The following is a 144,179-nucleotide window of genomic DNA, read 5'->3' as shown; positions in this document are numbered from 1 at the left end:
ACGAGCTCACAAACTCTACCGTAAATGCGCATACCACGCACCAAGGCGCATGGCCGTGAAAGCTCCGTTACGCAAAGTGCGGGTATGCGCACGCACGGCAGAGCGAGTGCACGCGCAGCGGGCATGTGCATGGGGTTAGTACAAGGCATATGCATTATGATATTTTTCGACTTTGACACCCCTTATAGGTAACTCCCTGTGTGTGTGGGGTGTCGGTACGTGTGTCGACATGTCTGAGGCGGAAGGCTACTCCAAGGAGGAGGTGGAGCAAATGAGTGGTGTGTCCCCGTCGGTTGTGCCGACTCCAGATTGGATGGACATGTGGCATACGTTGCATGCAAGTGTGGCATCTTTACATAAAAGGCTTGATAAGGCTGGTTTAGGGGGAACATCAGGCGGTCAATCCTCAGATTGGACCGACTCACAGGGCCCGTCGGGGTCTCAAAAGCGTCCCTTAACACAAGACACTACTACCGACACGGATTCTGATTCCAGTGTCGACTATGACGAAGTAAAATTGCACCCTAGGGTGACTAAAACTATTCAGTGTATGATTGTGGCAATAAGGGATGTGTTGCATATTGTGGATGAACCCTCGGTCCCCGACAAAAGGGTACACATGTTTAAGGAAAAGAAACAGATTATTAATTTCTTTGACGTCCTAGTGGATGCTGGGAACTCCGTAAGGACCATGGGGAATAGCGGGCTCCGAAGGAGCCGCTATTCCCCATGGTCCTTACGGAGTTCCCAGCATCCACTACGGACTACGAGAAATAGAATTACCGGTGAGTAAATTCTTATTTTTCCCACATCTCATGAATTAAATGAGTTCTTTGGAAAAGCTTGGGAGACTCCGGATAAGAGACCGCAGATCCCCAAAAGAATTTTTATGGCATACCCTTTCCCTAAGCAGGACAGGGAGATTTGGGAATTACCCCCCACTGTGGACGAGGCCCTGACGCGCTTGTCCAAGAAAGTGGCGCTACCGTCTCCTGACACAGCTGCCCTTAAGGACCCTGCAGATCGCAGGCAAGAAACTACCTTAAAGGGTATTTATTCTCATACGGGTGCTGTGTTAAGACCGACGATTGCGTCGGCATGGGTGTGTAGCGCAATTGCAGCTTGGACAGATGAGCTGACAGATCAATTTGATACTATGGATAAGGATACTATATTCCTAACTCTAGCCCATATAAAAGATGCAGTCTTATTTATGAGGGATGCTCAAAGGGACATTGGATTGCTAGCTTCTAGGGCCAATGCCATGTCTATCTCAGCGAGAAGATCCTTATGGACTCGCCAATGGGCAGGTGATGCGGATTTCAAAAAACATATGGAAGTACTACCCTATAAGGGTGATGTATTGTTTGGGGATGGGCTGATGGACCTGGTTTCCACAGCTACAGCAGGTAAATCAAATTTTTTACCATATATTCCCCAACAGCAAAAGAAAGCAACACCCTATCAGATGCAGTCCTTTCGGTCGCACAAGTCCAAAAGAGGTCTGGGATCCTCTTTCCTCGCCAGAGGTAAGGGCAGAGGCAAGAGAGCACCTGCTTCGGCAGGTGCCCAGGAACAAAAGTCCTCCCCGGCTGCTCCAAAACCCACAGCATGACGCTGGGGCTCCCCTGAGGGAGTCCGCACCGGTGGGGGCACGTCTTCGACTTTTCAGTCAGGCCTGGGTCAGATCGGACCTGAATCCCTGGGTGTTGGAAACAGTTTCACAGGGTTACAAACTGGAATTCGAGGAGGTGCCCCAGCGCCGATTTTTCAGTCGGCCCTACCAGCTTCCACATCGGAAAGGGATGTAGTGTTAGCTGCAATTTAAACGCTGTGTATACAGCAAGTGATAATCAAGGTTCCCCTGCACCAGCAGGGAAGAGGTTACTACTCAACCCTATTTGTGGTCCCGCCGGTCAGACCGATTTTGAATCTGGAATTCCTAAACCTGTACATAAAAAGATTCAAATTCAAAATGGAATCACTCAGAGCGATAATAGCCAACATGGAGGAGGGGGAGTTTATGGTGTCTCTGGACATAAAGGATGCGTACCTTCATGTCCCCATATATGCCCCCCATCAGGAATACCTGAGATTCGCTGTACAGGATTGTCATTACCAATTTCAGACGTTGCCGTTTGGACTCTCCACGGCCCCGAGGATTTTCACCAAGATAATGGCGGAAATGATGGTGGTCCTGCGCAAGCATGGAGTCACAATTATCCCATACTTGGACGATCTCCTGATAAAAGCGAGATCAAGAGAGAAATTGCTGAGCAGTGTGGTGCTCTCTCTGAGAGTGCTCCAGCAACACGGTTGGATTCTAAATCTACCGAAGTCACAGTTGATTCCGACAACTCGTCTACCGTTCCTAGGTATGATACGGAACAAATGAAGGTCTTCCTCCCAATAGAGAGAGCCCAAGACATCCAGAACATGGTCAGAGACCTGCTAAAACCGAAAAGGGTGTCAGTTCACCAATGCACTCGAGTTCTGGGGAAAATGGTGGCGTCCTACGAGGCCATTCCCTTCGGAAGGTTCCATGCAAGGACTTTTCAATGGGACCTTCTGGACAAGTGGTCCGGGTCCCATCTGCATTTACATCGGAAAATAACTCTGTCCCCAGGAACCAGAGTGTCCCTCCTGTGGTGGTTGCAGAGTGCTCACGTGCTGGAGGGTCGCCGGTTCGGGATTTAGGACTGGATCCTGGTGACCACGGACGCGAGCCTCCGAGGATGGGGAGCGGTTACACAGGGAAAGACTTTTCAGGGTCTTTGGTCAGACCTGGAGTCCTGTCTACACATCAATGTGTTGGAACTCAGGGCCATTTACAACGGCCTTCGACAAGCGGAGAGTTTTCTTCGAAACCTTCCGGTTCTGATTCAATCAGACAATGTCACAGCAGTGGCTCATGTGAACCGCCAAGGCGGGACAAGAAGCAGAGTCGCAATGGCGGAAGCCACAAGGATCCTTCGCTGGGCGGAAAATCATGTAAGCGCTCTGTCGGCTGTCTTCATTCCGGGAGTGGACAACTGGGAAGCAGACTTCCTCAGCAGACACGATCTCCATCCAGGAGAGTGGGGACTTCATCAAGAAGTCTTTGCAGACGTAACACGTCTTTGGGGAACTCCTCAAATAGACATGATGGCGTCACACCTCAACAAAAAACTTCGGAGGTATTGCGCCAGGTCTCGGGACCCTCAGGCAGTAGCAGTAGACGCACTGGTAACACCGTGGGTGTTCGACTCGGTCTACGTGTTCCCTCCTCTTCCTTTCATCACGAAAGTGTTGAGGATCATAAGACGAAGAAGAGTACAGACGATACTCGTTGTCCCAGACTGGCCTCGAAGGGCTTGGTACTCGGATCTACAAGAGATGCTCACAGGAGACCCCTGGCCTCTTCCCCTGAGGGAAGACCTGTTGCAGCAGGGGCCCTGTGTATTTTAAGACTTACCGCGGTTACGTTTGACGGTTGAACGCCGAATCCTAGCAAAAAAGGGAATTCCAGAAGAGGTCATCCCTACTTTAATAAAGGCTAGGAAGGAGGTGACGATAAAACATTATCACTGTATCTGGCGAAAGTATGTGTCTTGGTGTGAGACCAAGAATGCACCTACGGAAGATTTTCATTTGGGTCGTCTTCTCCACTTCCTACAGACAGGAGTGGATATGGGCCTGAAATTAGGCTCGGTTAAGGTACAGATTTCGGCCCTCTCGATTTTCTTTCAGAAGGAATTGGCTTCTCTTCCAGAAGTCCAGACGTTTGTAAAGGGAGTGCTGCACATCCAGCCCCCTTTTGTGCCTCCAGTGGCACCATGGGACCTGAACGTGGTGTTGCAGTTCCTAAAATCACACTGGTTTGAACCGCTTAACAAGGTTGAGTTGAAATTTCTTACCTGGAAGGTGGTAATGTTGTTGGCCTTAGCATCAGCAAGGCGAGTGTCAGAATTGGCGGCTCTATCACACAAGAGCCCCTACTTGATTTTTCATGTGGATCGAGCTGAATTGAGGACACGTCCGCAATTTTTGCCTAAAGTGGTTTCGTCGTTCCATATGAATCTGTGGTGCCTGTGGCTACTGGTGACCTGGAGGATTACAGATCCCTGGACGTAGTCAGGGCCTTAAAAATGTATGTAGCCAGGACGGCTAGAATTAGGAAAACTGAGGCTCTGTTTGTCCTGTATGCGGCCAATAAGATTGGCGCTCCTGCTTCAAAGCAGACTATTGCTTGCTGGATCTGTAATACGATTCAGCAGGCTCACTCTACGGCTGGATTGCCGGTACCAAATTCGGTTAAGGCCCATTCCACTAGGAAGGTGGGCTCTTCTTGGCCGGCTGCCCGAGGCGTCTCGGCTTTACAACTTTGCCGAGCGGCGACGTGGTCAGGGTCAAACACTTTTGCTAAATTCTACAAGTTTGATACCCTGGCTGATGAGGACCTAGCGTTTGCTCAGTCGGTGCTGCAGAGTCATACGCACTCTCCCGCCCGATTGAATGCTTTGGTATAAACCCCATGGTCCTTACGGAGTCCCCAGCATCCTCTAGGACGTAAGAGAAAATAAGATTTTAAACCTACCGGTAAATCTATTTCTCCTAGTCCGTAGAGGATGCTGGGCGCCCGTCCCAGTGCGGAAACTCTGCAAGACTTGTATATAGTTGTTGCTTACATAAGGGTTATGTTACAGTTGACATCGGTCTTGGACCGTTACTGTCGTTTGTTCATACTGTTAACTGGTTATGTATGTTCCAGGTTACATGGTATGATTGGTGTGGGCTGGTATGAATCTTGCCCTTGGATTGCTAAATCCTGCCTTGTATTATCCATCTCCTCTGGGCACAGTTCTCTAACTGAGGTCTGGAGGAGGGGCATAGAGGGAGGAGCCAGTGCACACCCATAGTCAAAGTTCTTTTTAGGTGCCCTATCTCCTGCGGAGCCCGTCTATACCCCATGGTCCTTACGGAGTCCCCAGCATCCTCTACGGACTAGGAGAAATAGATTTACCGGTAGGTTTAAAATCTTATTTTTACAGGCAAAACCAGTTTTAAAGTAGCAATCATTTAAAAGACAAAACCAGGCTGGTTTTGCCTTTTAAATGATTGCTACTTTACAACATTGGTCAGGCGCCCCGGTAACTCGCCTATGCCTGCGGTTCACAGGCTATTCCATTTACCGCTGTAAATTCTGATGTGTAAGCAAATTATGTTAACGAACAACAACTGAATGTGCTTTTATTTTTATTATTATAATAAGCTGGAAACCATTCCCTTCTTGATATAGTGCAGCTTTAGGTTTACTGCTGTATGTATATACGAAACTACATATTTACTGATCATGGAGCGCCACCTAGAGGAAAGTTATGTGATTTGCAAACTTTTTTCTTACAGGATTTTTGGATCACACTCTGTGTTGGAGTTTTATTTTTCATTGCTTCCATTTCATTTGTGGCTACAATGGAATCAAATGCTCTTGTAACAACATCTGTGGTAAGTACTGCAATAATTATCTAAAATTAACAGGTGAAATAATGCGTTACAGCAGAAGGTAAGTTATATTGGATAGCATGATTGGACTGTGTATGGAAATACTAATGTAATAGATATATAGACAAGCAGCATATTGAGAACTGCTAAACTCGTATGTACACCGTGTATATTAATAAGAACTCTACTCGGAAGGGAGTGATGGCTGCATAACCAAATTGTAACTTTGTTACAGTATGACAAATATCTGAGGGGGGAGGGGTTGGCTGGCAGAGGTAGGTCAGGGCATAGCTGGATTAAGTCTGTGGGGGGACATGCATGACGGGAGCTTCCAATGGCCTCAAATGAAAGCCTAGTGTCATAATTCACAAGAGGAAGTTACTAGTGATGTCACTTAATGCTGCTGTGTAATAAAATTGTCCCCAGCACCATCCAGCTCAATTCATTTTAAATAGGGTAAAAAACTAATAAGAAAATAATTCCTCTCTGGGCGCCGCAAATGAGCTGCACAGGAAAGTACTAAATAGAACACCAATCTATACAACCTTGTAGAAAAAGAAAAAAGTACGATCTCACTTTTGCGCTCAATGTCCAGAAAATTCGGTTTTGCCACAGTGGACCGATGTAGTTCATTCAATATGAAAAAGAAAAAAATGCAACATAGTATAATACTGCATTGAGACCAGATCTTTCACCACTGTGTAATACAGGGAATGGAAATGTGGATATAGTCCCAAAACTGGAAAGTTCAAGCTTCCACCTCTTTTTCAAGGCACCCAACGTGATATGCAGGATTTATGGTGATGGACGCTTACATGTAAGCTTACTTCTGTAAGACGTGATGAAAACTCATAAAGGTTTCTTTTGTTGGCCTTACGATCACTTCATATAGGTAGATGGACCCCAATATCCCTCGTAACAAATCAAAGCCAGAGATACAATCCAATTAGGACAAGGACACTCTTTATTAGAGTACAAACAAAAGAGTGAACAGAAAAAAACCATACCATGTGGGAAAAGGCAGGATGATGTTGATAGCCAATAGCAATGGGTCCGGATACCAATAGCTATTTATCCCCCACTATGGATAGTCAAATCTGTCACCCACAACAACACACTGTGTCGACGCGTTTCGACGCTATGCAGCGTCTTTTTCAAGATTCACAGTGTGTAATCACCCTGGAGTGCAGCGTGTCCTGTCTGTTCAGGTAGAGAACCGGACCCATTGTTGCATTTTTTTCTTTTTCATATTGAATGAACTACATCGGTCCACTAGGGTAAAAAACTGTTTGGGGTTACCCCCTTTTTCCAATAACCAGCACTAGAATGAGCAGGCAGGGACAGCTAAAGCTATAACGGGTTACACAAAGTGCGGAGCACCCCTGCCATAGCAGTAACCAACCCCAAACTGGTCAGCCTAGGGGGTAAATATTATTTATTTATTAACCGTTTCTTATATAGTGCAGCATATTCTGTTGCGCTTTACAATTAGAACAACAGTAATAGAACAAAACTGGGTAAAAACAGACAGACATAGAGGTAGGAAGGCCCTGCTCGCAACCTTACAATCTATAGGGGTAAATGTACTAAAACTTCTAAAACAGAGAATTGGTGATGTTGCCCATAGCAACCAATTCGATGTGATCATTTTCTAAAAGGCAGTAGAGAAATATAGACACCATCTGTTTGGTTGCTATGGGCAACATCACCAATTCTCTATTTTAGACGCTTTAGTAAATTTACCCCTAGGGCTGCAATCCCTAGAGAAGTGGAACATGCACGTTTTTTTCTCCCTGTCCTCCGATACCAGCCTAGGCTCAGGTTCAGGACTGATTATAGATCGGGATGGGGGATGAAGCCTGCACAATTCATAGTGATTTGTACAGGGCTTCCACTCCGCAGCAGAGTGACAGTGAGTTAGCCATCCTGTTTGCTGCGGTATATATGTTTGAAATCCAACGAGTATCAACGTTGGATATTGAATGACAATTTTTTACTTCAATCGATAATCGTTGATGCCAGTCGGTATTGAAATCTTTAGTAAGTATACCACTAAATCTAAGTCTGGGACCTAGTGGTTAACACTTAAGGCATTACTAATGTATGGAAGAGTCTTCAGTCGATGAGAGCAGGGGTTCTTGTGGACAAAATAAACTGTCTTTGCACAGGACAAATGTACTGATAATTTTCAAAAATCGGCTCTGGTGCAGTGATTAAAAAGGATTTATTGTGTGTACAACATATACAAATACAAGTCCCCAGCACTAATATAGAAAAGCATGGTAACTTGTTGCCCTATTATATAAAATACAATAAATGAAAAATACACAGTGCTGGTTTCTGGTGCATTTTGTTTTTGCTTTCTTATTAAACACAATGACTTCAGTAAGAAAAACAACTTATTTTTAATTTACATTAAACAATATAAATAATCAAAATACAATACATTTAACTGTCAAATATATTTAAAATATATATATATTAAGCCAGTTTTGGAGTAAAGAATGATAATAAGGCAAAAGCAGGGATACAGTTTGGAGAAATAACTCGTATATTAGTAGCCTGCAGTTCCTATAGTATATGTTGTCAGTGGTGCGATCGTTAGTAAGCAGTATGCCGTATTAGGAAGGTCTCTCTTTACTGGATAAGTAAATAACTGTAGATAACAGTAAATGTTGCTGAGCCCCACCCCTGTTTTTGATTGGCCCGTGGCCCGGCCAGCACCTGTCAGTGATGACCATCAAGTGGTGCAAACCATCGATGGTTCGCCATAGATGGTTTATGTGCCATCCGTAGCTATCACCAATGAAACCATCGGTGGACAGCCCACCAGGGGGGCATCCCTGCCTCAGCTCAGAGTCAGTGAAGCCAGATGCTGTCGTTGAGACTGCACCTGGCTTCATTGTGACTGGTAGTGACTTCCTATTGGAAGTCCTACCTGCCAGTCAGAGACACTACATGCAGTCGCATTGAGAGGTGTTTCCTCAGTCTGGGACAGCCAGACTGGGCAGCGCATAACAGAGGGCTGGCTTCCTGTAGGAAGCCACTCTGTATTTAAAGCAGCCCCAGCCGGCTTCTATGGACTGCAGCCGGTGCAATCCATAGAAGCCGGGGGTTTGCGCATGTGAAGTATCGTCACACCTATTTTTCAAGATAAATGCATCTGTGGTACTCTGCTAACAAGATAGGTAGAGGAGAGTTCCCTTGGGTGCCATTGTACTGAGAAGAGATATTGCTGGCAGATCCCTCCTTGGTGTTTGTCAGTGCCCGGAATACTTTCTTGCAATAGTTACTATCATATAGTTTAGGGTAGTGGTTCCCAAAGTCAGTTCTCCCAGCACCCTAACAGTCCTCGGTTTAAGGATAGCTATGCAAGAATCTCAGATTTATTATACCTTATGTGCACATATATGATTATCCGTAAAACCTGGACTGTTAGGGCGCCTTGATAACCACGTTAAGGAAACCCTGGTATAGGTTATATGTCTCACCCCAATTACAAGCATTCTCATGAATTGTGTACTTTATTACAGAAGTGCCAACAGGATGCAGTCCTCACTGTCTCGGGACGTTACCACGTTCACTCTTTTTGAACACAGGTTCTACTGTAGATACATTGGATTTTATGCTGGGAATTCCTATTCTCTGCAGCATGAAATCCATGCAAGTATTGATATATCTGTTATCCATTGTAAAAAAAAAAAAAAAAAGAGAGAGATCCTGTACAGTTAATTGCTTATACTAGAGATGCTTCATTTTCTTTTAGCTGGGTCCCGATGCTAATCAGTATTCCATTGTTCTGGTTCCCCATGTATTATCATACATACCTTTGTTCTTTATTTTGTAGTGGAGTCCCAAATAAAGCAGTCCCCAATAGAATGTATTGCTTATCTGACAAGAGACCCCAAAACAGATTCTAGGATGTTGCTTGGGGTTCTAGCACACAGCTTACAACAGGCTACTTTATGCCATCCAAGCAGGAGTATGTGTGACTGACCTTCTCAGAAAGATTTTCTGTGAGTGGATGGGTTGACTTTTATCACAATACTACAACATGTACAATTTGGTTATTGTATGGCAGTGTTTTTCAACCACTGTGCCGTGGCACACTAATGTGCCCTGAGCAGACTCCAGGGGGTAAATTTACTAAAATGGGAGTTCTATTTAAGATGGGATGTTGCCAATAGCAACCAATCAGATTTCAGGCATTATCTTCTAGAAGGTGCTAGATAAATGAGAAGTAGAATCTGATTGGTTGCCATGGGCAACATCCCATCTTAAATAAAACTCCCATCTTAGTTAATTTACCCCCAGGTGTGCCGCATTAGAAGCACAGCCAGGCTGGTCAGTGTTTTGCCACTACTGAGGCCCTGGAATGATCAATACTGGTGGGTCTAGTGGTTGCAAAACCAGTTCTAATTTTGGGCCTGGGTAGTGTTGGGCTCTTCTGGCTTTCTCAGATGTGGCTCAGGCGTTACCTATAGAGAAGCTGCGACATGACATCCTAGGACACGCAACTGCACCATGCATCACCATTATATTTGAGTGTGCCTTGGCAATATTTAAATCTTGTTCAATGTGCCGCGAGTTGTAAAAGGTTGAAAATCTCTGCTGTATGGTGTTATAGGGATCAATTTGTGCATATATGATCAAAATGAATTAAAAATCTGATTAGTTGTTATATGTGTAAGGATTTGTGCACTATTTACACCATATTAATAAATAACAATGTAAGCTTCACTGGTCGGAAGAGACAAAAAATATCAATAAAATGGTACAAAAATATATATTAACCGTTAATTCATTATATTAAAGGATGGTTTCTTCTATCATACAAACAATTTATTAAAACTGACACAAAAAATGCACACATAAAAATAAAAAAAATATACAACTGTAATATGAAATTGGTATTTGTCTAGTTATTAAATACCTTCTATTGCCCACTGGAAAATGATGGTATATTACAATATAATCCAGTCTCTTTTCTATTTTCAAGCCTGATAGTTTCTTCCTTTTAATTTTTCAGATTTTTGGGGTTTTAGCAGCCTTTGCGTTTTTAATAGAATTGTATTTCATGTGGAAAGGTGGCTACATAAAGCAAAATGGTGAAAATGGAGCAAATGGAGAACCGGTCAGGCCTGAGAATGAACCTTTACGCATTCCAATTCAAGTTGACGGAACAGACACTGCATAATTTCCCTCACTAATATTATATTTTTTATAAAATACAATCCGGTGGCTTGGAGGTTTTAATACCTTTTAATGGTAAATGGGTTCATCAAGAGAAGCTTCCATCAGACACCTGAATCGAGCATATGTTAAACTGAATGCTGTGTTCCACTAATGGACCTATCTTATGCTTTGCCATTTTCCATGCACAGGTGAAACCTTTTAATTATTTATTCACAATTTAATCCAAAATCGTTATAATTTATAAAAAGCTGGTGAAAAAAATGAAATGCTCTTTTTATTTAGGCTGCCATACATTCAGCAATGTATTCTAGATTATCAATTGTATCCAAGTGTTACCACCTACATTTACAGATCAGAGTAAATGGCCTCCCTCTCTCTTGTATATAATGGAGTGGATCCATTGAACTGTTAGCCGTTTTAGCACTGTTAGGCGGTGTTCTCATGTAGATATGTATTCCTTTCTTATTAATGTAAGCACTTGCTAGATATCACTGTGATGCTGGATTAAAATGGGAATGGTGCAGACCCCAGGTTCAGAGGAGGGAAAGGAGCTGGTGAGCACACTCTAGATATTAGGTGGTGATAGAGGTGTAATAGTTCTGTATACAGCCAATCACAGCATTGTTAATAAGTAGAACTGCAAATACGGTGTTCTTCTCTGGATGGCCCGCTCCAGCCAATGATAAATAAGCTCTGAGAGGGTTCATCTTCAACCAGCATGTCAGGATCCGATACATTTTTGGACTACAGTGTTAGGCCTCATGTATCACATGTGAGAGGTAGTATATTGTAAAAAAGAAATTGTAGTTAAAGGTACAGGTGGAGATCTATCAAATATTGGAGTGAGGTAAAGTGAAGAAGCTGCCCACAGTAAGCAATCAGATTATAAGGGCGGTATCTAATTAGCTGTTGGAATTTACAACAGCTAATTGACTTGCCTGGGGATATACTATTAGCGCCAACACTTATGAGCCCCGATATTTTTTCACCAATATCGGCTGTGAAAATGCATAGGTTCATGACTTTTCGTGGATCCTATGTATTTTCGGTTTCAGTATGATGTGCTGGCTGTCGGGATCCCAGCGGTCAGGAGACCGACACTGAAATCTCTAGTGGGGATTCTGGCCAGCAGTCAGAATTCCGTCTGCCGGTATCCTGACAGCCAGCAAAATGAATGCCTCCCCTACGTTCTTATGAAAAACAGGGTTTTTTTCCGTCTGAAAAAATAGGATAGAAGGGAAAAAATTGGTGGAAAAGTAAAAATTGCAAATCACCCCCGGTTTTAAGCCTGCGAAAAAGTATTGGGGCTAATTGGATACCCCTCTAAATGCCATTTTACAGACTGTGCTAGAAAAATGACCATTACAGGCTGACAGGTTGCCATGAGCAACGTCTACACTTTATGGGTTAAATTTGTAAAATCTTGGAGGGCGATAGACTAGGGTTCATAAGAACATATACTTTATAAGGCATTAAAGAAAATAGCTTAGCATTGCCTTTGTTATTCATGCATTATTCAAATATTTATAGTACAGGTTTTGCCATGAAAAAATGAGTCAATAAGTCAGCATTTGTGTCTCCAATGAGAAAAGTTGGTACACACTGGAGTGAATCGCAACAACACATCAGCTGGATCATTCAGTGTGTACACCCAAGCTGAGCGCTTCCGTGTTTGCATGTGTGCTGCACGGCCAACCGGAGGATATTGCATACCGCGCCGTGCAGTGTAATGATGGACTGGACAGAACAAGGGCTTGTTCCGTCCTTCATTACATCATTCTGATGTGTACGTACGGCATATCGTTCAGGTACAGATCACTGTAGTGTGTACCCAGCCTTACCCTAAAGCATATTCAGTAAAGGGAACTAATTATGAAATATTTCAATATATTTATACATATACAAGACTGCCTTCTCTTTTCCTGGTCACTTTGCTGGTTTTTAATGGTGTAAAGAAAAATAAAAAATTAGGCTAGCTAAAGGCTTCATCTACTTTTCAGTAGCTACAGTGGAAATTCCAGGAACTGAATCCCTTCTTCAGTGATATATTTTTGTACGTTTGCAATATTGCATTTTGCTTAATGCCTTATGAAATGTTTCACTATGCCCTTCAAGCTGTGATGAATCTGGATTCAAAGACAGTTTATGTACTTCTGTACTTTCTCTCCCTTTTTACTATGCAATGTTTTTACCATTGAGTTTTTTAAAAAGATTTTAATCACTGTGTAATTATAAACAATATATAATGACATGTAATCATGACTAACTGAATAAAGGTTAGGAGTGTAATATCTTGTCTCATTCATTATGAAGCACAATGCCAATATTTAGTACTGTATGTAGGACTGATTGATCTCTGACCATGTTATTACCAATTATCTGAAAGTAATTGAACATGTGCCCAGTTAATCTCTCACTAAACATGTTACCAGCTGGATGGCATATAAATGCCCTATATGGCAACAAAACAAAAAGACTAGTCAGCACCTATCCTTACCACTGCAAAGCTGTGTGTATCTAAGCAAAGTTACAGCACTGGGCAATTTTAAACTGGTCTGTATCATGGGTAGTAGTATGACAAGACATAGGGGTGTGAAATGATTATACAACACAAAAATACTATTTCTATCTGAAAAACAAATAAAACCCTAAAAATATATCTTTCAATAACTACTAAACACAAATTCTTGGCACCACGACTTGTTCAAGAGGTGATTTTTTTTTTTTTTTTTTTTTTTTTAAGGCCCCCACACATGGCACGAGCTATATTGTTCCGTGGGGCAGATGTATTAAGCCTGGAGAAGGCATAAGGAAATGATAAACCAGTGATAAGTGCAAGGTGATAAACACACCAGCCAGTCAGCTCCTGTCAGTTTACATATTGGAGCTGATTGGCTGGTGTGTTATCACCTTGCACTTATCACTGCTTTATCACTTTTCCAGGCTTAATACATCTGCCCCCGTATGTGGGCATGATGTCGTCCACTGCGCACACCTGTGGGGTTGTCTGCCTGCATCACTGATCTTTCTGCATGTTCAAAAGATCAGCGATGCGGGTGGACAATCCGCTAAGCAGATGAGGGATGGCATAGTGGGCAGTCGGGCACCCGATTGCCCTGTGTGTGTGGGATCGCCTGATATGTTGGCCCACGGATACTCCGTTGCACCAGCTGAACATATCGCTCCGTGTGTGCAGCCTTAGGAATTTGGCAGTAGCTGACTCATTCCCAAATGCAATTAGTTATAACCCTTTAACACACGCATCAAAATACAATTTTTTTTCACGTGAATTTCGGATCAACCCGGGGATTTCTGTGTGTGTAAAAGGAAATGACCCGGACCCTGCTCACAGCCAGGGTCAAGCCGAGACCCGGAAATTTGTCAGCTTGCTAGAACCAACAATTTCCTGCGTCTGATATCTGAAAGGTGTATTACTGTAAGCCACAGATGTAATTGCAGGAATGTACTGTAGCATTGCAAAAAAAATGTTCCATCCGTATATGAAGGTCTGTACCACAATATAAGCATGGCACAAATAAAGAGATTTCTTGCTAAAGGTGACAAAAAGGAGACTATAGCTAAAGCTAAAAATCTAGTAAAAATGTAGCACCTGATGATATTTAAAAGACAAGTAGAATGTAAAATGGATAAAAGCAAACCATGAAGGGTCATTTATTACTGGTTATAATAGCAAAATATTGTCCAGTGCTTTTAGAATATCCTATACTGGGTGAATCTTCCTCTTAAATCTAAGGCGATATATCCAATAGGAAATCAATTGAGAAATAGGACGTAGAACCTTTTCAAACAACAGAAAGAAATAAACGCATAAATATTGCAGCATTCCACAGGTGGGACGGGTGTAGATCATAGCATAAGACAGTAACTAGGTCGACATGAGTTTTTGATTTTGTTTTAAAAATGGGTGTCGTTTACTTCGTATAGTGACTGGGAACCCCAACTAGTGCACCGTGTCCACTCACATGGCTCGCCATGCTTCGGGCAAGGTGCCTCGCTGCGCTTAGCACAGGTTACCGTTCCCAATTGTAGTCCAAGCGGATTGTAAAGTATGAAAAAGGCCAAAAAAGGAAGAGGAAAAAAATGTGAAAAACTCATATCGAACTTTATCCATGTCGAACTAGTGACCATGTTGACCTAATGCATGGCGACCTAAGGACCCGGATACCAGTGGCACGTATACGCTGCATATAGGAATGTAAAATGTGGCGCTAGTAAGTTTTGTGATTTGAATGTAAATGGGGAAAATATATAAAATTAAGGAAATCATTACAGGTAACGCAAATAATGTGATGTATTTGGTTCAATGCATGCGGTTCTTTCTATGTTGGCTGTACATACCCAGACCCCTAATAGTTTGCTTATGCAGTTACATAGTATAAAAAATAAAATAAAAAGTGAGACATTTGTTATTGGTTCATTGTAAACAAAATCCACAATTGATCTATACATAGAAAAAATTTGGGTGGATACAACATATACCAGAAGTGAGGCTTGCCAAAAGTGAGATGTTATGTATACATAAATGAAAACCAATGCACCCTAATGGACTTAATCTCAAATTTCAATTGAAATGGCTTCTTAATAAATAATGAGTACTTTCTAGCTATTTTTACTATTGATATGTGCTTATTTAAGACAAGCATGCTCTATTTGGAACCAATCGAGCCATTTCCGGTGGATAGAGTGTAAACCAGAAGCTTCTACAGCTTTACTTCTGTTTCTGTGGAATGCTTATGCGTTTCACCAGTGCGTCTACTACTAGCTGTTTTACATTAGTTTACTGCCTATATAAAGGACATTTTGGTCACACCCTCCTACACCTTGATAAAAGTTACAGGTTGGTAGCTGAAACATGTTGTTGGTTGGAGGTTATGCTGACGTCCAGAAGGGGACAGTCTTCTGTAAGTGTGAAACATTAAAATTGTTAACTTTTATATATAACCCTATGGAGCCAATTCTGAGTTACACATAGTGTTAATACCGCACACACTCTTAAGTCTGCGCATGTGTCTCGATTGTTCCCACTCAAGGACACAGTACAGAATCTGATGCACGGTCTATGGCATTCAGTGGGCGTTCCTGGGAAGTAGCAAAGGTGGCTAAGCAGATGTGAGCATGCTGCTGTATGGAAGCCATGTTGTGATGGAGAAAGCACCTGCCATTAGGCTGGTATAAGTTTCAATGATGCACCAAGTTGGAAATGCACCGCTGCAATTGGGCGTCTTAGTATTCCAAAAATCATTTGCAGCATTAGTATAAAACGCTCACATGGATGCAGCTAAAGACATATCCGCTGCTGCGTTTGCGTGTGACTCAATCAGGCCCTAGATGTGGACATTTTCTCTTCTTAGTATCCATTCATCTGTCCCATGATGCCACAGACACACAGAAGTGGAATCTGATTCCAGTGTTAGATTTGAGGAGTCTGAATATCAAGTAGTTTCACCAAGGGGGTGCTTTTTCTGTGCTTCTCTGTTTATAAGGTGGATTAGTTTTCTATAACCTTTTTTTGCGTTTTGCATGCTCTTTGGTGTGGTTTAGTCAACTTCCAAGTGAAGATTTGTTCACGTGGTGTTACCTACTAATGTATCCAGTATTACCCTATATTTTATTTGTTCTTTTCTCTGACGTCCTAGTGGATGCTGGGAACTCCGTAAGGACCATGGGGAATAGACGGGCTCCGCAGGAGACTGGGCACTCTAAAAGAAAGATTAGGTACTATCTGGTGTGCACTGGCTCCTCCCTCTATGCCCCTCCTCCAGACCTCAGTTAGATTTCTGTGCCCGGCCGAGCTGGATGCACACTAGGGGCTCTCCTGAGCTCCTAGAAAGAAAGTATATGTTAGGTTTTTTATTTTACAGTGAGACCTGCTGGCAACAGGCTCACTGCAACGAGGGACTAAGGGGAGAAGAAGCGAACCTACCTGCTTGCAGCTAGCTTGGGCTTCTTAGGCTACTGGACACCATTAGCTCCAGAGGGATCGACCGCAGGACCCGTCCTTGGTGTTCGTTCCCGGAGCCACGCCGCCGTCCCCCTTACAGAGCAAGAAGCATGAAGATGGTCCGGAAAATCGTCGGCAGAAGACTTCAGTCTTCACCAAGGTAGCGCACAGCACTGCAGCTGTGCGCCATTGCTCCTCATACACACTTCACACTCCGGTCACTGAGGGTGCAGGGCGCTGGGGGGGGGGGCGCCCTGAGCAGCAATAAAAACACCTTGGCTGGCAAAATAATCACAATATATAGCCCCAGAGGCTATATATGTGATAATTACCCCTGCCAGAATACATAAAAAAGCGGGAGAAAAGTCGGCGAAAAAGGGGCGGAGCTATCTCCCTCGGCACACTGGCGCCATTTTCTCTTCACAGTGTAGCTGGAAGACAGCTCCCCAGGCTCTCCCCTGTAGTTTTCAGGCTCAAAGGGTTAAAAAGAGAGGGGGGGCACTAAATTTAGGCGCAATATTGTTTATACAAGCAGCTATTGGGGAAAATTCACTCAGTGATAGTGTTTATCCCTACATTATATAGCGCTCTGGTGTGTGCTGGCATACTCTCTCTCTGTCTCCCCAAAGGGCTGTGTGGGGTCCTGTCCTCAGTCAGAGCATTCCCTGTGTGTGTGCGGTGTGTCGGTACGGCTGTGTCGACATGTTTGATGAGGAGGCTTATGTGGAGGCGGAGCAGATGCCGATAAATGGGATGTCGCCCCCTGTGGGCCGACACCAGAGTGGATGGATAGGTGGAAGGTATTAACCGACAGTGTCAACTCCTTACATAAAAGGCTGGATGACGTAACAGCTATGGGACAGCCGGCTTCTCAGCCCGCGCCTGCCCAGGCGTCTCAAAGGCCATCAGGGGCTCAAAAACGCCCGCTCCCTCAGATGGCAGACACAGATGTCGACACGGAGTCTGACTCCAGTGTCGACGAGGTTGAGACATATACACAATCCACTAGGAACATCCGTTACATGATCCCGGCAATAAAAAATGTGTTACACATTTCTGACATTAACCCAAGTACCACTAAAAAAGGGTTTTATGTTTGGGGAGAAAAAGCAGGCAGTGTTTTGTTCCCCCATCAAATGAGTGAATGAAGTGTGAAAAAGCGTGGGTTCCCCCGATAAGAAACTGGTAATTTCTAAAAAGTTACTGATGGTTATTGCAAGCCTGGAGGAGGGGGATTACATGGTATCCCTGGACATCAAGGATGCTTACCTACATGTCCCCATTTACCATCCTCACCAGGAGTACCTCAGATTTGTGGTACAGGATTGCCATTACCAATTCCAAACACTGCCGTTTGGACTGTCCACGTCACCGAGGGTCTTTACCAAGGTAATGGCAGAAATGATGATACTCCTTCGAAAAAAGGGAGTTTTTAATTATCCCGTACTTGGACGATCTCCTTATAAAGGCGAGGTCCATGGAGCAGTTGTTGGTCGGAGTAGCACTATCTCGGGAAGTGCTACAACAGCACGGATGGATTCTATACATTCCAAAGTCACAGCTGGTTCCTACCACACGCCTGCTGTTCCTGGGGATGGTTCTGGACACAGAACAGAAAAAAAGTGTTTCTCCCGCAGGAGAAAGCCAAGGAGCTGTCATCTCTAGTCAGAGACCTCCTGAAACCAAAACAGGTATCGGTGCATCACTGCACACGAGTCCTGGGAAAAATGGTAGCTTCTTACGAAGCAAAATTCCATTCGGCAGGTTCCATGCAAGAACCTTTCAGTGGGACCTCTTGGACAAGTGGTCGGAATCGCATCTTCAGATGCATCGGCTGATAACCCTGTCTCCAAGGACCAGGGTATCTCTACTGTGGTGGCTGCAGAGTGCTCATCTTCAAGAGGGCCGCAGATTCGGCATACAGGACTGGGTCCTGGTAACCACGGATGCCAGCCTTCGAGGCTGGGGGGCAGTCACACAGGGAAGAAATTTCCAAGGACTTTGGTCAAGTCAGGAGTCGTCCCTACACATAAATATTCTGGAACTGAGGGCCATTTACAATGCCCTAAGTCTGGCAAGGCCTCTGCTTCAAAACCAGCCGGTACTGATCCAATCAGACAACATCACGGCAGTCGCCCATGTAAACCGACAGGGCGGCACAAGAAGCAGGATGGCGATGGCAGAAGCCACAAGGATTCTCCGATGGGCGGAAAATCACGTCTTAGCACTGTCAGCAGTGTTCATTCCGGGAGTGGACAACTGGGAAGCAGACTTCCTCAGCAGACACGACCGACACCCGGGAGAGTGGGGACTTCATCCAGAAGTCTTCCAACTGTTGGTAAACCGTTGGGAAAGGCCACAGGTGGACATGATGGCGTCCCGCCTAAACAAAAAACTAGATATTGCGCCAGGTCAAGGGACCCTCAGGCAATAGCTGTGGACGCGCTAGTGACACCGTGGGTGTACCAGTCGGTTTATGTATTCCCTCCTCTGCCTCTCATACCAAAGGTACTGAGAATAATAAGAATACGAGGAGTAAGAACGATACTCGTGGTTCCGGATGGGCCAAGAAGAGCTTGGTACCCAGAACTTCAAGAAATAATATCAGAGGACCCATGGCCTCTACCGCTCAGACAGGATCTGCTACAGCAGGGACCCTGTCTGTTCCAAGACTTACCGCGGCTGCGTTGGACGGCATGGCGGTTGAATTCCGGATCCTAAAGCAAAAGGGCATTCCGGAGGAAGTCATTCCTACGCTGATAAAAGCCAGGAAAGAAGTAACCGCAAACCATCATCACCATATTTGGCGAAAATATGTTGCGTGGTGTGAGGCCAGGAAGGCCCCAACAGAGGAATTTCAGCTGGGTCGTTTTCTGCACTTCCTACAGTCAGGGGTGACTATGGGCCTAAAATTGGGTTCCATTAAGGTCCAGATTTCGGCTCTGTCTATTTTCTTCCAGAAAGAACTGGCTTCACTGCCTGGAGTTCAGACATTTGTAAAGGGAGTGCTACATATTCAGCCCCTTTTTTTGTGCCTTCTGTGGCACCTTGGGATCTCAACGTGGTGTTGAGTTTCTTAAAATCACATTGGTTTGAGCCACTTAAAACTGTGGATTTGAAATATCTCATGTGGAAAGTGGTCATGTTATTGGCCTTGGCTTCGGCCAGGCGTGTGTCAGAATTGGCGGCTTTGTCATGTAAAAGCCCTTATCTGATTTTCCATATGGATAGGGCAGAATTGAGGACTCGTCCCCAGTTTCTCCCTAAGGTGGTATCAGCTTTTCACTTGAACCAACCGATTGCAGTGCCTGCGGCTACTAGGGACTTGGAAGATTCCAAGTTACTGGACGTAGTCAGGGCCTTAAAAATTTATATTTCCAGGACGGCTGGAGTCAGGAAAACTGACTCGTTTTTTATCCTGTAGGCACCCAACAAAATAGGTGCTCCTGCTTCTAAGCAGACTATTGCTCGCTGAATTTGTAGCACAATTCAGCTGGAGCATTCTGCGGCTGGATTGCCGCATCCTAAATCAGTAACAGCCCATTCCACGAGGAAAGTGGGCTCATCTTGGGCGGCTGCCCGAGGGGTCTCGGCTTTACAACTTTGCCGAGCTGCAACTTGGTCAGGGGCAAACACGTTTGCTAAATTCTACAAATTTGATACCCTGGCTGAGGAGGACCTGGAGTTCTCTCATTCGGTGCTGCAGAGTCATCCGCACTCTCCCGCCCGTTTGGGAGCTTTGGTATAATCCCCATTGTCCTTACGGAGTTCCCAGCATCCACTAGGACGTCAGAGAAAATAAGATTTTACTCACCGGTAAATCTATTTCTCGTAGTCCGTAGTGGATGCTGGGCGCCCATCCCAAGTGCGGATTGTCTGCAATACTTGTATATAGTTATTGCCTAACTTAAGGGTTATTGTTGAGCCATCTGTTGAGAGGCTCAGTTATATTTCATACTGTTAACTGGGTATAGTATCACGAGTTATACGGTGTGATTGGTGTGGCTGGTATGAGTCTTACCCGGGATTCAAAATCCTTCCTTATTGTGTCAGCTCTTCCGGGCACAGTATCCTAACTGAGGTCTGGAGGAGGGGCATAGAGGGAGGAGCCAGTGCACACCAGATAGTACCTAATCTTTCTTTTAGAGTGCCCAGTCTCCTGCGGATCCCGTCTATTCCCCATGGTCCTTACGGAGTTCCCAGCATCCACTACGGACTACGAGAAATAGATTTACCGGTGAGTAAAATCTTATTTTTTATAAATTGTAGTAATTCGAGAGGAAGATTAAAGAATGACTCCCAATCATCTAGGCTTTTTTACTGCGTTGAACAGCGTGTGCACTCAGTATTGATCTATTCACTGTATGTAATTTATATTTGTTTTATATTTGGTAAATACCGGTATTCAGTTAGTGATCCATATTAGAGCGACCTGTAAAACACCTTTATTGATTTTCTGTATGTCATATCTCGATTAAAGGTGATTTCAGAAGATCTCAGGAAGAGTTGTTGATTCTCATCAGGGTGGAAAAGGAAACACAACACAAAACATAATATTCCAGGGGAGAGCACAAAAAATCTCCGGCTAATATTAACAGCCGCTCTTGCACTGGCTGATGTCACTATTCATGAGAAAGGAGGAAGTCACTACTTGCATATCTAATCTTTGCTAAGAACCACCTTGATAAAGTAGAAGACTACTGCAAGAAAGTTCCTGTGGTCATATGAGTCTAAGACTGAAATCTTCTGCTTATATGAGAAACACTATGTTTGGAAGAAACTAAACCCACTCACATTCCATCATAATAATCTCATCCCAACTGTGAAACACGATGGTATCCATATCATGGTTTTGGGTTGTTCCTGCCACTTTGCTATCTACAGATGTGTCCTCATACATCTTGCCTCAATACCCCATGCAGCAGGAGATGTCTGGCGTGAGTCAGCCGGCAACTCTGCTAACATCGGGTATCTTTTTTTTTTTTGCCGAAAATGCATCTTATTAGGGTTGGGTTCGTGTGACTGGTGGTCTACATCACATCTTATTATGCTGATTAAAATATGCAGCGTGCCTATATTCTGTGTGCGACTGTGGCTGTATCTGCATACAAAATGCTATGTTATAGTGATTTCCAGGACAGCACTGTAACATAGATAAAGCCGCAGTTGTACACAGAATAAAAGGATATGCAGCATGCCTATAATCAGCATACGCTGCTAGTCCGTCCTATTCACATAGCAATGTGACTTAGATGCATTTAAACAGAAAAAGTCAAACATAAAGACGCTTGGCGCTACCTACTCACGGCATGGCATAATGTGACGGCAGTAAGGATGTAGGAGGACACATCTGTATCATTTATGGAGCTATGAATTCTGATTATATCAACAAACTCAAAGCAGGATTGATCAATAATTATACTGTAGTAAATGTTTGATTGACTTCACTGCTGTTCAAGGGAGTAGTATCACATATATTATCTTAGAGGTTCACAAATTTTGCCCCCTCAAAAAAAAATTTGGGGTAATGTTGGATCATTTTGATCAATGAATGAATTAAGTATACACATCCTTTTGTATGTTATTTTGTATTCTCTTCATTTTATTGACTTAAGGCCTCAATACATCTGCAACAGATTGTTGCAAATTCCCGATACTCCAACGGGGAATCTGGAATATTTAACAGGTTTAAAGAGCTTGATTCCCCGATCCTGACCTAAAAATGGTCGGGATTGGCAAATAGGGGATTTTCTCTATCGTCCTAGTGGATGCTGGGGTTCCTGAAAGGACCATGGGGAATAGCGGCTCCGCAGGAGACAGGGCACAAAAAGTAAAGCTTTAGGATCAGGTGGTGTGCACTGGCTCCTCCCCCTATGACCCTCCTCCAAGCCTCAGTTAGGTTTTTGTGCCCGGCCGAGAAGGGTGCAATCTAGGTGGCTCTCCTAAAGAGCTGCTTAGAAAAGTTTAGCTTAGGTTTTTTATTTTACAGTGAGTCCTGCTGGCAACAGGATCACTGCATCGAGGGACTTAGGGGAGAAGAAGTGAACTCACCTGCGTGCAGGATGGATTGGCTTCTTTGGCTACTGGACATTAGCTCCAGAGGGACGATCACAGGTACAGCCTGGATGGTCACCGGAGCCTCGCCGCCGGCCCCCTTGCAGATGCTGAAAAGAGAAGAAGGTCCAGAATCGGCGGCAGAAGACTCCTCAGTCTTCTTAAGGTAGCGCACAGCACTGCAGCTGTGCGCCATTGCTCTCAGCACACTTCACACGGCAGTCACTGAGGGTGCAGGGCGCTGGGGGGGGGGCGCCCTGGGCAGCAATGAAAATCCTTTTTTTTGGCAAAAAATACCTCACATATAGCCTCCGGGGCTATATGGAGATATTTAACCCCTGCCAGAATCCATTGTTAAGCGGGAGACGAGCCCGCCGAAAAGGGGGCGGGGCCTATCTCCTCAGCACACAGCGCCATTTCCTCACACAGTTCCGCTGGTCAGGAAGGCTCCCAGGCTCTCCCCTGCACTGCACTACAGAAACAGGGTTAAATCAAGAGAGGGGGGGCAAAATTTGGCGAAATTGTGATTTTATAAAAGCAGCTATAAGGGAGCACTTATTATAAGGCTATCCCTGTAAAATATAGCGTTTTGGTGTGTGCTGGCAAACTCTCCCTCTGTCTCCCCAAGGGGCTAGTGGGGTCCTGTCCTCTATCAGAGCATTCCCTGTGTGTGTGTGCTATATGTCGGTACGTGTGTGTCGACATGTATGAGGACGATGTTGGTGAGGAGGCGGAGCAAATTGCCTGTAATGGTGATGTCACTCTCTAGGGAGTCGACACCGGAATGGATGGCTTATTTATAGAATTACGTGATAATGTCAACACGCTGCAAGGTCGGTTGGCGACATGAGACGGCTGGCAAACAAATTAGTACCTGTCCAGGCGTCTCAAACACCGTCAGGGGCGTTAAAACGTCCTTTTACCTCAGTCGGTCGACAGACACGGACACTGATTTCAGTGTCGACGGTGAAGAAACAAACGTATTTCCCTTTAGGGCCACACGTTACTTGTTAAGGGCAATGAAGGAGGTGTTACATATTTCTGATACTACAAGTACCACAAAAGAGGGTATTATGTGGGATGTGAAAAAACTACCTGTAGTTTTTCCTGAATCAGATAAATTAAATGAAGTGTGTGATGATGCGTGGGTTCCCCCCGATAGAAAATTATTGGCGGTATACCCTTTCCCGCCAGAAGTTAGGGCGCGGTGGAAAACACCCCTTAGGGTGGATAAGGCGCTCACACGCTTATCAAAACAAGTGGCGGTACCGTCTATAGATAGGGCCGTCCTCAAGGAGCCAGCTGACAGGAGGCTGGAAAATATCATAAAAAGTATATACACACATACTGGTGTTATACTGCGACCAGCGATCGCCTCAGCCTGGATGTGCAGAGCTGGGGTGGCTTGGTCGGATTACCTGACTAAAAATATTGATACCCTTGACAGGGACAGTATTTTATTGACTATAGAGCATTTAAAGGATGCATTTCTATATATACGAGATGCACAGAGGGATATTTGCACTCTGGCATCAAGAGTAAGTGCGATGTCCATATCTGCCAGAAGATGTTTATGGACACGACAGTGGTCAGGTGATGCAGATTCCAAACGGCACAAAGGTGTATTGCCGTATAAAGGAAGAGGAGTTATTTGGGGTCGGTCCATCGGACCTGGTGGCCACGGCAACTGCTGGAAAATCCACCGTTTTTACCCTAAGTCACATCTCTGCAGAAAAAGACACCGTCTTTTCAGCCTCAGTCCTTTCGTCCCTATAAGAGTCATATCTGCCCAGGGATAGAGGAAAGGGAAGAAGACTGCAGCAGGCAGCCCATTCCCAGGAACAGAAGCCTTCCACCGCTTCTGCCAAGCTCTCAGCATGACGCTGGGACCGTACAGGACCCCTGGATCCTACAAGTAGTATCCCAGGGGTACAGATTGGAATGTCGAGACGTTTCCCCCTCGCAGGCTCCTGAAGTCTGCTTTACCAAGGTCTCCCTCCGACAAGGAGGCAGTATGGGAAACAATTCACAAGCTGTATTCCCAGCAGGTGATAATCAAATTACCCCTCCTACAACAAGGAAAGGGGTATTATTCCACACTATATTGTGGTACTGAAGCCAGAAGGCTAGGTGAGACCTATTCTAAATCTAAAAAATTTGAACACTTACAAAGGTTCAAATCAAGATGGAGTCACTCAGAGCAGTGATAACGAACCAGGAAGAAGGGGACTATATAGTGTCCCGGGACATCAGGGATGCTTACCTCCATGTCCCAAATTTGCCCTTCTCACTAAGGGTACTTCAAGTTCGTGGTACAGAACTGTGACTATCAGTTTCAGACGCTGCCGTTTGGATTGTCCACGGCACCCCGGGTCTTTACCAAGGTAATGGCCGAAATGATGATTCTTCTTCGAAGAAAAGGCGTCTTAATTATCCCTTACTTGGACGATCTCCTGATAAGGGCAAAGTCCAGGGAACAGTTGGAGGTCGGAGTAGCACTATCTCGGATACTGCTACAACAGCACGGGTGGATTCTAAATATTCCAAAATCGCAGCTGATCCCGACGACACGTCTGCTGTGCCTAGGGATGATTCTGGACACAGTCCAGAAAAAGGTGTTTCTCCCGGAAGAGAAAGCCAGGGAGTTATCCGAGCTAGTCAGGAACCTCCTAAAACCAGGAAAAGTGTCAGTGCATCATTGCACAAGGTTCCTGGTAAAAATGGTGGCTTCCTACGAAGCAATTCCATTCGGCAGATCTCACGCAAGAACTTTTCAGTGGGATCTGCTGGACAAATGGTCCGTATCGCATCTTCAGATGCATCAGCGGATAACCCTATATCCAAGGACAAGGGTGTCTCTCCTGTGGTGGTTACAGAGTGCTCATCTTCTAGAGGGCCGCAGATTCGGCATTCAGGATTGGATGCTGGTGACCACGGAGGCCAGCCCGAGAGGCTGGGGAGCAGTCACACAAGGAAAAAATTTCCAGGGAGTGTGATCAAGTCTGGAGACTTTTCTCCACATAAATATACTGGAGCTAAGGGTAATTTTATAATGCTCTAAGCTTAGCAAGACCTCTGCTTCAAGGTCAGCCGGTATTGATCCAGTGGGAAAAACATCACGGCAGTCGCCCACGTAAACAGACAGGGCGGCTCAAGAAGCAGGAGGGCAATGGCAAAAACTGCAAGGACTTTTCGCTGGGCGGAAAATCATGTGATAGCACTGTCAGCAGTGTTTCATTCCGGGAATGGAAACTGGGAAGCAGACTTCCTCAGCAGGCACGACCTCCACCCGGGAGAGTGGAAACTTCATCGGGAAGTTTTTCCACATGATTGTGAACCGTTGGGAAATACCAAAGGTGGACATGATGGCGTCCCGTCTGAATAAAAAACGGGACAGGTATTGCGCCAGGTCAAGAGACCCTCAGGCAATAGCTGTGGACGTTCTGGTAACACCGTGGGTGTACCAGTCGGTGTATGTGTTCCCTCCTCTGCTTCTCATACCTAAGGTACTGAGAATTATAAGACGTAGAGGAGTAAGAACTATACTCATGGCTCCGGATTGGCCAAGAAGGACTTGGTACCCGGAACTTCAAGAGATGCTCACAGAGGACTTATGGCCTCTGCCGCTAAGAAGGGACTTGCTTCAGCAAGTACCATGTCTGTTCCAAGACTTACCGCAGCTGCGTTTGACGGCATGGCGGTGGAACGCCGGATCCTAAAGGAAAAAGGCATTCCGGAAGAGGTCATTCCTACCCTGGTCAAAGCCAGGAAGGAGGTGACCGCACAACATTATCACCACATGTGGCGAAAATATGTTGCGTGGTGTGAGGCCAGGAAGGCCCCACGAAGAAATTTCAACTCGGTCGATTCCTGCATTTCCTGCAAACAGGAGTGTCTATGGGCCTCAAATTGGGGTCCATTAAGGTTCAAATTCCGGCCCTGTCGATTTTCTTCCAGAAAGAATTGGCTTCAGTTCCTGAAGTCCAGAAGTTTGTCAAGGGAGTATTGCATATACAACCCCCTTTTGTGCCTCCAGTGGCACTGTGGGATCTCAACGTAGTTCTGGGATTCCTCAAATCACATTGGTTTAAAACCAGTCAAATCTGTGGATTTGAAGCATCTCACATGAAAAGTGACCATGCTCTTGGCCCTGGCCTGGGCCAGGCGAGTGTCAAATTGGTGGTTTTTTTTTCTCAAAAAAGCCCATATCTGTTTGTCCATTCGGACAGGGCAGAGCTGCGGACTCGTCCCCAGTTCTCTCCCTAAGGTGGTGTCAGTGTTTCACCTGAACCAGCTTATTGTGGTGCCTTGCGCCTACTAGGGACTTGGAGGACTCCAAGTTGCTAGATGTTGTCAGGGCCCTGAAAATATAGGTTCCAGGACGGCTGGAGTCAGGAAAACTGACTTGCTGTTATCCTGTATGCACCCAACAAACTGGGTGCTCTTGCTTCTAAGCAGACTATTGCTAGTTGGATGTGTAATACAATTCAGCTTGCACATTCTGTGGCAGGCCTGCCACAGCCAAAATATGTAAATGCCCATTCCACAAGGAAGGTGGGCTCATCTTGGGCGGCTGCCCGAGGGGTCTCGGCTTTACAACTTTGCCGAGCGGCTACTTAGTCAGGGGCAAACACGTTTGTAAAATCCTACAAATTTGATACCCTGGCTAAGGAGGACCTGGAGTTCTCTCATTCGGTGCTGCAGAGTCATCCGCACTCTCCCGCCCGTTTGGGAGCTTTGGTATAATCCCCATGGTCCTTTCAGGAACCCCAGCATCCACTAGGACGATAGAGAAAATAAGAATTTACTTACCGATAATTCTATTTCTCGGAGTCCGTAGTGGATGCTGGGCGCCCATCCCAAGTGCGGATTATCTGCAATACTTGTACATAGTTACAAAAATCGGGTTATTATTGTTGTGAGCCATCTTTTCAGAGGCTCCGCTGTTATCATACTGTTAACTGGGTTCAGATCACAGGTTGTACAGTGTGATTGGTGTGGCTGGTATGAGTCTTACCCGGGATTCAAAATCCTTCCTTATTGTGTACGCTCGTCCGGGCACAGTATCCTAACTGAGGCTTGGAGGAGGGTCATAGGGGGAGGAGCCAGTGCACACCACCTGATCCTAAAGCTTTACTTTTTGTGCCCTGTCTCCTGCGGAGCCGCTATTCCCCATGGTCCTTTCAGGAACCCCAGCATCCACTACGGACTCCGAGAAATAGAATTATCGGTAAGTAAATTCTTATTTTTAACATGAAGAAATTCCTCGACATAACATCCGATCATTGTTGGCTACTGACCGGCAGTTTTGGTAGGTGCGTGGAAATGGCAGGCAGATGTATGGGAGCTTTCAGACTAAGATTTGAAAATAAGGTTACATTTATGTAAAATCTAAAGGGTTTATAAACTTTCTATATCTAGAACCACTGTACCGCTTGTTTTGGTACAAAACATTTGTGAACAACAGTTACATGACAGTTGAAAAAGGCAGTTTGTAATTTCACATTTTTATGAAGAACATTGTCATAATCATCTGTCCATACAAATACTGAAAAGATATACATTTGTCAAAAATTCAGGGGACTTGTCCTTAACCGCAAGATCTGCTAACACAATCGTCAGTACGACAGCAGAATCCATCATTCACTGATACAAATTAGCTGCCTTAAATGTTCAAATATACACTACAGATAGCATTAATCAGTTCTGTGTAATTTGCTCAGTGGTGAGATCTCGGACAGTGCAAACAGCGCTTAGATACATATATTTTTACAGGTTAATTTTAATCTCACTTCATCTCTGGAATCTTCAGCTGGCTGGACAGTCATAATGGGACACCTGGAAAAGGATATAGGAGGCATAAGAAGTTGATAGTAAATTGTACACTTACCCAGAGAACCTAAAATAACCATAAGTTTGAGGCTAAACATTGACACAGTATGTAACATGCACTTCTCTCATACCACAGAGGTTAGGATGAAGTCCCAGTTGGCCAAAATGTCTTACTGTACAGTCACATTAAACTTTCTAATGTAACGAACAAAAATAAAAATAGGATTTTGATACCTACCGGTAAATCCTTTTCTCGTAGTCCATAAAGGATATTAGGGGAAACTAGTACGATGGGGGCCAAAGGAGCCAGTGCACTTTAAATTTCTTCAACTGGGTATGCTGGCTCCTCCCCTCTATGCCCTCTCCCACAGGCTGTCAAAGTCAGAAAAATGTCTCTATGCACGTTGCCATATTTGCACCGCACACTGGTCCGTGCTGCGCATGCGTACGCTCTCCCGTGAAGGCGCATACCCGCAATAGCGTGCACTCGCAGGCGCGGTATGCGTATTTACGGTAGAGTTTATGTAGTCGTAGCGTGCGACTCATTCGTTACATATTTTCACAATTAATGTAGTTTATAGATCATGGTCCCTTTGATAGTTTCTGAAAGTTTGGTTAATATAGAAGGTCCCTGAGCTAAGGAATCCCTCTCTGTATCGTACGAAGGGTCTAACAGGAATCATACAGCAGTGTTTGGTACCCATCGGAAGAGTATTTAATTAGCAATATTCCGGTGTTGGTTTGGAGCGTATTAATCGCTCGTGCGAATAGTTATGGACATAAGAAGTTTATGTCCATTTCTACTATTTACTCATACTCAAGTATGCGGCGGGAAACCTAGTTCCCCACCCACCTGAGCTGTTTGAAATCGTCACAGCCCACCTGTATGAATCAACCTATGACCTTTTGTTATGATGCAGGGCCGAATTCCGACGTCCAATGGACAATGGGATTGTAGGGACTGTAGGATTGCATTGTGTGTGGGGCATAAATAGGCAGGCCGACCACATCCAGCTCTCACTCTTCAACGGTTCTCATTGCTGAAAATCGGGTGCTGGATGTCCAGGCGCATGCGATCGTTTACCCTTGTGCGTAAGTTTCTCTCCGTTATCATTGTCTTTCTGTGAGCCAATTTCTCTCATCTCTCTCCGTCTCTCTCTCTCTCTTTCCCTTCTCTCTCTCTCTCGTATCTCCCCTAGACTAGTATTGTATTGTATTAGATAGTATTGTATTTTGGTTAGGAAGTCTTTGTTATATTGTAGTGTATCATTTGTACTGTTATCCCCTTTTTACAAGTATACTAGATATAATACAGTTAATAGGCTTTGGACCCTAAACCAGTATCTGTGTATTTCCTATAGTGTTAAGTGTTCACTTGAGCGTCGGTGACGCTCAAGCAGCTTTGTAGTTAGTCAGGTTACACAAGGTTGCACTTACACCCTGTATTCACATTAAGGTATTCCGTGTATTTCATTGGTATAAGGTTTAGACATAAAGGTATAGCGTTGTGAGCGTCTGCGCCGCTGGTGATCTCCTCGTGGTCTCGAGCGTCCGCTACGCCATAGCGAATCATTACTCTAGTCATAGCCAATAACGTGTCCTGTGATCGCTGGGCCGTGAGCGAACGTGACGCTTGAGCGTCTCGCCTACGGCTGAGCGATCGTTACGCAACTAGCGTACCATTACGGTACTTCTTAAGTAAACAGCGTACAGTGTTCTTAGCTTCATAAAGGGTTGTTTATACGACAAGGGAATTTAGCATTGTCAATTGGGGACTCGTCCTATCCTTCTCATATCTGCACTAGGTAGATCAGCAGACATTATCCCCCCAGCAAAGGGTGGGAGGTTGTCTCGCAGTGCTGACGGGATAAGCGTCTGCTTCGCTTAGATAAAGAGTGCTGAAGGAATCCGGGAACCGGAAGTAAGAACAAAACGCTTGTGTCTTTTAAAACTGTTTTATTTCTCTTCTGTCTTGCGTATACACGCACGCATACATTTATCTGCATTTCTTTTTCAAATTTCGTATATCACTATTCCTGTTTGCCAAGTTTTATAGTTGATTAGAAAGTGCAAAAAGAGATTTGCTGTTATTTCATAGTAGAGGTAATAGTTAAAGTATAGACCAACACACGGCTTGTCTGGGAGATAAGACAGTCAGTGTGGGGTGCGGTAGATGATCAGGGATCATCTACATTGATAAAGGTAGAAATTGTGTTACAGTGGATCTTTGTTTTGCGTACACGTGTCCCTAACAAAAGACTTGCGTACGCAATCCAAACGGCAGACGCACGCAGCGTACATTACGCAACGTAGCGTCTGGTTACGCCCACGTAGCTCAAGTCACGAAAAGTTGAATTAGCGCAAAGCGATAATTAGCGCAAAGGCGATAAGTGACGCACAGCGGTAAATAACGCGACGCGGTAAATAACGCAAATCTATTTTTGGAAAATCTGAAATTTAGCTTAACAGATCCTGCTCCTAATTAGTAACACTGTTGGACTGAAGACAATTTCTGCGCAGAAATAGATATAGAAACAAAAGTGTACATGTGTTGAGTGAGTGTGGTTTTGTATACAAAAGTTTATATAACTTTAAGGTGGAACCAAAAGGAAAGTCGGGTACTCGTCAAGGGACACACGTGTAAGTGACATATACGGTGGCTAGGGAGGCATCCCTGGTTAAATAATATTTGAGCATTAGAGTATAGCGGACCATAAGGTAACAGACCAGGAGGTCATTAACAAGACCAGGAGGTCGTAAGGTACTAAAGAGGTCCGCTATAAAAGTCCAGTGGCACAACGCCTGGGGTGTTGGTGCAGAACCCATATAGGCCATAAGCTCTTGCTGAAGGAATCGCGGCCGGAAACATCGATTCCATTGATCTCTCAGTACATAACAAGTAGTGCTTGTGTACTGAACGATTGGACCACACGTAATTGTGTGCAGTAGTTAGTAATCTGACCTAATACCATTAGAGTAAAGTGGTCACAAACGCTATCTGTACATTCTGACGTGATTTGTGTAATTTTTTATTTTTGGAAGGGAAGTTCGCTGGTCACTCAGGAACTATCTAACAACCCCACCTTTACTGGAAAGAGTAAGTGTCCTGCGGGTAACCCTCATATGTTCCAGTAAACTGAAGGTTCCATAGGGGCCCTGTATCGAGTACGCCAGCACCATATCGGTGTGATCAGGTCGTATTGGTCGAGGTGGGCGAGTGAGTGGGGTACTCGGTAAACCGCCACCGCCGGCCTACTGTGGAGTAATTTGGTTGTCTGTAAAGGCTTGCTGAAAACCTTGATACAGAAATCCAAGGAGGACTAAGCAACACCTGCAGACTATGGGGGCCAGTTGCTCAGGTAGGGGGCGATCAACCCTGGTTCAGGTTGATTCTGTGAACCGACCAGTTGGGTCGGCACGATATGTAATGTGTGAAAAATATGGAAGTCACACCGAATCTTTATGTGATGAATGGGAGAGAATGACTGTACAAGACAGGGACAAATTCCCAAGAATAGGTAGCTTCAGTCCAGACGTGTTACAAAATTTAAGGAGGAGGATATGTCTCGTAAAATCAACAAAGAGACGAATTCAGCATCATGATTACTTACAGTTATGGCACCAGGAAGGTGAGATACAGAGAGGTTTGGCTCTGGCGGCGGGATCTGGGGCAGTCAGGAAGCTGATAGCCACAGCTCCACCTCCACCATACATTGCAGGAGAGAAGTTGATTACGGAGAGAAACGCACTGGGTTGTAAAACACAAACTCTTAGTAACCCTGTAAATGTTAATGATGTTAACCAAATAACTCATGCAAGTATTAACCCGTGCAAGATGTACCCTGTTTTGAACCTTCCTCAGGAGTGTGATCAAGAAGAAGATTCGGCAACAATTTCAGCGCTCTCTCTAGCGGCCACCATATCAGAAACCACAGTAGGAACTGCACCACCCACGAGATTAGTTAAGGCCCCTAGCGGAGGGATAGGTGAGGTCGTGTCAACGGGTAAGTACGGCACCATGCATTACACTGAAACAATTGTACCACAACAAGCTGTAGAATCTATACAGGAAGAGGCTGTTAGAATTGCTCCTGTAGAGGTGATAGTAGTTCCCAATGGGAAAACAGATGCATCAGGAGCCACACCCGTCAGGAACATTGCCATGTATTGCCCATTCACTAGAATGGAATTGAGGACCATAGTGTCTGAATTCCCAGACCCCAGAAAAGATTTAGTGGCAAGCCAAAAATACATCAGGGATCTAGGAAACACTTTAGAGCCCAATAATAAGGATTGGCAGATAGTGCTAAGAGCTTGCTTACCTTCCAATGTCGACTCAGTTAAATTCTTGGCTGATTGTGGACTAGATAAAGATGTACCGCTTACAGATGTGTACGACCAGGATAATGTAAAAAGGATAAATTTACAGCTAAAGGAGTATTTCCCAGCCGTTGTTAAATGGAATAAAATATTTTCCATTAAGCAAAAGGAGTCCGAAACGGCAGCAGAATATTTCCACCGGGCACTATCAGAAATGGCAAAATACACTGGTATAGAAGACATTAAGACCAACCCAAACCATCGAGAAGTAGCAGTATCTGTACTGATGGATGGTTTGAAAGAAACATTAAAAGCTAGGGTACAGACCACACAACCATGTTGGCGAGGTCTGTCAGTGTCCACCTTGAGAGAGGCTGCTGTTGATCACGACAAAAACATCACTAGACACAGGGAGTCGCAAAGTGATAAGTTGATGTCCGTAAGTATACAGGCGCTGACCACAAGGCAGCCTGCGTATGTACCACCGAATCCTGTGGGTAAGGCAAGTGTAATAACATGTTTTTCTTGTAACAGACCGGGACACTTTGCACGAGAATGTAGAACAAAGAATGTACAAAGATCTTTTCAACCCCCTAGACAACAACACAACACACGACATTGGGAGCAGGGTCCACAGAGGCGGAGTTTTGAGCCACATACAGGGGAAACAAAAAGATATCCCCCGAACAGAGACTGGCAGGCCTCTGGTAGTTCCCAGCTAACTCCCCCACAAGTAGTTGCTGCCAATGGGATTCAGGGAGGTCAGCATACCCAATAGGGGTGTGGCCACACCTGTAATCTGCAGCCAGTTAAATTGATTGCCAGTCTTGGAAGCGAACCAGAGATTGCAATCAATGTAGCTGGTAAAACTTTAAACTTTCTTGTAGACACAGGGGCGGCCAAGTCAGTGATAAATTCGACAGTGGGCATGAGAACCACTGGTAGGACAATTCCAGCCATGGGAGTAACAGGAGTAGTCCAGCACTACCCTGTTAGCAAACCAGCCGAGATTACAATAGGGCCTTTGCATACCAAGCATTCCTTTTTGCTGGCTGCATCGGCACCAACTAATCTCCTGGGGAGAGACCTACTATGTAAAATGGGTTGCGTCATTTATTGTACTCCTGAAGGTGTATTCTTGGACATTCCTGAGAATCACGCTCAGGAGGTACGAGACATGTTAGACTCCCCATCAAAATTAATGTCACATTCCATTATGACAAATAGGAACCCATCCCAAGTAGAAGAGATGACATCTCAGATACCAGAGTCACTTTGGACAAAAGATGGACAGGACACTGGATTAATGGCAAACGTAGCTCCAGTAGTTGTACAAGTAAAAGATGGTAGGATAGCTCCAAAAATCCCACAGTATCCTCTGAAGCCAGAGGTGGAGTTAGGAGTTTTCCCAGTAATAGAACGCTTGCTGCAACAGGGCATTCTGGTAAGAACGTCCAGCACAGCCAATAGTCCCATCTTCCCTGTTAAAAAGAGTGGGGGGAGGGGTTACAGGCTAGTGCAGGATCTAAGGGGGATTAACAAAATAGTTGAGAGTCAGTTCCCCGTAGTGCCTAATCCAGCTGTCATCCTAATGCAAATTCCTCCCACTGCCAAATTTTTCACTGTTATTGACCTCTGCTCCGCTTTCTTTTCGGTACCTCTGCACCCTGACAGCCAATATTTGTTTGCATTCACATACAGAGGAGTCCAATACACGTGGACTCGGTTACCCCAAGGTTTCATAGATAGTCCAAGTATATTTTCTCAGGCTTTGCATGATTGTTTACAGTCTTTCCAACCAGACAGTGGATCAGTATTGATACAGTATGTGGACGATTTATTACTGTGTTCAGATTCACTGGAAGCATCTCTGAAGGATACGAAACAGCTCCTGTTTCATCTTTCAGACACAGGTCACAAGGTTTCCAAAGACAAGTTACAATTATGCCAAACTAAGGTAAAATATTTGGGACACTGTCTAACACAAGGACTGAGACACCTGACCGCTGATAGAATCCAAGCCATTAGAGACATGACACTGCCACAAACCCAGCAACAGATCAGGACGTTTTTAGGAATGTGTGGGTATTGCCGTAATTGGATCCCAGGGTTTTCCATATTGGCGTTACCTTTGCAGGAAATGGTCTCTTCAAACAAACCTGATCGGATTTCGCATACAGACGAATCCGAAACAGCATTTGAGAGACTCAAACAGTGCCTAACGCAGGCACCAGCACTAGGTATGCCAGACTATGGGAAACCCTTTGAACTATACGGAACAGAAAGTGCTGGGTGCGCAGCAGGTGTACTAACCCAAAAACACGGTGACGCCAGCAGGCCAATTGCATACTACAGCGCCCAGCTAGACACGGTAGCGCGATCCCTCCCCACATGCTTGCGTAGCGTTGCGGCGATAGCATTGCTAGTGACAAAAAGCGAAGATGTCGTGCTAGGCCACAACCTCACAATCCATACACCGCATGCGGTATCTGCCTTATTGAATTCTGCCCAAACCAGACACGTCTCATCAGCAAGGTTTACAAGATGGGAATTGGCATTAATGGCCCCAGTAAACATCACCATAAGGAGATGCAGTGCATTAAATCCTGCAACATTTCTCCCAGGTGTACCTGGTCAGACACAAAGGGTGGAAGGTGAGAGTGATGGGGAAGGAGGATTTAATGCAAAGGGAGATACACATGATTGTATGGAATATTTGACCCAAAATTTCACCGCAAGGCCTGACATCAGTGACAACCCACTGGAAGATGCAGAACTCACGTTCTACACGGACGGTAGTTGTCATAGACAGTCAGACTCGGGAGACTTGTGTACTGGATACGCAGTCGTAGATGACCAAGACACCATAGAAGCGGAACCGCTAGGCCCACCTCACTCAGCCCAGGTTGCTGAACTGGTCGCCCTAACCAGAGCATGTGAATTGGCTAAGGGTAAGTCAGCCAATATCTACACCGATTCTAGATACGCCTTCGGGGTAGTCCATGATTTCGGAGCCCTATGGCGGCTCAGAAATTTCATGACGGCGGCTGGTACACCGATAGCGCATGCAGCTCACATAAAAAGGCTTCTAACAGCGATACAGGAACCCGACAGAGTGGCTGTTATCAAATGTAAAGCACATACATATAGCCAAGACCCAATATCCCTTGGTAACGGCCGAGCAGACGAAGCCGCAAAGCTTGCAGCTGCTACCCCCATACAGACAGACACCACACAACTGATGGTATTTAATACCATCAACACACAAAAGTTGTGTGAGATGCAGAATTTGTGTTCCACACAGGAGAGAGCAGTCTGGAAGGCAAAGGGATATGGCCAGGAGTCCTCAGGGCTCTGGACGGATGGACATGGTAAACCAGTGGCCCCCAGGGCATACCTTCCATGTCTGGCTGAAGCAGCTCACGGGCTGACTCATCTAGGCAAGGAGGGGATGTGCAAATTGGTAAGAGCATACTGGTGCGCCCCAGGGTTCTCCTCTCATGCGAGTAAAAGAGCAATGTCATGCCTTACCTGTCTGAGAAAGAATATTGGAAAAGCAATACCTACAGAACCATCCCATATCCCACCTGCCGGCGGCCCTTTCCAGGTAATACAAATTGACTTCATTCAATTACCCCCATGTCGAAATTTGAAATATGTACTTGTTTGTATAGATGTTTTCTCGAATTGGGTCGAAGCTTTCCCAGCAGCTACAAATACCGCTATGTTTACCGCTAAGAAAATTGTGCAGGAATTTGTATGTAGATATGGTATCCCTAGAATCATTGAAAGTGATAGGGGTACCCATTTTACAGGTGATGTCTTTCAAGGAATGTGTAAGTTGATGGGAATTGATAGCAAGCTGCACACTCCGTACCGTCCACAGGCGAGCGCGAAGGTCGAAAGAGTGAACAGCACTATTAAAAATAAATTGAGTAAAGTAATGGCAGAGACAGGATTGACGTGGCCAGAAGCTTTACCCATTGTTTTGTATAGCATCAGAACCACTCCCAGGTCCCCTCTTAATCTGTCTCCTTTTGAAATCTTGTTTGGTCGACAACCGCATGTCATGATTAACCCTCAGGATGATTTGAAATGTAACAATGAAGTAACTGTAAAGTACTTGATTAACATGAGTAAGCAGTTGAGGAATCAAAATGATAATCTGAAGTTGGTGATTCCTGATTTACCAGATAGTAATTGTCATGACATTGAACCTGGGGATTATGTAATGATACGAAATTTTCTACGCTCAGGTTGTCTTATTGATAGATGGGAAGGACCATACCAGGTCTTATTGACTAGCACCACAGCATTGAAGGTGGCTGAGAGAGAGACTTGGGTCCATTCATCCCACTGCAAAAAGGTTGCTGATCCAGAGAAGTCCCGTGATAAGGAACAGACGGTAGAGGTTGTATCACTGGAGTGTCTGTTCCAGGAGGACTGAGGCGGCACCTGAGCCTTGAAGACCGAAAGCAGTTGTCGACTCCCTTCTCCCTTTTATTGTTTTTCTCCACTTCCCATCCCCTCTTCCTTGAAATTTCTTTTTTCCCCCTTCTCATTCTTCTCTATTTCCTCCTCAAAGATGGACTTGCCCCAAGAGACTGTGATCCAGATTTTGATGTTAACCATGATGTTGACCAGAGCAGTCTGTTCCGGCGAGAGTACCATAGAGGTCGAGAGAGGTTCTGGAATGGGTTCCGATTATGATGATGGAGGCGTAGTTTTCCAAGATCAACCAAACCAACAAGCAAAGGCGAGTATCAGAAAACGATCCGATAGAAGAAATTGTGATGGATTGTTAGCTGAAGAAAATTGTATCTGTAGGCTCTGTGATAATCTGGTTGAAGATGGATGCATAAAGAAATGCCAATCCAGTTTTAATATCCATATAGACCGGCATCCATTGAGTGACTATCACTCTTTAGTGGGTAATGTGTTAAACCAAACAGATTGTTGGGTATGCTCTCAAGTACCTCAGGGTCATAGCAAATCAGGGCTAGTACCATTTCCTTTAACGTTAGGGGAGGTACTTGAGCTAAATGGTGGGAGACCGGTGGACCGGAGGTTTAATATCTCCAGCCCTCCTAGTTTGAAGCTCCACCAATACCATGTGGATAGGTCCCTCTTATGTTTCAACATCTCCAATCCCAGAAAACCGGGAAATTGGGAAGTGTCATGGAGCAACCATACCATGACCTTTTCACACAGAGCAGATAGAATGCCTACAGATACAGAGCTGGTACGCCACATAGCCAGTAGAGGAAAATCTTTCCGGTATCGATATACCTTAGGAAATAGGATTACTAGAGTTGGAGAGGTATCACCAGGATACTGTGCACATATCGTACAAACTGATACGTGCATTAGGCAGATGGAAGAATTAGGGTCAGGAGATTTCACCTGGAAGGTTTGTAACATGGTCATGTCCTTCTCCGTCCCATATGTTCTCCCCGATGATGCATATTTCATATGCGGGAGAAAGGCGTACAAGTGGCTTGCCCCAAACTCTGAAGGATTGTGTTATATTGGAAAAGTATTGCCTGAAGTGATGACTGTTACACATGACAAAATGAAGGACATACACCGTGGTGCCCAAGCTCCTTATACTCACACTCATTACGAGCACCGAGTTAAAAGACAACTGTCAGAAAGGTTAGAGCATCTGGCCTCCGATCTTATCCATGAATCCACCGGGATTCAGGTTCTGGTAGCGTTAGATTTCACTCGCACCGCTCGAGGAGTGATGAATTATAGATACGTTTCCGCACTCGCCAATTTGTTAGATAATATCACTGAAATGTATGATGACACGTTTAGATACACTGGAAGAGAACTTCAAGCTTATAAAACAGAACTAGTTCAGCATAGGATGGTTCTTAATTATCTTACATCAGTAACAGGCGGATATTGTGTTACATTGGCAACACAGTACGGCATAAAGTGTTGCACGTATATCACCAATAGCACCGAGGATCCGGTAGAGGTCATAGACCAAAAGATGGACGATATTCTCCAATTAAAGTGGGAATTTCGTCGAAAACACAATCTCACCCTTGCTGCTGTAGGTAATGAGCTGACTGGTTGGGTGTCATGGTTGAACCCGCGAAATTGGTTCTCCGGTTTAGGAGACTGGGCTCAAAGAGTCATAATGGATGTTGGAAAGTTTCTACTATGTATCTTGGGTGTCGTTATATCGATTGGATTGATATTTAGATGCGGGCAGGCTTTAATGAGGTGCAAACAAAGTACAAAAGTGATGAGCTTGAGAAGTGAGGAAACCGAAATTAACCTGGATTTGATTTATGACCCAATGATAGAAACCAGGATGTGATGAAAATGCGATTATACGGTCCGTTTCTTTCACCTGTTTTTCTGCTTTTCTCCAAGATACAAAGACCCCCTTGGACGAGGAAGTTGACGAGACGCTATACAGACAACAGACAAGCACCAAAGATGAAGTTTTGACCACTTGAGAAATGGACACTTGATGAACTTTGCCATGGATCCCCAGTTTCCCTAGTACTTTTAAACTCACGCTAGCCCAACATTTTTTTGTAAATCTGATGGCTCAGACAAAGCTATTTGCTCATGCCCAAGGAGCAATACAGCGCAAAGAAGACGACTCTCAACAGATACCGGACACAACTTCGACGACAGATGTACATTTCCCTGACATAGAATATCATTGCATTTTCCATAAGTGTTCTTTATCTTCATCTCTACAACCCTCAGGTAATGACACACATAGACGATAGGGAATACAGGCACAGATATCAGCAACCACATACCTCCCCCATTCATGTATCATCAACTAAAATGTGCTCCCCATTTTGTTCAAAATCCGAAAAGAGCTCGGTAAAGTTTGACAGCCCATCCACAGACCTGTACCACAGGATAAGAAGGAATTCAAATGTATACTTCGCAATACCTCGAAGCTTGATTTACAACACGTACGGCACGATGATACATGACCCTCCAAACATGGACTCATACACACATGCTTCTACTTTCTCACTAGGTCATACCCTCTTCACACCTACTCCTCTCTTCTTCCTTACCCCACCATGGAAATCAACTAACCCCTGACTTGCATTTTTCTCCTTAAATGTTTTGTGGCAGTTATTATTGACTGCCAAAGGGTGGACTGTCAAAGTCAGAAAAATGTCTCTATGCACGTTGCCATATTTGCACCGCACACTGGTCCGTGCTGCGCATGCGTACGCTCTCCCGTGAAGGCGCATACCCGCAATAGCGTGCACTCGCAGGCGCGGTATGCGTATTTACGGTAGAGTTTATGTAGTCGTAGCGTGCGACTCATTCGTTACATATTTTCACAATTAATGTAGTTTATAGATCATGGTCCCTTTGATAGTTTCTGAAAGTTTGGTTAATATAGAAGGTCCCTGAGCTAAGGAATCCCTCTCTGTATCGTACGAAGGGTCTAACAGGAATCATACAGCAGTGTTTGGTACCCATCGGAAGAGTATTTAATTAGCAATATTCCGGTGTTGGTTTGGAGCGTATTAATCGCTCGTGCGAATAGTTATGGACATAAGAAGTTTATGTCCATTTCTACTATTTACTCATACTCAAGTATGCGGCGGGAAACCTAGTTCCCCACCCACCTGAGCTGTTTGAAATCGTCACAGCCCACCTGTATGAATCAACCTATGACCTTTTGTTATGATGCAGGGCCGAATTCCGACGTCCAATGGACAATGGGATTGTAGGGACTGTAGGATTGCATTGTGTGTGGGGCATAAATAGGCAGGCCGACCACATCCAGCTCTCACTCTTCAACGGTTCTCATTGCTGAAAATCGGGTGCTGGATGTCCAGGCGCATGCGATCGTTTACCCTTGTGCGTAAGTTTCTCTCCGTTATCATTGTCTTTCTGTGAGCCAATTTCTCTCATCTCTCTCCGTCTCTCTCTCTCTCTTTCCCTTCTCTCTCTCTCTCGTATCTCCCCTAGACTAGTATTGTATTGTATTAGATAGTATTGTATTTTGGTTAGGAAGTCTTTGTTATATTGTAGTGTATCATTTGTACTGTTATCCCCTTTTTACAAGTATACTAGATATAATACAGTTAATAGGCTTTGGACCCTAAACCAGTATCTGTGTATTTCCTATAGTGTTAAGTGTTCACTTGAGCGTCGGTGACGCTCAAGCAGCTTTGTAGTTAGTCAGGTTACACAAGGTTGCACTTACACCCTGTATTCACATTAAGGTATTCCGTGTATTTCATTGGTATAAGGTTTAGACATAAAGGTATAGCGTTGTGAGCGTCTGCGCCGCTGGTGATCTCCTCGTGGTCTCGAGCGTCCGCTACGCCATAGCGAATCATTACTCTAGTCATAGCCAATAACGTGTCCTGTGATCGCTGGGCCGTGAGCGAACGTGACGCTTGAGCGTCTCGCCTACGGCTGAGCGATCGTTACGCAACTAGCGTACCATTACGGTACTTCTTAAGTAAACAGCGTACAGTGTTCTTAGCTTCATAAAGGGTTGTTTATACGACAAGGGAATTTAGCATTGTCAAGGCAGTTATAGATAAAAACGTGCCCGAAGGAGAAAGGACATATATGAGAGAAGGAACATGATAACAAAAATAGAATTTTGGTTACCTACCGGTAAATCCTTTTCTCGTAGTCCGTAGAGGCTGCTGGGGTCCACATTAGTACCATGGGGTATAGATGGGTACACCAGGAGTCATTGTCACTAAGAGTTTGAGAGTGTGGACTGGCTCCTCCCTCTATGCCCCTCCTGCCAGACTCAGTCTAGAAACTGTGCCCGAGGAGACGAACATCTTCGAGAGAAGGATTTAACACAGATAGTGGCGAGATTCACACCAGCTCACACATACAAGGCACATCAAGCTAACGTAGCTTAAACTCTGCAACCACTGAAACATTACTTACCAAGTAACAATGCAGTACTCAACTAAAACGAAGTTGTACTGAACCAAATAACATTTGCAGGAAAACTGAGTGCTGGGGGGCGCCCAGCATCCTCTACGGACTACGAGAAAAGGATTTACCGGAAGGTAACCAAAATCCTATTTTCTCTTACGTCCTAGAGGATGCTGGGGTCCACATTAGTACCATGGGGATGTACTAAAGCTCCCAGAATGGGAGGGAGAGCGCGGAGGCTCCTGCAGAACCGACTAACAGAACTTCAGATCATCAGAGGCCAAAGTATTGAACTTGTAGAACTTTGCAAACGTGTTCGACCCAGACCAAGTTGCAGCTCGGCAAAGTTGTTAAGCCGAGACACCCCGGGCAGCAGCCCAGGAAGACCCCACCTAACGAGTAGTGTGGGCCTTGACAGACGTAGGACACGTCAATCCTGCCACAGAATACGCATGCTAGATAGTGAACCTAATCCAGCGAGAGATCGTCTGCTTAAAAGTTTCTTGGGATCATACAGGACAAACAGAGAGTCTGACTTTCTGTGACGATCAGTCCTCTAAACATAGATTTTTAGAGCCCTACTAACATCCAAGGACTTTGTTGAAATTGAGGCGTCAGTAGCCACTGGCACCACAATAGGTTGGTTGACATGAAATGCCGACACAACCTTCGGAAGAAACTGCTGATGTGTCCGTAGCTCAGCTCTATCTTCGTGGAAGATCAAGTATGGGCTTTTACAGGACAAAGCCCCCCCAACTCCGACACACGTCTAGCAGAAGCTTCAGCCAACAAAGTGACAGCCTTCAACGTAAGAAATTTGACCTCGACCTCCTGTAGAGGCTCAAACCAGTCCGATTGGAGAAACTGCAACACCACGTTAAGATCCCATGGCGCCGTAGGCGGTACAAAGGGAGGATGGATGTGCAGAACTCCCTTCAAAAAGGTCTGAACCCCAGGGAGGGCAGCCAATTGTTTCTGGAAGAAAATGGACAGGGCCGAAATCTGGACCTTCACAGATCCTAACTTCAGGCCCATACCCACACCAGCTTGTAGGAAGAGGAGAAACCGTCCCAGCTGAAACTCCACCGCAGGAAATTTCTTGGACTCACACCAAGATACATATTTTTTCCAAATTCGATGGTAATGTTTAGACGTTACTCCTTTCCTAGCCTGTATCAGGGTAGGAATAACCTTGTTCGGAATGCCCTTCCGAGCTAGTATCAGGCGTTCAACCTCCATGCCGTCAAAACGTAGCCGCGGTAAGTCTTTATAGGCGAATGGCCCCTGCTGCAGCAGGTCCTCCCGAAGAGGAAGAGGCCTTGGCTCTTCTTGCAGTAGATCCAGAAGATCCACGTACCAAGCCCTTCTTGGCCAGGCTGGAGCAATGAGGATCGCTTGAACCATTGTTCTCCTTATGAGCTTTAGAACTCTTGGGATGAGTGGAAGTGGAGGAAACACGTACACCGACTGGAACACCCACGGAGTTACTAAGGCATCCACCGCCACTGCTTGCGGGTCCCTCAACCTGGAACAATACCGCCGAAGCTTCTTGTTGAGACGAGAGGCCACCACGTCGATCTGAGGTACACCCCAAAGGTCTGTTACCTCCTTGAACACCTCCGGATGGAGACCCCACTCCCCTGGATGGAGATCGTGTCTGCTGAGGAAGTCCGCTTCCCAGTTGTCTACTCTCTGAATGAAGATTGCTGACAGCGCCAACGCGTGCTTTTCTGCTCAGAGGATGATTCCTGTTACCTCTGCCATTGCAGCTCTGCTCTTCGTTCTGCCCTGTCGGTTTATGTCAGCCACTGTTGTCACATTGTCCGACTGCACTTGAATGGCCCGATTTCTCAGAAGATGGTCCGCTTAGAGTATACCGTTGTAGAAGGCTCTTAGTTCCAGAATGTTTATTGGCAGGCCGGCTTCCAGACTTGACCACCTTCCTTGGAAGGTTACCCCTTGAGTGACTACGCCCCAGCCCCGGAGACTTGCATCAATGGTTAGAAGGATCCAGTCCTGAATCCTGAACCTGCGGCCCTCCAGAAGGTGCAGCCAGCAAAGGAGTGAAATCCTGGCCTTTGGCGACAGACGTATTCTCTTTTGCATGGATCCTGATCACTTGTTCAGGAGATCCAGTTGGAAGGACCGAGCGTGAAACCTCCCGTATTGTAGAGCCTCGTAAGAGGCCACCAACTTCCCCAGAAGGTGAATGCACTGATGAACTGACACCCGGGTTGGATTCAGGACATCCCGGACCATCGTTTGAATCACCAACGCCTTTTCCTCTGGGAGAAACACCCTCTGCACCTCCGTGTCGAGGATCATTCCCAGAAAGGACAACCTCCTGGTTTGTTCCAAATGTGATTTTGGAAGATTCAGGATTCAACCATGTTCCCCGAGAAGCTGGGTTGTGAGTGCTATGGACTGTAACAGCTTCTCCTTGGACGATGCCTTTATCAGCAGATTGTCCAGATACGGAATTATGTTCACCCCCTGTCTGCGGAGGAGAATCATCATTTCCGCCATCACCTTGGTGAATACCCTCAGCGCTGTGGAGAGGCCGAATGGGAGGGCCTGGAACTGAAAGTGACAGTCCAGCAGTGCGAATCGAAGATAAGCTTGATGCGGCAGCCAAATCGGAATGTGGAAGTACGCATCCTTGATATCCAGGGATACTAGGAATTCCCCCTCCTCCAGACCTGATATCACTGCTCCATTTTGAATTTGAACTCCCGTCAGAAAGGGGTTTAGTGATTTTAAGTTCAAAATGGGCCTGACTGAACCATCAGGTTTCGGTACCACGAAAAGGTTTGAATAGTAACCTTTGCTTTGCATATGAGGTGGTACTGGCACAATGACCTGTGCCTCCACCAACTGCTGGACGGCTTCTTGCAGGACAGTCCTGTCTGCCAGCAGAGCTGGCAAGCCTGATCTGAAAAATCGGTGGTGGTGGTGGGGGGTGGGTGGGTGGGTTTGAAATTCCAGCCTGTACCTCTGGGACACAATATCTTGCACCCAGGGGTCCAGCCCGGAGGACACCCAGACATGACTGAAATGTCTGAGTCTCGCTCCCACCGGCCCCACCTCTGGGGCATGCAGTCCACTGTCATGCAGGGGACTTTGGTGTACCTGAAGCAGGTTTCTGTTCCTGGAAACCTGCAGCGCAGGTTTCTTGGACTTGGGCCGACCTCCCCGAAAGAAGGTGTTGGACGGCTTGGCCTTTCTGGGCTTGGTAGACCGAAAGGGCTGTGATGTAACTGAAGAAAAGTGTTTCTTCGGAGCAGGTGTAGCTGAGGGAAGAAAGGGTGACTTACCAGCCATAGCCGTGGAGATCCACGCATCTAACGCTTCCCCAAAGAGAGCCTGATCTGTGTTGGATAAGGTCTCCACACTTCTTCTGGATTCCGCATCGGCAGACCACTGGTGCAACCATAGTCCTCGACGAGCTGATACTGACATGGAGGAAATTCCCGCAGCCATGGAACCCATTCTACCCGAAATCCTGCCGAATCCTGAATGTTACGTAAAAACAATTCAACATCACATTTCTCCATAGTATCCAAGTCCTCAAGTAACGTGCCTGACCACTTCACTATAGCTTTGGCAATCCAAGCACTGGCAATAGTGGGACATAGTATTGTCCCAGAAGCCTTTTACATGAATTTGAGCGTATTATCAATTTTACGATCAGCCGGCTCTTTCAAGGCGGTAGATCCTGGAACAGGTAAAACCACCGTTTTTTTGAGAGTCTGGATACTGACGCGTCAACAATAGGCGGGTTTTCCCAATTTTCCTATCCTCTACCGGGAAAGGAAACGCCACCAGAACCCTCTTGGGTATCTGGAATTTTTTATCCGGATTTTCCCAAGCCTTTTCAAATATAGCATTTAATTCCTTTGACGCAGGGAAGGTTAGCGAGGCTTTCTTATTTTCAGTGAAGTAAGCCTCCTCAACCTGCTCGGGTGTTGTATCAGCAATATTCAAGACATCTCTAATAGCCTCTATCATCAACTGCACCCCTTTTGCAAGAGATGCTGCCCCCCGCAACACATCCCAGTCACCGTCTGCAGTATCAGAATCGGTATCGGTATCCTTCATGATCTGTGCAAGAGCACGTTTATGTGAATATACAGCGGGAAGCCCTGAGGTAAGACTGCCATAGAGTTCTGTAAAGCCTGAGTTGCAGATTAATTTTGTGCAACCCTGTTAGAAATCTGAGAAATCATAGATTTGATAGAGGATAACCACTCAGGCTCCCTTGCTGGTATCTATGCTAAAACCAGTGCAATCCTGATTACATGGAATGGGATCAGCATATGACACAGAGTCCCTGGACACTGCTTAATGGAGACCACAGACACTCCACACACACACAGGGGAGTACAGACAGAGTTTCCCCCAAGGAATTGGAAGAGAGACACAGAGATTGGAGCCAACCCACACACAGCGCTTTTAATATAAAGGGAAATCCCCTATCAGCACTGACTGTGCACCTTAATAGCTTACACGGTCGTTTTGCAGCCCCCACACCTCCCCCTCTACAACCCCCTGGTACCGTGAGAGATAGCTCTGGAGTTGCTCTTCACTGACTGCGTTGTGCAGGCAGGAAAATGGCGCTCAACGCTACTGGGTCTGCTGAGAAGCTCCGCCCACAAAATGGCGCTGTCTTCCCGCTCTTCATAGGATTATACTGGCCTGAAGATTTATGCTGGATGAGATCCCGGGACCCCGACAGGCTGTGTGACCAGTCTAGAGTGTAGGCGCTGGCTCAGGGCGCCCCACTAGGTACCGCTGAGCCTCCGCGCTCCTACCCTGATGCAGCCGCTTGCTAGGGGGGTCGGTGACTCACTCGCCACCGATCTTCAGCTCTGTAAGGGGGTGGCGGCATGCTGCTGGCGTGAGCGATCCCCTGTGGCGGGGAACGATCTATCCCCTCTGGAGCTCAGTGTCCAGTCAGCGGAGACAGTGGCTCAGACCCCCCCCCCCCCCACCTTAGTCCCACGAAGTAGGGAGGCTGTTGCCAGCAGCCTCCCTGTAAAATAATAAACTCTAAAAATAAACTTTACTAGAGAACTCTGGAGAGCTCCCCTAGCTGTGACCGGCTCCTGCGGGCACATTTTCTAAACTGAGTCTGGTAGGAGGGGCATAGAGGGAGGAGCCAGTCCACACTCTCAAACTCTTAAAGTGCCAATGGCTCCTGGTGGGTCTATACCTCATGGTACTAATGTGGACCCCAGCATCCTCTAGGACAGGGGTGGCCAACCCGTGGCTCTCGAGCCGCATGCGGCTCAGCCGGCTCCTGGCCACCGCTGCCCTGGCCCCCTCCCCTTCCCCCGTGCTGCTGCTGTCTGTGAGGGGAGGAGAGCGCAGCGTGCGCCTCTCTTGCCCCTCACTCTCTGGCGGCGGTACGTGAGCCAGTCAGAGCTCGCGGACCGCCAGCAAAGGCTGCCCGACCGCGAGCTTTGATTGACTCATGGACCGGCGCCAAATTGAAGAGAGACACAGCCGCCGGAGATTGAGGGGCAGGAGACGCGCACGCTGCGCTCTCCTTCCCTCACAGACAGCAGCAGCACGGGAGAAGGGGGGTGGAGTCATGTATATCTGGCACTGGGGGCATTGCTGGCACTGTGGGGACATGTATATCTGGCATTGTGGGGACACTGGCATTGGGGGCATAGCTGGCACTGTGGGGACATATATATCTGGCACTTGGGAAACATGTATATCTGGCACTGTGGGGACATATATATCTGGAACTAGGCGCATAGCTGGCACTGTGGGGGCATATATATCTGGCACTGGATGGAAATTTATATCTGGCACTGGGGGGACATGTATATCTGGCACTGGGGCAGAGCTGGCACTGTGTGGGGACACTGCATTGGGGGCATAGCTGGCACTTTGGAGACATATATATCTGGCACTAGGGGCATAGCTGGCACTGTGGGGGCATATATATCTGGCACTGGGGGCATAGCTGGCACTGGGGGAAAATGTATATCTGGCACTGAGGGGACATGTATATCTGGCACTGGGGGCAGAAATGGCACTGTGTGGGGACATGTATATCTGGCACTGGGGCATATCTGGCACTGTGGGGCATAGCTGCATTGGGGGCATAGCTGTCACTGGGCGGGGGGACATGTATATCTGGCACTGGGGGGACATGTATATCTGGCACTGGGGGGGTCATATGTATCTGGCACTGTGAAGCATATATGTATCTGGCACTGGGGACATATGTGTATGTGGCACTGGGGGGACATATGTTTCTGGCAGTGTGGAGGCACCCATTTTTTTTACATTTTTATATGTATGTGGCACTGTACTGGGACATTATATGTATTTGGCACTGTACAACATGATTAAAAACGGAGTTATCACACAAGGTCATACTCCTACAAACGTCATAACGAAAGGTGTGCGCACAAAATGGGGTGTGGTTTGTGAAAACTAGGCCACGCCTTCAGTTTTGCGCGCGCGCGTTCGGCGCACACACAAGAAACTGGCTCTTGCCCTTGACTACAGATCTTTTCTGTCTCTTTGCCTCTGACTGGTTGGCCACCCCTGCTCTAGGACATAAGAGAAAGGTGATGAGATTTACATACCAGCACACCACTAACATAGAACAACCAGCAACAGCTGAACAGGTAACTATAGAACAAGAACCTGCAGAAAAGTCAACGCACTGAGGCGGGCGTCCAATATCCCTTATGGACTACGAGAAAATGATTTACCAGTAGGTATCAAAATCCTATTTTCCCTAGCATCCATAATGATATTGGGGGAAACTAGTTACGTGGGGATGTCCCAAAGCTTCCAGAACGGGCGGGAACGACGGAGACTGCTGCAGCACCGCCTGCCCACACTGGGTGTCCTCTTTGGCCAGGGTATCAAACTTGTAGAACTTCACAAAGATGTTCTTCCCCGACCAGGTAGCAGCTCGGCATAGTTGCAAGATTGAGACTCCACGCGCAGCTGCCCAGGAAGAGCCCACTGATCTTGTAGAGTGGGCCTTCAGAAACTTAGGAACAGGTTAGGCTACCAACACATAGGCCTGTTTGATAGTAAGCCTAATCCAACGAGCAATGGACTGCTTTGAAGCAGTGCAACCCTTTTTCTGCGCATCATAGAGTACAAACAATGAATCCGTTTTTCTGACCCGTGCGCTTGACATAGATCCTCTAGGCACGCACAGCAGCCAATGCCTGTCTCCGGAGAAGCGTCAACTGGACGGAATTACAATAGGTTGATTCAGGTGAAATGCGGAGACAACCTTCGGCAGGAACTTCTGTCTAGTCCGTAGCTCCAAGTACGGACTTTTACACGATAAGGCCCCCAATACCGAGACACGTCGAGCAAAAGTCAGGGCCAGTTACATCACCGTCTTCCACATGAGGTACTTGTCTTCTACCGTCATCAGAGGTTCAAACCAGGAGGACTGTAGAAATTCCAACACCACATCCCAGGGTGCCGTAGGCAGCACAAAAGGAGGTTGTATGTGGAGTACCCCTTGCAAGAAAGTCTGAACCTCTGGCAACACTGCCAATTTCTTCTGAAAGAAAATTGAGAGAGCTGAAATCTGGACCTTAATGGAACCCAGATGTAAGCCTTTATCCACACCAGCCTGCAGGAAACGTAAGAAACATCCCAAGTGAAACTCTGGAGGTGGAAAGAGACATATCTCCTCCAGATATGATGATAGCGTTTTGACGTCACAGGTTTCCTGGCCTGAACCATGGTAGCAATAACCTTTTTGGAAAGGCCCTTGTGAGCTAGGATGTTCCGCTCAACCTCCATGCCGTCAAACAAAGTCGCCGTAAGTCCGGGTAGACGTACGGTCGTTGTTGAAGAAGATCTCTTCTGAGTGGTAGAGGCCACGGGTCTTCAACAGGCATGTCCAGAAGATCCGCGTACCACGCCCTCTGAGGCCAATCCGGGGCAATCAGAATTGCCTGGACACCTTGATTCCTGATTCGCTTTAGCACTCTTGGGAGCAATGGGATCGGAGGAAACAGGTAGACTAGCCGGTAGGGCCAAGGTGGTGCCAGTGCATCCACTGCCCTCACCTGAGGGTCCCTGGTTCGTGAGCAATACCAGGGAAGTTTCTTGTTGAGACAAGAAACCATCATGTCTATTTGTGGGCAACCCCACCGGTCGATGGTCTGCTGGAAAACCAGATGGTGGAGCCCCCACTCCCCCGGGTGGAGATCATGACGACTCAGGAAGTCTGCCTCCCTGTTGTCCACACCCGGAATGAAGATTGTTGACATGGCTCTTGCATTTCTTTCCGCCCAGAAGAGTATCTTTGACGCCTCTCGCATGCAGGCTCTGCTTTTTGTCCCTCCTTGTCGATTGATATATGCCACCGCCGTGGCGTTGTCAGACTGTACCTGGATTGCGTGATCCTTGAGCAGAGGAGAGGCTTGAAGCAGAGCATTGTAGATCGCCTGAAGTTCCAGAATGTTGATTGGAAGGAGGCTTTCATAGGCTGACCACCTGCCCTGGAACTGCGCCCCTTGGGTGACAGCTCCCCATCCTCTCAAACTCGCATTCCATCGTGAGGAGGGTCCAATCCTGAATCCCGAAACTCCGGCCTTCCCGGAGATTGGAGGACTGTAGCCACCACAGGAGGGAAATCCTGGCCTGAGGTGACAGCTGAATAATCCGGTGCATCTGTAGATGTGAGCCGGACCACTTGCTCAGGAGATCCAACTGAAATGTTCTGGCATGGAACCTCCCATACTGGATCGCCTCGTATGAGGCAACCATCTTTCCTAACAATCTTATGCAAAGATGTACGGAAACTCAAGTCGGTCGGAGCACCATGCGGACCATCTCCTGAAGTGTTTTCACTTTGTCCTCTGGTAGAAACACCTTCTGGGCCACAGTATTCAGCAACATCCCCAGGAACAGGAGCCTCTGAGTTGGCTCCAGGTGGGATCCGCCCATGGTCTGACAGAAGATGGATGGTGCGGTCGATATGGAGCAACAAAAACTACTCCCTGGATCCTGCCTTTATCAGAAGAACGTCCAGATAAGGGACCACATTTACCCCCTGTACCCGGAGTTGAAGCATCATCTCCGCCGTCACCTTCGTGAATACCCTCGGGGCTGTAGACAAGCCGGAGGGAAGTGCCTGGAATTGGAAGTGATCGTCCAGCAGGGCAAACCACAGGTACGCCTTATGAGGTGGCCAAATCGGAATATGGAGATAAGCGTCCTTGATATCCATAAATTCCTGTTCTTCCAGGCCCGCAATCACTGCTCGCAGGGATTCCAGTTTGAACTTGAACACTCTCAAATAAGGATTCAAGGATTTCAGATTCAGAATGGGTCTGACCAAACCGTCCGGCTTCGGCACCACAAACAGGTTTCAGTAAAACCCCTTGCCACGTTGCGGTAGTAGTACTGGAATAATGACGTGGGACTGGACCAACTTTCGGATAACCTGTTGCAACGTAACTTGCATAGCCTCCAAAGCTGGTAAGCTTGATTTAAAAATTCCGGGGAGGGGAGGGGGAGGGGAGGGGGAGGGGGAAGGGGAAGAGTACTGTCGAACTCCAGCTTGTAGCCCTGAGAAACAAGCTCTCTGACCCAGGTATTCTGGCAGGTAGTCTCCCAGACGCGGCTGAAGTAACGCAGTCGAGCTCCCACCTCGAGATCCCCTCGGGGTGGGTGGGCACCATCATGCTGAGGCCTTAGTGGAAGCAGAACCTGTGGACTGTTCCTGAGAACTGGTGCTTACAGGTTTTCTGGACTTACCTCTGGTGCCTCTAGCCGCATTGGAGGCACCTCTGGCCTTTGATCGAAATCTGTGAGACTGAAAGGACTGGACAGATGGCCCCGGATAGGAGCGTCTCGCCAGCGAGGCCCCAGAGGGGAGAAATGTGGATTTTCCAGCCGTAACTTTGGAAATCCAGGTATCCAATTCAACCCCAAAAAGCCATTCCCCAGAAAACGGGAGGGATTCCATACTACGTTTGGATTCTGCGTCCGCAATCCACTGACGTAACCACAAGGCTCTGCGCGCCAACACTGCCATGGCAGAAGTCCGAGCATTAATGTTCCCCATCTCCTTGAGGGAATCACAGAGGACATGGGTAGTGTCCTGAATGTGCTTCAGGAGAGTTACCAAAGTAACCAAGGGCATATCTCCCAAGAGGCCCCTCTGAATTTGAGTGGCATGGGTCATCCAGCAATCCGCAATAACAGGTCTTTGTGATATACCTACTGCTGTATATATAGACTTTAGTGTAGTCTCTATCTTCCTATCCCCAGGATCCCTTCATGGTAAAGGAGCCTGTAGCAGGCAGCACCACCTTTTTAGACAGGTGAGAGACTGAGACATCCACCCCAGGGGGTTCCTCCCAAAATTTTCTACTTTCAGGAGCAAATGGGAAAGTGCGCAAAAACTTTTTGGACACTTGGAATTTTTTGTCTGGATTTTTCCAGGCCTGTTTGAATAAGTCATCTAACTCTGTAGAGTCAGGGAAAGTGACATTGGGCTTGTTCTGTACAAAGAAAAACGACTGCTGCGTCCTCTAGAGGGAGCTTTAACCCTGAGCAGAATTGAGATCCCCACTAACGGGATTCAGGTCATCCCCTCCTTTGTATCAGATAGTAGAGTAGGTCAGTAGATAATGGAGAGAAGCTAGTGTGACATGCACTGCACAGCTTGTGTTTACCCATGTTTCACAGTAAGCACAATAACATGCACATACACACAGACAATTATATAGCACGCCTGCCCTACTGTATGTGAGAGGAGACACAGAGAGAAAAGGACAACAGCAGACCCTGAGCTGCACTGCCCCAGTGAGGCTGTCAGCTCCCTAAAATACAGTAAACACTAACAATTTTAGTCCTAAATAGGATCAGGATAGTGTAACCAAGCGGCTCTCCCCCTTTGCTACACCCTGTACCAGATATCCAGCGTGGCTGAGGAGTCAGGAAGCGCCGTGTCTGCAGTAAGCAGAGGAAGGCGCCAAAACGCCTCAGGTCCTGCACTGAGCTAGCTCCGCCCCCTCCAATTGCGCCGGAGTTATATATATATATATATATTATACTGGCAAAGTCTCCTAGTTAGCTTAAAACATCACACAAGTGCTAGTCAAGCCTTTTGTGCCAGTTCTCCCTGGGGGATCTTAGCGGGACCCCCCGGGAGGGTCCCGTACGCCGTACCCGTAGTCAGCCGCACTTTGAACCGGGGGACCCACCTAGCGGGGCCCCTGGTTTGTACTTACCACCGATGTCACCTTCAGGCAGCGTTAGGGGTGCGCGGCGTGCTGCGGCTGTGACAGCCAAGGGGCATTGCCCCGCTGAACAACAACCCCTCAGGACGGTGGTCCTGCAGCGGGGAAGCGGCTCTGCACCTCTTAAGACCAGTGACTGTCCGTCCCCCCCCTAACTCCCATGGTGCAGGTATGCTGTTGCCCAGACAGCATACCGAAAATAATAAAAGTTTAAAAGAAAATGAAGAAAACTCCCTGGAGCTGCAGAGATGTGCATCCTGTCCTGAGGGCATTTTGTTCTAAACTGCCTGTGGGAGGGGGCATAGAGGGGAGGAGCCAGCACACCTAGCTGAAGAAATTTAAAGTGCACTGGCTCCTTTGGACCCCGTCTATACCCCATCGTACTACTTTCCCCCAATATCCCTTATGGATGCTAGAGAAATAACATGCCATGGATAAACGGTTTTATATTTGTCTTTAATGCATCAACATTTTGTTTTATTCTTTAGAGGAACTGTACCCTGGATCACTGTCCTGTTTTTCTTGCTTTCCCTTGCCCAATTATTGTTGTTTATTACTTCTACTATTATCACCTATGTCCCATACTGGCTTGTTGACAAAGTCTTTGTCTGATTACCCATGTATTGACTGTGGCATGTTTAACTATGCGCCACTTATATTCCTGATTCCTTCCACTTCGGCATCTCTGATACCAGGTCCATGACACTTCTCCTCCTAAGTTACCAAAGTCAGACCCTGCTTGCAATATGCACAGCATCCGTCCTGTCCCAGCACCTTCCTGCAGCAGCTGCTCTTCTCAGAATTTTCACTATACATAACAAGTGGAAACTGAATTTGCAATCGACGATAACATCTGTATGTAATAATTTTGAGCTAAGATTGATTGTTCTAAATGCAACTCACATTTCTTTAAAAAAAAATGTGCATAAAGAAGTCACAAAAATTTTTATTATTTCAGAGGACTTACACTCGCGTATTACTAACATACATGAGCACACGTCATATGATTTATGAAAAAACACAATTTTCTAACTATTATAATTCAGTGTAGACTACATTCATAAAAAAAATATTTAAATTGGAAGATTTGCTTAAAGCAGAATCAAGAAACTGGTTAGATAGTGTCAATCTCCAACAATATTTGGACAAGAAAATGATTCCTAGGGGTCTCCGTTTATTTAAACCATCGATATTTCAAAATGACGTGGAATATCAGAGAGACTGGGATCAATTACTGGACAATTGTTCATTTGCGTTAATCGGTTTGATCATAAAATACAGGACATCAAGAGTTCAATTAATAGAAAGGGAAATAGAACAGATTAAGAAAACTATGGATATAAATGATAAGAGATTGTAAGAGAAAGATAAGATTATTAATGATAGAGTCATTAAATACGAGCGTAATATTATGGAAACTAAACAGAAAAAATTCAGAAGGGATCTGTTAGATTACGAAAACAATAGAGTGAGAACATTTAGAGAGAAAGGGAGACCTACTAACAGAGAAATTGTTGATAAACAAGAGGGACAAGACGATGTAGGGAGGAGAAACTGGGAAAAAGACAACAGATGGGGCAAATGGGCCAATTCTGACCATCGCCCCAATAGACGACAAAATCAACAGGAATGAGGGGATACTAGGTGGGCTAGAGGAAAGAAGGTTGACTATCAGGCCAATAAACTGTATCCCCACTACAATGGAGATAGGGGATAGTCCAAGAAACAGAGAGGAACTCCTCAAAGTAACGTTTTTTAGGAGCTCGCCCCAAAACCAAATTTTGGGACACATCAGAGAACAAAACCTGGGGGACCCCAAAAATGAGACGAAATTCAAACCAAGAGGAAGAAGAGCAGATAGAGGTAGGAAAAGAAAGGAAAAACCCAAGAAGGATGTAGAATTAGGCCATGAAATCCCCACTAAGAGACAATGTGTATTTAATCTCTCCTCTAGAGACTTAGATAGTTCAGAAATTTCGCTGTTGGAAAGAGGTCTCAAATTCGCACCGACAAATGAACCCAACATGTTTGATCTCTTTGTAGAGCTCAACAGGTTTGTTCGGACTATGTGTAGGAAAAAATACTTTGCTAACAAAAAATTACAAAAAGATATTGATACCTCTGTTCCAATAGTATTAGATAGTAATGATGACATCATACTGTCTTCACTAGAAGAGTTATGGGAACAAAACCATGTAGAGGGAGATTATCAACAATTAAAGATATATGATACTAGTAAAGAATCCACTGTCTTTAAGAAAAGATCCGAGTTCTTTCCTATTCATGCTAAAAGCAGCTCGATAGAATCATTTTATAAGATCACACTTGAGGATTTCAAGGAACTGGTAGGACGTAAACAGGGAAATACGAAAGCATCATCTAATTTATCCAGAGAGGAAAGAAAGGCTCTTAAGAACCTTACACAGGATAGCACTCTTGTTATAAAGGAAGCTGATAAGGATGGAGGCCTTGTGGTTATGAATAAAACTGATTATATCAGTGAGGCCAACCGACAACTGAGCGATAATATATTTTATCGCACTTTGGAGAAGAATCCCACCGAGACCTTCCTTAAAGAACTTAAAACCCTGTTAGATACAGCCCTCCTATCGAGGGTCATATCCGGGGAGGAATATGGCTTCCTACTACCCCGTTTTTCTGTTTCTCCCACCTTTTATTTTTTACCCAAGATCCACAAGTTCCTCACTTCACCACCTGGGAGATCTATTATTTCGGGTATAGATTCTATCACTTCTAATCTTTTTCTTTTCTTCAGTCACGGGTTTCAGCACTGAGGTCCCACCTTAGGGACACCACTGATTTTCTTAACAAAATTATCAATATACAATGGAAACGTATAATTTTTTAACACTTGATGTGCAAGCACTATATACACATATCCCTCACTCAGCTGGACTTGATGTCATCTGCAGGAAACTGTCCTCGGATGGGGACCTCAGTGCTGAACACCAAACTTTTCTTCTTCAGTCCATTTCCTTTATACTATCTCACAATTATTTTTTATTCTTGTCCACTTATTATCTACAGGTGATGGGAACGGCCATGGGGACCAGGTTCGCCCCCAGTTACGCTAACCTCTACATGGGTGACCTTGAGGATTCACTTGTGTGGGGGAGCGGCTGGGAGGAGAACCTGGTCTTCTATGGCCGTTACATTGATGATCTTTTTATTATTTGGGAGGGGGATCTATCTAATATTTCTTCTTTTGTTTCACATCTTAATAATAACACTTATAATTTATCCTTCACCTTTGCACATAGTAGGGAGAGCATAAACTTCCTGGATGTGACCCTTGAAATTGTAGACAATCAAATTGTCACTTCAAACTATACTAAATAATACATTTTCATATCTACATTATGAGAGTGCTCATTTTGCTCCATGGAAACGCAATATTCCGAAGGGGCAGATGATGCGCCTTAGACGTAACTGCTCCAATATTGATATTTTTTCGAAGCAGGCTAAAGAACTTATGGATTCCTTACGACAAAGGAAATACCCGGAAAAGCTTCTTCAACAGGCTTTCAGTGAAGTTTATTCCATGGATAGGAATAAACTTCGTATGTCCAAAATTAAAGATAAAACTATTGGGGATGCAAATATGAATAAAAATGAAAATAGTATGAAGGACGAAATACAATTAGCCTTTGTCTGTAAATATAACAACTCAGCTCAAGAGATTAGGTCGATTATCTCTAAAAACTATAGAGTCCTAAGACAGGACCGTACTCTTAACCAAATTCTTCCTCTCAAACCCTCAGTGGTCTTTAAGAAGAATAGGTCACTAAAAACCATATTAGCCCCCACTTATCTGGATCCTATAGGGCAAAAAAAGGAGATATCTACAGGCTGTAAGTGGCTGTCAACAAAACCCAATGGATGTTTCAATTGTGGGAAAACCCGATGCACTACGTGCGCATACATGCCGGAAAAAACTAGCTCCTTACCTATACCTGGGAATAATGAACAATATCAATTGAAAACATTTATGAACTGTGATACTAACTATGTAATCTATCTCCTAACCTGCGGGTGCGGTCTTAATTATGTGGGGAGAACCACAAGACCCATACATGTAAGATTTATGGAGCACCGCAGGAATATTATCAGGAGATATGAAAAACAGTGTATCAAGACACTTTTCGCAGGTACATATGGGAGATCCTAAAAGCCTGTCTATTATCTGCCTAGAACATGTCGCCCCAACAGCTAGGGGGGGAGCAGGTTTAATAAGCTTTGCTGTAGAGAAGTCTATTGGATACTCAAATTCGGTTCTCTGCACCCAGATGGGCTAAATTAGACAATTGAATTAAACACAATACGATAATATGGATTGGAGGCTCAGTGTAACATTTAGTTCTCATCCTCATTTTTATTCTCCTACTCCCCTCCTTCTCTTCATTTTTCCCTCTCCGGTTTATATCTTTTTTTGGTTGTCCCGTCCAAGAATTTAGGAACTTAATAATTAGCTCCTATCTCTTTAATTTTGACGCATAAAACTAAGTAGGTTAGAAACAAAATAGTAGATTGTTGGAATACAATATAATAATTATAATAATTCCAATACAGTATAATATAATAATAATCTCTCTATCCTTTATAACATCTAGATAATCATGCTACATGTGTGGCTCTTTGGAGCATATTTGATGAACAGTTAGATATGTAATGAAATATAAAATGTGCTTCAAATCCAATATATATGCCATCCTTTTATCAGCATGGTTGACAATAATAATATATGCTGGATTTGGTCTTACTGATTGTGGTCTCCCAGCATCTCTGTATAAATATGGTTGAAGTCCTTTTCCACATATGTATGCTGTTTAAATGTTGACTATTTTCTAGTTAATGATCCTAGGGTTTATTCTCCCATTTTATATATTATGTTCCCATTGATATTGCGCTGTTTATCATTCCTAATTAACAACGAGTGTTGCGTCCCATAGACTCTGGAACGCAACACTCTCTTCCTGATCCTTATGCCTGCGCTCCATAGAGCGGTCTGCTTACTTCCGGGTGTGTGAACCGCATGACGCGCCGGCGCGATCACGTGACCGGCGCGGGTCATGTGGTCCAGGGCGGGATCATAAGAAATTAGCACCACTGGTTCCATTGGCCAATACAAGCCATGTGACCGGCTGCGATCACATGACATAAATTCTTTAACTTATTTTTATGTTTTTATGACATTTAAAACACTCGTTTTTTGGAATAAAGATATGTATAATATGTTTTACATTATGGATTGCCTTCTGTTGTAGCGAAATATGAAATTTGTGAAATAGATTTTATTAAGTGTTAGCAAGTCTAGCAGATGTTTCTAATCAATCCCTAATTACTAAGGGTATATATAGTCCATAAGTTGGACATTGGATTCATGCTCCTGAGGAAGCTGGCACCCATTAGACCAGCGAAACGCGTTGGGCTTTTCTCTGTAGGACCACAAGTACCAGCACCCATATCCACCTCCTGGCTTTATTTGGACTTACTGGCATCCACTGGATCAAATTCCGGCACAAGTTTTCATCACAGACCCGGACATATCCCCATCTGCCATCTGGACCCTATCTGCATGGGACTCCTAGGGGACTTATTCCGGAAGCAAGTCTGGTAAAATGCTCTTATACCAACTAAACTTGTGGGCAAATGTGGATTAGTTTCCTAGCCAGGAACTGTGGACAATTGTTCAAAAGGGTTTATCCTTGTGGTATTCTACAGAATTCATTTAACACATTCCATTAGTGTTGTTTTACCCTTGCGGGATAGATTACTTTTTTAGATGAATGTCTAATAAAAGATATATTTTATATTCTTATTTATTGTGTTTTGAATCACAGCCGACGCCAGTACTCTTTTTTTCTCTTGCTTGCATTTAATATTGTGGGAACTGACCTTCCCTTTACAGGCTGCCGTTGACAGCGCACTCTATTTTATTTAATTTTATTGTACATTCCATATAATGCACGTTAACAAAACCTACATGATTAAAAGAATCAAAAACTGTAACCCATCCAAACACATCACATCTGCAATCCCATCTCACCGCATCTTGAAACAGGACAAAAACTATACAAAACTGGAAGCTTAATAAGCATTGAAAGGTTGTTGTTTTTTTTAGGAGTTTAAAAAACATACGTCTATGCTCTTAAATGCTTCTGTATTAAATAAGGAATCAAGATTACCACCATCCAAGGAACATCTTCTGCAATAACCCAACCTCACAATCCACATCTGTAGCTTTTCATCAATGTATTCTTTCCATTTTCACTAATGCCACAACTTACCACTAGACTGCGCTACAAACGATACTTTATAGGACAGCACCATGCCCACAACACAAAGCAACGTAGCCATGAATCCAAAGATCTGAAAATGAAAATACATGGAAAATTTGTAAAACCAAACATATCAGACTTCTATATACAAAACTGACACAAATGCTGTCACATGGCAGTAAATTAGTTCAGCACGCACCCAAGAGATATTATACCAGCCGTGGGGAGGGTAGGGGCATTGGGCAGTCAGAAGTGACCCAGCATATGAATATGATGGGTCACCTCTAATGTATGTGCAGGGCAACGGCTGGGATGGTGACCAGAGTGAGCCAGCTGCGGGTGGAGCGGGTAATTAGACAGAGGTGACAAGGCATTTACTACACATACACTGGCACTCCTCCTATCTCATTCAGTGGAGTGCTCAGTGTATAATTGGCCAGTCATCACAGAAGGGGGCGGAGAGAACAGGGAGGAGACAGCCGTCTACCCTGCTCTTCTCCCTTCAGGAAGCTGTTTACGCCATCGTAAGATGGCGAATCCGAAAACAGCAGAGGAATGGAAAACGGAGCTTTCCGTTCCTTTATGAATTGCTCTCCCCATACTACTGTATGGCGAAGCGATTCAGGCACGAAGCGGGTGTGCCGCAGGACTAGTCAGGAACTTTTCCATGGTAACCCCCTTAATGAATAGTACTAATCAGAGAAACGTCCTGTTAACCGCAAAACAGGGATTTTCTCTGCTCTATGAACAGACCCTTAAGTCACAAATGATTTTGAACTCTGGACAAGGAAGTGTATTGATGGTGGGAAGCTGTAATAAGGAAGGTTAAGGATCTTACCAGACCTTAATATTGGGGAGGAACATACCTGTAGAGACTATGCGGTCTATAAAGCAAAGAAAAGTCCTGCTTTGTGGAAAAATAAGATTTTACTCACCGGTAAATCTATTTCTCGTAGTCCGTAGTGGATGCTGGGGACTCCGTAAGGACCATGGGGAATAGCGGCTCCGCAGGAGACTGGGCACAGCTAAAAAAGATTTAGGACTACCTGGTGTGCACTGGCTCCTCCCACCATGACCCTCCTCCAGACCTCAGTTAGGATACTGTGCCCGGAAGAGCTGAGGAAGGATTTTGAATCCCGGTTAAGACTCATACCAGCCACACCAATCACACCGTATAACTCGTGATATGATACCCAGTTAACAGTATGAACATAATAGAGCCTCTCAACAGATGGCTCAACAATAACCCTTTTAGTTACGATAACTATATACAAGTATTGCAGACAGTCCGCACTTGGGACGGGCGCCCAGCATCCACTACGGACTACGAGAAATAGATTTACCGGTGAGTAAAATCTTATTTTCTCTGACGTCCTAGTGGATGCTGGGGACTCCGTAAGGACCATGGGGATTATACCAAAGCTCCCCAACGGGCGGGAGAGTGCGGATGACTCTGCAGCACCGAATGAGAGAACTCAAGGTCCTCCTCAGCCAGGGTATCAAATTTGTAGAATTTTGCAAAGACCAAGTAGCAGCTCGGCAAAGTTGTAAAGCAGAGACCCCTCGGGCAGCCGCCCAAGAAGAGCCCACTTTCCTCGTGGAATAGGCTTTTACAGATTTAGGGTGCGGCAGTCCAGCCGCAGAATGTGCAAGTTGAATCGTGCTACAGATCCAGCGAGCAATCGTCTGCTTAGAAGCAGGAGCACCCAGCTTGTTGGGTGCCTACAGGATAAATAGCGAGTCAGTCTTCCTGACTCCAGCTGTCCTGGAAACATATACTTTTCAGGGCCCTGACTACGTCCAGTAACTTGGAATCCTCCAAGTCCCAAGTAGCCGCAGGCACCACAATAGGTTGGTTTACATGAAAAACTGATACCACCTTAGGAAGGAATTGGGAACGAGTCCTCAATTCCGCCTTTCCCATATAAAATACATATAAGGGCTTTTGTATGACAAAACCGCCAATTCTGATACTCGCCTGGCCCACGCCAAGGCCCACAGAATGACCACTTTCCACGTGAGGTATTATAGCTCCACGGATTTAAGTGGCTCAACCCAATGCGACTTCAGGAAATCCAACACCACGTTGAGATCCCATGGTGCCACTGGAGGCACAAACGGGGGCTGACTATGCAGCACTCCCTTAACAAAAGTCTAAACTTCAGGCAGTGAAGCCAGTTCCATTTTGGAAGAAAATCGATAGAGCCGAAATCTGGACCTTAATGGAACCCAATTGTAGGCCCATAGTCACCTCTGACTGTAGGAAGTGCAGAAATCGACCTAGCTGAAATTTCTCCTTTGGGGCCTTCCTGGCCTCACAGTACGCAACATATTTCCGCCATATGCGGTGATAATGGTTAGCGTTCACTTCATTTCCTAGCTTTAAATAGCGTAGGGATAACTTCCTCCGGAATTCCCTTTTCCTTCAGGATCCGGCGTTCAACCACCATGCCGTCCAACGCAGCCGCGGTACGTCTTGGAACAGACAGGCCCCCTGCTGCAGCAGGTCCTATCTGAGCGGCAGAGGCCATGGGTCCTCTGAGATCATTTCTTGGAGTTCTGGTTACCAAGCTCTTCTTGGCCAACCCGGAACAATGAGTATAGTTCTTACTCCTCTCCTTCTTATTATTCTCATTACCCTGGGTAAGAGAGGCAGAGAAGGGAACACATACACCGACTGGTACACCCACGGTGTTACCAGAGCGTCCACAGCTATCGCCTGAGGGTCCTTGACCTGGCGCAATATCTTTGTAACTTTTAGTTGAGGCGGGACGCCATCATGTCCACCTGTGGCCTTTCCCAACGGTGTACAATCATTTGGAAAACTTCTGGATGAAGTCCCCACTCTCCCAGGTGGAGGTCGTGTCTTCTGAGAAAGTCTGCTTCTCAGTTGTCCACTCCGGGAATGAACACTGCTGACAGTGCTAACACATGATTTTCCGCCCATCGGAGAATCCTTGTGGCTTCTGCCATCGCCATCCTGCTTCTTGTGCCGCCCTGTCGTTTACATGAGCGACCGCCGTGATGTTGTCTGACTGGATCAGCACCGGCCGGAGTTGAAGCAGGGGTCTAGCCTGACTTAGGGCATTGTAAATGGCCCTTAGTTCCAGAATATTTATGTGTAGGGAAGTCTCCTGACTTTTCCATAGCCTTGGAAGTTTCTTCCCTGTGTGACTGGCCCCCAGCCTCGAAGGCTGGCATCCGTGGTCACCAGGACCCAGTCCTGTATGCCGAATCTGCGGCCACCTAGAAGATGAGCACTCTGCAGCCACCACAACAGCGACACCCTGGCCCTTGGAGACAGGGTTATCCGCCGATGCATCTGAAGATGCGACCCGGACCACATGTCCACCAGATCCCACTGGAAAATCCTTGCATGGGACCTGGCGAATGGAATTTCTTCGTAAGAAGCTACCATCCTTCCCAGGGCTCGCGTGCATTGATGCACCGACACCTGTATACGTATTAGGAGGTCTCTGTCTAGAGATGACAACTCCTTGGACTTCTCCTCTGGGAGAAACCCTTTTTATCCTGTTCTGTGTCCAGAACCATACTCAGGAACAGTAGACGCGTCGTAGGAACCAGCTGCGACTTTGGAATATTCAGAATCCAGCCGTGCTGTTGTAGCACTTCCCGAGATAGTGCTACTCCGCCGAACAACTGCTCCCTGGACCTCGCCTTTATAAGGAGATCGTCCAAGTACGGGATAATTATATCGGCCATTACCGTGGTAAATACCTCGGTGCCGGGGACAGACCAACGGCAACGTCTGGAATTGGTAATGACAATCCTGTACCACAATTTTGAGGTACTCCTGGTGAAGAGGGTAAATAGGGACATGCAGGTAAGCATCCTTGATGTCCAGTGATACCATGAAATTCTCCAGGCTTGCAATAATCGCCCTGAGCGATTCCATTTTGAACTTGAACCTTCGTATATAAGTGTTCAAGGCTTTCAATTTTAGAATGGGTCTCACCGAACCGTCTGGTTTCGGTACCACAACATTTTGGAATAGTAACCCCGGCCTTGTTGAAGGAGGGGTACCTTGATTTCACCTGCTGGAAGTACAGCTTGTGAATTGCCGCCAGTACTACCTTTCTCCGAGGGCAGCAGGCAAGGCTGATGTGAGGTAACGGCGAGGGGGGAGTCGCCTCGAACTCCAGCCTGTATCCCTGTGATACTATTTGCAGAACCTAGGGATCCACCTGTGGGCAAACCCACTGGTCCCTGAAGTTCCCGAGACGCGCCCCTACCGCACCTGTCTCCACCTGTGGAGCCCCAACGTCATGCGGTGGACTCAGAGGAAGCGGGGGAAGATTTTTGATCCTGGAAACTGGCTGCTGGTGCAGCTTTTTCCTTCTTCCCTTGTCTCTGTGCAGAAAGGAAGTGCCTTTGACCCGCTTGCTTTTCTGAAGCCGAAAGGACTGTACCTGAAAATACGGTGCTTTCTTAGGCTGTGAGGAAACCTGAGGTAAAAAAAATTTCTTCCCAGCTGTTGCTGTGGATACGAGGTCCCAGAGACCATCCCCAAACAATTCCTCACCCTTATAAGGCAGAATCTCCATGTGCCTTTTATAGGCAGCATCACCTGTCCACTGCCGGGTTTCTAATACCCTCCTGGCAGAATGGACATTGCATTAATTCTGGATGCCAGCCGGCAAATATCCCTCTGTGCATCCTTTATATATAAGACGACGTCTTTAATATGCTCTATGTTAGCAAACTATTATCCCTGTCTTAGAGTATTAATATTATCTGACAGGGTATCAGACCCCGCTGCAGCAGCACTATTTATGCTGAGGCAATTGCAGGTCTCAGTATATAACCTGAGTGTGTATATACAGACTTCAGGATAGCCTCCTGCTTTTTATCAGCAGGCTCCTTCAAGGTGGCCGTATCCTAAGACGGCAGTGCCACCTTTTTTGACAAACGTGTGAGCGCCTTATCCACCCTAAGGGATATCTCCCAACGTGACCTATCCTCTGGCGGGAAAGGGTACGCCATCAGTAACTTTTTAGAAATTACCAGTTTCTTATTGGGGGAACCCACGCTACTTTACACACTTCATTCATTCATCTGATGGGGGAACAAAACACTGGCTGCTTTTTCTCCCCAAAAATAAAACCCCTTTTATGTGGTACTTGGGTTCATGTCAGAAATGCGTAACACATTTTTCATTGCCGAGATCATGTAACGGATGTTCCTAGTGGATTGTGTATATGTCTCAACCTCGTCGACACTGGAGTCAGACTCCGTGTCGACATCTGTGTCTGCCATCTGAGGTAACGGGCACTTTTTTGAGCCCCTGATGGCCTTTGAGACGCCTGGGCAGGCGCGGGCTGAGAAGCCGGCTGTCCCACAGCTGTTTTACGTCATCCAGCCTTGTAAGGAGTTGACATTGTCGGTTAATACCTTCCACCTATCCATCCACTCTGGTGTCGGCCCCACAGGGGACGACATCCCATTTATCGGCCTCTGCTCCACCTCCACGTAACCTTCCTCATCCCACATGTCGACACAGCCATACCGACACACAGCACACACACAGGGAATGCTCTGACTGAGGACAGGACCCCACAAAGTCCTTTGGGGAGACAGAGAGAGAGTATGCCAGCACACACCAGAGCGCTATATAATGCAGGGATTAACACTATAAATGAGTGATTTTTCCCCCAATAGCTGCTTGTATAAACAATATTGCGCCTAAATTTAGTGCCCCCCCTCTCTTTTTAACCCTTTGAGCCTGAAACTACAGGGGAGAGCCTGGGGAGCTGTCTTCCAGCTGCACTGTGAAGAGAAAATGGCGCCAGTGTGCTGAGGGAGATAGCTCCGCCCCTTTTTCGCTGACTTTTCTCCCGCTTTTTTATGGATTCTGGCAGGGGTATTTATCACATATATAGCCTCTGGGGCTATATATTGTGATATATTTGCCAGCCAAGGTGTTTTTATTGCTGCTCAGGGCGCCCCCCCCAGCGCCCTGCACCCTCAGTGACCGGAGTGTGAAGTGTGTATGAGGAGCAATAGCGCACAGCTGCAGTGCTGTGCGCTACCTTGGTGAAGACTGATGTCTTCTGCCGCCGATTTTCCGGACTCTTCTTGCTTCTGGCTCTGTAAGGGGGCCGGCGGCGCGGCTCTGGGACCGAACATCAATGGCCGGTTCCATGCGGTCGATCCCTCTGGAGCTAATGGTGTCCAGTAGCCTAAGAAGCCCAAGCTACCACCAGTTAGGTAGGTTCGCTTCTTCTCCCCTTAGTCCCTCGCTGCAGTGAGTCTGTTGCCTGCAGATCTCACTGTAAAATAAAAAACCTAAAATATACTTTCTCTCTAGGAGCTCAGGAGAGCCCCTAGTGTGCATCCAGCTCAGCCGGGCACAGGATTCTAACTGAGGTCTGGAGGAGGGTCATGGTGGGAGGAGCCAGTGCACACCAGGTAGTCCTAAATCTTTTTTAGCTGTGCCCAGTCTCCTGCGGAGCCGCTATTCCCCATGGTCCTTACGGAGTCCCCAGCATCCACTAGGACGTCAGAGAAACAGTGTTTTTCTCTGCTTCGTGCTATTCACGGAGCAAAGTACAGTGCAGAAGTTCCTTACTTCTCCAGCAGTGTCCCTGCACCGTGCCTGAATCGCATCACCATACCGTACTTTAGTATGGTGAGTGTGATTCATAAAAGGAACAGAAAGCTCAGCTTTCGGCTTCTCATGTAGTTCAGGTTCGCCATCTCAGGATGGCGCAACCTGAACTGTGGTGCTGTAACTACAGGGAAGTTCAATGTTTCCCTGCTCTCTGTCCAGCACCTCGTGCTGGCTCTGCCCCCCTGACCTCCCATCAGTCACTGCAGTCTCCCAGGAGGTCAGTTGGCAGCGCATGTGCAGGGGGACCCGTTGGCGGGTATGGTCATTAGTTTGACCAGACTTAGGTCAACAGTCATTAGGTCGATATGCATTAGGTCGACATGGTCACTAGGTCAACATGGAAAAAGGTCGACGTGAGGTTTTTTTGGTGTCGTTTTCTTCGTAAAGTGATGGGGAATCCCAATTAGTGCACCGTGTCGCCACGCTCGCCATGCTTCGGGCTGGTTACTATTCCCAATCGTAGTCCATATGGATCGTAAAGTATGATAAAAGTTCAAAAAATTAGTTCTTTTAAAAAAAAAAAAAAACATGTCGACCTTTTTCCATGTCGACCTAGTGACCATGTCAACCAATAGTGGTCGACCTAATGACTGTCGACCTAAGAGTGATCGACCTAATGACCGTATCCCCCGTCGGCTGACTTCAACACTGCTGAGGTGCACCGCTGGAGAAGACAGCGTTGCTGGAGGCCGGGATACCACATTGCTTCGCCGGAAGGGTGAGTATACATGAATTGTTACTTATTACAGCTATACATCGCATCGGACCGATATGATGTACAGTGCATCTGGAAAGTGTTCACATCGCTTCACTTTTTCCACATTTTGTTATGTTACAGCCTTATTTGAAAGTGGAATAATACTTTGTTGATTCACCTTTGACAGCAATTGCAGGCTCAAGTCTTTTTGAATATAATGCCACAAGCTTGGCACACCTATATTTGGGCAGTTTCAGCCATTCTTCTTTGCAGCACCTCTTAAGCTTCATCAGGTTGGATGGGAAGCGTCGGTGCACAGCCATTTTCAGATCTCTCCAGAGATGTTCAATCGGATTCAAGTCTGGGCTGTAGCTGGCCCACTCAAGGACATTCACAGAGTTGTCTTGAAGCCATTCCTTTGATATCTTGGCTGTGTGCTTAGGGTTGTTGTCCTGCTGAAAGATGAACCGTCGCCCCAGTCTGAGGTCAAGAGCGCTCTGGTGCAGGTTTTCATCCAGGATGTCTCTGTACATTGCTGTAGTCATCTTTCCCTCTATTCTGACTAGTCTCCCAGTTCCTGCCGCTGAAAAATATCCCCACAGCATGATGCTGCCACCACCATGCTTCACTGTGGGGATGGTATTGGCCTGGTGATGAGCGGTGCCTGGTTTCCTCCAAACATGACGCCTGGCATTCACGCCAAAGAGTTTTATTATTTATTTATTAACAGTTTCTTATATAGCGCAGCATATTCCTTTGCGCTTTACAATCAGAACAACAGTAATAAAACAAAACTGGTCAAAAACAGACAGACATAGTGCTCGCAAGCTTACAATCTATAGGGGAATAAGCATCGATACACAAGGATAGATGCTACCTATTGCATAATGGTCCACCAGATTGCTAGGTTCTTAATGGGTTGTATGATATGATCACCCAGCAAGAGTTCAATCTTTGTCTCATCAGACCAGAGTATTTTGTTTCTCATGGTCTGAGAGTCCTTCAGGTGCATTTTGGTAAACTCCAGGCAGGCTGCCATGTGCTTTTTACTAAGGAGTGGCTTCCGTCTGGCCACTCTACCATACAGGCCTTATTGGTAGATTGCTGCAGAGATGGTTGTCCTTCTGGAAGGTACTCTTCTCCACAGAGAAATGCTGTAGAGTGACTGAGTGACTACCGGGTACTTGGTCACCTCCCTGACTAGGGCCCTTCTCCCCCGATCGCTCAGTTTATACGGCCGGCCAGCTCTAGGAAGAGTCCTGGTGGTTCCAAACTTCTTCCATTTACGGATGATGGAGGCCACTGTGCTCATTGAGACCTTCAAAGCAGCAGATATTAGGTTTCTGTACCCTTCCCCAGATTTGTGCCTCGAGACAATCCTGTCTCGGAGGTCTACAGACAATTCCTTTGACTTCATGCTTGGTTTGTGCTCATACATGCACTGTCAAGTGTGGAACCTTTTATATATATATATATATATATATATATATATATATATATATATATATATACACACACACACAGGTGTGTGCCTTTCCAAATCATGTCCAATCAACTGAATTTACCACAGGTGGACTCCAATTAAGCTGTAGGGACAACTTAAGGATGATCAGTGGATAAGGGATGCACCTGAGCTCAATTTTGAGCTTCATTGCAAAGGCTATTAATATTTATGTACATGTGATTTATTTTTAATAAATTAGCAAAAATCTCAAACTTTTTTCATGCTGTCCTTCTGGGGTATTGGGTGTAAAATTTTGAGGGAAAAACTGAATTTATTCCATTTTGGTATAAGACTGTAACATAATAAAATGTGAAAAAAGTGAAGCGCTGTGAATACTTAGCGGATGCACTGTATAGTGATAAGTATCAATTCTGATTTTGTTTCTTACATGAATAGACCCCTATAGAAGAGATGTAGGAAATGACAGTATGACATAGAAATGCCTTTTTATATTTAATTACCAGTCACTGACATTAAAATGCAGCATTAGTAACACCATTAGGAAAAATCAATGTAGCAGCCACATCCATAGATTTAAGTTATAGTTTATGCAACAGAAAACCATTTTACATTTTTAAGAGAGGAAATTGTATGTATTAATGTTTTAGTAAAGCCATTAGTAAGCAAGTATGTATTAATGTTTTAGTAATGCCATTAGTAAGAAAGATGATTTTGATTGTGCAGTGAGTTGTGGGGAATGAAGTACAGCAACATAAGATGGTTCTGGTATGAATGGTCGACCATGTTATGGTCGACAGTCATTAAGTCGACCACTATTGGTAGACATTGGCATCGTCGACATGGACAAATGGTCGATACATGAAAATGGACGACGCGTGAAAAGGTCGACATGCTTTTTTTACTTTTTTGGGTGTCGTTTTCTGCGTAAAGTGATGGAGAACCCCAATTAGTGCACCGCGTCGCTTCGCTCGCCATGCTTCGGGCAAGGTGTCTCGCTGCGCTCAGCACAGATTACCGTTCACAATCGTAGTCCACGTGGATCGTAAAGTATGGAAAAGTTCCCCAAAATAAAAAAAACGTGAAAAACTCATGTCGACCTTTCATGTGTCGACCATGTGTCCATGTCAATGTTGACCAATAGTGGTCGACCTAATGACTGTCGACCATAACATGGTCGACCATCCAAACGAATACCACATAAGATATGGTCCTAATAGACTTTATTCAACATACAGAAATTCCATTATTGGGGTATTTATCAGTCTCTTTCATAAGACTAAGAATTCAGCAACACAAAGATGCATCCTCCTGAATTGCATTACAAATGCTGTTTTGCTCCATGTATTTTTAATAGTCATTCCTAATGTAGCGTGGTAACCTCATGGGATAAACCCACTCAGGCATCTCACGTACATGAGTCAGCCACTTGCAAAGTGGATAGAGGACTGCATGGCAGGTACACACTAAGTGAAATGTATGTAATATCTCCACTTTACACTATATTGATCCCTGAATTTGAAAGTATATCTCACCGATCCAACCACTAATCCGCCAATACCGTGACTTTTTACAGCAGCCACAATGGAGCCAACGAAGAGCAGGAAAGTACAGATTGCGTAGTGCAATAGTTCCTAAAACCAAACAGAATTGTTACTTTCCCAGTATGACAAGGACTTGACTTGTTATGTACAATTTTGTTATACAAGTACAGCAAGGAACAGTACTAAAGAATTGTTTTCCCATTGCACTCTGTTACAAATATATGTGAATTTAATTAACAAACTGGATAAAATGCTCCCATCTAATGCATGACTATTTGCATGAATGACGTTGTTTATCTGCCTTACATACGCTCAGGGCCGGCCCGAGCCTAATTTTTTGGTATGCAAATATATATTCTGGCGCCCCTTAGTGGGGCGTGGCTTCATGCTGAAGGGGCGTTTCCACAGAATAGTATAAATTCACATTACACCGCACAGTAGTGTCTGTTAGTCACATTATACCACACAGTAGAGCCGATTATACATGTTACGTCACAAACACGTTTTCCCCCAAACCTGCTAACCCTTTTTATTGCACAGTGAAGGTGTTTACATATATTTGATATTTATATATGCATTAGAGCAGAGCTGGGCTGCGATAGGAGGGGAGGCCAGGTACCATGTATTAGTGGTGTAGGGGAGCCGGGGGAAAGGAAGAATGGGATGGCATGGAATTAGGAGGGGTGCTGGGTACAGGTGGTGAGATCCTAAGACAGAGTAGGTGGGAGCTGGGGACAGGATGTGTTGGCTGGGACAGGACACAAGGATGCCGGGTGTGGTTCCCTGTATTGGAGGTTGAGAGCCACGAGGAGACTGGAGCTGTACACACAGGAGGAGGCGAGGATAGGAGAAGGCGGAGTTCAGAGTTATAGTGGTAAAGAGGAGTCGGGGACAGGAGGAAGTGGGAGCCAGGCATTGAAGGCAGCGAGGGACTCCTGGGGCCGTGGTGCAGGCATACGGCTATGCCATATCCTCACTGGCGGCAGATTAAGCAGGCATGGGAGGAGTGAAAGTATTGGAGAGGGGGCGGGGCCACATACTATACCTCCAATCCATGCACGGCCTGCCGCCGGGTGTCTGCTGGAGTCTGTAGATGCAGGTACACTTCACAGCTGTCTGCGTATAGAAGCCTGTCAGCTGCCTGACAGGCTGGGTAACACAGCCGCTCTGCTCAGCAGCCACATGTGTTGGAGCCGGGCTGCACTATTCCTACTACCTGGCATTGCCTGGCAGAAAGCAGCAGCGCCCTCAGCGGACCGGCGCTCTACGCAGCTGCGTTGCCAGAGTATGTGTCGGACTGGACCTGCATACAGGATGTAACAGCCCCGAGAGCGGTCACTGAGGAGAGGGGTGGAGTGATACAGCGCTCTGTCTGTGATCTGTTAGTGAGCAGAGGGGCGGAGTGATACAGCTCGGTGTGATTTTTCTGTCAGAGAAAGTTGCAGTGTGATCCAGAGCCATGATGATTTCCGTCAGTGAGAACAGAGAGGGACATATCAGCCAGAGCCCCAGGAAGAGGAGAGGAGTTCCCAGGGTCACCTCACTGCACTTTTAATAAAGGGGTGAGCATCCCCATATTCCCATGGTGTAAATTCACCATATTTAAAGAGAATGGGTCTGAAAAGAAAACCCCCAGAAGCCAGAAAAGGTGATCACTTATGACAGGAATACAAGGGGTGTGGAATATGTTTGTGGATGCACAAAAAGTTGTATATTTACAAAGTGAAAATTAAAAAAAATTTCAAAGTATTTGCAAGTTAGGAAGAGAAATCTGAGGGGACGTCAAGGACAACAGTACGTCGTCTGCGAAAAGAGAAATTTTATACTGGGAGCCCTGGACAGAAATCCCTTTGACGTCCGGGTTCATCCTAATGTGGGCTTCCAATGGCTTAATACTGAGAGCGTAAAGTAGAGGCGATAACGGGCACCCTTGTCTAGTGCCATTACCTAAACTAAAGGCAGGGGAAGAAATTCCATTGGTAGAGACTGACGCCGTGGGGTGGTGATATAGGGCTTGTACTGCACACAAGAAGCTACCGCAAAAGCCATAGGACCGCAGGGTATGAAACATAAAAGGCCAGGACAGGCGGTCAAAGGCCTTCTCTGCGTCTAGCGATAGACTGACGGCAACTTATGTTTATTATATGAGATCAAATTGATCGTCTGCCTCGTGTTATCGAGGGTCTGTCTAGTCGGGACAAACCAGGTTACCCTCTGCGACCCCTCCTGAGTTGCTGTTGCCGCTGTGGGGGACCCGCGGAGTCGGGGAGTGCTTTTAAGCACTCCTGCGGATTGCGGCCTTCCCCCAGTGTGAAGCGGGATCTCGCCGCCGTTTGATCTCCACAGGCACCACCAGTCTTCCGTCACCTCGTCCAGGTCCCCTGCACCCTCGTCTGGAGGCTGAATCTGGATGTGAGGGAGAGGTTATACCGGGACCGGAGCTTGAGCAGCGGCCATCTTGCCTGCCGCCTCCTGGAGCCGCTGACCGCATCCCCACCAACGTACCTCCTTCATCTCCCCTGCAGCCGGAGGCCCGCGACGCTGTGCGGTAAGCTGACCGTACCCCGCGAGCCTTCCCGCTGGCGCCCGCTTTCCTCCTGCTTTCTCCCTGCTATAAGCGCCGGAGCTCCGTGGACGGGGGCCGCAGCTGAGCCAGGGATCCCCGGAGTGCAGGCGCTGGTCCCGGGGGCGCCTACTTGCGCTGGTGGGGCTGGACTGAGTGCTCCTCTGGCTACCAGGGTCCGTCTGTGTACCTCCAGAGACCGGGAGTCCACTTGCGGCCGGAGCTGTCTCATCTGGCTGGAACCTCCTCTCTGCCACCCACTTTGCCCTGCAGTACCCCTCCTGTCAGTCATCTTGCTGGGTCGGTGGGCCCTGGAGCCCTCCGGGATGGCCCCCCACCGTGTGCGCTATCTCCACCCCTGCTGCCTGGCTGATTGCCTCTCTGCGCCTAGCTCCTGTTCCTGGCGACTTGGTGGGGGTCAGTGTCCCTATCCTGCTACCGCTCATGGGAGCTCCCCGTGATCTGCACCTGTGCTGTGAGTAACTCCCCCCGCTTGGTGATAGCTACTGTTGCCTTGTATTCCTGAGCTGCGGGCTCCGCACTGCTCCGCTACCCGCGCCCCTCAGTGCCTGGGAACTTTCACGAGATACTACGCAGTGACTTTTGCGCTACTCTGACCCTCCCTCTCTGACAGTGGTGCACTATATTGCTGGACTCTTCCTCATTTACATACTCCCGGGCGTCTACCCCGGGGTCGCTGACGAGATGTGAGCGCGGCTGCTCTCCACCGGCTATGCTGTCTAACTAGTAGGGGAATGTATCCCCCGTCATCCTTCTAAGACTATGGTGTTGTCCTTTTGAAATGGTCCTTTCATTCACCTTCTTCTGATGGCCAGAGGCAAGAAAAACCAACAGGGAAAATCCGCCCGGTCTACACGTAGTACTTCATCTCAATCGAATCTCCGATCCTACCTATCCATAGCGGCGGTTGTTGATCCCCCTCCTACTGCGCCTTATACAGGTATTGCCCCACCCACGATGGCTTCCACTCCCCCGACTGGAGATCTACGGGCTCAAATGTCCCAACTGCAGGGTGAAATTGGGGAAATTCTGACCCACATCCGCTCCCTTCCTTCTAAACAATACATGCAAGCTCTGGATTGCCGACTTCAGGACTCTATTCAAACCCAGATCTCGTCGGTACAATCTGATATAAAACATTTGGGATCCAGAATTGTCTCCCTAGAGGAGGAAAGGGACACAGTGGAGGACCAATTACTCCAGCTTCGTGACACGGTCGCTCAACAGGGGTCGGACATGGAACTGATGCAGAATAAATTAGAAGACTTGGACAACAGAGGCCGCCGGAATAATATTAGAGTTCAGGGCCTCCCTGAAGAGGTTTCTTTATCCGGCCTTGTTGACGCTCTAACCAAAATATTCGGCTAAATCCTGGGCCTGGACTCCTCTGACTCAATTGAATTCGACCGGGCTCACAGAGCCCTCAGACCTAAAGGGCCAGCTTCTGAACGCCCGAGGGACGTCATTTGCAAACTCCATTATTTCTCACAGAGAGAGGAGATTCTTCGCAAGGTACGAGACTTGGAAGGAGTTGATTTTAATGGTACTCGGATCCAAATTTTCCAAGACCTCTCCTGGCGCACGCTCCAACAGCGGAGGTGACCTGAAATACAGATGGGGTTTCCCGTTTTCCTTGCAAGTATCCCATGCTGGTAGGGTCCTCTCTCTCCAATCCCCAGTGGATTTGCCTGGATTTTGCTCTGCTTTGGGACTAGAAGATATTTCCCTCCCTGATTGGCGAGCTTTTACTCTATCCACCCTGGCCTCTACCAATCCAACCAGAAGAGAGAGGTGGCACAAGGTCCAGAATCCAAAACGGAAATCCAAAGGCGAAGACCCTCTCCACTTGGTGGATGCCACTTGATGGGAGTGCGGCTGAAGGACTTTGCTAGTCCTTTTTCCAGTTCTGATTCTACTGGCTCCCGTGTCGAGTTTGCAGACGGACCCCCCTGTGAGACTTATTTGCTTCGTTTCTCTGTTGTTTCTGCTTCATGACTTCAGATTTGTGGTGTCCTTTTTTTTTCTCTCCCTCTCCCCCCAGTCCACCTAGGTGCTTGACAATATTCGTATCCTGTATTTCATCATTGTATCATGTCATAGCTGTCAATTACTAATTTGTTTTTAGACCTAGGACCTTGCATTTACTTCACGCAGTTTTGGCCCTTATTGGTGCCGCTTGAACCCCTCCTCCCCCCTTTTTTTCTTTTTTTTTCTTGCCCTGGAAGGACTTTTCCCATTATAATTATTAGTATTGCTATTATTGTTGTTATTCATGTTACTGTTTTTGAAATGCACAACCAACACCGGTTATCTTTGTTGCTTACGCTCCACTTGAAATGAATGATTTTAGGATGGCGGGGCTGCGGCCCCCTAATGTACCCCCTACCGCTACGGTTTTCCCGAGACAGAGGCACCCTTATGGTCCCTTTCCTGCCCGGTTGCGGTATCTTACTGTTCGACTTACTCAGGTATGTCGCTTTCTCTCTTTCTTGTTCATGGATTCTCTTCTATTTTCTCTTTTCTCCCTAGTCCCATCCTTCCTTTTTTTCCTCTCGTCACCTGGTCCACAGTGTACGATCTTTGAGGTCCTACAACACCCCGACATATGGCTTCTACACTTAGCATAATCTCCATAAACACCAGGGGTTTGAACGTCCCTGAGAAGAGGGCCGGTGCTCTCCATTCGTTTCACGCGGAGAGGGCTGATATTGTCCTGGTGCAGGAGACCCATTTCCGACACTCCCCCTCTGCACCCCACCTTAGGAATAGGTTCTTTCCCACTTCGTGTTATTGTAATTATTCCCAATCTAAATCTAAAGGTGTGGCCATCCTTTATGCTAAACATTTACCTGTTTCCAATGTGGTGGCCCACAGGTTGGAGGAGGGGAGATGCCTCTTACTTATATGCTCTATTTTTAACACGACCTTTACAATTGTTAATATATATTGCTCCCAATCAAGGTCAACCTGCCTTCCTCGAGGCTATTATGGACAGGGTTGATGCGCTGAAACAGGGGATCCTGATTGTGGGGGGAGACTTCAACTGGGCCCTCGATTACACCCTAGACACCTCCTCCGAGTCCCCGTTGGTGCGTCACCGCTTGTCCAGGAAGATGAGACGCCTCCTTCACGTCCATCAGCTGTCCGACGTCTGGCGCATATTTCACCATCTGACCGGGATTATACATATTATTCGGTTCCTCATTGTTCATAGGCTAGACTGTATTCTACTTGACCACAGACACCTGTCCCTGGCTTGCGATGCTTCCATAGGCCAGATGACATGGTCCGATCACGCTCCGGTCAGACTGGACATTTCCATCGGACCCCCTCCTGCTCAGCGACGCTCGTGGCGCTTTAACGAGTCTCTATTGCACGACCCGTACTGTAAAGCCCAACTTGAGGATGCCATTGATATGTATATTGATTGTAATGTCTCCCCTGATGTCTCTGACTTGACAATTTGGGAGGCTCATAAATGTGTAATCCGGGGAAAGTGCATTCAATTGGGCTCCTATTTAAAGAAACAACGTTTGGGCCAAATTGAGGGACTTCTGCGGCAAATTGAATCCCTAGAAACCGCCCATAAGGCCTCTCTCTCCCCTGACACCTATGTAGATTTGGTCGCGGCCCGTTCGTCCGTGAATAAATTGCTATTAGATAAAGTGAAATTCTCCTTTCGGAAGTGTCGCAATCGGTATTACCGCTGGGGCAACAAGCCGGGCAAAATGCTTGCCAGGGCTTTACGTACCCAGAGGGCGCTCTCATTTATGCCCTCCATAAAGGACGCACAAGGCCGTCTTTTCCACGACACGGACCAAATTGCGGAGACATTCTGTTCATACTACACCTCCCTCTACAATCTCCCCTCCCCCGATTCGGCTAGCGATCGGTCGCGCGACGTGGACGCTTACCTTACAAAGATCGGCTTCCCTAAACTCTCGGTAGATGCCGGGGAGGAGTTGGAAAAGCCCTTTACTTCCCAAGAACTCGATGATGCCATTAAATCCACTCCTTCTGGAAAGAGCCCTGGCCCTGACGGTTTTACCATCAATTATTAAAAAGCCTTTAGGGATAAATTGTCCCCTCTCCTCTTAGACGCATGCAACACAGTCTCCGATACTAACCCTTTTTCTAGGCAATCCTTTGAGGCCCACATCACGGTCATCCCTAAGGAAGGCAAGGACCCCTCCCTGTGTCCCAGCTACCTGCCTATATCCCTTCTCAATGCTGACGTTAAGCTCTTCGCCAAGCTCCTTGCTAATAGGCTCAGGTCCCTCCTACCCTCCCTTATACATAATGACCAAGTGGGGTTTGTCCCTGGTCGAGAGGCGAAGGACAATACGTCTAAGATCATAGCTCTTATACACTACGTTTCCTCAAAGGACTCCCCGACGATCTTACTATCTGCTGACGCTGAAAAGGCGTTCGATAGAATTGACTGGGGTTTTATGGCTGGGGTGTTGAGACACATGGGACTGAATCCGACTTGCTTGCATCGCGTCCTAGCCCTTTACGCCTCCCCTTCGGCCAGAATTGTGATTAACGGTTCCTTGTCCGGATCGTTCGATATTAATAATGGGACTAGGCAGGGCTGCCCCCTGTCCCCCATGATTTTTATTCTCTGCATGGAGGCCTTAGCTAGGGCGATTAGGCTTAATCCAAATATTTCTGGGATCAGGCTCCAGGATGATGAATACAAACTTGCCCTCTTCGCCGATGATTTACTGGCTACAATCACAAACCCTACGGTCTCCTTGCCTAATTTAATGTATGAGTTTAAGCTCTTTGGCGAGCTCTCTAATTTTAAAATAAATTATTCAAAATCAGTGGCCCTGAATCTTAATGCCCCGCCTGCCCTGGTATCAGGACTTAAAGCGGCACTCCCCTTCACCTGGCACACCTCTCAATTGAAATACTTGGGGACTATCATTACCAGGGATCTTTCACGTCTTTTCAATTCTAACGTTACCTCCCTCCTAACTAAACTTCGTGCAGACCTCCAGTCCTGGACTTCCAAGTTTTTCTCCTGGCTAGGCAGACTGGGTATTCTCAAGATGAATTCCCTCCCTAAAATCTTGTATCTATTGTAGACCCTACCGATCAAAATTCCTCCAACATGGTTCCGGGAGGTCCAACTGCTATTTAGATAATTTATCTGGGGAGGCAAGAGGCCGCGCTTGAAATTTTCCATGATGGTTAGGCAGAGAGACAAAGGTGGCCTTCGCCTGCCAGATATACAAGGCTACTATCGAGCCTGCCATCTCCAAAGGATTCTTTGGTGGTCTAGAGCTGTACCATCGAAACAATGGGTGCAGATAGAGAGTCAGGTGCTCCCGTCACCAATTGCTGTCGCTCCGTGGATGCATGCCCTCCCTGCCATTTTCCATCCCACTGTAGGCCCCACTTTGACTTGTTGGAAAGCGATTAGAAAATCCCCCTCTGTTTCCTCGCCGACTTCCGCTTACATGTCCTTTTCATTTAATGAACTATTTCCCCCTGGTATGGCCACGCGGGCCTTCCAGTCTTGGTATGACTTAGGACTCTGGAGGGTCGGACAGCTGATGGATGGGGGTGGGGTTGTCTCCTTTTCGAATCTACAAGAGAAATGGCATTTGCCGCCCAGAGACTTTTGACGTTATCTGCAAGTACGCCACTTTTTGGTGTCTCAGGGCTATCCTGAAGGGAGGCCCCCAGCCCTCACGCCGTTTGAACGCCTCTGCGACAGCCCGTCGCCCCCGCCCCTCTCTATCTCCTTGATATACAACCTTCTATTGACAGACTCCAGCTCAACTCTCCCTCCCTTTACTGAGACGTGGGATACAAATCTCGGCAGGGAACTTGGCGAAGACGTTTAGGAGAAAATATTGAAACTGGCTCATGCTTGCTCCCCTAGTACACTGCTAGTAGAGACCCAGTACAAATTGATCTCTCAGTGGTATAGATGCCCTGATATTCTTTCTAAGATGGGTCTTGGACTCCCTAATACCTGTTTGCGCTGCTCTTCTGGCCCCGGGAACCCGCTCCATATATGGTGGTCGTGCCCCTTGCTCCAACCCTACTGGAAGGAGATACTTTCACTTTCTGCTGAAATTATGGGTGAAGAGGTACCAACGGACCCCCTGTTTTGGCTGTTTCACTACTCGTCCAAACCCCTCTCGAGCTATAAACACTCCTTATTATGCCATCTCAACAATGCCGCCAAGGCGGTGATTCCTGTCCACTGGCGATCCTCTTCCCCTCCAACTGTTAGAGATTGGTTGAATAGAGTAGATCTTTATATGGATTTGGATGAAATAATGGCATCTGCTGATGGGGGCTATTCATCCTTCAGGGATACGTGGGCTCGATGGCTACTTTTTAAAGATTCCCCAACCTTTAGGTCCATCCTCGCCTCCAGTTCTCCCACGTCCTCTTAGACACTTCCCCACCTCAATGTACTGCTTCCTGTTGTGTGGTAAGCAAGAGACTCGCGCTGTGGACCGGGTGATTCTGATTCTTGTTCTTATCCTTTCCCCCTTCTTTTTCTCCTCTACCTCTTTCCTTATCTTTTCTTTCTTCTTCTTCTTTATTTTGTTCTTGTTTTGGGTTAAAAAGGTTAACAAGATATGTTTGACTATTAAATTATACCATTCTATGTGTTCGAGCTGTTATAAAACATTGAGTACATGCTCTCCTGTTATTGGCCACGGGAGCTAGACAGGCCTGCAGTTGTATTACGACACTATTTTTTATTGCGACAGTCTGTATTTTAACCGTTTGTTATTGCTACTAATTTTTTCAATAAACATATTTTGTACCAAGAAGTGAAATCGGCCTATAGCTCGTGCAATTAGTCGGGTCCTTTCCCTGTTTGGGTAGTACAATAATCACAGATTTAAGGGAATCTGCATGGAAGCTTTTATTAAAGACTACGACCAGGGGGGGGGGGGGGGGGGGGTAAACCTGAGAAGGACTTGTAATACAACGTGGGGTAGCCATCGGGGCCTGGCGCTTTGGACGGTTTCTGAGTTCTCAAGGCTGCTTCGAATTCTTCGACTGAGATGGGGGAATTCAGTTTACTAACAGCTAAGTCTGATAGTTTGGGGAGGCTACAAGTATCTAAAAAGTCTTAGACTTCTGCGGACGGTAGATTTGGGCCTGCCGCAGGTTCTCTGAAGTTGTAAAGAGATTTATAATAAGTGTAAAAGGATTTGTTAATGGAACCCGGGTCATAACTAAGGCATTCGAACCATTCCTAAGTGCCAGGATGGTCTGTGAGGCCTTCTTTGCTCTAAGCTTAGCCGCTAATAACAAATCAGTCTTGTTACTCTGTTCATAAAAGTTCTGATTCAGGAATCTAAGGGATTTCTCTGTACGTTCCGCAAGGAGGGACTGAAGCTTCCCTCTAATACTCTGAATCTGACTAAGGATATGTGGAGAATGGGAGAGCTTATGAGTTTGTTCAAGTAGTTGCAGTTGGTAGGTGAGAGTCACAAATCTCGCTCTGTTGCTTTTTTCTATATGTGGCATATTTTATCATGGCCCCTCTAACAACGGCTTTATGTGCCTCCCAGACAGTAGGAAGGGGGAAGGTCCTCTATTTGGGACCTGATATGGTCCTTGAAGTGTGGGATGCGGAGAAGAGTCTCATTCAGTCTCCATGTAGTGCGGCCACCCGGAGAGCCTAGAGGATTGATGGAAGCCAAAACTATCGAATGGTCGGACCAAACTTTAGCAATAATATCTACTGCCAATAATGCCTGCAGTATCCCACTGCAACCAAGAATCATGTCAATACGTGAATATGAGCCATGGGGGTTAGAGAAAAAAGTGTAATCCCTGGAAGTCGGGTAATGGGTCCGCCAAGTGTCAAAGAGGTCAGCCTCGGCCATGTATTTCTTAAGATTCCCCTGAGGTTGGCGTGGAGTAGGAAAATGGCGTGGACTACTTCTATCCAACTCAGGGGAAATTACAGAGTTAAAGTCCCTACCTACCAAGAGAATGCCCCTGCGAAGGGATTGTATTTCAACGAAGAGTTTACGGAAAAAGACATTCTGACCTATGTTAAGGGCAGATAGGTTCACCAGTGTCATAATTTGGGGACCCACCTGGCACATGATGATATACCGCCCTTCCTTATCAACTTTGGTAGAGAGGGTCTGGAATGGCACCGAAGCCCGTAACATTCTTTTTTGAAGTATGGGAGGAATACGGCATGGTGGGGAAGCGCCTAGAAACAAGTGAAGGGTGAGACCCTTGTTTAAAGTGAGTTTCTTGAAGAAACACAATGTCCTGAGACGTTTCTAGCAGACACTTGGAATTGGAGTCCACTTTAGATTCCACAGCGGCAGTGTGACTGGAGAAGGAGGTCAGATCATTGCATAGATCAGCAAATAGTTGCTGGAAACTTGAGTTAAGGGTTTTATTCAAGTCCGCCATCATGGCCTGAACGTCACTTTTAGTCGCAAAAGAGTCACCAGGCGTAATATCCGTACTGAGTGAGTCTACCGGAGAGGCGGCGGTGATTCGGAGGATACATGCGGCAGCGTTCGGGAGAGGTGTTGCATAATTCCCTGCTGGGAATTTTTTTGTTTTCCCCTTTATTGTTATTTTTGGACATAGAGGATTTCAAAAGATGTATAGTAAACAATCAAAGCAGTAGAGGTTCTAGGTGAATAAAAGGGGGGAGACTTCAGAACATATCAAGTAGGTACAGACTGCTTGCAATCAGGAAATACTGGAGTAATGGCTCCCACACCGCCCGGTTAGTAAAGGGCGACTGCAGGGCTCACACAGGGACCACTGTACCCCAGGATCTGAAGCCGAAGACAACTAAACCATAGAGTTGTACATGGTGGGCAGGGATCCCATATGGAGGCACAGGATACACTCCTATGAGCACAGAGGTTTTCCCCGCAAATTTTCCAAACGAGGTGGCAGGGCACCACGCTGGCAGCATACAGATGCAAATGCCGCCAGACACTAATGGCAGGTCTGGGTAGCAGTTACAAGGGTTAGCAGCAGAGTTGCAGTAACACTAAGGTGTTTTTGAGAGAGCTGCATTAAAAAATGCTGTAAGAGGGAAGATAGGGCATTCACACATGGTCTCTTTATATGGGGTTCCAAGACAAGGCAGCAGACTTAACTTCCGGATCCAGATCAAAAGATGGAGGCTGCAGACAAATGTGTCAGAAGGGCTAACACTTATCATAAACACTTGTCAGTACCACAGTTTCAATAGAATATAGAGGCAGCAGCACATAGCCCACTGCACTATGGAAGTTCTGGTACACAAAAGGGAGGAGGGGGGAGCAGCAGGAGTGCAGCTTTACCCTTCCTGCACTCACCGCCCTCCGGTCAGACTGATGTCCCGGTAATCAGCAGGAGCCTGGGCCCAGGTCCTGCAGACAGTGTGCACGGATCCCCCGTAGGCAGCCCGAAGCCCAGCTTCCTCCAAGATGGCCGCTGCCCGCGAACCCCAGCGGGGACCGTTTCCAGCAGACTAAACCTTGGGGACGGCAGCGTGAGGAGACCAGCACCACTTCAGTGCTACACAGACACCTAGTAGCAGCGACGCAGCATGGAATGGAGACCCATGATGTAGGTGCCCGTTGGGTCCCAGCAGGAGGCAGCCAAATCCAAGTCCCAGCCCCAGTGAGGTGAGAAGACCACAACCTGCAAGGACAAGTAAACCCGTCCTCTGGCTACGCAGCACGATCTCACCCACTCAGGGCGATGAAGGCAGACTAGGGTAACTGGTATGGGGACTCAGGCGGGTCTGACCCGTGAGAAAAGGGGTACAGTTGTTGGAGTCCGTCAGAGCTCTCCCCAGGCACCCCTCCCCATCCATTACCTTTTAACATTAAATCCTCTGTCTTTGTCAAAGCCCTTCCAGTGACATTTCCTCCAGAGCCTGGATACCGTGGAGTTGAAGCTGCAACTGCACTGGAAATCTATGGGCAGGTAAGGGCGTGGGGATCCTGTGGAAGCTGTTGGTAACCAGCGGGTACCCCACTCTGGAAACGAGGCGGACCCACCTGAGCAGCGATGGCTCCTCCTGGAGTGGCACTGCTCCATAACTGCCCCCCTCAGGAGAGGCAGAGAGAATCAGCACGTTATGGGGAGAATTGAATTAGGGGCAAGTTTGGTCCTGCAAGGCGAATTCTCTGCAATTTCGCTTTGCGAGTTACATTTTAGTACATATTCCTTTTTCAGAGTAAATTCACCTGTGTCAAGAATCGCCACCAGACGCAATGCGTGCACTTTGCTACAGAGGTTATGTGTGCTTCCATGCTGTCCCTGCACAGCGATCCCAGCAAGGCATGCTAATTCCAGTTCAAGCTCTCCACAGTGCTCTATTCACTCTTCACTTTCCCATAATTTGGGCCTACTTCATCCACACCAGAGTTCCCTCCAAAATTCAGACATGGGCGCCGCCATGACCGCTGATTCCCCAACCACAGACTCTGCAGTGGTCACCCGACTGCACACCAATCCGCTGCTGTACTCTTGCCTAACCAATCCCTGGAATAGTATCGGTCATCTGACCAGTTCCTCCAATAATCGCTCTCCAAGGTGGATATAAGGATTGCACAGACAACCAGCAAGTCACTTGAACAATGTTCAATGTTCATTGAGCTATGTCCCTTGGCTCCAGACTCTGAACTCCTGCAGCTTGTGGTAGTACTCTGTCTGTACCATCGGTTCCAATTCAAAATCCTGAACCATCAGTTCCAGTTCAATAATCCGGTACCATCGGTCCCAGTCCGATAATCCTGTACCATCGGTCCCAGTCCGATAATCCTGTACCATTACTGCCTATCCGATAACCTGAATCATAACTGCCTGTCAGATAACCTGTACCTTTGCCTCCTGCCTGATAACTTGTGCCATCAGCCCAAGTTTTTCTATTTGTGCCACTGGTGAAGTACCTTCAGTCTACTACTCTACTGAGGTCCGCAGACACCTATACTGGGAAACCCAAGCAGAGGGCCGCGACCTGCCCATCGAGTGCAGTGAAACCCAACTCCCCTTGCGAGGTTCCCTGCACAAGACCACTGGTGAGTTAGAGACCGCGCCTCTGTCTTAGGTATTAGTCAATTGCCAAGTACGATGGGTACTGTGACCTCATCACCAACCATCAGTACTTGCTAGTAGCCGCCTCCTGTAGTGCTCCATTTTCTTGCTCATGTGCAAGAATCATCGGAGACCTCCAAGGTTCTACTTCGCAGTGTCCATCACTTGCCCACTGTGGTCACAGCCGGGAACACAAATTCTCACAGACCTGACAGTCTGTTTTTGTTCGCACCCTCCCTGAGCAGGTGAAAAGATAGGGACATTTTCAAAAAGCTTAACTGGCCAATAATTATACAGTATGTCTTCCTGGAATAAAAATATAAATGGCCTCAAAGTACCCCAAAATCAGCTTTGTTGTTAGTTTATGCACCCCAAATTTAATTTAATTATAAATTTTAATGAAAAATAACGGATTTTTTCAAATAATTTTTTTTTAAAATATACGTGGCCTCAAATGACCCCCAAATCACCTCTTTTTCAACCTTTTTTTTTTTTACATTTTTCATTACTTTCCTTTGTAATGAAACTAAATTCGTAAGTTTTACATTATTTTACTTTTTTTTAGTGCACAAATCAGCCATTTGACACCAGGTACAGTAGTTTCCTTATGACCACTAGCAGTTTTCTATATGATTCTGCTAAAAAGTTGTCACTTTTTGGGGTTCTAGGAAGGACTCCCCACTTTTTTATGTTATTTTCCCAATTCGCTTTTTGGACAAAATTTGCAAGAGTAGTGCGAATTGCCATTTCCAATTGAATTGTGCAAATCTTGGATGCACGCATGAAGACGAAGTGTGCAAATTTATAGGCAAAGTGTGCGAGTTTAACGGCTTTTGCAAACTCGTACCTAGAGATTCTATTCAGATCTGATCGTAGAACGTAAATTTAGCACATCTACGATCAGTTTCTCAGAAATGTGGGGGGACTCCAAGCACAGGGCTAGTCCGTCCCACATCTCTGGCTCTAACCCCCCCCCCCCCTTCCCAGGTAGGGTGCAAAATAATTGCACAGCAGCGATGATTTGCACCCGCTGAGTAGGTCCCTGCCAGCGCAGATCCACTACTCGCCGCGTGGCGGGTTGCAGCGGCTGCATGTGACGTCACACAGACGCCGCAGCCCATCCCCACAATGGCCCGGACACGCCTCCGTTGTCCGGACCATGTCCCGACAACAGCTCACTCCACATAGGGATCCAGACTGCGATCGCTGCAGCGATCCACTCTGAATTAGGCCCCTAATTCAATTGCACCCTATGTGTGCAGTCTCTATTGCAGGATGAACCCCATGATAAGCCCCATAAAGTCAGAGTGATAACTACAGAGTACCCACATATCAATGCAGCAGCCAAGATAGCTGCAGGCAGAAATGGCTATTCTGGAGAGATGAACCTATAACAATTATAGAAAGAGTGAGGCAACAGAATAGCCCCAGTGATGAAGGAAGGGCAGAGAGGCCCTTTATAAGGGGACAGGAGCCCCTGATGGCAAGTGAAATGAGGGGAGAGTCCCAATACATAAGCCCCATGCCATCAGGGGATCCAGTCTCTAGGTCGACAGTAACTAGGTCGACCACTATTGGTCAACAGTAACTAGGTCAACAGTCTCTAGGTCGACATGTTCTAGGTCAAAAGGTCGACATGAGTTTTTCACAATTTTTTTATTTTTTTTAACCTTTTCATACGTAACGATCCACGTGGACTACAATTGTGAACGGTAACCTGTGCCGAGCGCAGCGGTAGTGGAGCGAGGCACCTTGCCCAAAGCATGGCGAGCCATGCAAGTTGAAACGGTGCACTAATTGGGGTTCCCGGTCACTCTACGAAGAAAACGACACAAAAAACCCATTAAAAACTCATGTCGACCTTTTGACCTGTCGACCTAGACCATGTCGACCTAAAAACCCTGTTGACCTAGTTACTGTCGACCAATAGTGGTCGACCTAGTTACTATCTACCTTCCATACCACACCGGCCTTGGGATAGGAACTGTTGCCCACTGGGATGAGAGGGCAGGCACAGCATATATTCCAGCGTGAGGGGAGACTCCCCACACATAAATATCTCAGTAGCTGGACTAGAAGAGAATATTGATACCGCTAGCCCTGTAACTCGAGGAGGAAGAGAGAGGCAGGTCTATGGGGAGAGTTAAGATCTCGTTCCAAAATCCTCAGTAACCAGTGCACATTTCTGCAATTCTGCCACTGACCAATGTACACTAGCAGAGATCTAGGGGAACCTGCGCACACTGAGAGATATTAACTAATCAGACACAATTTTGCCCTTTGCCTTGTCCTTAATTTATTCAAATAAACTAATTGACAAAGGAACCTTATTACTCCACACAGTGCTGGGAATGTTATTTGATGTGTGCATCTGCCCCATATATGACATGGATACCCACGGGAACATGATCCTGCCACATTTAATTGTAGGATCAATCACTTATAGAAACTATGGTCCTGTTTGCTGCACAATGGTCATGGACATTCATTTTGAAACAAGTGACTGTACCTACCGCTAGGGGCCATGACACACAGGTCAGCATTCTGTAGATCCGGAAGATGTTCACCACATACAAGATAATTATTAATATCATGAAGCAAATTGTAATCACTTCAAAATATCGGTAAGCACTGTATTCTGGCCAGTCAGTGAACCTCACACAAAGAAAGGCGATCAGCAAACACAGCTAAAAGAAAATAAAAAGGATAAAACAATAAATTACAGTTACTCTTACAACATGAAAGTTACAAGAACACTTTTTTTAATTTAGAATAACTTAATACTTTGCTCTTCTCAACTGTTGCAATGTAAAAAACACCTGTATATCTGTTTTAGCCCTAAGACGCTTTTTTTTTATTATTCAGAGCCTTAAACCGTATGCTAAAATAAATTCTATTCTAATCTACGTGTCCAGAATTGTTTGCATGGATATTGGCATTTGCCTTCATTTGGAGCACAATGGGGTTCATTCCGAGTTGATCGCTAGCTGCATTCGTTCGCTGTGCAGCGATGAGGCTAAAAAACGGCACTTCTGCGCATGCGTACGCAGCGAAATGTGCATGCGCAACGTACTATTACAACGAACGATGTAGTTTCACACAGGGTCTAGAGAAGCTTTTCAGTCGCACTGGCTGCCGCAGAGTGATTGACATGAAGTGGGCGTTTCTGGGTGTCAACTCACCGTTTTCAGGGAGTGTTTGAAAAACGCAGGCATGGCTGGGTGAATGCAGGGCGTGTTTGTGACGCCAAATCCGGAACTGAATGGGCTGAAGTGATCGCAAGCGCTGAGTAGGTTTGAAGCTACTCTGAAACTGCACAAAATTATTTTGTAGCCGCACAGCGATCCTTTCGTTCGCACTTCTGCTAAGCTAAAATACACTCCCAGTGGGCGGCGGCATAGCGTTTGCACGGTTGCTAAAAACTGCTAGCGAGCGATTAACTCGGAATGACCACCATTGATCTGCATGCTGTCTAATGCATTTTAGTTCTTTCAAAGCATGTCACTGTACTTTAAAAAAAGACCATTCGTATATAGAGGAGTGTAAGGAGTGTATACTCACAGGTGTGGATCATTAGAGCTACACTAAAAAGGTCTACACTCAATAGGTCGACATGCATTAGGTTGACAGAGTCAAAAGTTTGACATGGAATACGTAGACAGTACAAAAGTTCGAGAGTTTCAAAAGCTCAAAACAAAAAAAGGTTGACACATTTTTCTGCCACAAAAAAGCCTCATTAGTGTACCGCTTCACTCGCCATGCTCGGGACAAGGTGCCTCACTGTGCTCTGCACAGGTTACTATACCCAATTGTAGTCCACGTGTTTGGTAAAGCATGAAAATGTTGGAAAAAAATATAAATACAAAAACAAAACTTGTGACAACCATATATGTGTTGACCATTGTCCTGTCCACCTTTTTAACTGTCTAACTTTTACATGACGACCTTTTGACCATGTTGACCCTGTCGACCATTAGTGGTTGACCTATTGATTATAGACCTTTTTAGTGTAGATCTACAGACCGTATACCTATACTCATTATCAGTTACAGAGAGTGGCTACTGCAGATTTTTGGCTGTTCTTTTTTTGCATTCACGTCTATGCCCCGAAACGCCCATTTCTGCAGCCCTGCTCACAGTAGCACCACCGGTGGATCCACACAGTGCGCCATTGTGTCCGGCATCGACACTTGCACCTGAAATGCAGTGTCTCCGCCTGACTATGGGGGATGTAGCTGGAATCCCAGGGGCCGGAATCCCGACCACCAAAATACTCCGCCACAGCTATTCCTACTCATGGGTGTCCACAACTCCCATGGAGTGGGAACAGAACCTGTGGCGCGCAAAGCGAGCCACCGAGCCTGCAACGAGCTCCATTCCATTCGCCCCTCTGCCGGCATTCTGACGGTCGGGATTCCAGCGTCTGTATTTTGACCATCGGGCTTACGACCACCGGGATTCCGTACCCAACCAAACTATGGCCTCTGTAGTACGGCTATGCATCTGAAAACGCAGCCCACATGCACTGACATGCCTGCCACACTCTCATAACACGCCCATGATAGGGACACCCAGGAACACCCATTGCTTTGCTTCTTAAGTTCTGATACCAGCTCTCCAATACGTAATAGTGTCTAACTAGCAAAACACTGCTAGTAAAAGCATCACCCTTCAAAATATCAGGCATAAACCTAATGAGAAGCCTCACCCCTAGGTGCCACCTATGGTGTTATTAGCAGTATTGTGTCAGCCATTCAATATTACATTTTACAATACTGTATTTTTAATAGTTTTAATGAATTGCTATATAAGGGGTATATTCAATTGAAGTCGAAAACTACTGTCTGTCGAAAAGACGGCAGTTTTCGACTTTTTAAGGTCGAATCCTGATTCGAACTATTCAAAATTTTCCTAAATTTTTCGTCACGTCGATGAATTTGACTTGTCGAAAAGCACGTGGATCGGTGAAATAGCTGCCAATCCACGTGCTTGTGTCGAACACGGGGCCAAAACCGACCATCTCAGTCCGACATCAAAACGATGTCGGACTGAGATGCGGACCCAGAGAAGGAGAGGGGGGGGGAGCCACAGGGAGACGGGGGGGTACAGCCGGCGGGCATACAGGGAGATCAGCGCTACAGTAGCGCTGCAGCTGGATGTCACTCAGCCGCCCGACCTCACAGCAGCTTCTACCCAGCTCCAGCACGCTGCTGGAGCTGGGTGGAAGCTGCCGTGAGGTCGGGCGGCTGAGTGACATCCTGCTGCAGCGCAACTGTAGCGCTGTTCTCCCTGTATGCCCGCCGGCTGTCCCCCCGCTGGCCCCCCCTTCTTCTCCTCTGCGTCCCATCTAAATTCAACTTGAAAAAGTTGAATTAAGATGGGATTGAATAGGGGTTGTCGGATCCATTCCGACAAATACATGTCGGAATGGATCCGACTTTAATTGAATATACCCCATAATCTTTTTGGAAAATTATTAGTCTGCACCACAAGCAGCATAAAAATAAGATTTTACTCACCGGTAAATCTATTTCTCGTAGTCCGTAGTGGATGCTGGGCTCCGTAAGGACCATGGGGAATAGCGGCTCCGCAGGAGACTGGGCACAACTAAAGAAAGCTTTAGGACTACCTGGTGTGCACTGGCTCCTCCCCCTATGACCCTCCTCCAGACGTCAGTTAGGATACTGTGCCTGGAAGAGCTGACACAATAAGGAAGGATTTTGAATCCCGGGTAAGACTCATACCAGCCACACCAATCACACCGTATAACTCGTGATATTATACCCAGTTAACAGTATGACAACAACGGAGCCTCTGCACAGATGGCTCTCAATAATAACCCTTTAGTTAACAATAACTATGTACAAGTATTGCAGACAATCCGCACTTGGGATGGGCGCCCAGCATCCACTACGGACTACGAGAAATAGATTTACCGGTGAGTAAAATCTTATTTTCTCTGACGTCCTAAGTGGATGCTGGGACTCCGTAAGGACCATGGGGATTATACCAAAGCTCCCAAACGGGCGGGAGAGTGCGGATGACTCTGCAGCACCGAATGAGCGAACTCCAGGTCCTCCTCAGCCAGGGTGTCAAACTTGTAAAATCTTGCAAATGTGTTTGACCCCGACCAAGTAGCAGCTCGGCAAAGTTGTAAAGCCGAGACCCCTCGGGCAGCCGCCCAAGAAGAGCCCACCTTCCTCGTGGAATGGGCTTTTACTGATCTAGGATGCGGCAGTCCCGCCGCAGAATGTGCAAGCTGAATTGTGCTACATATCCAGCGAGCAATAGTCTGCTTTGAATCAGTAGCACCCATCTTGTTTGGTGCGTAGAGGATAAACAGCGAGTCAGTTTTCCTGACTCCAGCCGTTCTGGAAACATAAATTTTCAGGGCCCTGACTACATCCAGCAACTTGGAATCCTCCAAGTCCCGAGTAGCCGCAGGCACCACAATAGGTTGGTTCAAATGAAACGCTGAAACCACCTTAGGCAGAAATTGGGGACGAGTCCTCAATTCCGCCCTATCCATATGGAAAATCAGATAAGGGCTTTTACATGACAAAGCCGCCAACTCTGACACACGCCTGGCCGAAGCCAGGGCCAATAGCATGACCACTTTCCACGTGAGATATTTTAACTCCACGTTGAGATCCCAAGGTGCCACTGGAGGCACAAAAGGAGGCTGAATATGCAGCACTCCTTTAACAAAAGTCTGAACTTCCGGCAGGGAAGCCAGTTCTTTTTGGAAGAAAATCGACAGAGCCGAAATCTGGACCTTAATGGACCCCAATTTGAGGCCCATAGTCACCCCTGACTGTAGGAAGTGCAGGAATCGACCCAGTTGAAATTCCTCCGTTGGGGCCTTCCTGGCCTCACACCAAGCAACATATTTTCGCCATATGCGGTGATAATGTTTTGCGGTCACGTCCTTCCTGGCTTTGATCAGCGTAGGAATGACTTCCTCCGGAATGCCCTTTTCCTTCAGGATCCGGTGTTCAACCGCCATGCCGTCAAACGCAGCCGCGGTAAGTCTTGGAACAGACAAGGCCCCTGCTGCAGCAGGTCTTGTCTGAGCGGTAGAGGCCATGGGTCCTCTGAGATCATTTCTTGAAGTTCTGGGTACCAAGCTCTTCTTGGCCAATCCGGAACAATGAGTATAGTTCTTACTCTTCTCCTTCTTATTATCCTCAGCACCCTTGGTATGAGAGGAAGAGGAGGAAACACATAAACCGACCGGTACAACCACGGTGTCACTAGAGCGTCCACCGCTATCGCCTGAGGGTCCCTTGACCTGGCGCAATAGTTTTCTAGCTTTTTGTTGAGGCGGGACGCCATCATGCCCACCTGTGGCCATTCCCATCGGTTTGTAATCAGCCGGAAGACTTCTGGATGAAGTCCCCACTCTCCCGGGTGGAGGTCGTGTCTGCTGAGGAAGTCTGCTTCCCAGTTGTCCACTCCCGGAATAAACACTGCCGACAGTGCTAACACGTGATTTCCCATCGGAGAATCCTCGTGGCTTCTGCCATCGCCATCCTGCTTCTTGTGCCGCCCTGTCTGTTTACATGGGCAACCGCCGTGATGTTGTCTGACTGAATCAGTACTGGCTGACTTTGAAGCAGGGGTCTTGCCTGACTTAGGGCATTGTAATTGGCTCTTAGTTCCAGAATATTTATGTGTAGGGACATATCCTGGCTTGACCATAGTCCCTGGAAATTTCTTCCCTGTGTGACAGCTCCCCAGCCTCGAAGGCTGGCGTCCGTGGTTACCAGGACCTAGTCCTGTATGCCGAATATGCGGCCCTCCAGAAGATGAGCACTCTGCAGCCACCACAGTAGAGACACCCTGGTCCTTGCAGACAGGGTTATCCTCTGATGCATCTGAAGATGCGATCCGGACCACTTGTCAAACAGATCCCACTGAAAGATCCGTGCATGGAACCTTCCGAACGGAATTGCTTCGTAAGAAGCTACCATCTTTCACAGGACTCGCGTGCAGTGGTGCACCGACACCTGTTTTGGTCTTAGGAGGTCTCTGACTAGCGATGACAACTCCTTGTCCTTCTCCTCCGGGAGAAACACCCTTTTCTGTTCTGTGTCCAGAACCATCCCCAGGAACAATAGACGTGTTGCAGGAACCAGCTGCGACTTTGGAATATTCAGGATCCAGCCGTGCTGTTGTAGCACCTGCCGAGCAAGTGCTACTCCGATCAACAACTGTTCCTTGGACCTCGCCTTTATCAGGAGATCGTCCAAGTACGGGATAATTATAACTCCCTTTTTTCGTAGGAGTATCATCATCTCGGCCATTACCTTGGTAAACACCCTCGGTGCCGTGGACAGACCAAACGGCAGCGTCTGGAATTGGTAATGACAGTCCTGTACCACAAATCTGAGGTACTCCTGGTGAGGAGAGTAAATGGGGACATGCAGGTAAGCATCCTTGATGTCCAGTGATACCATGTAATCCCCTTCCTCCAGGCTTGAGATAACCGCCCGGAGCGATTCCATCTTGAACTTGAACCGTTTTATATACGTGTTCAAAGATTTTAAATTTAAAATGGGTCTCACCGAACCGTCCGGTTTCGGTACCACAAACATTGTGGAATAGTAACCCCTCCCTTGTTGAAGGAGGGGTACCTTGACTATCACCTGCTGCGAATACAGCTTGTTAATTGCCTCTATCACAGCCTCCCTGTCCAAGGGAGACGTTGGCAAGGCAGATTTTAGGAAACGGCGAGGGGGAGACGTCTCGAATTCCAGCTTGTATCCCTGAGACACTACTTGTAGAATCCAGGGATCCACCTGTGAGCAAGCCCACTGATCGCTGAAGCACTTGAGACGGGCCCCCACCGCACCTGGCTCCGCCAGTGGAGCCCCAGCGTCATGCTGTGGACTTAGCGGAGGAAGCGGGGGAGGACTTTTGTTCCTGGGAACTGGCTGTATTTTGCAGCTTTTTCCCTCTACCTCTGCCTCTGGGCAGAAAGGACGCGCCTTTAACCCGCTTGCCTTTCTGGGGCCGAAAGGACTGTACCTGATAATACGGTGCTTTCTTTTGCTGTGAGGGGACATGGGGTAATAATGATGATTTTCCAGCTGTCGCTGTGGAAACTAGGTCCGAGAGACCATCCCCAAATAACTCCTCACCCTTGTAAGGCAAAACTTCCATGTGCCTTTTAGAATCTGCATCCCCTGTCCACTGCCGGGTCCATAAACCCCTTCTGGCAGAAATGGACAGTACATTTATTCTAGATGCCAGCCGGCAAATATCCCTCTGTGCATCTCTCATATACAGAACCGCGTCTTTTATATGCTCTATGGTTAGCAATATAGTGTCCCTGTATAAGGTATCAATATTTTCTGACAGGGAATCTGACCACGCAGCTGCAGCACTGCACATCCATGCTGAAGCAATAGCTGGTCGCAGTATAATGCCTGAGTGTGTATAAACAGACTTCAGGATAGCCTCCTGCTTTCTATCGGCAGGTTCCTTGAGGGCGGCCGTGTCCAGAGACGGCAGTGCCACCTTCTTTGATAGTCGTGTGAGCGCTTTATCCACCCTAGGGGGTGTCTCCCAGCGTAACCTGTCCTCTGGCGGGAAAGGGTACGCTATTAGTAACTTTTTAGAAATTACCAGTTTCTTATCAGGGGAAGCCCACGCTTCTTCACACACTTCATTTAATTTATCAGATGGGGGAAAAACCACTGGTAGTTTTTTCTCCCCAAACATTATACCCTTTTTTGTGGTACCTGGGGTAACATCAGAAATGTGCAAGACATTTTTCATTGCCGCAATCATATAACGGGTGGCTCTATTGGAATGTACAGTAGTCTCCTCGTCGTCGACACTGGAGTCGGTATCCGTGTCGACGTCTGTGTCTGCCATCTGAGGTAGCGGGCGTTTTAGAGCCCCTGATGGCTTTTGAGACGCATGGGCAGGCACGAGCTGAGAAGCCGGCTGTCCCACATCTGTTATGTCGTCAAATCTATTATGTAAAGAGTCGACACTGTCACGTAATTCCTTCCACATTACCATCCATTCAGGTGTCGGCCCCATAGGGGGTGACATCACATTTATCGGCACCTGCTCCGCCTCCACATAAGCCTCCTCATGAAACATGTCGACACAGCCGTACCGACACACCGCACACACACAGGAAATGCTCTGACTGAGGACAGGACCCCACAAAAGCCCTTTGGGGAGACAGAGGGAGAGTATGCCAGCACACACCAGAGCGCTATATAACACAGGGATTAACACTATAACTGAGTGATTTTTCCACTATAGCTGCTTATATATATGTAATACTGCGCCTAAATTTAGTGCCCCCCCTCTCTTTTTAACCCTTTGAGCCTGAAAACTACAGGGGAGAGCCTGGGGAGCTGTCTTCCAGCTGCACTGTGAAGAGAAAATGGCGCCAGTGTGCTGAGGGAGATAACCCGCCCCTAATTCAACTGACTTTCTCCCGCTTTTACTGGATCTCTGGCAGGGGTATTTTTACACCTATATAGCCTTCCTGACTATATATGGTGTAGATTTGCCAGCCAAGGTATATTATATTGCTGCTCAGGGCGCCCCCCCCCCCCCCCCAGCGCCCTGCACCCATCAGTGAGCGGAGTGTGAGGTGTGCATGAGGAGCAATGGCGCACAGCTGCAGTGCTGTGCGCTACTTTGTTGAAGACCGAAGTCTTCTGCCGCCGATTTTCCGGACCAACTTCTTGCTCTGTAAGGAGGACGGCGGCGCGGCTCCGGGACCGGACGATCGAGGTCGGGCCCTGTGTTCGATCCCTCTGGAGCTAATGGTGTCCAGTAGCCTAAGAAGCCCATGCTAGCTGCAAGCAGGTAGGTTCGCTTCTTCTCCCCTTAGTCCCTCGTAGCAGTGAGTCTGTTGCCAGCAGATCTCACTGAAAATAAAAAACCTAAACTATTACTTTCTTTCTAGGAGCTCAGGAGAGCCTCCTAGTGTGCATCCAGCTCGGCTGGGCACAAGATTCTAACGGACGTCTGGAGGAGGGTCATAGGGGGAGGAGCCAGTGCACACCAGGTAGTCCTAAAGCTTTCTTTAGTTGTGCCCAGTCTCCTGCGGAGCCGCTATTCCCCATGGTCCTTACGGAGTCCCAGCATCCACTTAGGACGTCAGAGAATCTTTAATATGGAAGCTGCATAAAACAATGGCCTTTTACTTAGGACAGGGAAAAATTAATTAACAACTACTATGGGAATGCGTGTATATGATGAGTACACTTTAGTGTAAAAAAGTATTCCTTGCATGCACACAGTTCTGATTTCCATATACAAGTCAACTCAACGTCTCTGTGCTACTTTGGTACCCAGGCACTCTAGTGTATCTGTTCTCTTTGTTAATGCTTAGTCCTGGGTCCTAGTGCTTTAGATGTTTCAAATCATCTGTTACACACTTTTGGTGTAGTTGACTTCAGTGACTGCAAAAGTTTTCCTTTCCTTTACACACACACACATATATATATATATATATATATATATGTATATAGGAAAAAGAAATTGGAGGTGTGAGCGCAAACCGGGTTTAAATGGAGAACTACAAGTCCGAGTCCAGATTGTTAGATCCAAATTGAAACAGGTAAAGTCTCCAGACAATCTGGCTGCACACTGCCGTTTAGATCAGCTGTCGTCCACCCCGTTCTCCCGTCTCCCAACGGGGAAAGATTTTGTCTAGAGAAGATAGATAATAAATTGTCATCTTTTAATGCACTATTGGCGCCCCCCATTATTCTATCTTCTCTAGACAATATATATATATATATATATATATACACACACATTCATATTCATAGATAGTAAAATTCCTGCTCCTTCAGTGCTCATAAAGTGATCTGTGCGCCATAAATCCTCATAAGTGATTGCATATGCGTACCAGATATATGTTAAAAACAAGTTCTTAGCAGAATCCTTCAAAAAAAAGATGATCCTTCCTCTATCCTTTGTCCCAGTCTGGTATGCTCATTCAATGATGATTTTCACACAGGTAGAGAGAGGATAAAATGGATAAATAAAGTGGACTTTATCTTAAAGAGACTGGTTCTAACGTGCAATATCAAAAGGGGAAAAAGTGCTTGGTGCAACTCATTTGAAGCCACTAGATGGACCCTGCGACTCAAGGAGTATAGCAGAAAACAACACTCATGTGGCAATATTGGTAAGAGAACCCTTAGAGATAAAAAGGTACACTCACTGCCGGTGATCAAATTATTTAATTGAAGTCCTCAAATTAACTCTGCAGCTGTACCTTAAAACCAAAATAACTCCCAATTGGGGAAAAGACTTTGATAGTGTGAAATCGTGATTGATAGATATATAGTTTATTAAATATTGATTTTTCAATTTATTAAGCTATTTACTAATCACGGCTTCTTTATCCAGGTTATTGGAAGAATGACGGGTGTTTATTAAGGAATTGCCACACAATTTGCACCCCTAAGGTAACTCTTCCTCCCAAATCCAAAAATCCAAACCAAATTACTTTATCCGCTTTATGTTTCAAGTCATGGTAATAACGCACGTTTTTCGAAAAGACTTAAAAACGCTAGGTTCAATCAACATTAGATATCCCAACAAACGTATCCCAACAACATTAGATATCCTTAACAAACGTATACATTAATACCACACAAAAAATCAGCATGGTACTTGTCACGACGCTGCCGGCCAATTCCACAAATACACCAATTTGAGAATTGCCACATGCGACGTGGGGGTCACTTTTGACACGTGGGATTAATCGAACACCTTAGCTGCCACCAGCAAGAGGAAATTAGCATCTAAACGCAAGGTAGCCTTCGCTTCTACAGTACCTGTCACACACACACTGCAATTCTTAGAAAGTAGGTAGACGTGGGCCACATGAGGCCTTGGTTCACAAGAATCACAGGATCAGATCTAAAAATTAGATATTTAATTTCAAGAATACTTCAGAGTTTTAGTTACAAAAAGGTTACAAAGATTATTAAGAATATTTTAAAAACACACACAGAGTACAGCAATCTCAACAAATGAAGAAAAAAAAAAGAGAAAACCTAACTCACTTACTCAAACAAACTTAGGTGGTTCTGTTGTGGGGGAGTTTCACAGAATAGCCTGGTCATCTCCAGCATAGAGTGGAGTCCCCAAGAGATGCACTCTCTGTCCCCGTGAGGGAGACAGATATAGTCCTCAGCTCCAGCAGGCCCCCACCCTTGGGATTTTTAACTACTTCCCTACTGGACACTAAACATACACCATTTTTTACATATTGTTGGTGATAGAAACACAGGAGAAGGGGAGGGGGTGTAGCCCAAAGGCATTGAAATCTCCTTCAAAGAGAGTGAGGTCTGTGAGGATCTGCACCTTGTCATCCCTGGACAGCTTTAGGACTACCAAGGAAGTTTAGTGGCTTAGTTATCTAAACATGTGGACTTCTTTTACTTTCCATCAGGTAATTGATCCGGCCATTTCCCTCTTATCACGGTTTATAACCTCTGGTCTGGTCATTGCACATGTCATTGATTTCATCCCTAACATTAGGGTCTGTTGATCTCCCACAACCTAGATGCATGGAGGTTAAACGCAGGACATCGCCTGTCAGCCATTTTGTCACATCTAAGCTGAAAGAATACAAAATTATATATATACAGTCACTTGAAAACATTATTGGTGATTATTTCTTGCAGGTAATCACCACACCTTAGATCACATATAATTTGTGATCCTCCTTTCTGCGTTTAAACATGACAGTACTCTGTTTCATAGTGGAGAAAAAGAAATAATGAAGTTGACGTTCAATTACTGTTGTATCGCATACATAATACAAGAAATCATGAACTTTAAAAACTTAAACATAACTTGAGTTCCTAACTTACTTAATGTCACAGAATACATGGTAAAACAATCAATAAAACTTAAAAGAAACCCATGGCAGAACCTGAAAAATATAGAGGGAAAGCCCTTCCTGTACAAATCGTTCATCAGGTACAGCAGTTATACGAAGATGATGAACATTCTCGAATGTACCCTGGAAAGAAAGTCTATTTCTATAAAAGTTCCAGGAAGAAAAAGAATTCACAAACAGAAAAGGCTACTCATAGTAAACTTGAAAGAGCTTTATCTTGCTTTTAAACACCATTTTCCAGACATTCAAGTTGGATTATCTAAGGTTTGTTCCTTACGACCTACATGGTGTGTTAGCATTGCTGCAAGAGGTATGCATACCTGTGTTTGCGTAACTTACCAAACCGTAAAAAAATTATTGGTTGCTGCTCTACCACTAAAGATGGACTACAAAGACCTAACTGAAATCCTTGTTTGTTCGTCAGTCTCAAAAACTGGTATGCTTCATTGATGTGACAAATGGCCAGGTCTGAAAGCACTTCAGAAAATAGTTTAAAAACTTTTTCATGATAGTGACATGGATGATGAGGACACAGTTGTTTGTTTATAAGCATTGGGTCCACACTGACCAAAGTAAATTGGTTACAATCACCAGTACTGTGGAACAATTCCGTGAAGTTATTTGTAGTGCCGCTGAGGATGCAACAACCCATCTGTATACAGCAAAGTCACAGGCTGAATACCTACACCAGCTGAAGGAAACCATTCAACCAGAAACAGAAGCTATGTGTTACTAGATTTTGCAGAAAATTATTAATTTCTGTGTCAGGATGCATTTCAAGGATTCCACTGGGACACTTCACAAGCAACACTTCACCTATTTGCTGTATACAGACAGAGCCACGCTCATCTATGCTGCTATGTGTGTGCCCGGCATACGCATCGCAGCATAATGCGAATGCGCTGTGCTGAGACAGATCACAGCCGGCGTTCACTCCATAGGCTTCCATTGACGTGCATACGCATGCATTTGTGGGCACGCTTGCCGTACGGCAATGATTAGCGTGGCTACATCTGTTTTTTAGGCAAGATGATTGTGTGACACTTTAAACTGGGTGAGTCCGTGTGTTATAAGTGATACCCGTGACCATGTGCCGTAACTGTGTATGCCTTCATTACGGTAGTTATGAAACACTTAGCAGAACTATTACTAAAATTGAAGTATGTTCACTACTTCAGTGATGGTGCTAGTAAACATCTAGCCACCCGCACCAGTCTGCAAGCAGTGGAAACTCACATGTTGACACCTTTGGATCTGATTAGTCGCCTGTTTTACCTCCCAAAAACACACAGGTTCAGTGAAACCTGTGTGTTTTTTGTAGAAACAGCCCCGTTTCTGTGGATTTGGTTTCACCTACCTGAGGCAGGTGAAACAAAATCCCTGATAAGCCAGCGCGAGTCACAACATTACGGGGCTAATTGGATAGCCACCGGCGGGACAATTACCTGCGTCAATTACCGTGGCTAGATGTATAACCCCTTTAGTGTCACTATGACCACAGTCACAAAAAATGTAGACAAAAATGATCTGCAAACTGGAACATACATAGCAGCAGTGGCGGTTCTTGCCACGGGCAAGCAGTACTTTTGCCCGGGGCGCCGCCTTCCGGAGGGCGCCGGCGCCATCCGGAGGGCGCCGCACCAGGGCAAGATCCGCCACTGTGCCCCCCGCAGTGCCCAGCTGTGCCCCCCGCTTTGAAGGGAACCAGCCGCGTAGCGTCTAGTTTGCCTTCATTGAGAGGACCTTAGTTGTGCGGTGCGCGATGACGTCATCGCGCACTGCACAGCAAAGGTCCTCTCCATGAAGGGAAACTAGACGCTACGGTCTAGTTTCCCTTCATGGAGAGGACCTTTGCTGTGCGGTGCGCGATGACGTCATCGCGCACCGCACAGCATAGTGGCACAGACACTAGGGGTCATAATTGACCTCTAGTGTCTATGCTGTTCTATGGGAGAGACGTAATAACGTCTCTCCCATAGATCGAGGAAAGGAGAGAAGAAGAGCGGCGCCGGCGGAGGAGGTCTGCAGCGGTCTGGATCAGGAACGGGGATGGTAAGTATACTTTTTTTTATTTTTATTTTTTTCAGCGTCGCTACAGGGGCATAAATGGGGGCGTAACTGACCACGCCCCCATTTGAAGCCACGCCCCTATACTTTGCCCGGGGCGCCACAATCCCAAGAACCGGCCCTGCATAGCAGCAGTATACAATAACATCTGATACATTGAGTATATTAATAAATGTAATGAGGAGGAACAAGATGTGATGGTACACTTCATGAAACAAAACCAGTCAATAAATGTGTTGTCCTGGCCTTCCGTGTTTTGTTCCTTTTATTCATGTCCCCTGTGTAACGGAAGTGCCTACTATCCGAGGAAGTACTGGAAGGCACTGTCTGCTGACACTTTAAGGAAAAACCGTTACAACAGGTTCCAAACAAGGGAAAGATAATGTGATTGTTGACTCAACTTAAGTTATGGACTCAAGTTATGTTTAAGTCTTTAAATTTCATGGTGTCTTGCGATACAACAGTAATTGAACGTCAACGTCATAATATTTTCTCCACCATGAAACAGAGTACCATGCTGATTTTTTGTGTGGTAATAATGTATACCTTTGGTAAGCACCTAAAAAAATGTAGGATATCTAATGTTGATTGAACCTAGTGTTTTTAAGTATTTTCAATAAATGTGCATTTTTGGCGTAACTCAAAACGTAAGGAAAATACAGTGATTTGGTTTGAATTTTTGGATTCGGGTGGAAGAGTTACCTTAGGGGTGCAAATTTTGTGACGATTCCTTAATAAACATCCGTCATACTTCAAATAAACTGGATAAACCAGTAAGCCGCGATTAGTAAATGATTTTATAAAAATCAATATTTAATAAACAAATTGTCAGACAGTCGAGATATTTGGCAGAAATAGGGGTTTTTCTTTACATCCTCTTAACTAAAACATTTTTATAAAAATCTGAGATGGGTGGTGGACAAGCCTGGTTGATCTGACATGGAGTGACCCAGAAATGACTTTTATGACCCAGGAGTTACATCTTCATATATTTGCAGCTGCAAAAAATAAAAAATAAAAAAGTTTACATTTTGTCAGGGTGCCTCTTGTAAAAAGCTAGCAGCCAACTTTGTAGGTGACAGATATACTATTAACAAAAGATGAGGTCAGCTTCCCAGAGGAAATGTGAGAGAAAGGAAGTGCACATTGCATCATTAGCTTTTCTGGTAAATAGCTATATAACCACGTCAGCCAGGAATTACTACAATGGTGTCACGCTTGAGGTCTGACTCTGACCAGTGGAGATCTCGGGCGTAGGGGTTGACAAGAATATGAACCTGGGTGCTTTAATAAAGTTCTTATACATAAACCAGGGTGTGTAGTATGGTATGCCGGCGGCCGGGCTTCCCGCGACCAGCATACCGGTGCCGGGAGCCCGACCGCCGGCATACCGACAGCGTGGCGAGCGCAAATAAGCCCCTTGCGGGCACGGTGGTGCGCTACGTGCGCCACCCTATTTTATTCTACCTCCAGGGAGGTCGTGGACCCCCAAGAAGGAGAAAAAGTGTCGGTATGCCGGCTGTCGGGATTCCGGCGCCGGTATACTGTGCGCTGGGATCCCGACAGTCGGCATACTGAAGACCACCCAAACCAGGATGTGGTATACTTGAGCATGGGCCCGAAGGCGTGACCAGACTGGAGGAGAATGTGAAGTAAAATAAGTATTTTTATTCAGCACGCAAGATGACACAGATAGCGGCAGATGGTAATAGACTCGGTATCACAGATAAACGGTATCACAGATAATGCAGTAACATAGGCATAAGTAATGCGGTAACATATGTAACATCGATGGCAAGATGTAATATCGGATGCAGTGTGAACCACTGATGACGTCCCAATATAAATGAGTACACAATAGCAGACACAGTTGCAGTGTAAACCACTGATGAAGTCCCAATATAAATGAGCACAATATTACGGACCACTGGGGATAGGAAGGATACCGATGTTACTGGATATTGGTGGCAGAATACCAATGTAGCTAGAGATCGATGGCGGAACACAGATGGAGCAGGAGATCGATGGCAGAACACCGATGGAGCTTGAGATCGATGGCGGAACACCAATGGAGATTGAGAATGATGGTGGAACACTGATGGAGCTAGAGATCGATGGCGGAACACAGATGGAGCTAGAGATCGATGGCGGAACACCAATGGAGCTAGAGATCGATGGCGGAACACCAGTGGAGCTATGCAGAGCTGCAAGCTGGGTGGAACTCAGGTCTCAGGACAGAATGGAATCTCCTGAAGCAAGGTAACCTGGTAGCAGCTGAGCGCAAACAACCATACAGGGTATGTCAATCTCATAGCACTGGCGAGTTGGCAGTCCTTACCCAGCATTCTTATAGCAGCCAGTGTGCAGGGTTTGGCTGGTCCAATCAGCTGGACAACAGGATGCTCAGAAAGTCACATGATTGGCTGTGCAGCAGTCAGGTGATCAGGACTTGTCACAGCAGTACCATACCTCCCAACATGACCCTCTCCAGGAGGGACAAAATGCTCTGTTTCTGGACTTTTCTCTTAATATATGATTGCTGGCACCTGTTTTGAACAGGTTAATGGATAAGAAAGGTATTTCAGCACAGGTGAGGGCAATCAAAAATTGAGAGCGAAGTCCAGGAGCAGAGCATTCTGTCCCTTCTGGAGACGGTCATGTTGGGAGGTATGCAGTACTCTAGGCTTAGGCTCTGATGTGGATTGAGGCCTAGTAGGCCCAAACACTAGAAAGCAGACATTATGCTGAGAGAGCTATGCAGGAACAGCATGTACAGATTTTACTGCCAGCTGGGTGTGTTGAACAGAGAGCCCAGTTGCTGAACCATGGATCTTGGTAATTACTCACACAGTGGAATTCCTACTCAGGTGCTACTCAGCAAGTAATCAAGACTGCAGGTAGTATGTCAAGCAGATGCCTGTTTGCAGAATATGCTGAGGTAAGTCACAGAACATGAGAAATACAGTCAGGATCATGACAAATGGGACATATTTGACATCACTACCATGCCTCACATGATACTTCTTCATTACGTTTCTCTATAGTCTACAAAATATTTCAACCTTATATTATTGCTGTTTAAGAATACAATGACCAGAAAAGCTGTCCATAAAACGTCCAACTTTCATCCATCTAACCAACTGTCCCACAAATGGGTTGGGTTCTGGTGACCGGTGTTTGGGATCCAGCCAGTCATCATACCAACGCCTGATCTTTAGAGTGCCACGCAGCGGGCTCGGTGGCCACAGGTTCTATTCCCACTCTATGGGTGTCGTGGACACCCACAAGTGGGAATAGTCCCTGTTGGCATGCCAACTGTCGGACTCTGAATCGTCCGGGATCCTGGCGCCGGTACAGAGCACACATGCCCCCCCCCCCCACACACACACACCCCTCTCCTGCCAGCATCAGAAGTAAGTGGTCAGAGTGTCTGAAACAAGACGGCTTTTATGAGTGACAAATTTCTATGATGCTGTTGTCTGAGCAGGGCACATCATATACCAGGTCTTGGTCCGTTGATTTGCAGAAAAATATTGGCGTTGTAATTGGTTGCTTTGTTTCAGAGTTGTGTGGCAAAACGTCCTCCTGCCATTTACAATGCATCATCACTGTGCTCTGGAAAATGTGACAGTTGGTGAATTCTCCCTGTGTACCTGCTGGGTGGTCTGGAAACTGTGACAGTTATTTGCAGCTACCCATTTTTGAAATTCGACTCCTAAGAGGGTAAAAAAGAATAAAATTTTGCGCCCAGCAAACCGATGCGCAGTTGAAATTGGGTACATTAGCTAGTTTACACTTAATAAAGTAAATATAAATACTTTTATTAAACTCCATTTAAAAGTGTACCTGTGGTTAACATGCAATGTAAACAACTATTGTGTGGACTGAACTAACAATTTACATGGAACATCAATTAGGCATGGAAGAGTAACGACAGCTGCATATGTTAGCACCATAGATTACCAGGTGCTATAACAAGAGGAGATTTCTGCCAAACTTTTTAAGACTGGTGGGGGGAAGAATTTTTTAAAGCATGGAGAGAGATAAAGTGGACAGAAATAAAGAACTAGCCAATCAGCTTCTAACTCTAATTTTACAGACTGCAAAAAGAAATTACCTAAGTAATTTGCCCGGCGCAAATAAATGAGATGCTTTACCTTTGAGCAGCTGTTTAGAGGGATAGTTAGTCCCTGGAAAGAGCAATACAAAGAAATAAGTGTACAGCGCTAAAAACTGGATATGGAATACTATGTGTTTTTTAATACATAAAAGTTAGTTGCAACAAATGAACAACTATTATTAAAAATAGAAAGAATGTTGAATTAAAACTACAACATTAGGGCAAGCACAGCAATTTCTTTGGTAAATTACCCAATAAGGGAGCCGGGCATATTCATATACAGTAAGTCCATGGAAAAGTGCCACAGTCCTGGGGATAAATTCATTACTGCCAAGTCATAGTCCACATGAAGTTTAGAAACAGACCTTTGAATGCTTGGTTCCGGACAAAGCTTAGTCCTATTGAAAGCTAGGTCTTGTGCACCTTTGTGGATGACTGGAGATTCCCCGTTCGTGCAAACTGATGGACTTTCTAGGCGTATTCCAGGTATGGATGGAAAATCACTGCTGTCCGGCTCCTCTTTACCAACGCGTTTCGCTGTACGAACAGCTTTGTCAAGGTATGGACTTACTGTATATGAATATGCCCAGCTCCCTTATTGGGTAATTTACCAAAGAAATTGCTGTGCTTGCCCTAATGTTGTAATTCAACAGTTTTTAGCGCTGCACACTTATTTCCAGTGCACATGGTTTTGCCCAATTGCTAACAAACTTGCTGCTGCGATCAACTCAGAATTACCCCCATTGTCTCCAACTATTAACATGCGGTGTATGTTAGTGTAAGGGTGGACATTAGCCAACTGGGATCTTATATTGTTCTCTTAAGCAGGCCATTTGGTTATGCATTCTGCTTTATGATATGCAATTATGCCTAGTACTTTATGTAAAGGGTATTCTATTTTTTTGAATATAGGCATTGAGAATAATTAATTATGCCTGTAATACACAATGCCTTGAATATGACAATACTGAAACTGCTACCTACGTTGCTGACTTGTATAATGTCATTTTGTTTTGCACTGCTTAATCTGTTGTAATCATTGGTGTCTGCAGTGTGCTTCGGTCTGTTACCATGGCTCCGAACGCCGGCACCTGCAGATGACGTCAAAGGACTGAGCGGGACGCGGCGGGTGGACGGCGCCAGGCATAGGGGGTAATTCCAAGTTGATCGCAGCAGGAAATTTTTTAGCAGTTGGGCAAAACCATGTGCACTGCAGGGGGGGCAGATATAACATTTGCAGAAAGAGTTAGATTTGGGTGGGTTATTTTGTTTCTGTGCAGGGTAAATACTGGCTGCTTTATTTTTACACTGCAATTTAGATTGCAGATTGAACACACCACACCCAAATCTAATTCTCTCTGCACATGTTATATCTGCCTCCCCTGCAGTGCACATGGTTTTGCCCAACTGCTAACAAAAATCCTGCTGCGATCAACTCAGAATTACCTCCATAGTCGGAAGAGGCTATATAGGTATGTATGTGTGTATTGTCTTGTTGTCCTAATGAAAATGTAAACTCTTTTGCATTGAAACGTTGACAACTACGCAAGGCTCCTATATTCTTTGTTGCCGTGAGTGCCGCCAAACAGATGGTTTATATATATATATATATATATATATATAAAACGAGATTTATGGTAAGAACTTACCTTTGTTAACTCTCTTTCTGCGAGGTACACTGGCCTCCACAAGGATAGACATTGGGGTGTAGAGTAGGATCTTGATCCGAGGCACCAACAGGCTCAAAGCTTTGGCTGTTCCCAGAATGCACAGCGCCGCCGCCTCTATAACCCCGCCTCCCTGCACAGGAGCTCAGTTTTTAGTTAACCAGCCCAATGCAGTAGCAGGAAAAGAGACGATAACGGTTAGTAGCCACATACACCACACTCTCACGACAGGAGAAGTGTCAGCGGCTAATGCCATACCAACCCAAAGAAGCTAAGTGCGTCAGGGCGGGCGCCTTGTGGAGCCCAGTGTACCTCGCAGAAAGAGATTTAACAAAAGGTAAGTTCTTACCATAAATCTCGTTTTCTGCTGCGGGGTACACTGGGCTCCACAAGGATAGACATTGGGGATGTCCTAAAGCAGTTCCTTATGGGAGGGGACGCACCGTAGCGGGCACAAGAACCCGGCGTCCAAAGGATGCATCCTGGGAAGCGGCAGTATCGAAGGCATAGAACCTTATGAACGTGTTCACTGAGGACCACGTAGACGCCTTGCACAATTATTCAAGGGTCGCACCACGGCGGGCCGCCCAAGAAGGTCCAACAGACCGAGTAGAATGGGCCGTAATGTGAGCAGGAGCCGACAGACCAGCCCTCACATAAGCATTCTAATCCATCTGGCCAAAGTCTGCTTGTGAACAGGCCAGCCCCGTTTGTGAAATCCAAACAGTACAAAGAGAGAATCAGATTTCCTAATGGAAGCAGTTCTCTTCACATAGATACGGAGAGCCGTATCACATCCAAAGACTTCTCTTTGGGAGACAGATCAGGAGAAACAAGTGCCGGAACCACAATCTCCTGGTAAAGGTGGAACGAGGAAACCACCTTAGGTAAATATCCGGGACGAGTCCTAAGAACCGCCCGGTCATGGTGAAATATCAGATATGGGGAAGTACAGGACAAGGCACCCAAATCCGACACTCTTCTAGCTGAAGCAATAGCCAGCAGAAACACCACCTTAAGGGAAAGCCACTTAAGATCAGCTGAACCAAGAGGTTCAAACGGAGACTCTTGTAACGCCTCCAAAACCACCGACAAGTCCCAAGGAGCCACAGGCGGGACATAGGGAGGTTGGATACGCAACACACCCTGAGTAAAGGTATGCACATCAGGTAAGGTCGCAATTTTTCTCTGAAACCACACTGACAAGGCAGAAATATGAACCTTGAGGGAGGCCAGACGTAGGCCTAAGTCCAGGCCCTGCTGAAGAAAAGCCAACAACTTGGCTATACTAAACTTAAAAGCGTCATAATCGTTAGATGCGCACCAAACAAAGTAAGAATACCAGACCCTATAGTAAATCCGAGCCGAAGCCGGTTTCCGGGCCCGCAACATAGTTTGAATGACTGCCTCAGAAAACCCTTTAGCCCTTAAGACGGAAGCTCCAAGAGCCACGGCGTCAAAGACAGCCGAGCTAGGTCCTGGTAGACACAGGGGCCCTGAACGAGGAGGTCTGGGCGTTGTGGAAGTAGAATTGGACGCTCTGACGATAGGCCTTGCAGGTCTGAGAACCAGTGCCGTCTGGGCCACGCTGGAGCTATGAGAAGCAGAATTCCTTTTTCTTGCTTGAACTTCCGAATTACCCTGGGCAGGAGTGACACCGGAGGGAACACGTACAGCTGCCGAAACCTCCACGGCACCGCCAGCGCATCCACGAATGCTGCTTGAGGATCCCTTGTCCTTGTTCCGAAGACCGGAACCTTGTGATTGTGTCGAGACGCCATCAGATCTACGTCTGGAAGACCCCACTTTTCCACTAGGAGTTGAAACACTTCTGGGTGGAGGCCCCACTCGCCGGCATGTACGTCCTGACGACTGAGAAAGTCCGCTTCCCAATTCAGGACTCCTGGAATGAAGATTGTCGATATGGCCGGTAGATGGCGTTCCGCCCAATGTAGAATCCGTGAGACTTCCTTCATTGCCAGACGGCTTTGAGTGCCGCCTTGATGATTTATGTAAGCCACTGTGGTGGCGTTGTCCGACTGCACTTAAACAGGACGGTTGTGAATTAAATGTTGGGCTAGGTTCAATGCATTGAAGACCGCCCGCTATTCCAGAATGTTGATTGAGAGGAGGGACTCCTCCTTGGTCCACCGACCCTGAAGGGAGTGTTGCTCCAGCACCGTGCCCCAACCTCTTAGACTGGCATCTGTCGTCAACAGGACCCAGTTGGATATCCAGAAGGGACGGCCCCTGCACAATTGTTGGTCCTGGAGCCACCAGAGCAGTGACAGACAGACCTCCGGAGTCAATGAGATCATTTGAGACCTGATCCGGTGAGGCAGGCCGTCCCACTTGGCTAGAATCAGCCACTGGAGGGGGCGAGAATGGAATTGAGCATACTCCACCATGTCGAATGCTTATACCATGAGGCCCAGCACCTGCATCGCCGAATGTATCGACACTTGCGGACGAGAAAGGAAGCAACAAATCCTGTCCTGAAGCTTCAGGACTTTCTCCTGACACAAGAACAACCTCTGGTTGTGAGTGTCCAATAGCGCTCCCAGATGCACCATGCTCTGAGCAGGGATCAGGGAGGATTTCTTCCAGTTGATGAGCCACCCGTCGGCTTGTAGAAACCGGACCGTCATATCTAGATGACGTTGGAAAAGTTCTGGGGAATTTGCCAGGATTAACAAGTCGTCTAGATACGGCAGTATCCTGACCCCTTGACGGCGGAGTACCACCGTCATCACCGCCATAACTTTGGTGAAGACTCGCGGAGCCGTTGTTAAACCAAAAGGTAACGCCCGAAACTGGTAATGGAGATTGCCAATAGCAAACCTCAGGTATTGCTGATGTGACGCTGCTATAGGAATATGCAGGTAAGCGTCCTGTATGTCCAGGGAGACCATGTAGTCCCCAGGTTCCAAAGCCAGAACTATAGAGCGAAGGGTTTCCATACGGAACTTGGAAACCTTCACAAACCTGCTCAATGCCTTGAGGTTGAGAATGGGCCGGGAGGACCCATTCGGTTTCGGGACTAGAAACAGCTGGGAATAGTACCCCCGGCCCCTCTGCGCAAGAGGCACCTGTACTACGACTCCTGTATCCAGGAGGGTCTGTACCACCAAATACAGAGTGTTTGCCTTTGTCTGGTCCAAAGAGACGTCTGTCTGGCAAAATCGATGAGGGGGTCGGTTTTTGAAGGCTATGGCGTAACCTCGAGTGAAGACTTCCCGTACCCAGGCATCTGAAGTGGTCTTCAACCATTCCTGGGTATACCCTAGAAGCCGGCCCCCCACCCTGGGATCCCTTACCCCAGGGGGAGGCCCGCCCTGTCATGCGGCAGGCTTATCGGCCTTGGAAGCTGGCTGACGGGCCGTCCAGGCTCTTTTGGCTTTGGCTTACCAGGTTTGGAAGTGCGGGCCTGCTTGTTACGCCTGACCTTTTGCTTTACCTGAAGGACGAAAGGGGCAAAAGGAAGTACCTTTAGCCTTCGACACAGAAGGAGCGGTACTTGGCAGACAGGCAGTTTTGGCAGTAGCCAAGTCAGTCACTATCTTATTTAAGTCCTCCCCAAACAGAATATCTCCCTTGAAATGGAGTACCTCCAGGGTTTTTCTAGAGTCCAGATCCACAGACCAGGATCTCAGCCACAATATCCGGCGAGCCAGGACTGACGTAGTAGAGGCCTTGGCAGCTAGGATACCGGCATCAGAAGCCGCCTTTTTAATATAGCGAGAAGCTGTGACAATATATGACAAGCATTGTCTAGCATGGTCAGAAGAGATTTCAGCTTCTAACTCCAAGGCCCATGCTTCAATAGCCTCTGCAGCCCATGTTGCTGCAATAGTGGGCCTTTGTGCAGCACCCGTGAGGGTGTAAATCGCTTTAAGACAACCCTCCACACGTTTATCCATAGGCTCTTTTAGAGACGTGACGGTAGTGACAGGTAGAGCTGAGGAAACCACCATCCTAGCCACATGTGAGTCTACTGGAGGAGGCGTTTCCCAATTCTTAGACAGCTCTGGTGCGAGGGGATAGCGAGCCAGCATCTTCTTTTGAGGCACAAACTTCGTACCCGGGTTTTCCCAGGGTTCCTGATGTATATCCACTAGGTGATCAGAGTGAGGTAAAACTTGTTTAACCACCTTCTGACGCTTGAACCTATCTGGGTTTCTTAGGAGGGACGGATGGCTTGGGATCATCCGTAATCTGTAGAATTAACTTAATAGCCTCCAAAAGATCAGGAACATCCACATGTGAACTACCCTCCCCATCAGCAGTATCTGAGTCAGAACCTGTGGGGTCAGTGTAAGTGCCGTCTTCATCAGTCTGTGACAGCAGTGGATTGTGAGGAGACAAGCGCTCGCTTAGGAGGACCCCTTGGACTTAGGCGAGCGATGGTCAGACTTTTTAGTAGTCAGGGACTGGTTCAACTTCTTCAATTGAGCAGATAAATAGTCCACCCACGGCGGGTTAGCTGCAGGGACCACATACGGTTGTACCGGCATTGGGGAAGACTCGCGGAGCCGTTGTTAAACCAAAAGGTAACGCCCAAAACTGGTAATGGAGGTTAGTCACAGTTTGTACAATGCAGAGGTTATTACTAACAATAATACTGCACTGGACTAGCTTATATATATAGCTTTATAGTCAATAGATATAACACTGCACAGTAAGAACTGGATGTATATCACAGGGTAATTGTACTAGAAAACCCTGACTAAATGCACTCTTTCTTAACTAGCACTGTCTAAAAAGGCAGGTAGAATACTTAAGTGTCATGTAAAGTCACAGCACTGACAACCAGGCGGCTTTACACAGGAGGATTTGCCCAAGCAGTCCCATGAACAGTGAAGCTGAGAGATAATGGCGCCCAGACACTGACAGGGAGTGAGGGAGAGACAGATATGCAGCTCCAGGGCGGGAACATTTGCGGGAAATGGCGCCCTGGGGCTGGGGGAGGGGCTGTAGGTCTAAGCCTTATCCCCCTGCTGGCAAAACCACCGGGTACTGTGGGCTACTGAAAATGGTTTAGAGAGAAAACCTGACCTGCACCCATGCCCTGGTGATCTATTGGGATCGCCTGTACTGCCAGTGTCCACCGCCAGCGCGCACGGCCCGCCTCCCACTGACCGCGCCAGATCGCGATAAAGACCGGGTCCCGCAAGCGGGACCCACTCACCACCCCCTGAAGCGCGGCCACGCAATCCCAGAGAGCCCCCGTCGTGTGTGCCTGACGTGAAGAAAACCGGAGCCTCCTGCTGTAGTTACCCGGCAACCAGGGCTCGGGAGTGTACAGCAACGCTGGGGAGAGCTGGAGCTGCAGCAGTGAATGTCTTCTGACATTTACCACCGCTGCTGCCCTTGAAGTCTTCACTTTTTTCTTCAAAGAAAGCTCTTCTTAGGGCTGCCTGGAGCAGCCCCTCTGTTATGTGCCTGCTTACTGCAGCACCAACTACAAAACTGAGCTCCTGTGCAGGAAGGCGGGGTTATAGAGGAGGCGGCGCTGTGCATTCTGGGAACAGTCAAAGCTTTGAGACTGTTGGTGCCTCGGATCAAGATCCTACTCTACACCCCAATGTCTATCCTTGTGGAGCCCAGTGTACCCCGCAGCAGAAATATATATATATATATCTCAGATCGGATGAAGTGGCACTCACTGTGTATTCAATGTCATCTGCTGGGGTGCCAAATTTCCAGGGAGAGGCTCGTATCCACAAGGTCCCGTAATATATTCAATTTATTAAAGAAGGCACTCACCAGACTTGTATTGAAAATGCAAAAAGTTGTTTATCAAATCTCACATCAGCAGTTTAATCATGGTTGGTCAGACTTCTTCAAGGGGATATCCCCTTGAAGAAGTCCAGGCTTTTGAACGGACAAAACGCGTTGGGACTACTCTGCTGCTGAAACTCCTCTAATGGACAGATAAGAGATTGAACTTTTAAACTCCTGTACGCATGTATTCTGGCTATTTTATATGTATCGGGACAGTCTGCTGCTGAGTCCTTTTTAGATGGACAGATAAGCCTCAATATACTTTTTTATCTTGTACGTTTTTAGTGTAGCCATTTGTATGTCTTTTATATTAAATTGTCATTTTGTTTACCTTTAAAAATGTCTGGGCTATCAAATTGATATAATTGGGAATAAGCACGTTCCCTAATTCATTGCCCTTTATTGCTAAATGACATTTATTTGTGAAAACAGTACACACTATGCTTTGCTATGTTTTTTCTTTACATGTGAATCTCAAATGATCAACAATCGTTGGAAATTCTTGTAAAACCAGATAAGTGCTCTTGGTTTTAACTATACCCACCTGATTTTGTTTCCCCTTTTAAAACTCGTTATTGCACTCCCAAGCGCTTATTTTCTCCACTACTTTAGTATATATATATATATATATATATACTATTCTATGGTTCAAGACCCGTGAGTGCCGCCTACCTGTTGCTTTTGTGTGTGTGTGTGTGTGTGTGTGTGTGTGTGTGTGTGTGTGTGTATATATATATATATATATATATTCCAGCAGCAAATCGCACCCACTTATATTAAGTAAACAGAGGGTGGCAGGTCAAATATTCATTCATAAATTGTACCACAGGAGGTCCACATTGGACAAACACCTGGAGACCAGCACACCACCAATTAGAAAAATGGAAACAGTCTTTAATGAAAATAGAAGAAGCATCAGGCATTTTGTATAAATAGCAGCATTATAGCCACCCAAATATTAAGGATACAGTCAGCAATCAGGTACATGGCCATCCCTATGGCCTGTTTTGGTTAGACTGACTGGTAAACTGTTTAAACTTACAACAGGACATGCTCAGCCCGCTGCTGCCAATCTTTGTCGGGCCGCACCTCCGGGCAGGCCTTCCTCGGATTGAGGCTATCAAAAGGCTGGCGGTGAGTAGAATAATCCGCCTCCTTCTCTGCGCCATCCCACCTCTGATGCTGCCCTGCTCAGTGCTATAAATTATGGGACTACAGGCCAAGCTCCACCCACTGTATATTAAACAAATACAGTATGTAAGGTTTGCAGGGATTGGCTGACTCTATTCCAAAGAGCCCTAGGTCTCCTTGCTTTGAGGTAAAGAGGTAAAGATTTTGCCTAACACTTAAGGCCAGTATACACTAGAGAGATGTGTGCTGAGCGATCTGTCACAGACCGCTCAACACACATCTTTCCCCCCGCTCAGCACAGCATGATGTGTGCCGAGCAAGGGGGGAGACAGGCCAATCTAGCACCGGTGATAGCCCCTCGAATCGTTATCGCTAGAGGGCATACACACGAGAGATCCATGCTTAAAATCAAAGTAATCTAGTCAGATTGCTTAGATTTTAAGAACGGATCTCTCCGTGTGTACCCCCCTTAAGGTCAGTGGGAGATCTGTCTGTACCCTTTACACAGCAGATAAGCAGTTGCTGACTATCAAGGTTTCCTTAAATGCATTTAAGAGTCAAAATATTCATGTCTCCTTTCCTCCTATTGCTGTCTGAGAGGTTCGGCAATGTTTAGTTCAAGTAACAGGTTAACCTCTGATAATTGAGACACTATACTCTCCTCCCTGGGAATAGGGTGGTTAAGTACTTATATCTAAAATAGAAATATATATATATACACATACACACACACACACACATACATACATACATACATACATACACACACACACACACACACACACATACACACAGTGGGGATTGAAAGTTTGGGCACCCCAGGCAAAAATGAATTTTAACGTGCAAAAAGAAGCCAAGGAAAGATGGAAAAATCTCCAAAAGGCATCAAATTACAGATTAGACATTCTTATAACATGTCAAAAAAAGTTTGATTTTATTTCCATCATTTACACTTTCAAAAGAACAGAAAACAAAAAATGGCATCTGCAAAAGTTTGGGCACCCTGCAGAGTTAATACCTTGTACTGCCCCCTTTGGCAAGTATCACAGCTTGTAAACGCTTTTTGTAGCCAGCCAAGAGTCTTTCAATTCTTGTTTGAGGTATCTTCGCCCATTCTTCCTTACAAAAGTCTTCCAGTTCTTTGAGATTCCTGGGCTGTCTGTGACACACTGCTCTTTTAAGGTCTATCCATAGATTTTCAATTATGTTGAGGTCAGGAGATTGTGAAGGCCATGGCAAAACCTTCAGTTTACGCCCTTCTCGCAGAAATCCCGGCATGCATCACGCCTGCCGGGTTTCTATAATGACAGGAAGCCTGAGGATTCTCAATTGGCCGCCGCGTCCGGAAATCACTACTGCGCATGTGGCGGAAATTACCATATTCCAGCACATGTGCAGACTCTCCCTACACAAGATCATTCATCAGCGCTGATGTGAGGTAAACATCAGCATTGACGCGGCAAATACCGCATTCGCTCGCCGTGGCATAGGCTCTTCTTAAATAGAAGAGTGCGATGCCACTATACCACGGCGGGGGAAAACTGTATTTTGCGCTACACTTTTAACTGCATGATAAATGGGGGCCATTGGCCCCCATTTATCAACGAAAACTTTTTCTTATGCTAATTAACGTTACCGCTCGCCACGCTTTTTTACTTGTATTCAGCACTGAAGCTGTCGCTGGCTAATTTGCTAAGCATGAAGCAACTAAAAACATGTCCACCTGCAGCATACATTAAGCAGACTTGCCTTAGGACATTAATAACCATCGCAGGGAAACGGAGGCGCTGTGTAATCAGAGCCGCGCTCAGGCTCTGCTACACAGCAGCGCGTCTCACGCTGCCCGGTGTCTCCGGTCCCCGCTGCGCACAGCTGCCTAGCCCGCTCCCTTGATGGAGATAAGAATACTGACCGCCGGGATCCCACTGAAGTGCGCCTCCTCGCTGGGATCCGCCACTGTACTGAGCTGGAACTTACTTACAGATGGCGTCTTGCTGTGCCGGGTGTTGGCGCCTTTTATGATAGATGCCGCGAGCCACAGGAAGGGTATAGCAGCGGCTTTAGAGAGCCCTGGTTACCCTGGCAATATCTCTTCAGTGAAAATAAAATAATATATACCTAAAAAACTATTGGAGCAAGCTCCATTGTGACCAGCTCCCTCTAGGCACATTTTCTAAACTGAGGAATGATGGGTAGTAGAGGGGGAGGAGCTTTAAATTTTTAAATTAGATGTGCCAGTTCCCACTAGCTAACCCCTCAATACCCAGCGTAAGCTCCAGTGTCCCCTGGTGGAATTAAAGAGAAATGTGAATTAGCAAATTGGTTACATTGGAAAGTACTCGTAATTAGGGTATAGTTTTCATTTATTTTTTAAATAATAAATCTGACATCACTAAAGGGGGGTACATGAACCTCTCGTGTGTATGCCCCACAGCGAGAGCGATGCGTGGCCCCGCGCATCGCTATCGCCGGTGCTAGATTGGCCTGCATGCAAGCACAATCTAGCACATTGCTGCCCCCCCCCCCCTCCGCCCCCCCTCGCTCAGCACACATCGCGCTGTGCTGAGCGGGGGGAGAGATGTGTGGTGAGCGGTCTGTGACAGATCGCTCACCACACATCTCTCCCCATGTGTACTGCTCTTTACAGAACTTCAGTAATAGTAAGCTTTCAGCTTTGATAGAAGACAAGTGTACTCACTAAGAAACAATTACTGGAAGTTTGTAAATGGTAGCTTTCTATAAATGTATGATTTCCTGTAAACATGCAAATTAAACAAAAATAAATCCTTGTATCCACTCTGGACTAGCAGACGTCTAGCCAGAGAATGCGGTATAAAATACAGCTGAGCAGCTGCTGCACTGCAGTTACACACAAAAGAGACATTTATTCTGTAATCTGATACATCAACAGTCCCAAGGAAATCATAGCATACTTTTTGTGACTGTAACGAGACACTCTACTGTTTCCAACATAATGTACACTGTGCTATGCAATTAAAAGGAACAATAAAACCAAAGGCGCACCTAGACAGTTGTGTATCAGAATCTTTTTCACGGCACCTCTAGGCCAAAAGTTTCTTATTGAGAAATGTAAAAAGAAATATTCTATTAAGTACATTGTTTTTATATATCATCCTTAGGTTCAGTTGTGTGGTGAAGGACAAGATTGATTTATTTTTGTCCACATATTTTATTATTGAAAGCCACTAGCTCTGGTTTTTGCCTATTACATTGACCATAAATAATTTGAAGTAGTCCTGGACCACCAACACAGGGCACCCCTGCAAGTGTCCCGAGGCATCCCAGGGTGCCACGGCACACAGTTTGAGAACCACTGCCCTAAGCTGTTGGCTCTGTAGAAGCTGTACGTATGCTACTATTTAACTTACACCTTTTAATAGAACTATGGAAGAATATCAAAGATGTGTGTCTAAAACTGCTGAACAAATGGCAATTGCCACAATAACTATGACTTTGCTATAAGAACATACACATTCGCACTGTACATTCACCTATGCTCCAGGAGTGGGATCTTCAAGCCATCCAACTCTTCCTACCATCAGCCAAGCACTTGCATCCTGCCATTTAAACCACCTATGCACAGCATTCTATCACACTATTATTACAGAGGCTAGAATACTTATTGTATGTGCGGGTGTGTCAGCATGGTATGGAATATAAGTTCCACCTACTGTAGGCAAGGACTGATGCGAATGATGAAAGCACTATATAATATGTAGCTGCTATAGCAGTCAGTTAATAAATTATTACCATGACCTTGGTAACAATGCAAACCAGTGGTTGCTATTAAGTATAAAAGCATCAAAACATACAATTCTATAAAAAAAAATGGATTAATATTGTAATATCCCAACAAAATAATATGTGGCATTAAATGTGTACAACAATGCAAGTCATTACAATGCAAGAATACCGACCGCATTATCCGATGTTCAGAATCCCAACAGGGGAAGATAAGTATACTTACCTTCCCCCAATGGCACCCTAACCATAGCCCTTCCTTACAACAGCTTAACCTAACACTCCACCCACGCAGCCTACCTTAACCCTCCCTCCCCACAGATTAAGCCTAACCCTCAACGGGGGTGCCTAAACCAAACACCCTCCCCGTGAGAGTGGGCGGAAGACGCTTGTTCGGGATCCTGGCGCCGGGCTTGTGACCCTATTCAGTGTGCCAGTGTCAGCATTCCGAGTAGTATTGGGATTTCAGCGTCGATATTTCAACTGCTGGGATCCTGACCGGATCAAGAATTGGGATTCTGATTTTGTCTGCAGGTTATTTCATGTTATGTAATAGTCATCAAATGAAGGAAAACTGTTCCAAAATACCTAAATAAGGCTAAAGTACATGCACAAAATGAGATTTGAAGGTTTCATTTTCATGAAACAAACAATTTAAATACACATTCATCAGCAAAAACCTGGTAGATGTGCCTTATGCACAATGGGGGCCCCAGCGCAGTACACAATGCAGGTGTTCACATAGCTGAGCTATTATTTGCAACTGCACATAGGGCCTAATTCAGACCTAATCGCTGCTGTGCGTATTCGCACAGCAGCGATCAGGTCTGAACTGGGCATGCGTCGGCGCCGCAGCATGCCAGACAGCCAACGGCTGTCTCAGCCCTGCGATCGCCTCTGCCTGATTGACAGGCGGGAGGGGGCGGTCCCGGTGGCGTTTGGCCGCCGTTTAAGGGGCATGGTCCGGGCAATGCTGGCGTGCCTGGACCATTGGGGGGGCGGGCCGTGGTGGCTGCGTGACATCACCCACACCCGCTGTGACCCTCACAGCGACGAGTAGCTCCTGCCAGCGCTGGCGGGAGCTACTCCTACAGTACAAAAGCATCGCTGCTATGCGATGCTTTTGTACTTGTGCGGGAGGGGGGGGGGGGGGGGGAGGGTCGGGCCTGACATGCTGGGCGTCCCCCTACGTGTGTGTGACTGATCGTAGATGTGCTCAATTTAGCACATCTATGATCAGGTCTGAATTAAACCCATAGTTCAAGTCCATTTTCCTGACGCTTTTCTTTTCTTCTTGTTTTTAAGCACATTGGTTTGCCTGCAGTGAGCCATCTATTTCACACATCATTTACACCTATGAGGAGTCAGTGAAAGTACTGTATGTGGGATTGAAACCAAGTATCTTTACACTGTGAAAAATGGTACTGCCATTGCGCAAACTAGGCAGCACCTGCAAGTATAGTATACCCTGATGCTAAACTTTACTTTTCATATAAACAGACATGGTCACTTACTGTACCTGTTACTGCCCTTTAGTGCTGCCCCGGGCTCTGCTATTTGAGCAGGACAGAACAGATTTTTCATGTATAACCTATGGAGGTGTGCCTAGTGAGTTTGCGGCTTTCTATTGCTCCCTCTTGTCACTCCCACCCCAGCTAACATTTTAGAAACTTTTTTTCTGGTGCTATACTACAGAAAGAGGCGATGCAGGAGCTCCTGTTACTGTGTGCAGTTCTAGGGGCTCCTCTGAAGGAAAGCTATAGGTATGGGAAGTTTTAACAGTAATGCTTCTTAAACATATGGCAAGCACAACTAAATCTTGTTATTACAATTTGCCTACTTAAGGGTGCGTACACACTAGACGATATCATATACGATGTGCCCGATTCGGACACATCGTCCAGGATATCATCCAGTATGTATGCACTATGTCGCTGACGATGCGCACTCCCGCGCTTAATCAGCAACATCCTCCATCGGACTTGCAGGTCTGATGGGCAACATCGCCAGAGAGGGACATGCTGCCAAATTCAGCATGGCCCAGGCTCCCCCCCTCCCTGCCGTTGTTCGTCACTGCAGGTATCGGCAAGGGTGTATGCACTTGCCAATGCCGGCATCCCCACCGGGTCCGGTTGCTGATGACATTGTATCCTTTCCGCGTCGTCTAGTGTGTACGTAGCTTTAGGTTCAATCCAATTAAGTGCAAGCTGGGTCCTGCGAACCGTTCTCACAAGGAACTTACACTGCGAATTACATTTGCAATCCAATTCCAAATGAGGAATGATTTTCTAGATGAATTCAACATTTTTTTGTGCGCACTACCATCAGCAAGTGAAAGGTTAGTGAAAACAGTTTAAGGTACAAATGTTGGCAAAAACTCCGGTACACCCCTCCTAATGAATAATTACACACTTGGAGGAGTTTAAATAGTATAATTCGGCCAACAAAGACATGTCAGTTTTCAGATGAATTTCTCTAAATAGCTCATGACAGGTAAAAGGGTTTATTCCAACTTTTTACAAACTTGTATAAAAACATTGAGAAATCACTTTACACACATTTTTCCGTACCCAAAAATGCTAGGAAGAATTTAATTTGATGAAAAACGCTTGCTTTCATTTTTTTCACCATTAATAAAAAGTGCAAAAATCAGCCATTTACACCGTTTAAGAATTTCCAGTACTTTACCCTAAGGCCACTAACAGCTTTCTATATGGTCTACTCTCTCAGTTGTCACTTTTGGGGGGGTCCAGGAGGGTTTCCCCACTTTATTATGCGCTTCTCCCAGGCTGTATTTTGTATAAAAGTTGTGCAACCGCACTGGAAGTCCCGCGAACTGGCATTTCTAGGGTATGCGCATTCACGTAAAGTGAGTTTCATGAAACAAACTTGCTTTCACAAACTCTCCCCAAATTGGACCCCTTAGACTACTCCACAAATGCAAGTAGATTATATGCCAATCCGCCCACTATGCAGAGAAAACATTTTCCCATTGAAAAACATCTCATCACACCCACAGAGGCATGCTCACAAGTGTAATACGTACCCAGCTTAACAGCATACTGAAAAATATGTTTCTAAAGTGGATGTTAATTAACATAGGACATAGAAAAGATGGCTAAGGGGGATCACAAGTTGCCCACTGGGCCTCTGGACTTTGTGGAGAAAGCCTGGCACTGATGGAAGAACAGGGCTTCCTTTGTCCAATGAGTATTGCAGTCGTAGCAACAGCACCTATGTGGTTGGCTCCTATTTGCAGTCACATAGCAGGAGAGGAAATGGTTACACTCATACATTTGCAGAATAGTTAATGTTCTCTGCCTAAAACTAGCTTATAAAACACAGCTTCTAAAAATGTGTAATACAGATGCATCCTCATACATCTAGCCTCAATACGCCATGCAGAGCGAGGTGCCTGGCATGAGTGAGCTACCAGGTCCCGTGCAACTCTGCTAACGTTGGGCATCCTTTTTAGCAAGAATGCATCTTAGTCGCAACATACTATGACTAGGACGCACAAGGAGACTGTGCTGATTCATTTGATATATGACCCTTGAATATTGTGTGTGACTGAAGGGGTTATTTAGCCTCAGTAGAAGTTTCCTAAAAACGCAAAACTGCTACTGCTAAAATCGTATGCTGTGGGCCGCCCAGCACAGGGCAAGGCCACCCAGTATGTGTGCCACCACCCTGCATTACCCTGACCGCCCGCCGCCTGTCAATCACATTGTGATCGCATCCTTCTGGGACGCAATCGCATTGTGATCTTCTACGCGTGATGCGATTGTGGTGCATGCACAGCTGTCTGTGATTTCAGCAAAATAGTGTCAGACTCTTGAATAGCTCCCTATGGGGTAAATGTATGAAGCAGTGATAAGTGTGGAGATGTGAGCCAGTGGAGAAGTTACCCAAGGCAACCAATCAGCATTGAAGTAACATTTATAATTTGCATACTATACAACTGTACGGAGCAGCTGATTGGTTGCCATTGTCAACTTCTCCACAGGCTCACTTCTCCATTCTTATCACTGCTTTATACATTTACCCGAGTCCGTATACAGAGCAGAACAGAACTAGTATTGGTAAAAAGCTCTGGCTGCTGCGTTGTAGCACTACGTACACAGCTTCAGAGACTTCAGTCACACACAGATATACATGTGTCATATATGCAGTCACCAAATTATTTTGAGATTTCCCTTTTGCTTTGTGCAGAAGACTAATTAATTAGTATGACATGATGTCTCAATCAAATAACACATTTTTGTGGGCAGCACAATGTCACAACAACATGACTTCCCACACCAGGTGTCACTGAAGGTAGGAATGACACTATTTGGTTCCCATTGCCAGCAATGGGCTCCGTATCGATTTAGCCATCTATTGATAGTACACGGTCGAGTCACATTATTATGACCACCAGCTAAAAGCCAGAGTAACCGCTTTGGAGCCCCATACACAGCAGGGTTCATTTTAGATACGTCTGGCAGCTTTCAGGTTCATTTTGAATGTGAGCTGCTCTACTGTAGCATGTCTGTTCTCGCAACTTTGTAGCGAACGTTCACTTTTCACATCAATGGCATGTGGTGCTCCGCAGTTTACACATAGGTTATTCGCAATGGTGCCATTTGTCCAGTCACGATACACCTTCACCACAGCAACACGCAGACAGTTCACAAACTGCGCTGTTTCATATATACTGCCACCCTTGGCCCGAAAGCCAATATTTGCGGGTATAATGCTTCCTGCTTTGCCTCTTTACTGAGGCAAATCATGAAGAGGTCGCTGCTGGCTCAGTGGGCATGCGTAAGATCTTGCGAGATCTCATATACAGCCCAGAGCAAGCAGCTGTCCCTGCTGTGGTGAATGTGAATGGGCAACGACACCTGAACTTGTCGAAATTGGCAGCTGCAGGTGTAAGCAATGGCGTTTCTATAATCGGTGCAGTGTGTGCGGTGCACATGAGCCCCTGAGTCCAGAGGGGGCCCCCACCCATTTTTTGAATGCTCACCCCTCCAGAGTCCTGCGCCGATGTCACCGGTGTTGTTAAAACCCAGTGAAAATGGCGCAGCGGGCATTTTCACAGAGTTCTGCACATGCGCAGTAGAGGAATCTCAGGGAAAGTGGCCACCGCACCATTTTCCAGGAGATCTGCGCATGCGCAGTAGAGTCTGAGCCCTCTAGATCACTCAGACTCTACAGCGCTCCTGCAGAGAGGAGAGGGCCCGTACGGAGGAGACAGCACACAGGCCTCCTCCTCTCTTAAAGCGCCCATGGGTGTAAGACATACATTGCCAGGAATAGCGGCGTAGATAACAGCACCAATATAGTCAGGCACACATTGCCACTCATACATGGGGGTCTATTCATGTAGCATTGAAAAGCCCTGTTTTGCGTTAAACAGGGCTTTTCTCTGCCTACTGCAATTCACAAAGCGGGTTACCGTGGAGAAGTCTCTGACTTCTCCAGCGGTACCCCCGCTCTGTGCCTGAATCGCATCACCATACCTTTGTATGGTGAGTGCGATTCATGATGGTGCGGAAAGCTCTGCTTTCCGCTTCTCCATGGAGTTCAGGTTCGCCATCTCAGGACGGCGTAACCTGAACTGTGGTGCGGAGACGGCAGGGAAGCTCAATGCTTCCCTGATAGCTGCTCGTCACCTTGTGCTGGCTCCGCCCCCCGACCTCCCAGCAACCACTGCGGCCTGCCGGGATGTCAACACCCTGCGCATGCGCAAAGGGACCCGCCGCTGGACTCTGCGCATCGCTGGGAAGGATCGCTGGAGAAGACCTCACCGCAGGAGCCCCAGACACCGCAGCGCATCGTTGGAAGGGTGAGTATACATGAATTGCGATATATAGTGATAAGTAGCAATTCTGTTTTCGTTTTATACATGAATAGACCCCATGGTGAGAAGTGATATCAGTGCACATAACGTGTGCTGATACCACCTCTCCCCCATAACAGAGGATCATACACAGTGGCGGATCCAGGGGGGGGGGGGGCACTCGGGCCCGTGCCCCCCCTGTCATTTGTGGCCTCCGTCCCCCGTCCCCGCACAGGGAGATGACGGGCGCCCGCTGAGATTGTGTTACCAGCGGGCGCCCGTCTCCCTGCACAGTGGCAGCCGGAGGCCGGAGCTCAGTACTGAGCTCCGGCTTCCGGCGCTGTCACTGTGCGGCGTGCGCTATGGGAGAGACGTCATTCATGATGTCTCTCTCATAGTGCTGAGGAGCGGACGCCAAGAGGAGGACTGCAGCGGTCTGGAAGCGGGAACGGGGCTAGTAAAGTATAATGGTTTTTTCTTCCTTAATGCAGCGGGGGCATCTACTGGGGGCAAACTACGGGGGGACATTACTACTGGGGGGGGCATCAACAAGGGGCATTATTAAAATTCAGGGGGGCAAAACTATTGGGGGTATAACTACAGGGGCCAAACTACTGGGGGATAACTACAGGGGCCAAACTACTGGGGGCATTACTACTGGGGGCTAAACTACAAGGGAGGCATAACTACAAGGGCTAAACTACAATGGGGCAAACTACAGGGGGGCATTACTACTGGTGGCTAAACTACAAGCAGGCAAACTACTGGGAGCATTACCACTGGGAGGCTAAACTAAAGGGGGCGGGGGTAAACTACTGGGGTCATAACTGCAGGGGCATCACCACTGGGGGCATAACTACTAGGGCGCTAAATGACTGGGGGCATTACTACAGGTAACATTACTACTGGGGGCAATACGAGTATTGCATAAGGGGCACCACTACTATGGGGTCTATATAAGGGGCACTACCAGTACAGTGGACATTGCATAATGAGCGCTACAACTGTGGGCATTGTATAAGAAGCGCCACCTCACATGCACCGAAGCTGCACGCAAATGTACTTGCCCCTTCCATGGTGCCCCCCCTATCATTTTCTTTTGGATCCGCCCCTGATCATACATCTTCCTCATAGTGACAAGTAGTGGTAATCTTAGTTTATCGCCGTTTGTTGAATACAGGAAGGAGGACATAACCCCTATAGTGCTAGCTAATGGGGTTATGTCTCGTTCTTAAATGCAGCCCTAAAAGCCTACAATTCACAACATACACATAAGACTTATTTCATAGGACAACAGAAGAATGGGAACAAAGGCGCCGGATGGCGCCGGAGAGGGGTAAGGGGGAGGGGCGGCAGGTGGCCCGCGGGCCAGCGGCACGAAGGAAAGGGGGGGCGGGCAAGTGTGCCCGTCCCCTCTTTCACACCTGAAGTCACTGGTAGCCAGTAGGAGGTGGGGGGGCCGGCCGGACAGCAGGCGGCTTAAATAGGAAGGCGGGGGGAGGAGGCGGCCACTGAGGGAGAGCAGAGATCAGAGAAGAGAAGAAAAAGCAGCTCCAATCCCACAGCTAGGGCTGCGAAGAGGAAGAAGCAGCCGGCAGCAGCGACCACCAGCGAGCAGCAATACGGGGTGAGTGACCTGCCGCCTATTTACGAGGATATCCCTGCGGCAGCGGAGTCAGACGGACCCGACTCCGGGGGGGAGGGGCGGAAGGTTTGGGGCAAAGTTTTGAGCAACGCCAACCCCATCTCACCCGCCACACAACCACAAACCCCAGCCCGTAGATGGGAGAAAGGAGAAGCAGAATACGAAAGTGGGCCATCATCAGGCGGCCGGGACGCTTGGGTGCAGCAGGCTTCCACCCAGCTGTTCAGGGAGATGTCACAGCTTCCGGCGGCGGGGCAAATGGGCGGGGGGCGGCAGGACACCGCGCATCGTCACAGCAGGGAGAGGCATTACAAGGGGCATGGAAGCAGGGAGTCATCTTATGGCCGGAGATCCCCGCGTTACCACTCGCCACCGCCCAGCTCCCGACATCAGCACAGCCACCATCTTGCAGCACGCAGGTCATCACCGGTTAGGAGTTACAGCCGACACGCATCACCGCCGGCGGCATACATCAACTCACGGCACGGATGTCGAGGGTGCAGCTGCAGCAGGCAAGAAGACAGGCAGGAGCAGCGTTATCAGTTGATGGGAGGAGGGCAGCGATCAGCGCAGCACAGCAGCCAGCATGGCACCCCGGCAAGACAAGGCGACAGGGAGGCAGTACACAGGAACGTGCAAGTCTTCACCACGCCAGCAAGATCAACGCACGGGAGCAATATGGCGGTCCACGGTACCATCACGCCACGAGAGCAGCAGCCGGCATACACGCAGCGGTCAGGAGGCGCGGAATTCCATCGCAGAGAGAGCGTCACGGGCTACGCTACGGCCAGCGATGCCCCAGCAGTCAACACGGTCCAAGTGGCCACCACACCGAAAGCAGCATCCTGCACGATGACCAGCGCGGACGGTCCAGCAAGGGAATCTTCACACGGGATGGGTGAGACTAATGTTGATATGAACAGTTTGTGCAATATTATCGTGTCCCCAGATATATCGCAAGATGTTAGTAATGTTATGGTGAAGTTCACGGGGGTGGTTGGCAATGGCGGAGCAGGTCAGGCGAGGGAGCAGGGGGATAGCGCAACGGATTCAGAGGAGGACGAGGCATGCAGAGTATTGAGGGAGCAGCTAAAGTTAGCCAGAGCGACTTGTAAGAAAAAGAAAGGGCTTACCCCCGGGACAGATGCGGTTAGGGAGCGGATGGGGCAGGTGCAGCAGGACACGGCTAAGAGATTTTTGCAGACAGGGTCCGCAGTGGGTTGCGAGTTTAGCGCAGTGGCAGGACACCTACCAAAACAAACCAGAAAGGAGATTGAAAAAGGGGTTTTTGTGGATATATGTTCATTGACAGAGAAGGGCTTGAGCGACAAAGAAAAGGCAAAACCGAAAGGGGGTGCACAAGCCGATAGCTACAAGACTATTGAGAACTGGCTGAGCGGAATGTTCGCCTACTCCGGCTGTTACATAGAAGCGTACCCCGAGGTAGCGATGAGCATGTTAAAATATACGGATTTTATATACTCCGTGTACAAGGAGCAAGGGGGATCAGTCTGGCTGAGGTACGACGAGAGATTCAGAGCGAAGGCAGAGGGCGGTAAGCCCATCGACTTCGGAGTTAGGGACCTCGACGCGTGGCTCAAGGCATTAGCAAGCGGTATAGCGGAGAAGGCTGCACCGGCACAAGCAGCCGGCGCGGGGAGGCCTAGCACGCAGAAACATGACCTCAAATGTTGGGCGTTCAACGAATCGCAGTGCACCCGCACGCAGTGCAAGTTCAAGCACGCATGTTCCTTTTGCAACGCAAGCCACGCCGCAAAGGATTGCTACCCGCAAGAAAGCTACCCGCGGCGGCAGGGGCTGGAAAAAGCAGTTAGCCCAGTGAACGTAAGCAGGATCCTGGGGTGGCTAGCCAGGTATCCCAAGCAGCAGGAAGCCAAATTGCTGCGGGACGGTTTTAGGGAGGGCTTTAGGATACCGATAATAAGAGAGGTCCCGCCCACAGAAAAAAAAAAAAATAAGAAACCTGAAATCCGTCAAGGAGCAACCGGGGGTGGTACGTGAGAAGATCGCAAAGGAGCTAGAGTTAGGGAGAATGGCGGGGCCATTCGCAGTCCCACCATTACAGGATTTGATAGTGTCACCTTTGGGACTGGTCCCAAAAAAGGCACCGGGGAAGTTCAGGCTCATTCAGCACCTGTCTTACCCCGAGGGAGGGTCAGTAAATGACGCACTGGACAAAGAGCAATGTTCAGTGCAGTATCAATCCTTTGACCAGGCGGTCAAGATGGTTAGGGCACAAGGGAGAGGAGCTCTCATGGCAAAGCTAGATATCGAGTCGGCTTTCAGACTGCTCCCCTTGCACCCAGAGAGCTTCAGGCTGATGGGTTTAAGTTTTGACGGGGTTTTCTTTGTGGACAAATGCCTGCCAATGGGTTGCGCCATTTCATGCGCTTTCTTCGAGGCATTTAGTTCGTTTCTGCAATGGTGTTTGCAGGAACGCGCTGGGGCAAGGGCCATAGCGCATTATCTAGACGATTTCTTGGTGGCGGGCCCACCAGAGTCGGAGCAGTGCAGCCACCTTTTGCACGAGCTACAGGGTATGCTGGAAGAGTTCAGTGTACCCATCGCGGCGGAGAAAACCGAAGGTCCGACGGAGGTTATATCCTATTTAGGCATCGAAATAGACACGGTGAGGCAGGAGTGCAGACTCCCAACAGAGAAGGTGGTAAAGTTGGTCAGGGAAGTGAGCGACTGCGCAAAGGCCAAGAAGGTCACGTTGGGGCAGTTGCAGTCATTACTGGGGAGCATAAATTTTGCTTGCAGGGTGATTCCAATGGGCAGAATCTTCAAGAGGCGGCTGGAACAAGCCACAGCGGGCATGGCAGCAAAGCACCACTTCATACGTATCGCCAGGGAGCTTAGGGAGGACCTGCGGGTGTGGGAGGAGTTCCTCCTACATTTCAACGGCGTGCAAATCTGGCCCAAGGAAGTAGCGTCAAACCGTGCGCTGCAGTTATTTACAGACGCAGCAGGAGCTACGGGGTTTGGGGCATACTTGCAGGGCGAATGGTGCGCCCAGCGATGGCCACCAGAATGGGAGACCGCGGGGATCACCAAGAACTTAGCGGCATTGGAGTTGTTCCCAATAGTCGTGGCAGTGGATATATGGGGAAAAGTGCTGGCAAACAGGCAGATCCAATTCTGGTGCGACAACATGGGGGTGGTGCAAGCCGTGAACAACCAGCGGGCATCATCGCCGCCAGTAGTCAGGTTGCTTAGGAGGTTGGTGGCAGCATGTTTGCACCACAACATAACATTCAAAGCTAGACACGTGCCAGGGGAGAAGAACGTAATAGCGGACGCATTGTCCAGGCAGAAGTGGGACGTTTTTAGGGCCGCAGCGCCAGGAGCAAGCGAAGTAGGTTTAACATGCCCCTCCTATCTCTGGCAGATAGTCGATCAGAACTAGACAACTTGGTGGAGCGGTCCCTGGCACCAAAGACCTGGAAGGCCTACAAGGCCGCATGGAAAAAATGGCGGCAGTTCCAGGGGGCTGGGGATATTGAATCCAAGCCTCCACAGCAACAATTGTTGGCGTTCTTGGACAAGCTCAGAAGGGAGCAGACTTCCAGGGCCAGAGCAAACACGATGCTAGCAGGGGTATCCTTTTTCCAGAAACTGGCAGGCGAAAGGGACGAGACGAAGAGTTTCATAGTACGCACGATAATGAAGGGCTGGGCAAGGGCGGAGGTTAAGAAACCGGACGCTAGAGAACCAATCACAATCGAAAGGCTGAGGAAACTGATAGAAGTGGTCCCAAGCGTCTGCCGCAAACAGAGCGAGGCGAGGTTGTTTACAACGGCGTTTATTATGGCGTTTAGTGGGGCATTCAGGGTTAGTGAGTTGGTAGCGCAGTCCAAAACAGCAAAGGAAACGGGGCTGCAGCGCAGTAGCGTTACCATAGCGGAGGACACAGTATTGTGTAAAATACGGAGATCAAAGACAGACCAGAACGGAAAGGGAAAATGGGTGCAGCTACGCAGGCACGCCGACGCTACGGTCTGCCCGGTAAGGGCGGTCGAAGCCTTTAGGGTAACAAGGCCGGCGGGAGGGGAGAATTTTCTGGTGCACAAGGACGGGGCCGCGCTCACTAGGTACCAGTTCGCAGCAGTGTTGAAGAGATGCGTAGGATCACTTGGCTGGCAGGCGGAGAGGTTCGGGACACACTCGTTTAGAATAGGGGCGGCCACGTCAGCCGCTAACGAAGGGTGCGCGATGGAAGAGATCAAAGCATTAGGCAGGTGGGGGTCCAACAGCTACAGGCGCTACATTAGACCCCTCAACGACGAAACAGAAAAGATCTAACTATCATATTCCCCCCCCCTCTCCCACACAGCCCCATCCGCAAGAAAAAAGGAGGCGAGGCAGATATGGATCGTCGGTCACTCATACGTCCACTGGGCGGCAGCAAGGGCCGCCGGGAGGTCTTATGGAAGGCAGTTGGGGCTAGCGGAGAAGGAGGGGAATGTACGCTGGTTCGGGGAGAGAGGGATGAGGTGGCACGGCTTGAGGGGCACCTTGTTATCCGGGGAAGATGCGGCAAGCAGCCCCGACACCATAGTATTACACCTGGGGGGTAACGATTTGGGCGACATGAAATCCCTAGACTTGATCAGGACAATACGGGCCGATCTAGAATGGGTAAAAGAGCGATGGCCGGGAGTAGAGCTAATATGGTCTAACATCATTCCCAGGCTAGCTTGGCGCGGAGCACGGAAAGGGGCAGGAGTGGAGAGGGCCAGGAAAAGGGTCAACGCGGCCGTGGGCAAGTGCGTGGCAGCGCTAGGGGGACGGGTCATACGGCATAAGGACATCAGCCAAAAGATCGGGGGCATGTATAGGAGTGACGGGGTCCATTTGTCGGACATTGGGATTGACCTGTTCAATAATGCGCTTCAGGAAGCACTGGAGGCCGGGGGTCAGTAGCTGGTTGCAGGGTGGGGGCTTCGGGTCTCGGGGGGGCAGCCGAGATCCTCGTGTGGCGGGAAGAAGCGGTGCGCAAGGCATGGCGAACGGGGGGAGCCAGCTGAGGTTGGCAGATTCACCCTCGGTGAACGGGCGCACGCTCGGCTCCAGCTTTGGACGGTTGGGCCAGTGAGCTGCGTGCCAGGCGAGCGTGATATGCGCCAGGAGGGCTGGTTCCCCAGGGGCGTTGCCGCGGTGCCTACAGGGTAGGCAGGGCACGCCCCCAGGTAATCAGGAGGGGTCAGGGACCCATTGGCGCCTTGCCCACCACTTCTGTCCGTGCCCTGCAACCTTGTAAGGTAACATGGAATAAGGTAATGGAAATAAACTGTGGCCAGTAATTCGATCCAAAAGAAATGTGTCAGACTCTTATTTAAAGGGGAGCTTATTAGCTTATGCGAGCGGTAACAAAGGGGGACGCCGTGGGTCGACCTCTCCCCCTTATGGGAACAAAGGCGCCGGATGGCGCCGGAGAGGGGTAAGGGGGAGGGGCGGCAGGTGGCCCGCGGGCCAGCGGCACGAAGGAAAGGGGGGGCGGGCAAGTGTGCCCGTCCCCTCTTTCACACCTGAAGTCACTGGTAGCCAGTAGGAGGTGGGGGGGCCGGCCGGACAGCAGGCGGCTTAAATAGGAAGGCGGGGGGAGGAGGCGGCCACTGAGGGAGGGCAGAGATCAGAGTGGGACCCACCCACCCACCCATTAAAGCGAGCCGCTAGCGGGCAGCACGCTCCCCTCTCTTTTGGGTTTGCAGTAGGTACCCCCTTTTCTGATTGTGTCACTGTAGGTAAAGATACGGGGGCAGGTATACAAATTTTAAAAAAGCGTATATATGTACTTATGCTTACAGTTCAGAGTTTTATTGTATAAATCGTTGCAAGTTATAATATGGTTGTATGTTTAATGTGTTAAGGAATTAAATGCAGGAAATATGTATGTCACAGTCAGCGGGCGGCGGGAAGAAGCGGTGCGCAAGGCATGGCGAACGGGGGGAGCCAGCTGAGGTTGGCAGATTCACCCTCGGTGAACGGGCGCACGCTCGGCTCCAGCTTTGGACGGTTGGGCCAGTGAGCTGCGTGCCAGGCGAGCGTGATATGCGCCAGGAGGGCTGGTTCCCCAGGGGCGTTGCCGCGGTGCCTACAGGGTAGGCAGGGCACGCCCCCAGGTAATCAGGAGGGGTCAGGGACCCATTGGCGCCTTGCCCACCACTTCTGTCCGTGCCCTGCAACCTTGTAAGGTAACATGGAATAAGGTAATGGAAATAAACTGTGGCCAGTAATTCGATCCAAAAGAAATGTGTCAGACTCTTATTTAAAGGGGAGCTTATTAGCTTATGCGAGCGGTAACAAAGGGGGATGCCGTGGGTCGACCTCTCCCCCTTATGTGAATACTGTAGATGTAAGAGTAAGTGACGAGGAAGTGCTGTATAACGGAAACCTAGCAGCAGAAGCACAGTATTCTGTCGGGGCCCAGCTGCTTTGTTTTAGATGACAATATAATAAGAGTTCAGAATAAACTTAAAACTTCTAAAGACTGTGGAAACGCGATCACCCAGAGCCCTGCACAGGAATGTGGCAGCACGGGCAGCAGCACCGGCCGTGGGGAGCAGCAGGCTGCCCATCATTATCTGCCCCTGCTAGTAGCTGCTACATGAGGCAGGGCAACTACCACACACAGAGGGGCAATGTGACTGCACCATGTACAATTAGACGCGTCTTATACCCGTACATTGAGGGCAGTGCGCATCGCACGGGTGTCTCGGCCGGACCCGGCTGATGTTCGATTAAGAAGTTACTAATCTATGAGACATCGCTATGTTATTACTGATAAACGAGCACAAGTTGGGTAACTATCATTACTATGCCGGAGCGTGGCGGGGATTCCCGCGTCTTACCGCCTGACACAGCTTGAGCGTGGCCGAGCTGGATCGCGGGTAGCCTCTGTCTATCAGCCCCGGGCTGCTCTGCGGGACGTTGTTGCTGCTGGCTGTGGTCCGGATGACGGTCACGTTGTGGGACATGGCGCTCACAGCCGCCCGCCGCCGTGGGCTAGCGCTCTGTCTGGGAGATGCTGCTCAGTGAGCGGCTGGCGCTGCACCTCGGGACCGGAGGAGGTTACGGTGCGGCTGGTGATGTTGGTGGAGCCTGTGTTCTGGGTGGGGAGGCACTGGTTGACCCTGCCTGTAGCTGCTCCGCCCGGCGTGGGCTTGGCAGAGTACGGGCAGCCCCTTCCCTGGCTGGGTGTGTGCAGTCACCACATACCCCGCTACCGGTACCAGTGATAGCTATGTAAGTACCACATACCCCGCTACTGGTACCAGTGATAGCTATGTAAGTGACTGCCACATACCCCGCTACTGGTACCAGCGATAGCTATGTAAGTAGTACCACATACCCCGCTACTGGTACCAGCGATAGCTATGTAAGTACCACATAACCCGCTACTGGTACCATTGTGATAGCTATGTAAGTGCCACATAACCCGCTACTGGTACCATTGTGATAGCTATGTAAGTAGTACCACATACCCCGCTACTGGTACCAGCGATAGCTATGTAAGTGCCACATAACCCGCTACTGGTACCAGCGATAGCTATGTAAGTGCCACATAACCCGCTACTGGTACCATTGTGATAGCTATGTAAGTACCACATAACCCGCTACTGGTACCACATACCCCGTACTGGTACCAGCGACAGCTATGTATCAGTGGCGTGCGGTGAGGTCAGTGTCTGGTGAGGCACTACAGTCATAATGTCTGCCGAACCCTGCCGATGACCTCTACCGTCGCCGAGCCAATGCCCGCTGCCACAGCCAATGGCTTACAAACTCAGCCACCATCAACTGACCCAGCCCTCCGCCACTAATTTGCATCTCAGTTCGATGCCTGCCTGCTCATTATACTTGTGATATATTGTACATTTTTATAGAAAAAAAATAAAAAATTAGTGCTTGGGGCTGGGAAGGGAGTGGGAGGAGGACATGAATGCAATTTTGTTGTCCAGGGCTTCCATTAACTTAATGGAAAAGGGTCTGAATGGGTTAAAAAAATGTAAAAAAAAAATGCGTGAGGTCCCCCCTCCTAAGTATAACCAGCCTCGGGCTCTTTGAGCCCGGTCCTGGTTGTTTAAATACTGTGAAAAAAATTGGACAGGGGTTCCCCGTATTTAGACAACCAGCACCGGGCTCTTAGTCCGGTCCTGGTTCCAAAAATACGGGGGACAAAAGATGTAGGGTTCCCCCATATTTTTAAAACCAGCATCGGGCTCCACTAGCTAGGGAGATAATGCCACAGCCGGGAGACACTTTATATTGGTCCCTGCGGCTGTGGCATTACCCCCCCCCCCACAACTAGTAACATAGTAATATAGTATCTAAGGTTGAAAAAAGACAATTGTCCATCGGGTTCAACCTATTTGTGGTCTCCTATGCACGATTATTTTGTATAAAATTTTGACTGAAGTTGCTGCCTGCCGTTCCGAATTAACCCCTCTTTTTTATAACAACCATAGGGGGTCATTCCGAGTTGTTCGCTCGGTATTTTTCTTCGCATCGCAGCGATTTTCCGCTAACTGCGCATGCGCAATGTTCGCACTGCGACTGCGCCAAGTAAATTTGCTATGCAGTTAGGTATTTTACTCACGGCATTACGAGGTTTTTTCTTCGTTCTGGTGATCGTAGTGTGATTGACAGGAAGTGGGTTTTTCTGGGCGGAAACAGGCCGTTTTATGGGAGTGTGTGAAAAAACGCTACAGTTTCTGTGAAAAACGCGGGAGTGGCTGGAGAAACGGAGGAGTGTCTGGGCGAACGCTGGGTGTGTTTATGACGTCAAACCAGGAACGACAAGCACTGAACTGATCGCAGATGCCGAGTAAGTTTGAAGCTACTCAGAAACTGCAAAGAAGTGTCTATTCGCAATTTTGCTAATCTTTCGTCCGCAATTTTGATAAGCTAAGATTCACTCCCAGTAGGCGGCGGCTTAGCGTGTGCAAAGCTGCTAAAAGCAGCTTGCGAGCGAACAACTCGGAATGACCACCATAGTGCGTGACTATGCCCCATAACCCTGGATATCCTTATCCATTAGGAATTTATCTAACCCAGAGGCGGCCAGACTTTTGGAGTCGGTGATCTACTGTGAAAGCTAAAAAGCTTTTGTGATCCACCTAGGAGGAATAATAGCGCGCGCCAAAAAAAGGGGTGTGGCATAACAAAAAGTGGGCGTGGTATAACTAAAAAAAGGGACGTAGCCTTGCTGCGCAGAGTGTAATGACTACCTCACACAAAATAACACATTGGCCCCCACAGGTAAAAACCTCAAACACATATGCCCCCACAGTGCCAGATACATATGCCCCCACAGTGCCATGTGCCCACAGTGCCAGATATGCCCCCACAGTGCCAGATACAGATATGCTCCCACAGTGCCATGTGCCCACAGTGCCAGATATGCCCCCACAGTGCCAGATACACATGCCCCCACAGTGCCATGTGCCCACAGTGCCAGATATGCCCCCACAGTGCCAGATACAGATATGCCCATACAGTGCCATGTGCCCACAGTGCCAGATATGTCCCCACAGTGCCAGATTACAGATATGCCCCCACAGTGCCAGATATGCCCCCACAATGCCATGTGCCCACAGTGCCATGTGCCCACAGTGCCAGATATGCCCTCACAGTGCCATGTGCCCACAGTGCCAGATATGCCCCCACAGTGCCAGATACAGTTATGCCCCCACAGCGCCAGATTACAGATATGCCCCCACAGTGCCAGATATGCCCCCACAGTGCCATGTGCCCGCAGAGCCAGATATGCCCCCAGTGCCACATATGACCCCACAGTGCCAGATATGCCCCCACAGTGCCAGATTACAGATATGCCCCCACAGCGCCAGATTACAGATATGCCCCCACAGTGCCAGATATGCCCCCACAGTGCCATGTGCCCGCAGAGCCAGATATGCCCCCAGTGCCACATATGACCCCACAGTGCCAGATATGCCCCACTGAGCTATGTGCCCACAATGCCAGATATGCCCCCATAGAAGAGCTCACCGTTGGTGTGTGGAGAGCGCAGCGCGCGCTTCTCCTGTCTGCCGCTCTGCCTCCTCAGTCTGATCTCCGGCGGTGACGGCAGCGTGTATGGCTCAAATCAGGTGCCGGTCCGCGAGCTCTCATTGGCTAACGTACCGGCACCTGATTTGAGCTATACACTCGGCCGTCACTGCCGCAGACCAGACTGAGGAGGCAGAGCGGCAGGCAGGAGAGGCGCGGCTTCGGGTGGCTGGGCGGAGGATCGCGATCGACCAGTCGATCGTGATCGACTGTTTGGCCACCCCTGATCTAACCCATTCTTAAAGGTGTTAACTGAGTTGGCCATTACAACTCCCTCAGGCAGGGAATTCCAAACACGTATCGTCCTTACCGTAAAAAAGCCTTTACGCCGTATTGTGTGGAATCTCCTCTCCTCTAACCTGAGCGAGTGTCCACAAGTTCTCTGTGTTGATCTAACCAAAAACAGGTCCTGCGCAAGATCTGTATATTGTCCCCTTATATATTTGTAAATGTTGATCATGTCCCCTCTTAATCTCCTCTTTTCCAGTGTAAACATGCCTAGTCTTGCAAGCCTTTCCTCGTATTCCAGCGTCTCCATACCCTTAATTAGTTTGGTCGCCCGCCTTTGAACCTTTTCTAGCTCCAGGATATCCTTTTTGTAGTAAGGTGCCCAGAATTGTACACAGTATTCAAGGTGTGGCCTCACAAGTGATTTATTTAACGGGAGTATAATACTCTCGTCCCTAGCATCAATTCCCCGTTTTATGCATGCTAATATCTTATTAGCCTTCTTTGCTGCAGTCCTACTTTGGGTACTACTGCTTAGTTTGCTATCTATGAGGACACCTAAGTCCTTTTCCAGTACAGAATCCCCTCATTTTACCCCATTTAGTAGGTAGGTGTTATTTTTGTTCTTGTTACCACAGTGTATTACCTTACACTTGTCTGTATTGAAGCGCATTCTCCATTTCGCTGCCCAAGCTTCTAATTTAACTAAGTCATTCTGAAGCGACTCAGCATCCCCCTCCGCATTTATAACTTTACACAATTTGGTATCATCTGCAAAAATTGACACCATGCTCTCTAGACCTTCTGTTAGGTCGTTAATGAAAATATTGAACAATAGCGGTCCTAACACAGTGCCAGATATGCCCCCACAGTGCCAGATACACATGCCCCCACAGTGCCATGTGCCCACAGTCAGGGCCGGTTCGAGCGCCCTCGGCGCCCCGGGCAGGGGATGGGGGTGTGGCTTAACACAGGGGGCGTGGCCAGTTATGCCCAGTAGAAGCGCTGCTTAAATGCTGAGCGGTGCGCGATGCAAAGCGGTGCGCACAGCAAAAGGTCCTCTCCGTGAAGGGAAACTAGACGCTACGCGTCTAGTTCCCTTCACGGAGAGGACCTTTGCTGTGCGGTGCGCGATGACGTCATCGCGCACCGCTCAGCAAAGGTCCTCTCCGCGAAGGGAAACTAGACGCTACGCGTCTAGTTCCCTTCACAGGGGACCACAGCCGGGACCACAGACGCAGAGCCTGGGGACACAGCGGGCAGCGGAGGGCACAGCAGTGGCGGATCTTGCCATGGTGCGGCGCCCTCCGGATGGCGCCAGCGCCCTCCGGAAGGCGGCGCCCCGGGCAAAAGTCCTGCTTGCCCGTGGCAAGATCCGCTACTGCCCACAGTGCCAGATATGCCCTTACAGTGCCAGATACAGATATGCCCATACAGTGCCATGTGCCCACAGTGCCAGATATGCCCCCACAGTGCCAGATTACAGATATGCCCCCACAGTGCCAGACATGCCCCCACAATGCCATGTGCCCACAGTGCCAGATATGCCCTCACAGTGCCATGTGCCCACAGTGCCAGATATGCCCCCACAGTGCCAGATACAGTTATGCCCCCACAGCGCCAGATTACAGATATGCCCCCACAGTGCCAGATATGCCCCCACAGTGCCATGTGCCCGCAGAGCCAGATATGCCCCCAGTGCCACATATGACCCCACAGTGCCAGATATGCCCCCACAGTGCCAGATTACAGATATGCCCCCACAGCGCCAGATTACAGATATGCCCCCACAGTGCCAGATATGCCCCCACAGTGCCATGTGCCCGCAGAGCCAGATATGCCCCCAGTGCCACATATGACCCCACAGTGCCAGATATGCCCCCACTGAGCTATGTGCCCACAATGCCAGATATGCCCCTGTCACGATCCGGGTATCTGGACGCCATTTCTTACCCATCAGATGCCTCCTAAGGCTGGCTCAGCGCTCCAGGACCGGATCCCATCTGTTATCCTAATGTTCACATTCCTGCATCCTCTCCTGTCTCTCTGAGACGCTGTCACAGTAACGCCTTATTACATCTGGCATGGCGTCTCCCGCGGCCTCCGCCGCCGTCCCTGAGCTTCTGCATGCAGAGTGTCAGAGTGGCGATTACGTCAGCCGCGGCCTTCGCTGTGTCCGCGTGGTTGGATGTGCACTTGTCAGCCTGGCGTCTCCTGTCTCCAGTGGCCGGCGCCGCCATTACTGTTTTCATTACCACATGGATTACAAACCAAACTTCCCTCCAAGTGTCTGCATGGGCGCAGCCATCTTGGATTCTGTCAGCTGATCATTTCCTCCAATCTGTTGTCAGTATTGTTAATCTGCATAATTGCCTAGCCAATCCCTTCCTTGCTGCAGGTATAAATACACTGTGCCTGAGCAAGGAAGGCGTCAGTGCTTTGGTTGTCAAACCTAGTTCCTGTTTGTCTCTCTCCTGTGATTGTCTTCCAGGTTCCAGCTCCTGTCTCAAGACTTCCACCATAGAGACCCGCACCAGCATTCCACCTGCGGTGTAGCCTGACTCTCCAATCCATTGTGGATTCATCTGTTTCCAGCTACAACATTACCTGCTTCCAGCTCAGCTTCCAGCAGAGTACAGCTTCCCTTAAAGGGCCGGTGTCCTTTCTACACTTTACCACTCTCCACCGGTATTATTATTTCTCCGCTCTCAAGTTCTACATTTCAGTTCATATTTCATCGCTCCCAAGTTCATTTATTATTTAACTGGTTCCAGCCAGTATCCACTCCGTGCTAACAACAGTCTGGTTCCAGCCAGTATCCACAGCAGCTGTTTTATCTTCAGCAACCCAGCTTTTCCTGGAACACCAGCTGGCACAATCCTGGGTTATCTCCATTGCTACAGTCGGGCCTGGTAAGGACTTTCCATCTAGAAGATCATAAGAACTATCTCACACTACCAGTGCCCTGTGGCTCCTGCCATCCTGTAGTACCCAGGAACTGTATTTATTCTTTGCTGACTTTTACGTTTTCTTTTACTGCTGCTGTGTTGCGGAGTTGTCATAATAAACATCATTGACTTTTATCCAAGTTGTCGTGGTCACGCCTTCGGGCAGTTATTATTCATGTTACTTACATGTCCAGGGGTCTGATACAACCTCCCAGGTTCCGGTACATCTCAGCCCCTACAACTGAGGCTGCCTCCCGTCAGCTCAGGCCCTCAGTTGTGACAGTAAGCACTGACCTAATGAATCCAGCCGGAGACCAGGATCAAGCGGCTAGGCCGATGCAAGAACTGGCAGCCCGACTAGAACATCAGGAGGCTGCACAGGGCCACATCATCCGCTGTCTCCAGGATCTCTCTACTCGGCTGGATGGGATTCAGACAACTCTCCGTGGATCAGGCGCGTCTGGTGCGTCAACCACAGTGACTCCAGCTATAACCCCACCCACCTTACCCATTTCTGCTCCACGTCTTCATCTTCCAACGCCAGCAAAATTTGACGGATCTCCAAGATTCTGCAGGGGATTTCTCAACCAGTGTGAGATTCAGTTTGAGCTACAACCTGGCAATTTTCCCAGTGACCGTACAAAAATTGCCTACATTATTTCTCTTCTCAGTGGCTCAGCCCTTGATTGGGCATCACCGTTATGGGAGAGGTCCGACACCCTGCTATCTTCCTACACTGCCTTCGTGTCAACATTCAGGCGCATCTTCGACGAGCCAGGCCGGGTAACCTCAGCTTCATCCGAGATTCTCCGTTTACGCCAGGGGTCACGTACTGTAGGACAATATCTGATACAGTTCCAGATCCTGGCATCCGAACTGGCATGGAACGACGAGGCCCTGTATGCTGCATTCTGGCATGGCTTATCTGAGCGTATTAAAGATGAGTTAGCTACCAGAGACTTACCTTCTAAGTTAGATGAGCTAATCTCACTCTGCACGAAAGTTGATTTACGTTTCAGAGAGAGAGCAACTGAGCGTGGAAGATCATCTGCTCCAAAATCTTCTGCTCCTCCTCCTCGTCAACTGTCACCATCTAAAGATGAGCCCATGCAACTTGGCCGTTCCCGTTTAACTCCTGCTGAGCGCCGAAGACGTCTCTCCGAGTCTCTCTGTCTCTATTGTGCAGCTCCGTCTCACACCATTAATGCCTGTCCCAAACGTCTGGGAAACTCCAAATCCTAGCTCGCCAAGGAGAGGGCCGGCTAGGAGTAATGATCTCCTCTCCATCTCCTCAAGATTGTAATCTCCCAGTCTCGCTTCAAGTTGCTCAACGTTATCGGAACGTCATTGCCCTCCTTGATTCCGGAGCAGCTGGGAACTTTATTACCGAAGCCTATGTTAAACGGTGGTCCCTACCCACCGAGAGACTTCCTTCGTCCATTTCTTTAACTGCCGTGGATGGCAGCAAAATTTTTGATGCAGTCATTTCTTTACGGACTCTACCAGTTCGTCTGAGAGTGGGAGTTCTTCATTCCGAACTTATTTCTTTTTTAGTGATTCCAAGAGCCACACATCCTGTGGTCCTGGGCCTTCCATGGCTCCGTCTTCACAATCCTACAATTGATTGGACGACTACGCAAATCCTGGCATGGGGTTCCTCCTGTGCTGAGACATGTTTGTTTAAAGTATTGCCTGTCTGTTCTTCCTCCCCCAGGTCGTCTGATGTTCCACCTCCTCCATATCAAGATTTCACGGATGTGTTCAGTAAAGCTTCTGCTGATATCCTTCCTCCTCATAGAGAATGGGACTGTCCGATTGATCTCGTTCCAGGGAAGGTTCCACCTCGAGGCCGAACTTATCCGTTGTCTCTGCCTGAGACGCATTCTATGGAGGAATATATTAAAGAGAACCTAGCAAAGGGGTTCATTCGACCTTCTTCTTCTCCAGCCGGCGCAGGCTTCTTTTTTGTAAAAAAGAAAGATGGTGGTCTGCGGCCGTGCATCGACTACAGAGGTTTGAACGACATTACCATCAAGAACCGTTATCCTTTACCCCTGATTACTGAGCTCTTTGACAGAGTTAGCGGAGCTACCATCTTTACAAAGCTGGACTTGCGAGGTGCATACAATCTCATCCGGATCCGTGAGGGTGACGAGTGGAAGACCGCCTTTAACACCCGTGACGGACATTATGAGTACCTCGTCATGCCCTTCGGATTGAGCAATGCTCCAGCTGTCTTCCAGCATTTTGTCAATGAGATCTTCAGAGACATTCTATACCGTCATGTCGTGGTCTATCTAGACGATATCCTCATTTTTGCCAACGATTTAGAGGAACATCGTTTTTGGGTTAAAGAGGTTCTGTCCCGTCTCCGTGTCAATCATCTCTATTGCAAATTAGAAAAATGCGTCTTTGAAGTCAAGTCCATTCCGTTTCTAGGGTACATTGTGTCCGGTTCCGGACTAGAGATGGATCCTGAGAAACTACAAGCAATCCAAAATTGGCCGGTACCCTTAACCCTCAAAGGGGTCCAGAGGTTCTTAGGGTTCGCCAACTATTACCGAAAGTTTATACGAGACTTTTCCACCATTGTGGCGCCTATTACTGCTTTCACTAAGAAGGGTGCTAACCCGTCCAAGTGGTCTGAAGAAGCCATGCAAGCATTTCATCTTTTAAAACAAAGGTTTATCTCTGCGCCTGTTCTGAAACAGCCTGACATCGACTCTCCTTTCATCTTAGAGGTGGATGCCTCCTCCGTTGGAGTAGGAGCGGTGTTATCTCAGAGGGCTAAAGATGGCCATTTACACCCTTGCAGTTTCTTCTCCCGGAAGTTCTCCCCAGCTGAGCGCAACTATGCCATTGGCGACCAGGAGTTGCTAGCCATCAAGCTCGCTCTAGAAGAGTGGAGGTATCTGTTGGAGGGAGCTTCTCATTCAATCACCATACTTACAGACCACAAGAACCTTTTATACCTGAAGGGCGCACAATGTCTCAACCCTCGTCAGGCCAGATGGGCACTTTTCTTTTCCAGGTTCGACTTTAAACTCCAGTTCTGTCCGGGCTCTCAGAATCGCAAGGCCGATGCCCTTTCCCGCTCATGGGAGCAAGAAAATGAGTCAGAGTCTTCAGACAAGCATCCTATTATAAATCCGTTGGCATTCTCCACGGTAGGGATGGACTCTACGCCCCCATCAGGGAAAAGTTTTGTGAAGCCGATGCTAAGGAAGAAGCTCATGCATTGGGCCCATGCTTCCCGTTTTGCCGGACATACAGGTATCCAAAAAACCCTGGAGTTTATCTCTAGGTCCTATTGGTGGCCAACTCTGAAAAAGGACGTCTTGGAGTTTATTGCATCTTGCCCAAAGTGTGCCCAACATAAAGTATCCCGCCAGTCGCCTGCGGGGCAACTGGTTCCACTATCCGTTCCCCGTCGACCATGGACCCACTTGTCGATGGATTTCATTACAGACTTACCCATGTGCAACAAGTTCAATACCATCTGGGTGGTAGTTGACCGGTTCACCAAGATGGCACACTTCATTCCTCTCACCGGTCTTCCATCAGCTTCCAAGTTGGCTCAAGTATTCATACAAGAGATCTTCCGACTCCACGGTCTTCCTGAAGAAATTATCTCAGATCGAGGAGTTCAATTCACAGCCAAATTCTGGCGAAGTTTATGTCAAGTCCTCCAAGTCAAGCTAAAGTTTTCCACGGCTTACCATCCTCAGACCAATGGTCAAACCGAGAGGGTGAATCAGGACTTGGAGGCCTTCCTCCGCATCTATGTGTCCTCCTCTCAAGATGACTGGGTTCAATTACTTCCCTGGGCCGAGTTCTGTCATAACAACCAGTATCATTCTTCATCTGCTTCAACACCATTCTTCACTAACTTTGGATTCCACCCTAAAGTTCCTGAGTTCCAACCGCTTCCAGCAACTTCTGTTCCCGCAGTGGATATCACCTTGCATCAGTTTGCCAATATCTGGAAGAGCGTACGATCAGCTCTGCTCAAGGCATCGTTCAGGTACAAGAAGTTTGCGGATAAGAAGCGTCGAGCAGTTCCTGCTCTCAAGGTGGGTGATCGGGTATGATTATCCACGAAGAATTTGAGGTTAAGAGTTCCCAGTATGAAGTTTGCACCTCGCTATATCGGTCCTTTCAAGATTGAACAAGTCATCAATCCTGTTGCTTACAGACTCCAGTTGCCTCCCTTCTTAAAAATACCCAGGACATTCCATGTTTCCCTGTTGAAACCGCTGATCTTGAATCGGTTTCATTCCTCACTTCCTCCAACTCCGAAAGTCCAAACTCAACGAGGCGTTGAGTATGAAGTGGCCAAGATCCTGGACTCACGTCACCGTTACGGTCAACTACAGTATCTTATTGACTGGAAGGGTTACGGCCCTGAGGAACGTTCATGGACCAATGCTTCTGATGTCCATGCTCCTGCCTTGGTCCGGAGATTCCATTCCAAGTTTCCTCAAAAGCCAAAGAAGTGTCCTGGGGCCACTCCTAAAGGGGGGGGTGCTGTCACGATCCGGGTATCTGGACGCCATTTCTTACCCATCAGATGCCTCCTAAGGCTGGCTCAGCGCTCCAGGACCGGATCCCATCTGTTATCCTAATGTTCACATTCCTGCATCCTCTCCTGTCTCTCTGAGACGCTGTCACAGTAACGCCTTATTACATCTGGCATGGCGTCTCCCGCGGCCTCCGCCGCCGTCCCTGAGCTTCTGCATGCAGAGTGTCAGAGTGTCGATTACGTCAGCCGCGGCCTTCGCTGTGTCCGCGTGGTTGGATGTGCACTTGTCAGCCTGGCGTCTCCTGTCTCCAGTGGCCGGCGCCGCCATTACTGTTTTCATTACCACATGGATTACAAACCAAACTTCCCTCCAAGTGTCTGCATGGGCGCAGCCATCTTGGATTCTGTCAGCTGATCATTTCCTCCAATCTGTTGTCAGTATTGTTAATCTGCATAATTGCCTAGCCAATCCCTTCCTTGCTGCAGGTATAAATACACTGTGCCTGAGCAAGGAAGGCGTCAGTGCTTTGGTTGTCAAACCTAGTTCCTGTTTGTCTCTCTCCTGTGATTGTCTTCCAGGTTCCAGCTCCTGTCTCAAGACTTCCACCATAGAGACCCGCACCAGCATTCCACCTGCGGTGTAGCCTGACTCTCCAATCCATTGTGGATTCATCTGTTTCCAGCTACAACATTACCTGCTTCCAGCTCAGCTTCCAGCAGAGTACAGCTTCCCTTAAAGGGCCGGTGTCCTTTCTACACTTTACCACTCTCCACCGGTATTATTATTTCTCCGCTCTCAAGTTCTACATTTCAGTTCATATTTCATCGCTCCCAAGTTCATTTATTATTTAACTGGTTCCAGCCAGTATCCACTCCGTGCTAACAACAGTCTGGTTCCAGCCAGTATCCACAGCAGCTGTTTTATCTTCAGCAACCCAGCTTTTCCTGGAACACCAGCTGGCACAATCCTGGGTTATCTCCATTGCTACAGTCGGGCCTGGTAAGGACTTTCCATCTAGAAGATCATAAGAACTATCTCACACTACCAGTGCCCTGTGGCTCCTGCCATCCTGTAGTACCCAGGAACTGTATTTATTCTTTGCTGACTTTTACGTTTTCTTTTACTGCTGCTGTGTTGCGGAGTTGTCATAATAAACATCATTGACTTTTATCCAAGTTGTCGTGGTCACGCCTTCGGGCAGTTATTATTCATGTTACTTACATGTCCAGGGGTCTGATACAACCTCCCAGGTTCCGGTACATCTCAGCCCCTACAACTGAGGCTGCCTCCCGTCAGCTCAGGCCCTCAGTTGTGACAGCCCCCATAGAAGAGCTCACCGTTGGTGTGTGGAGAGCGCAGCGCTGTGGTAACAAGAACAAAATACACTGTGGTAACAAGAACAAAAATAACACCTACCTACTAAATGGGGTAAAATTAGGGGATTCTGTACTGGATTTAGGAGATTTAGGGGATTCTGTACCATTGGTGTGTGGAGAGCGCAGCGCTGTGGTAACAAGAACAAAATACACTGTGGTAACAAGAACAAAAATAACACCTACCTACTAAATGGGGTAAAATTAGGGGATTCTGTACTGGAAAAGGACTTAGGTGTCCTCATAGATAGCAAACTAAGCAGTAGTACCCAAAGTAGGACTGCAGCAAAGAAGGCTAATAAGATATTAGCATGCATAAAATGGGGAATTTATTTAACTCCCTTTAAATAAATCACTTGTGAGGCCACACCTTGAATACTGTGTACAATTCTGGGCACCTTACTACAAAAAGGATATCCTGGAGCTAGAAAAGGTTCAAAGGCGGGCGACCAAACTAATTAAGGGTATGGAGACGCTGGAATACGAGGAAAGGCTTGCAAGACTAGGCATGTTTACACTGGAAAAGAGGAGATTAAGAGGGGACATGATCAACATTTACAAATATATAAGGGGACAATATACAGATCTTGCGCAGGACCTGTTTTTGGTTAGATCAACACAGAGAACTCGTGGACACTCGCTCAGGTTAGAGGAGAGGAGATTCCACACAATACGGCGTAAAGGCTTTTTTACGGTAAGGACGATACGTGTTTGGAATTCCCTGCCTGAGGGAGTTGTAATGGCCAACTCAGTTAACACCTTTAAGAATGGGTTAGATCAGGGGTGGCCAAACAGTCGATCGCGATCGACTGGTCGATCGCGATCGACTGGTCGATCGCGGACATGCGACCAGTCGATCGTGATCCTCCGCCCAGCCACCCGAAGCCGCGCCTCTCCTGCCTGCCGCTCTGCCTCCTCAGTCTGGTCTGCAGCAGTGACGGCCCGAGTGTATAGCTCAAATCAGGTGCCGGTACGTTAGCCAATGAGAGCTCGCGGACCGGCACCTGATTTGAGCCATACACGCTGCCGTCACCGCCGGAGATCAGACTGAGGAGGCAGAGCGGTCCTAATACTGAGCCTTGCGGCACACCACTTAGCACTTCAGTCCAAGTTGAAAAAGATCCATTAACCACAACGCGCTGCTCCCTATTTAAGGGGTTCCCTGGAGGAGTGGGTACCCCTTGAATCAAGGGGTCCCCCCCTCCAGGCACCCAAGGGCCAGGGGTGAAGCCTGAGGCTGTCCCCAGCACCCCTGGGCGGTGAGTGCCGGGCTGATAGCTATAAGTATGTAAAGAAAGAATATTGTTTTAGAACCTCAAGTACCAGCATTTGGGAAATAACAGGTCCGCTGGTGCCTGTAGTTCTACAACAAAAAATATCCAAATAAAAACACAACGCACACACCGTGAAAGTAAAATGTTATTAAAACACTTACACACTCACCCATACTTACCTACATCCCATGCCGATCACGTCCACTTGTCCATGTAGAATCCAATAGGGGTACCTGTACAAATGAGAGAGATATTATCTACATCCCACGCTGATGACGTCCAACCTGCAAAAATTGAAATTATACTTTATACAAGAGGGGGGAGGGGGGGGGGGGAGAAGAGAGAGAGAGAAAAAAAAACACACACTAACCTGCCTATTATGCTGCAGCTGCTGCTGCCGGGCCGAATGGGAGGGGAGAGAGCTGCTGGCTGGTACGGGAGGGGAGAGTGCAGAGTGCTGCTGCCTGGGTCGGGAGGGAAGACGGCTGCTGGCTGCGACGGGAGGACGGAGGAAGAAGGACAGGGGAGACTGAGAGCCGAACTCACTCCT

The 144,179-nt window shown here is 47.3% G+C and overlaps 2 protein-coding genes across 2 annotated transcripts in view; one reads left to right on the top strand and one right to left on the bottom strand.

The window, feature by feature from the left end:
- Positions 1-12,966, top strand: part of CMTM6 (CKLF like MARVEL transmembrane domain containing 6) — a 135,614-nt gene extending 122,648 nt beyond the window's left edge. The window contains exons 3-4 of the mRNA XM_063922298.1: positions 5,386-5,484; positions 10,511-12,966. Coding sequence (XP_063778368.1) covers positions 5,386-5,484; positions 10,511-10,678 — 267 coding nt within the window. The 3' untranslated portion in view covers positions 10,679-12,966. The remainder of the gene's footprint in view (positions 1-5,385; positions 5,485-10,510) is intronic.
- A 15,218-nt stretch (positions 12,967-28,184) lies between these two features.
- CMTM7 (CKLF like MARVEL transmembrane domain containing 7) lies at positions 28,185-130,492 on the bottom strand. The gene is made up of 5 exons (XM_063924869.1): positions 130,064-130,492; positions 85,802-85,975; positions 69,638-69,736; positions 59,322-59,403; positions 28,185-28,531 (listed from the first exon to the last, which is right to left on the bottom strand). Exons 1-5 carry the CDS (start codon positions 130,187-130,189, stop codon positions 28,518-28,520), a joined length of 495 nt encoding a protein of 164 aa, XP_063780939.1. The 5' UTR covers positions 130,190-130,492; the 3' UTR covers positions 28,185-28,517.
- Between the last annotated feature and the right edge of the window lie 13,687 nt (positions 130,493-144,179).

Source organism: Pseudophryne corroboree, chromosome 5 (assembly GCF_028390025.1).
Source record: "Pseudophryne corroboree isolate aPseCor3 chromosome 5, aPseCor3.hap2, whole genome shotgun sequence".
Classification (NCBI taxonomy): Eukaryota; Metazoa; Chordata; class Amphibia; order Anura; family Myobatrachidae; genus Pseudophryne; species Pseudophryne corroboree.
This window is presented reverse-complemented; position numbering and strand designations above follow the sequence as displayed.

Coding starts and splice junctions, on each gene's coding strand:
- CMTM7 (XM_063924869.1), bottom strand. CDS start 130,189: ATGTCCCACAACGTGACCGTCATCCGGACCACAGCCAGCAGCAACAAC. Junction 85,976..130,063: donor CGCTCAAGCTGTGTCAGGCG/GTAAGACGCGGG, acceptor ATTTTCTTTTAG/CTGTGTTTGCTGATCGCCTT. Junction 59,404..69,637: donor GCGGATTAGTGGTTGGATCG/GTGAGATATACT, acceptor TTTCATTTTCAG/ATCTTTGGATTCATGGCTAC.